General features: G+C 43.3%; 3 protein-coding genes across 6 annotated transcripts; all 3 read right to left on the reverse strand.

Annotated features, from left to right (window-relative positions):
* Positions 1 to 11,467: 11,467 nt before the first annotated feature.
* Positions 11,468 to 79,219, reverse strand: LOC110488539 (fibroblast growth factor receptor-like 1). 3 transcript variants are annotated; one of them, XM_021560769.2, is made up of 8 exons: positions 78,519 to 79,219; positions 78,043 to 78,086; positions 75,830 to 75,926; positions 57,072 to 57,344; positions 17,717 to 17,794; positions 16,558 to 16,842; positions 15,652 to 16,005; positions 11,468 to 15,180 (listed from the first exon to the last, which is right to left on the reverse strand). In XM_021560769.2, the coding sequence occupies exons 3-8, from the start codon at positions 75,891 to 75,893 to the stop codon at positions 14,768 to 14,770; spliced, it is 1,467 nt and encodes a 488-aa protein (XP_021416444.1). In that variant the 5' UTR covers positions 75,894 to 75,926; positions 78,043 to 78,086; positions 78,519 to 79,219; the 3' UTR covers positions 11,468 to 14,767. The 3 variants fall into 3 exon arrangements, with proteins under 3 accessions (XP_021416444.1, XP_036798563.1, XP_036798564.1); XM_036942668.1 differs by having other exon boundaries at positions 78,043 to 79,219; XM_036942669.1 differs by lacking the exon at positions 16,558 to 16,842 and having other exon boundaries at positions 78,043 to 79,219.
* A 458-nt stretch (positions 79,220 to 79,677) lies between these two features.
* Positions 79,678 to 82,689, reverse strand: LOC110488540 (E3 ubiquitin-protein ligase RNF4). 2 transcript variants are annotated; one of them, XM_021560772.2, is made up of 8 exons: positions 82,501 to 82,689; positions 81,591 to 81,710; positions 81,321 to 81,471; positions 81,162 to 81,241; positions 80,994 to 81,006; positions 80,730 to 80,853; positions 80,468 to 80,519; positions 79,678 to 80,342 (listed from the first exon to the last, which is right to left on the reverse strand). In XM_021560772.2, the coding sequence occupies exons 2-8, from the start codon at positions 81,600 to 81,602 to the stop codon at positions 80,193 to 80,195; spliced, it is 582 nt and encodes a 193-aa protein (XP_021416447.2). In that variant the 5' UTR covers positions 81,603 to 81,710; positions 82,501 to 82,689; the 3' UTR covers positions 79,678 to 80,192. The 2 variants fall into 2 exon arrangements, with proteins under 2 accessions (XP_021416447.2, XP_021416448.2); XM_021560773.2 differs by lacking the exon at positions 82,501 to 82,689 and adding an exon at positions 81,795 to 82,460.
* Positions 82,690 to 110,137: 27,448 nt separating this feature from the next.
* On the reverse strand, positions 110,138 to 118,401 carry LOC110488541 (ras-related protein Rab-33A-like). The gene is made up of 2 exons (XM_021560774.2): positions 117,890 to 118,401; positions 110,138 to 112,010 (listed from the first exon to the last, which is right to left on the reverse strand). Exons 1-2 carry the CDS (start codon positions 118,271 to 118,273, stop codon positions 111,561 to 111,563), a joined length of 834 nt encoding a protein of 277 aa, XP_021416449.1. The 5' UTR covers positions 118,274 to 118,401; the 3' UTR covers positions 110,138 to 111,560.
* Between the last annotated feature and the right edge of the window lie 25,778 nt (positions 118,402 to 144,179).

Consider the following 144,179-nt stretch of genomic DNA (forward strand, 5'->3'; position numbering starts at 1 on the left):
ATTTTAAAAGAAAATCAATTACTTTTAACCCAAGTACTTTTTAAATTATCTATCGTTTTTTTTACACCAGCCATTTTACTTCTACTTGAGTGAAATGTAATTGAAGTAACAGTCCTTCTACTTTAGTAGGATATGTCAGAACTCTTTCCACCGGTTTGTTTCTAATCTCTTAATGTGTTTTGTCCCCTAATTTCTATGGCTCTGTGACATTTCCCTCATGGAAGAGGTGAAAAAAGTGTTGTAAAATAAGGACATACCACCTGGTACTGACAACCTGAATTGCTGAGGTTGGTAACAGAATACATTGTGACTCCTGTTTGCCACATCTTCAATTCAAAGCCTAGAAGATGGTGTATGCCCTCAGACACGGAAGGAGGCAAAGGTCATTCTGCTACCCAGGAATAGCAGAGCACCCTTTAATGGTTCAAACAGCCGACCAATCAGCCTGTTACAAGTGCTCAGCAAACGTTTGGAAAAAATAGTGTTTGAATAGGTCTTAGGAAACTTTGCAGTATTTCGTTTTTTAAGTACTATTTTTTACATTATAAGCTCTGGAAATGTTTTGTGTCATTACAGACACCTGGGAAGAACTATTGGATATTAGAGCGGCGGTAACTCACCAGAACTACCAGCATTACAACCAGGAATACGACTTCCCTGGAGCAGATCCTTTGGTCACTCTCCCCAGAGCAATTTAACTTATTCCAGAGGCCAATCCAAAACATCACCGGCAGAGTAGAGGCACTCGAGGCGGGCCGCTGGTTCGACTTAAGAGGCACGTACACCACCCACCACTTCCAAGTATATTGCTTGCTAATGTTCAGTCTTTGGGAAACAACGTTGATGAGCTTAGAGCAAGGATTTCTTTCCAGAGAGACATCGAGGCCTGTAATGTACTTTGTTTCACGGAAACATGGCTCTCTCTGGATATTCTGTCAGAGACGGTAAAGCCAGCAGGATTCTCAGCACATTGCGCAGACAGGAATAAATATCTCTCCGGGAAGCAGAAGGGGGGAGGGGTGTGTTTCATGATTAACGACTGATGGTGTAATTATAGGAATATACAGGAACTCAAGTCCTTTTGTTCACGCTACCTAGAATACCTCACAATTAAATGCCGACCATATTATCTCCCAAGAGAATTCTCCTCCGTCATCGCCACAGCCGTTTACATCTCACCTCAAGCCAAAACCTCGATGGCCCTCAAATAACTTCAATGGACTTTATGCAAACTGGAAACCACATATCCTGAGGCTGCATTTATTGTAGCTGGGGTTTTAACAAAGCAAATCTGAGGACTAGGCTGCCGAAGTTCTATCAACATAACATACTGTCCTACTCGCGCTACTAAGACTCTCGATATTTGCTATTCAAACTTCCGGAATGCTTACCAGGCCCTCCCCCACCCTCCTTTCGGCAAATCTGACTGCTCCCGTCCTATAGGCAGAAACTCAAACAGGAAGTACCCGTGCTTCGTACTATTCAATGCTGGTCTGACCAATCGGAATCCACACTTCAGGATTGTTTTGATCATGTGGGCTGGGATATGTTCCGGGTAGCTTGCGAAAATAATCTAGATGCATACGCGGATACGGGGACTGAGTTTAGAAAGAAGTGTATAGGAGATGTAGTACCCACTGTGACTATTAAAACCTACCCTAACCAGAAACCGTGGATAGATGGTAGCATTCGCGCGAAACTGAAAGAGCGAACCACCGCATTTAACCATGGCAAGGTGACAGGTAATATGGCGAAACATAAACAGTGTAGTTATTCACTCCGCAAGGCAATTAACTTCTTGCGTCGAGCAATCCCGTATCCAGGAGCGTAATCATAGCCTCAAGCTCATTACCATAACGCAACGTTAACTATTTATGAAAATCGCAAATGAAATGAAATAAATATATTCACTCACAAGCTTAGCCTTTTGTTAACAACACTGTCATCTCAGATTTTCAAAATATGCTTTTCAACCATAGCTACACACGCATTTGTGTAAGAGTATTGATAGCTAGCATAGCATTAAGCCTAGCATTCAGCAGGCAACATTTTCACAAAAACAAGAAAAGCATTCAAATAAAATCATTTACCTTTGAAGAACTTCAGATGTTTTCAATGAGGAGACTCTCAGTTAGATAGCAAATGTTCATTTTTTCCCAAAATATTATTTGTATAGGAGAAATCGCTCCGTTTTGTTCATCACGTTTGGCTAAGAAACGTTTTTCTTTTTCATCCAAACATTAAAAGAGCGCCCCCTATATCGAAGAAGTTAAACAAGCTAAACATTAGTATAGAGATAAAGTGGAGTCGCAATTCAACGGCTCAGACATGAGACAGGCACGCTTGAAGATAACACAGTGCCACCGACGAGGCCTGCTACTAAGGACTGTGGGCTCTCCTTCTCCGTGGCCGACATGAGTAAAACATTTAAACGTGTGAACCCTCGCAAGGCTGCCGGCCCAGACGGCAATCCTAGCCACGTCCTCAGAGCATGCGCAGACCAGCTGGCTGACTGGTGTTTATGGGCATATTCAATCTCTTCCTTTCTCAGTCTGCTGTCCCCACATGCTTCAAGATGGCCACCATTGATCCTGTAGCCAAGAAGGTAAAGGTAACTGAACTTAATGACTATAACCCCGTAGCAATCACTTCTGTCATCAGGACGTGCTTTGAGAGACTAGATCCACAGACAATGCAATCGCCATCGCACTGCACACTGTCCTATCCCATCTGGACAAGAGGAATATCTTTTTAAGAATGCTGTTTATTGACTATAGCTCAGCATTAAACACCATACTATCCTCCAAACTCATCATTAAGCTCGAAGCCCTGGGTCTGAACCCCGCACTGAGCAACTGGGTCCTAGACTTCCTGACGGGCCACCCCCAGGTGGTGAAGGTAGAAAACATCACCTCCACTACACTGATCCTCAACACTAGGGCCCCACAAGGGTGCGTGCTCAGCCCCCTCCTGTTCTCCCTGTTCACCCATGACTGCGTGGCCAAGCACACCTCCAACTCAATCATCAAGTTTGCACACGACACAACAGTAGTAGGCTTGATTACCAACGATGACAGGACAGCCTACAGGGAGGAGGTGAGGGCCCTGGGAGTGTGGTGCCTGGATAACAACCTCTCACTCAACGTCAACAAAACAAAGGAGATGATTGTGGACTTCAGGAAACAGCAGAGGGTGCACCCCCTACCTACATCGACGGGGTGGAAAGTTTCAAGTTCCTTGGCGTACACATCACTGACAAACTGAAATGGACCACCCACACAGACAGTGTGGTGAAGAAGGCTCAACAGAGCCTCTTCAACCTCAGGAGGCTAAAGAAATTAGGCTTGTCACCTAAAACCTTCACAAACCTTTACAGATGCACAATTGAAAGCATCCTGTCAGACTGTATAACCACCTGGTACGGCAACTGCACCGCCCACAACCGCAAGGCTCTCCAGAGGGTGGTATTACTGGGGGCAATCTACCCACCCTCCAGGACACCTACAGCACTGGATGTCACAGGAAGGCCAAAATATCATCAAGGACAACAACCACCTGAGCCACTGCCTGTTCACCCAGCTATCATCCAGAAGGTGAGGTCAGTACAGGTGCATCAAAACTGGGCCCAAGAGATGGAAAAACAGCTTCTATCTCAAGGCCATCAGACTGTTAAACAGCCATCACGAGCACATTAGAGGCTGCTTCCTATAGGCATAGACTAGAAATCACTGGCCACTTTAAGGAATGGAACACTAGTCACTTTAATAATGTTTACATATCTGGCATTACTCATCTCATATGTATATACAGTTTTCTATACTATTCTACGGTATCTCATTCACCTAATATCTTGCATTACTCATCTCATATGTACAGTGCCTTGCGAAAGTATTCGGCCCCCTTGAACTTTGCAACCTTTTGCCACATTTCAGGCTTCAAACATAAAGATATAAAACTATATTTTTTTGTGAAGAATCAACAACAAGTGGGACACAATCATGAAGTGGAACGACATTTATTGGATATTTCAAACTTTTTTAACAAATCAAAAACTGAAAAATTGGGCATGCAAAATTATTCAGCCGCTTTACTTTCAGTGCAGCAAACTCTCTCCAGAAGTTCAGTGAGGATCTCTGAATGATCCAATGTTGACCTAAATGACTAATGATGATAAATACAATCCACCTGTGTGTAATCAAGTCTCCGTATAAATGCACCTGCACTGTGATAGTCTCAGAGGTCCGTTAAAAGCGCAGAGAGCATCATGAAGAACAAGGAACACACCAGGCAGGTCCGAGATACTGTTGTGAAGAAGTTTAAAGTTTACAATGGAATGGTTAAAAAATAAACATATCCAGGTGTTAGAATGGCCAAGTCAAAGTCCAGACCTGAATCCAATCGAGAATCTGTGGAAAGAACTGAAAACTGCGGTTCACAAATGCTCTCCATCCAACCTCACTGAGCTCGAGCTGTTTTGCAAAGAGGAATGGGAAAAAATGTCAGTCTCTCGGTGTGCAAAACTGATAGAGACATACCCCAAGCGACTTACAGCTGTAATCGCAGCAAAAGGTGGCGCTACAAAGTATTAACTTAAGGGGGCTGAATAATTTTGCACGCCCAATTTTTCAATTTTTGATTTGTTAAAAAAGTTTGAAATATCCAATAAATGTCGTTCCACTTCATGATTGTGTCCCACTTGTTGTTGATTCTTCACAAAAAAATACAGTTTTATATCTTTATGTTTGAAGCCTGAAATGTGGCAAAAGGTCGCAAAGTTCAAGGGGGCCGAATACTTTCGCAAGGCACTGTATATATTGTTTTCTATACTATTCTTGTCATGTATTGTCATGTTGTGTCTTGTTTCTGTCCTTTCCCTTCACCCTGTCTCCCTCTGCTGGTCGTTATTAGGTTACCTTTTCTCCCCCTCTTTCCCCCAGCTGTTCCTTGTCTCCTCCTAACTACCTCGTCACCCCTTTTCCCACCTGTTCCCTTTTTCCCTCTGATTAGTCCTCTATATCTCTCTCTGTTTTTGTTCCTGTCTTTGTCGGATTCTTGTTTGTGTTTTTCATGCCTGAACCAGACTATCGTCATGTTTGCTGCAACCTTGTCCTGTCCTGTCGGAATCTGCCGGTCCATCTGAGCCTACCTATGTTTTGTTATTAAAGAAGTTCTGTTTACGTTAATTCGCTTTTGGGTCCTCATTCACGCACCGTAACAATTCTACTGTATCTTTGTCCGTTCCGTTCTGACATCGCTCGTCCATATGTATATAGTCTTAATTCATCCCTACTTAGATTTGTGTGTATTGCGTATATGTGGTGTAATTTGTTAGATATTACTTGTTAGATATTACTGCACTGACGGAGCTAGAAGCACAAGCATTTCGCTACACCCACACTAACATCTGCTTATCACATGTACAGTGGGGAGAACAAGTATTTGATACACTGCTGATTTTGCAGGTTTTCCTACTTACAAAGCATGTAGAGGTCTGTAATTTTTTATCATAGGTACACTTCAACTGTGAGAGACGGAATCTAAAACAAAAATCCAGATAATCACATTGTATGAGTTTAAGTAATTCATTAGCATTTTATTGGATTTTATAACAAAATAAATAAACAAACTAAGCCGTTGACCAAAAGGTTGTGGCCAAAAAGGGAAAGCAAAACAACAAACGCCTACTCCTGTCTTAGACTATCGTCTACACATAACTGTTACAGGAAGAACGCTTCTCTCTACCTAAAGCCTGCCTAGGTTAACAGAGAGACAAGGTGCCCAGTCACAGAAGCTTTCTCTGAGGTAGGAAAAACCAACGTCTTCATCTCTACTCCCAAACCTCCCCCAGCTCCTCTCCTGGCACACCTACAGTGGCAAGAAAAAGTATGTGAACCCTTTGGAAATACCTGCATTTCTGCATAAATTGGTCATAACATTTGATCTGATTTTCATCTAGGTCACAACAATAGACAAACAGTCTGCTTAAATGAATAACACACAAGCAATTATACGGTTTCATGTCTTTTTTGAACACACTGTGTAAACATTCACAGTGCAGGGTGGGAAAGTATGTGAACCCTTGGATTTAATAACTGGTTGACCCTGCTTTGGCAGCAATAACCTCAATCAAACGTTTTCTGAAGGTGCGGATCAGACCTGCACAACGGTTAGGAGGAATTGTGGACCATTCCTCTTTACAAAACTGTTTCAGTTCAGCAATATTCTTGGGATTTCTGGTGTGAACTGCTCTCTTGAGGTCATGACACAGCATCTCAATTGGGTTGAGGTCTGGACTCTGACTGGGCCACTCCAGAAGGCGTATTTTCTTTTGTTGAAGCCATTCTGTTGTTGATGAATTATGTGTTTTGGGTCATTGTCCTTTTGCATCACCCAACCTCTGTTGAGCTTCAATTGGCGGACAGATAGCCTAACATTTTCCTGTAAAATGTCTTGATAAACTTGGGAATTCATTTTCCCGTCAATGATAGCAAGCGGTCCAGGCCCTGAGATAGCAAAGCAGCCCCAAACCATGATGCTCCCTTCACCATATTTCACAGTTGAGATGAGATTTTGATGTTGGTGTGCTGTACCTTTTTTCTATATAGACAAGAAAAATACAATCATTTGTGTGTTATTAGCACACTATGTTTGTCTATTGTTTTGACTTAGATGAAGTTCATATCAAATTTGATGAATTTATGCAGAAATCCAGGTAATTCCAAAGGGTTCACATACTTTTTCTTGCCATAGAGGAAGACACAAAGCAATTAATGGGCCCAGCTGTGGACTAATTGGCTTTACACTGAGTATCTATCCCCTGAGGAGGGTGCTGTCGTGTCGTCTTTCTGCAGACGAGACTTCCGGGTCTCGATGGGATAGCGCATCTGCATTGCTGTGGGCTCTCCCCGATCGGTGAACCACCTGGAAATTAAAGAGTTGAAGCGACAGGAACCATCTTGTTATTCGGCTGTTCGTGTCTTGTTTGACCACCATCCACTGGAGGGGCGCATGATCCGTGACCAGCCGGAATCGCCACCCCAGGAGATAGTACCTCAGGTATTCCAGTGCCCACTTAATTGCCAGTGCCTCCCTCTCTATGGTCGCATACTTCCGCTCCCTGTCGGGACAGCTTGCGGCTTATGTATAGGACGGGATGTTCCTCCACCCGTCCCCTTGGGACAGAACAGCCCCCAAGCTGGTGCATCGGTGTGGACAGTGAAGGGCTGCTGGAAATCTGTGGCTCTCATCACCAGCTCCGAGCACAGCATGTCTTTGAGGTGGAGGAACGCCCCCTCGGCTTCTGATGTCCATACCACCCTCACCGGGGATCCTCTTCTTAACCATGTTGGTCAGTGGGGTGGCAATGGTGACTTGGGATGAACCGCCTGTAGTAACCTGTTGCACTGAGGTTTGATCAGGCCACTTCCGATGGTGTAGCCAAGGTATCCAGCCTCGTTCAGTCCCATGTGTACATGTTTTGAGTTGGCTGTCAGGCTGGACACCTCCAAGCTGGCCAGCACAGAGTGCAGCTTGCGGAGGTGGTCCTCCCAGTCCTGACTGTGTATTACCACGTCGTCAATGTAGGCGGTGGCAAAGGCCTGGTGAGGATGTAACCGTGTGTCCATACGCCTCTGGAAGGTGGCAGTCGCTCCGTGCAAGCCGAAGGGGAGGCGAACGTACTGAAATAGTCCATCCGGGCTGGCAAAGGCGGTTTTGTGGCGGTCTTCGGGGCCCAGAGGCACCTGCCAGTACCCCTTTTTGAGGTCGAGGGTCGACATACAGCTGGCTTCCCAAGCCGCTCGATCAGCTCATTGACCTTCAGGATGGGGTAGGCGTCGAACCTGAAGATGGTGTTGAGGGCTCTGAAATCATTGCAGAAGCGAATAGACCCATCGGGTTTTGGCACCAGCTCGATATGGCTGGACCATTTGCTGGTGGACGGCTCGATGACACTCATCTTCAAATCTCCCTCCTCTCTTTCCGTACCATCTCCCGGCATGCCTCTGGTACCCTGTAGGGTTGGAGATGGACCTTCCTTGGCTCAGTGACTATGCGATGGCAGAGCAAGGGGGTTAACCAAGACCCTTTGGTTATGGTGGACAGCCTTTTCAAGATCTCGCGTCTGCTGAGCCGTAAGAGTGGTGCCAAAAGGCACCTTTTCTGGAGGACGTTCCTCTCCGTCTGAAGTCCCATAAGCACCTGTGCCTCTCATCCACATAGGTTTTCAACAGGTTGATGTGGTATATCTGCGCCATTGTCCGGGCTGACTCACCCTGTAGTTGACCAGGGACACTTGCTCTGTCACCACATATGGGCCCTGCCACTGAGCCAGAAGCCTGTGTTCCGGCGTGGGATGAGGAGGAGTTTATCTCCTGGGCAGAACTGTCTGGGCTGGGCCGTTCTATTGTACGCCGGGGCTTGAGTTTCCTCTGCTTTGGCCATGTGTTCCCTCACCACCAACAATTTCGCTGCCATTCGGTCCTTCACGAAGGTGACGTGTTCGATGAGGCAATGGTACAGGCAGGGTTGATTCTCCCAGGCCTCCTTGGATAAGTCAAGGATGCCGCGACAGGGCCGCCCATAGAGCAGCTTGAAAGGCGAGAAGCCTGTGGAAGCCTGGAGAACTCCTGGAGCGTGATAATGAGGTGGGGCAACAACATATCCAAATTCTTCCTGTCCCTCAGCCTGGGGAACTCCAAAGAGCAGCTCAAAAGGCGAGAGGCCCATGGATGCCTGGGAGACCACCGGGAGCGCAAACATGAGGTGGGGCAACAACATATCCCATGTCTTCCTGTCCATGTTCACCACCCGGCATAGCACGCTTGTTATGGTTTTATTCAGCCGTTCACAAAGCCTGTCCTTCTCAGGGTGGTACACACCGGTCCTTATTTGTTTGACACAGATCCTTCATCAGTCTGGATATGAATGGCGTGCCCTGATTGGTCAGAATGGTGGCCGGGAGGCTCACTCGGGAGAACATTAGATACAGTTCCTTTGCTATGGTTTTCGTTGCCATTAACCTCAGGGGAATAGCTTCTGGGAACTTAGTTGCATAGTCCACCACCACCAAGATATACTCATGTCCGCAAGCAGAATGCGGAAGGGGTTGCCCCAGGTTTATGGCTATGTGCTCAAACGGGGTCTTAATAATTGGGAGAGGGATAAGAGGGTTATGGTATGTTCGCTTGGCAGCAGTGCGTTGGCAAGTGTCACAAGGTTTGCAATACGTAGCGACATCTTAGATAATCCTCAGCCAATAGAAACACCCCAGCAACCGTTCGGTGGTTTTCTCCCTGAGGTGTCCCCTCTACGTTCCTGTTCTACCCCTCTTCATTTGGCCACCCAGTACAAGAGACCCCGCTTGATGGCGTAATAAGGAGTGGTTACCTCACCTTCCGAGCCAATACTCCCCCCATCTATCCTCTTCACCTACCGCATCACCATGTGAAGGTCGGGGTCACGGTGTTGGCCCATTAGCTCTTCCGACAGGGTGAAGTTCTGCTTTTGAGGCGAGGGAGGGGGCGCTCCTGGTTGGATGACTTATGCCAAACCCCCTCTAGGTGCTCTCCCTCTAACTCCTGAAACACCTGGCGTAACTGTTCCCTCTGGAGCTCGTCGACTTGACCTCGGACGGTAGTCTGGTTAGAACCGGCTCCGCCGGGTCGCTCTCGATCCCCTCCAGGTGTCTTCCTCCGCGGTCTCCTGGAACAAGTGCCTCAGCCAGTCATCTCCTTCCTCCCCCTGGTCTGACGAGGAATCCCGGTTGCCCTGCTACGCCTCCTTAGCTTCATCTCATCACTTCCCCTGCGGTGGGCGCCATCGAGGGCATCTCTGGGTGAGCTCTGAGTGAGCCAGTGCTTGGCGATTAGAGTTGTGTCTGTCTGCGTGATCTATCGGGGCCACTCCCTCACCCCTCCTTCCTCCACATAAGCTTGAACAGGGGGCAGTCCCTCCCCAGTAGCACCGGTACCGTCATACGATAAGGGGAGTCTTCCCGGCAGGGGTAATGGAAGCTGACTCGGACTGTGGGGTAGCATTTGGTGTCCCCGTGGATGCAGGCTATGGCAGTTTCCGCCTCGAGACGGGGCGTGTTGGCCAGGACCTCCCGTACCAGAGACACCATGCTTCCCGAATCCAGGAAGGCCTCCCAGTCCTCCCTCTTACGCACACTGGCACACACCGAGCCGGGGCCAGCTCCACATGCCAACATACATGTGGTGCGGGACATTCCACCTGGTCATGGGGGGTGGCTGATGATTCAGTGGGCATAGCCATATGACCATATGTGGTGCACTTGAAACACTGTATAGGGCCCTGAGGCATGACCTTACCAAAAGTCTTGACTATGGGGCTCGGTGCTGGCCTGGCCTTGTCGACTATCCTGCTAACCTCTGGGCCCGGTCTCTGGGGTTCAGCTGATAGCGGGACTGAATCTCCGCCTTCAGACATGAATAATCCACGGCAGCCCCTTCCTCACAATGTCATAGTACGCCTGGGGCATTGCCTGTGAGCAGGGGAGCCAGGCGGCCCGCCCATTCGTCCTGAGGCCATCTATCTCTGCGCCATTCGTTCGAAGGCCAGAAGGTAGGCCTCCACATCGTCGTCCTCCAACAGACATGGAATCAGCACATTGACATTGGGCATCCCACAGTCCCTGGGAGACGGGCGGTCTACTATTTCGGCCTGGAGAAGGTCTAGGATCTCCTGTTGGGCGAAAGTGCAGGCCGTTAGCTGATGCAGAAATTATTCACTCATGCCTATCAGCGGGTGTAGTGGGCTTCCGATAATAAATACAAACATTATAAACCACAGCCACCGGGAAAGGGGAAAGGTTGTGGTCTTGCCTGAAAGTATCTGCATTCTCCACCAGTTGTGAATGGCTCAGCTTGTCCAAAGCATCCTAACACAGGCGGGAGGCATGAAATGAACAGACCAGAGGCAGTGGTTGTGACTCCTTTTCTTTTGTAACGTTTCCTAAACGGGTCTTCTTTTTCCGGCCAAAATAACTCAGGGAACGTCCAACACTGAAACACCAGAGTAACAAAACAAATAAACATAAACTAAGCCGTTGACCAAAAGGCTGTGGCCAAAAAGGGAAAGAAAAACAACAAACAGCTACTCCTGTCTTACACATAACAGGAGGCACGCTTCTCTCTACCTAAAGCCTGCCTAGGTTAACCGAGAGACAAGGTGCCCAGTCACAGAAGCTGTCTCTGAGGTAGGAAAAACCGACGTTCTCACAGGTCTCTACTCCCAATCCTCCCCCAGCTCCTCTCCTGGCACACCTATTTAGAGGAAGACACAAAGCAATTAGTGGGCCCAGCTGTGCACTAATTGGCTTTGCACTGATTACCAATCCCCTGAGGAGGGTACTGTTGTGTCGTCTTCCTCCGGCTGGTCACTGAACTCTCACAATACATTGTACACAGCACTATTTACTGAACAACTTAATATCAAACACAAATTGTGAAGATTTACTATCATTTTAATGGTGATAATAAAATGATTAAAATGTTTCCATGTGACAAAAATCTTTTTTAACCTAAAAGACAATAGACTGTACAAGATTGTCAATACAAAGATTACCATATATCTGAACGGCACATATAAATATTTTTTACACTTACGTATTTGCTATATAGCTTACACTGTAACTATAAGACAAAATGTAATCCACTGCCGAGTTGGTCTTTTTTTGGGATACAAAAATGACATAATGCTCAATTGTAGGAGAAAAACATATCTTGCTTATGAAAATAAATTAAATACACTGTCTTAGTCTAGACAATTACTTAGGATTTACATGTTTAAGTCAATTCGACATGGGATATTCCATGGTCCTAGATTCCTCAAAAGAAAGCTGAGGGCAATAGCTTAACTTTAACACTATCAACATACTTGGAATAAGTGCATGGATTAATAATCTGGCAGTCCATTAGCTTTGACACATAAACACTGGGATAAAACAAATGAACAATTCGGGTGAGGACACTTTTCACAGACAATGCAGCAATCTTGACATACTGTTATTTGGTTTTTGGCAAGCTTTCCGTCTCCCTTCCCAAAGTTTAAAAAGGGTGCCATTACATGAGCAGTCAAATACATATTACACACTTTCATATAGTGGTCAGAGTTATGCACACATTATACACACACATACAAAGGACAAGAGACAAAAAGAAAGATTGTCACCTGAGAATTAAAAAGGGTTTGTTACCACAGCCACAAAGTCAACCTTGTCTATAGTAAAAATTCATTTAAACGAACATTTGCTTTTGGCCTTAATTTAAGGTTAGGCATAAGGTTAACAGTGTGTTTATGGTTAAATTTAGGATTAGGTTTAATATCACATTTTAATTTGAGAAATTGTAAGAATAGGCGGCCTGTATGACTTTGTGGCTGTGGTAAGTAGGGACGAGCATTCAAGAATTGAATGACTCTTTTGTGATTGGGTGCCCAGGAGGTCCGGGTCAGACCAATTTAATTCACTCTCCATAATCCCATAGTGCCTGTGCTAGCCCATAGCCAAATGTTTAGCTAGCTAGCTAAAGTCAGCATATTCGCAAGCTAGCACAACATAGGACACTACACTAACTCGACAGCTAACACAGGCAGCTGTTTCATGTAAATGAATCCATTGTGATTTAATTATAATGTCAATACTAGCTACAGTAGTTAGTAAATTGGAAGAAGTATTCAGTGTTGTGTGCAATGCGTCTGTGCTAGAGGTCTTCAATGATCCACCTGTACCTGAATACCCAAGACCCGAGCGGGTCCGGATCCAGAATTCTAAATAATGTCACGGGTCTGATCTGATATGATTGTCAAAGGCCGCCGGTATGTGTAATTTTAACTGACTTGTCCGGAAGAGCCTGTACATATCCGAATGCGACTCTGTAGAGAGAGAGAGAAAATGTTGATCATTTATGCTGTTTTTCACGAGAGTGGAGCGTTGCGCATGTAGCTTGTTGTTGTTGGCCAATCATAAGTCATCAAAGCGGCAATAGGCTATTCAGTCCTAGAACCAAAAGTGTGTGGCACATTTAGGAGATATCTAATGGAAGATGGAATAAAAATGCCGGAATTAAAAGTTAAAGAAGAAGGATAGGCTACAACAACCAAGAGCTAATGGGAAGGCTGCTACTTAATATTCTGAGTGGAGTTGTTGTTATTTGTAACTGTAGGATGAGAAAGCACACGCCCGCAGCCTCAATTAGCCTAGCTAGGTAAAGTTAGCTAGCTTTTCCCGGCTTGATGCAGTCAAGACAAGTATCATATTTGATGATAAATAATCTAGCTATGGAAGCAATTAGTCTACTATCTCGTGAGTTGGCTTGGTTGGTTGCCGTCTCTCCCTCCATGCTCCACCACCTTCTAGAGCGGCACCTCTCTCTCCCCTCACACTTGATTAGCTCCGGTTAATAAAGTAGCTTAAAAAAATGACTTTGCTGCTTCCCTTACTCGGATCTAACCAGGTTTGGCTCCGACCAGGTCTGTTCGGAACGGGTCTCGATCTCGTCGCGTCTGTCCGGGTCTCTAAATAAAAATGTATTTATATCGGGTCAGGGTGCGAAAGCCCCAGGTCCATTTCAGAACATTTTGGACCCGTGAAGACCTCTAGTCTGTGCACTTAGCTAGCTACCAGTCCATAGCCTATGAAGTGTGACTGGCTCATGACCGTGGATGTACAGAGAAAATGCCCTCTTTTTTCCTTTATGTTGTCACTCGTTGGGTTCCCCACGTGGGGGTTCATGCTCTCTGATTGGCTCAAAGTCAAGTCGTTGCCCACTGAACAGTATTGCAATTCTACAAGTAGAAACAACGCTACCGGGTCGGCACGAAACATGTACCTATCGGCAGTCTATTGGTAGTAAGATTCTCTGTGTGTTTCACGCTTTAGGGACCTTTACCTCCAGTAAAGAAACCTTCTTTAAAGGATTTCATACAATTTCCTACTACAGATAAATAATTTTCCATTCACGTACAATAGACAAATATATATTGTAATGCCTTGCAGGTCCTTTTCCTTGACGATAACCATTTTGAGAAACAGAATACATTCGACCTTTGTTTACTCAATCACGCTTTGTCTCTGCTGGTTGACCTGCTTCTGAGGTACTCAGGATGGCACATGAGGATTCTTACTCGCACCTTACTCCTTTCGTTACTCGCTGAGGTTGTGCATCTGACAAAAATCCAGAGCTAATGTACATGATCCTCTTAGCCCCTTCCAAAGTCACTGCACATGAAAGCAGGCCGGAGAGGAGATGGGGTGTTGCAGGAAATGCTGCCATTTTCATACAGAGTAAAGACTCTCAAATGAGACATAGCTAAATGCATACATTCACTAATTTCAGCCACTGTGAGTTTGCTCATATTGTTCTAGACTAGAGAAACAAATGTTTCTATTTCTCTGCAGAGTGGAGTTTAATGTGAAATGTCTGTATGAAATGTTACTCCATTTGGACTCACATTATTACATGTGGGATTCCTGAACGGCATTGCCATGTCCCTTGTTCTGTACCTCATGGAGGGTTCTATCCTGACTGGATCCATGTTCCCCTAGGCTTTGTTCAGTACAGAACAGTATGTAGCAGTCAGGGGGTTTGTGTGAAGCACCCGGGCTCAGACTGTTTGTCTGGGTCTGTAGGATCAAGGCAGGACTGGGCACGTGGAGGAGGCGAAGGTGTAGGTGGTGGGAGCCGACCCAACACTGCATTAATTAGTGCTTTTGTACATATGAGCATCCCTGTTGAGACAGTGGCAACTAACACTGGTAGTGAATGTGCTGGTGTTGGTGCACTTTGCCATCCACGTGTGAGTGTGTGTGTGTGTGAATGTCCGTGTAGATCTTTGGGTAGACTTTGGGGACCTCCAGGCCGTTGCCTCCCTGGGCCAGAAGGAGCTGCTGCTGCTGGGTAATGTACTCTTCGTAGGTGAGAGAGCCCAGGCAGTCTTTGTCCCCGCTAGATGGTGGGCAGGCTGACACCCGGGGGGGCGGGCGCTGTGAGGCGTGGGTGGTAACTACCCTTCCAGAGGAGCAATGGTGTTTGGACTGGCAGAACCACAGCAGAACAGTACCCAGGATGAACACCACACCGGCTGGGATGCCAATGATCACAGGCCAGGGCAGGCTAGGAGAGATGGCTGTGGGGACAGGGATGTGGTGAGGCTTTGGATCTGGAGGGGAGAGAAGATGAGATTTGAGGAGTTATGAGAAGCTTGGTCAAATGTCACTATTAAAACTTGATGGAGAATACATACAGTAGAAAATAAAACCATTACAACAAAAAAACACTTCAGTTGTGCATGAGGCCATGTTTTGTGTGGTTGTGGATGTAACAGGATATGACATGGTTGTAACAGAGTAATAATCTAACAGGGTAATGGTGTAGCAGGGTCTTATGGTTAAACTGGGTGTACCCAGAGTAATAACGTAACAGGGTAAGAGTGTAGCTATGGTAAAACAGGGTGTAACAATGTAAGAATGTAACAGGGTAAGTGTGTAGCAGGGTGTTATGGTTAAACAGGATGTAACAGACTAAGAATGTAACAGAGTAAGGGTGTAGTAGGGTGCTATATGGTTGTAACAGAGTGTTATGATTAAACAGGGTGTAACAAGGTAAGGGTGTAGCAGGGTGTTCCATTCACCTGGCAGCACAGTGAGGAAGGCACTGCGGAAGCTGTAGCCCATGGTGTTGGCGCCCAGGCAGATGTACATGCCAGCATCCTCATCCTTGGCGCGGGTGATGAGCAGCTTGTTGAGGTAGGAGCCATCTGGCCTGGACCATACATCTCCCGTGGGCAGCACCACGAAGCGATGGTCGCCCACCTCGATGGTGGAGTTGTACTTGTTCTCGTTCCCCGGCTCCACCCGCTTCAGCCACTGAATCACTGGCTTGACGTCACTGCGCACCTTGCACTGGAACGAGGTTGTGCCACCATAGTCTACTGTGGTGTTCACCGGATGAGTGCCGGTCAGGATGGGCTTGGAGTTTGTCCGCTCTATGATGGAAAGACAAAGGAGATAGTTTTCATATTAACAGCAACGTTATTGCCATGTTCAGCGCTTTCCTTTCCTCTCTTTCTCCGTGCTGCGGCTAGAATAGGATGAGGTTGATGGAGAAAATGCCACATTTGACACGAGAAAGCACAAGCTGCATTCACTTCATCCTCACCGCTTCTGTGTTTGGTAGAAACATGTGTTTTTGAAGTCAGCACACAGCTGGGATACAATGAGGAGCAGATGTCGATAGAGAGAGGGAGCCTGAGACTCGCCACGCCAAGCCAGCCCACCTCTAACCCAACCTCACAGCTCAACACCACTACCAAATCAACCACTACCAACCTAAACCCAAACCCAAACCCCATCCTCAACTATAAACCAATTTGGCCAGTGAACACTAGTTCATGCCCAACCTCCAAACTCAACTGCATCAATACTCTACTTCAACCCTAGCTCAATGCTAATCCAACCTTACCATTCAACATTGACCCAAGTCTATGAATCAACCAACAACGAATAAATATATACTGAAAGTAAGTGACCAAACTTACGGATGACTTCCACTTTGTATGTGGCGTTGATCTCTCCAACCCGGTTGGAAACGTGGCAGGTATACTTCCCACTGTTCTCAGGGGTCAGGTTCTTCAGACTCAGAGTCCACTTCTTCTTACGGCCCTCACCCACCTCCCCAGGGGTCAGCAGCTTGCTGTCCTTCACCCACACGATATCTGGACGAGGGTTCCCACTAGCCATGCACTTCAGCCGTACTGAGCTGCCCACTGGCCTGGCTATCACGCGCTTCCTCATCTTGGCTGGCTGTGTGAAGCGTGGTCGGACTGCGATCAAAGAAAGGGTTGTTTGCAATAAAGTGCGTTTACAATCAAAGAAATGGTGTTGTTGGGGAACACATCACAGGAATGTTTTTACAAATTTTATAATGGTATGCACATCAAACAGCATTAAATAAAACATTAAATACTGCAATGAATCACGCTGCATGACTTAGAAAATAATTAAGGTCTGTATATTTGACAACTTTTCTAACACCCAACAGTATTTCTGGTGTGGTAGCACTACTCAGCATAATGTAACCTGCCAAGGGCACCTTCACAAAATTATTTTCACTCAGCAGTACCAACGCTTGTTGTATTTAAACTGTGCTGAGATTGAGTCAATAGGAGAAAATATATACAGTAGTGGACTTCAGTTTGATAAGACTGGTCTGGCCTTCTAGAGAACTGAGAGCAGAGAGTGCCACAGCTCAGTGGGGGCACTTCACCACCACACTTCACAGTGCAAAAATACTCATGGCAGCCCGCTTGTGATCAGGGTAGAACATGGCTACATTCTGCAGCCACTGAGTCCAAAGGGCAGCAAACGGAGAGAGAGGGGGGGGGGGGGGGGGTGAAATGTTTCCCCAATCACACTTCACTTAAATAGCCTGCTCTCTGGCCTGTCAGAGGCAATTACCAAAGCAAACAGTACCCTGCTGTTGAGGTGAGTGGGGGGTTATTTGTGTGTGTGTGTCAGAGAAGCACACACAGGGCAGAGTGGGTCCAGGTGTGTCCAGATGCAAAACTAGACCTACACCCCCTAACTAGAGTACGGACCACTACATACCCAGCAGTAAGAGAATGCCCTGTTTCTAAATGAACTAGGGTCAGATGAAACAAGAGATAAAGGTCAGAGAGAGAGTGCTCAGTGTCTTACCAAATTTCCCTGACTGGTCAGTGCTGTATTCTGCGTCTCCCGCTGTTCCAGCTCCATCCCTCCCAGTGCTGGCGTCATCTACAGACAGAGAGAGAGACAAGACAGACAAAGGTAGCAGGGCATTACGGTCAGTGGGAGAAAAAAAAACTCACTGTAACCTCCTTTACAGCTAGCTGTGACCCAATACGCTCTAATGGCTGTAGGAGTGGGATTAGGACAGAACCAGAATCCAGTGTCCAGTAACATGGGACACGATGCTGAAGACCCCAGATCATATCTCCTATCTCCTCTCTGTGACTCGTCCTGCTCAAAGCTTTGTACTGCCACCCCCAGTATCTCACTCCAGGAGATGGATTAACAATGATGAGTCAATGCCAAACAGATCTGCCATACTTCACACCACAAAACCACTTCAAGATGTGGCCATACTCTCACAGAGCAGTTAATCAGAGAAGCAAGAATCAGACGTTACAACAGGTGGGACTGGATAAACCAGTGGAAACTTGTTTAAACGGATACATTACTTATCTATTGTCAGTGGCCATCTGTGCTAATATTGGACTGGCTGGCCTGCGCTGAAGATCTCAATCAAAAACCGATGCTTGTGAAAAGAGCGAGCCGAGAACTGTCTTGGACCACCTGCGAGCTCCACGTGCATTGATTTGAAGATAATGTCTTTGGATTCAGCTATTTGGACTGAGAATATATTTGAAATGCCAATAGAAAAAAAAGAATAAAGTATTTTTATAGTGCTGGATGGTAATATCTGACTAAGTGGTAAAATGAGTTGCTGTATGGTACTCTGGTTACACCACCCTCTCCCCAGCTCCTCCCTCCACCACATGACCGGCATGTTCAGAAGAGAGGAGAGCACCACTGATGATGGGGCATCTGACAGCTTCATTATCACTCAGTAATGCTCCTTACACTCTAGGCCCCTACAGTGGGCCCCTACACTCCCTCCCTCCACAGTACCCTTTCTTCAAGTCTGTCTAATGCACATTCAAACACTAAAGGCACTATGAGAGGTTATTTTGATTACACTGTGCACTTAAATCTGAGCACACACACAGAGAACATGTTGAAAATCATTCATTCAAGTTCAGCTGTACTCAATAACAATAAGCACCCTCGTTTGATCAGATCCCTACCCTTTAATCAAAAGCCAAATGTCTTGCCTAGAAAAACATACAGTAATATAGCCTCCATGAAATAGCAATAGATTTCTTGATATACATCCAAACATCACTCCATGCCTGCAGAAAATCAACCCCCCCCTCACCCGTGGCAGCCCGCCCATCAAAAACTCTCCCTGATTTATGGAAAGTCAAACAAAGACATGCAGTATGAGGGATGTCAGGTTTCTCAATAAAATAAACGAATTTTCCCCTTTCTTCAGGCACAACAGTGTGCGGCATTTCACACATTTACTGTTTGGGTGCCCTGTGACAGGACTGTTTGTGTAACCCCACAGTTTATTTGCTTTCATGTCTGCCAAGTAACGAGGCTGGTAGCTCGAGAGGGCCAGGTGTTTGGTCAATAGAAATGTAAATCCCTGAGTCCGGTGTTGGTGTAGGGCTGTGTTTTCCAACAGGGTCATGTCCTTCTAGGATTTTAATTTAGAAACACTGGTTCTCAGTATGGACAGTCTAGTCTAGTAGCAAGAGGGTGGGTGGGTCAGTGTCTACATTTATTCACTGGCAGGCAGTTGATACCAGGCCAAGCCAACTCTTCACAGTTCAATTGTGGCTTAAGTGGTGAAGGGTTAAAAACTCTCAGAACCAGAGCGTTACCACAACATGTTTTAGATTGATGTACCCAATATCAGATAATAACCAATGGATACAAAGATGGTCGGACAAGAGCATTACACCCAACTAAACACAGACATTTAACCAAACTATCAAAATAGCACCTAGTCCCTGCAGGACCAAGGTTACCCCCCCAGCTTCAAACTAATTAAGATTTATCTCAAAGCCACACTAATTACTGTAATATTTTCAACCTTTTGAGCAGAAACTAGAGAGTGAAATCCGAGAGGGACTGTTATTCCAACTCAACACATTCAAAGCTCCTGAGGATTGACAGTGTGCAGCACTAGCTACAGTCTTCACCCCCAGCACTCTGATTTATACAACTCCAGAGCCTAGCTTATGGAAAAAATTACAGTTCGGTGCTGTTACACAGGTCTGTATTAACGGCTGGTTCTTAACGGAGGGGGAAATTTACGAGCCTTGGTCACAGCACAGACCTTACTGCATTACCCACTACATGCATACAAAAGAATGAACAACACTTCTGACGGATTAACAACCTGTTGAGGATAAAAACAGTCAAAATCGCACCAGATGCATCTTTGAAGTGTTAATATTTTCAAAGTTCATTAAACATGACTGATTCAGCGCTATTAAATGTTGACATTTCACAACATTTCCTAGGTATGTGAGTTTTAATCGCTTTTAATGGCCAAACTATGTATGCTTGGATTGCATTGAAAGACTCAATTCGCAGAGGCCCTCCACAACAGTGGAGGCTGCTGAGGGGAGGACGGCTCATAATAATGGCTGGAATGGAGACAATGGAATGGCATCAAACATGTTCCTTTTCACTAAGCTGTCCACCTGATACTTGCTTCTTTTAAAGTTATTTTAGACTGAGCCAAGGCAACAAAGTTTAGGACTAATACTATTTACTAAATGTGATTACGCATTGTGATTACGCATCCATCTCGGTCCGAAATATGAACGTTTAAACATTCTGTGAACTGTTTCCAGTATTCAGCCTATTTCATAAGGTAATCCATGTGCATTACCCAGGGTGCCTTGCTCTCTGACATGGGTCTATAGGAAGGAAGCGCAAGTCAGATTTAGGGATGCCTTATTCTGTCGAGCGGAGGATTGACCCGGCATTAAGCATTTCCTCTACTCTTTTAGGGATTACTGGCACAGAGGGGGGATCGACTTGGACCACGCAACATCCTACTTCAGGGCAGGGTTCTCTGGGACCTCAGCACCAGGAGAGACAGAGGGCCAAAACTGGGCTGACTCTTGGCCCCTGGGCTATCTTTTCTGTGCCCTGTACCACTGCCCTATATGAGCCTGGACCCAGCTGCTCTGAAGCTCCCCTGTAGCAGCTAGGAAGGGCAAACTAACAAATGAACAGCTAAAGTAGCCTGGGTACCTTTTCAGCTAACATTTGCTAACATTCTTTGGCAAATGACAGGAGTGGAATGTTAGCTAAAAAGACTGGTATCCAGACTACAACAAAAGCACTAGTAAGAAATAGTGTAACATTGTGATGATCATAAGTGCATTGTCCCCATCTGTTGAACAGATAGGGGATGGGTTCCATTTAATCAAAACAGCATGATACCAATGTACCTGCATCTGTATTTGGAGCTGACATCCTGAGAGCCAGCCTAGTGCAACATGGCAGTGGCTCAGTCAGGGATGGTAACTTAAGTTATAGCTACAACTTTTCCTTACTCAGACTGTTAGGGACCCCACGATAAACACCTGCTATTTTAACAACTCAGTCGGACCCCTTACAAATGCCAACTGTATAAGTACCTTCTAAATCCAGAAGCAAACAGAGAGCAATCCAGGAGCCCATTCAAGGACTGAGAGGTTCAGCTCTCTATGTTTAAAGTCAACACAAACAGACTAGTATTTCATGTCCCACCTGGGTGCTGAACCCGGAAACTCTGCGTTTAAAGTTTGCCACAAGCCACCTGGGAGACACACCAAACATGTGGAAGAAGGTGCTCTGGTCAGATGAAACCAAAATTGAACTTTTTGGCAACAATGCAAGACGTTATGTTTGGCATAAAAGCAACACAGCTCATCACCCTGAACACACCATCCCCACTGTCAAACATGGTGGTGGCAGCATCATGGTTTGGGCCTGCTTTTCTTCAGCAGGGACAGGGAAGATGGTTAAAATTGATGGGAAGATGGATGGAGCCAAATACAGGACCATTCTGGAAGAAAACCTGATGGAGTCTGCAAAAGACCTGAGACTGGGACGGAGATTTGTCTTCCAACAAGACAATGATCCAAAACATAAAGCAAAATCTACAATGGAATGGTTCAAAAATAAACATATCCAGGTGTTAGAATGGCCAAGTCAAAGTCCAGACCTGAATCCAATCGAGAATCTGTGGAAAGAACTGAAAACTGCTGTTCACAAATGCTCTCCATCCAACCTCACTGAGCTCGAGCTGTTTTGCAAGGAGGAATGGGAAAAAATTTCAGTCTCTCGATGTGCAAAACTGATAGAGACATACCCCAAGCGACTTACAGCTGTAATCGCAGCAAAAGGTGGCGCTACAAAGTATTAACTTAAGGGGGCTGAATAATTTTGCACGCCCAATTTTTCAGTTTTTGATTTGTTAAAAAAAGTTTGAAATATCCAATAAATGTCGTTCCACTTCATGATTGTGTCCCACTTGTTGTTGATTCTTCACAAAAAAAATACAGTTTTATATCTTTATGTTTGAAGCCTGAAATGTGGCAAAAGGTCGCAAAGTTCAAGGGGGCCGAATACTTTCGCAAGGCACTGTAGTTGTAGACCACTGTTATTCTACCCACAAGCAAGTATACAGGGCTCTCCCTCGTCCGTCATTCTGCAAATCAGATCATCACTCCATACTCCTGCTTCCTGTTTACAAGCAGAAATTCAAACAGGAATTACCCATGACTTGCTCTGTTTGAGAAATGGTCACCAGAATCAGAGATTATACTACAGGACTGCTTTGCTAGCGCTGATTGGAATATGTTTTTAGACTCCGCCGATAACACTGACGAGCTAACCATCTCCGTCACTGGCTTCATTAGAAAATTTGAGGGTAGACAACATCACCTCCACCACTCTGACCCTCAACACAGGGGCCCCACAGGGATGTGTGCTTAGTTCCCTCCTATACTCCCTGTTCACCCACAACTGCGTGGCCACACACAACTCCAACACCATCATCAAGTTTGCTGATGACACGACAATGGTAGGCCTGACCACCGGCGATGATGAGTCAGCCTATAGGGAGGTCGTCACTGACCTAGCGGTGTGGTGCCAGAACATCAGTAAGACCAAGGAGCTGATAATTCACTACAGGTAATGGGGGAGCGAGCACGAATCAATCCACATCGACGGTGCCACAGTGGAGCAGGTCAAGTTCCTTGGTGTCCAAATCACTTAAGAATTACAGTAAAATGGTCCAAACACATGCGAAAGCGCCTCTTCCCCCTCAGGAGGTTGAAAAGGTTTGGCATGGGCCCTCACATCCTCAAAGAAGTTCTACAGCTGTAGCATTGAGAGCATTTTGACTGGCTGCATCACTGCCTGGTATGGCAATAGCACCGCCCTCGATCACATGGCACTACAGAGGGTGGTGCGGACCGCCCAGTACATCACTGGGGCCGAGCTCCCTGCCATCCAGGACAGCTATAAAATTGTTAAAGATTCCAACCACCCAAGCCATAGATTATTCTATTTTTTTCCACATGGCAAGCAGTACCGGTGCCTCAAGTCAAACTACTCTACTACTCTCATCCAGAGGGTGGATACATTACGGGCACATTGTTGTTCAGCTGTTCATATGGGAAGTACATATTTGTTGCATGAGAAATATGTGACTCGTTTCAGGAAACTAGGCATATGTCGCGCATCACTACTTCACAGGACAGCCATTTGAACGTAAACTTTTTTTGTATATCAAAATGCATTTTTTTGTCTTAAATACCTTCTGGAACATGTGAACTTCATATGCCTTAAATTGTATGTCATATCTAAATATGCAGACAATTGTTAAAGTACGTGCCTAGTTGGTTTAGCCACAGTAAAAGACAGCAACATTCCCGCTAGCCATGATTGGCTGACATAATGAGTGGGCTGGACATGCCGAGAGTTGAGCTCAGATTGGTCTGCTGTGTAGCACGCTTCTGTCTATTTGTGTAGGTAATCGTGTCTAATGTTTCTTTAAAAAATATATATCCCGTAGTAGAACTGCATAAGATGTGCTCTCCACCCACTGGAGGACCGAGTTTTGAAATCAGTGGAATTGAAGTATGATAGCTAAGGAGATGGCGAAAACAACTGTCTCCGGATTACATCTTCAAACTAAGCTAGGGTAACGATGGCATCCGTAACAGGCAGAAGCATCCATTCCAGTCCATGTATACAGGTAAGATAGTCTAGCTAGCAAAATTAGATATTACACGTTTGAAATTGTATTTTTACATTTTTTTTATATAAATATTTTTTTACCCCTTTTTCTCCCCAATTGGTAGTTACAGTCTTGTCTCATCGCTGCAACTCCCGTACGGACTAGGGAGCGGCGAAGGTCGAGCGTCATGCGTCCTCCGAAACATAACTCAACCAAGCCGCACCGCTTCTTGACACAATGCCCACTTTTTTAATTTCACCTTTATTTAACTGGGTAGGCTAGTTGAGGACAAGTTCTCATTTGCAACTGCGACCTGGCCAAGATAAAGCAAAGCAGTGTGACACAGACAACACCACAGAGTTACACATGGAGTAACCCGGAAGCCAGCCGCACCAATGTGTTGGAAGAAACACCGAAACACCTGGCAACCGTGTTAGTGTGCACTGCACACGGCCAACCGCAGGAGTCGCTAGTGCACGATGGAACAAGGACATCCCTGCCGGTCAAACCTTCCCCTAACCCAGACGATGCTGGACCAATTGTGTGCCGCCCCATGGTCGCGGCCGGCTACGACAGAGCCTGGACTCGAACCCAGAATCTCTAGTGGCACAGCTAGCACCGCGATGCAGTGCCTTAGAACACTGCGCCACTCGGAAGACGTTTCTAATTTTGTCAGAAAGTCGTTTTCATTTCAAGTTAAAGTGTACTCTTAGCTAGCTAACTAACATTAGCTGGCTGGCTCGCTAGCTAACATCACGTGTATGATCTGTGTAGTAATATTATTTGTATCTCAGAGCCATTTGCTTTGCTAGTTATAGCCTAATGTTAGCTAGCTAACATTGAACGTGGTTGGTTAACTACCTGCAGATTCATGCAGTGTAGTAACGTCATGAGTTGGGATTATGGTTCAGTGTTTAGCTAGCTAGCTACAGGTCTTAACAAAAGACTCCACTATGCAAGTAACCATTTCAATAGAATGTCACTGTGACAACTGTTGATAGACGGAGCTGGTAAATTCATTCTGGCTATCAACTCAGATTTCAGAGCACCAGTGTCAGTAAACATTGGCAAAAAAGTGTAAATTGTTGCCAGCAGCACAGTTGCAGTCACCAACGCTCTGGATGACATAAAAACAGCCAATAATCTCTGCTAGGGTGGGTAAAATGGTCAGTGAGCTGCTCTCTCATTTGTGTCTGAAAGTAGCTAGCAAGCTAGCCAACATTAGCCAGTTAGCTTGGGTGCTTGACTGCTGTTGTTTTAGGACAAAATGCTTGGATCAACCCTTAAACAGATGGGTGGGGATAAAACCCAAGAGGGTGTGAACGATGCCGAATGGGTGTAGACGAAGAAGAGCTCTCCAGTAGGTAACAAAACATTCAAAGGCCATTTTCTCAAAAGTGAGGTTCCACACCTGTAGTGTATGATATACAATTTTCTAGCTCTGAGTCTCTACTTTTATCCAATGTAAAAAACACAATTTCAAATTTTGCTACATAAAACCGATTCGAGCCGGTCAGTCACATGTAAGGAAAGCTATTACTGCCACATTGTGAAAAACATAACGCTCATAATAAATTAATTGAGTGGTATCCGTGGGCGGTTTTTGATGTGAGAGTGATGTCCCATTCCCTAGTCCTAAATTAGCTCTCTCTACCAATTGTTGCTCCATTTTCAAGTGCCACTCCCCCACGGAGGGACACTGGAAAACGAGGGGGGTGTTGGGATTAAGCCAAAAGCCTGTTTTAGTTCACTGTTCAAACCTTGGTTTCTGTTCAAGCCTGGTTTCTGCCTCACTTGGAAAGCAAATTTTCCTCATGCCTGCGTGCAGGGGCTGCTTCATATCACACTCACACTTCTTTTACTCAGGGTCACGTAGGAAAGCCAAAGATTTGCCTAAAATGGGTATATGGATGGGCTGGAGAAGATACAGTGGATCCCTGAGCCCTCTGACCCTCTACCATATTAGGATGATGGACTGATACGACCCTCACACGAGGTTGATAGACTCAACCACCCAGGTCCCACATGGATTCACTTCAAGAAGGGAACCGACTGAATACCTCCTTACAGGCCTCTGTTTGTCTCACGGAAGCCTCTCAAGGCGTCGGCATGCTTCCCATCTGAAACAGTTTGGGGCAGTTTATGCATACAGTACCAGTCAAAGTTTGGACACACCTACTCATTCAAGGGTTTTTCTTTATTTGTACTATTTTCTACATTGTAGAATAATAGTGAAGACATCAAAACTATTAAATAACACATGGAATCATGTAGCAACCAAAAAAGTGTTAAACAAATCAAAATATATTTTATATTTGAGATTCTTCAAAGTAGCCATGGCTGCCTTGATGACAGCTTTTCACACTTTTGGCATTCTCTCAACCAGCTTCACTTTGGAATGCTTTTCCAACAGTCTTGAAGGACTTCCCACATATGTGACCCGATATTTGGAAACTAGGCGTATGTCGCAAGAGAGCCTTCACAGGAGAGCCTTTAGAATGTAAAAATATGTTTTTAATCAAAATGCATTTTTGATAAATATGAATACATTGATAAATTACGAGCTTAGTTCGTTTAGCCACAGAGAAAGTGAGCAACCTTCCCGCTAGCCATGATTAGCTGAGTTAATGAGTGGGCTGGACATGCCGAGAGATGAGTTTGGATTGGTCTGCGGTGTTGCATCTTGTGTCTATAAAATGAGCTGCTCGTAATGCGTAGATAATCCTTTATACTGCATTGTTTTCCGAAAGATTTAACGTTAGCCATGGAGAACAAATAACATTTCTGCCCTGAATTTATCAAGCGCTATCACCTAAGGTCTGTGGGAAAAAGTTGTGATGGACTACTTTCTGAACGACAATCGTGCCATGCAATGCTGACTCTCTCACTCTGAAAATAACTCGGTTTGAAATCAGTGGAACACAATAGGCCAAACAAGCTGTGCAAACTAAACAGAAACAAAGGATGTCTTGCAAAATGGGTTGCAGTCTGCCGTGAAGCTTTCATCAATGTACAACGTAAACTCACCCCATTCCGTACAAATGTGCGCAACCTCAACATTCAAACGAGGCTACAAAGAAAACGAATGGGACTGTAGCGACTGTGTTGACGTCAAAATCGGGGGTGTGAACTACGTTTCTATTCAAGCGTTGATCGACATTGTAATGGCTCTATAGTATTGGAGAAAAGTTGAAAAAGTGGACGCTCTGTTACATCTTGACGTGTCATGTCGTAACGTACAGCACGCATAAAGCAACTATTTCTGTCTTACAATCTCTCTCCACCAGGTGTAGCACTTCTATAATCCTTTAAAAACAAGAAATGACAGTGATGGGGGTAAGGGGGATACCTAGTCATTTTTTTCATCATAATTGCATGTGATCATCATTCTCAAAGCCGCTGTTTACTTCTAAGATCACTTTAGCACCGCCCTAAAAACCAGATTCAAATTCGACACAAACCTTCAAATAGGTATGTAAATGACACATTATATAAACTCTTTATAGTGTTTTATTTACATTTTAGAGGCGATAAGGTGATAAGTTGGACAGATCGAGTGAAAAAAAGCAATTTTCCAACACAACATCTTTCCTTCTCACTATCACGCATTAGTTTCGCTTCCCCACCCGCCATCTTTAAAAAGAACAGACGGGGCTCATTGCCTGCTTGAATTATGCAGAAACGGGCAGCGTTTAGGTCATGTAATTGATTCTGTTGGAAAGGGGAGAAATTGTGCTTTACAATGGTATTGACATACAGTTGATCTGGAAGTATCACGTTTTTGGGGCGCTAAAATAAGCGCAATTGTACGGACCAAGGCGATGTACAACTTTACGTGAGTTTACGTTACAGGTAAGACTCTAGCGACAGACTCAGAAATTATACATTTCTAATTTTGACAGAAAGTTGTTTTCATTGCAAGCTAAAGCTTGCTGTTAGCTAGCCAGCTGGAGTTCGATGTCTGGCTGGCTAACTAACAATGAACCTAACGTTATTTGGTTAACTTTAGCTTCCTATGACAATCGGTTTGTATTGCTAGTAACATTACTCTATGGATTGGGTTTATATTTCAGTTTAGCTAGCTAACTAACGTTAACGTGACGTGTCTAAACAAAAGACCCCAAGATAAAGCTTGTTGTTAGCTAGCTAACATCAGCTAAAGTTAGGTGGCTGGCTTGCTAGCTAACATTAACTTGTGTATGAGGTGTGTGTAATGTTAGTGTAGTTTTCTCAGAATGCCATTTCGCATGGCTAGTTATAGCCTAATGTTAGCTATCTAACTAGCAAACATTGAACCTATTGGTTAACTTTAGCTAGCTATGAAAATCAGTTTGTATTGATAGTTAAAGCTTGCTGTTAGCTAGCCAGCTGACGTTAGATGGCTGGCTAGATATAGTAGCTAACATTACCTGTATCAACTGTGTCTAGTGATATCTCAGAATGCCATTTCGCATCTATTGTATAATAATGCTAAAATATTTGTATCTGGAATTTATCTATCAGCATCAATCAGTAGAACACGCCTGACTCTAATCCACCAGTCATACAGTCATCAAAAAGAGAGCTGGACCAAGCAAGCAAAGGCAGCAGCACAGTCATCAACTACATGCAACATTTCTTCACCAACTACAGAGTTGGGAAAACACGTGTGGACCTGAATTGTGATAACTGCAGTGGCCAAAACAAGAACAAGTTTGTGTTCTGGTATTGTGCCTGGTGGGCCATGCACAAGCTCCACCACAATCTGGACCTTCACTTCCTGATCATAGGCCACACCAAGTTTGCCCCTGACTGGTGCTTTGACCTCATCAAGCAGCGCTTCAGAAAGACCAGAGTGAACACTTTGTCTGAGATTGCTGGTGTTGTGAAGGACAGCACTGTGACAGGGGTCAACATCCCACAACTGGTTGGACTGGAGGATGGTACGGTGCTGGTGGAAAGCAATGGCTGGCAACAACACCTGACTCCATACTTCAGGCCGCTGCCACAGATCAAGCAATACCATTACTTCAGGTTAAAAAAATATTTTCATTATATGAGGTTATTCTTATCTGAACTTGGGAGGTGAATTGATGTTGTGCAGGGTTGTATTGTCTTCAGATTTTTTGTTGTTATTCCCTGTGTTACAGCTTCGATTAAACCAGGTTTCAGCTGCTGCGCAATGCTGACATCCTTCCTCCCATACATGGTCTGCCTGTAAAAGCTCCAGCTGGACTGGACACAGCTAGACAAACTATATTTTTGACAAGATCAGGGAGTTTTGCGACGAAGAGGCTATGGACATCACATGCCCTGCACCAAAGTCAAGGGCAGGACAGAAACAGGCTTTCTGAATATAGATTCCCTTGTTCATGTGTGGTTTGGACGGACCAGTCATCAGCACTATCTGCAGTGCCTCTATTTACATGACTCTCTCCTAACACACACACCATACGTTGCTGCTACTATTTTTTTTAATCCTGCTGCTCAGCCACTTTAACCCTGATTGTATGCATACAACTACCTCGTCTATCACTATCGTTATTGATATTGTTATTGTACATACTGTATACTTTATTTACATTGACACCATCTATTTCTGATATTGCTACTATGCAAGTAACTATTTGGCTTTATCATTTACACCTTCTGTAGAGACCATCCACTTCGCAAAATATTTATAAATAATAAATATTGATATGTGTGGTCGTAATATGATTTTGTCACATACCACAACAATATCATGTGACCATATCAAGTGTCCACCACATAAATATATGGCGCATGCATCTGTTTATGTACTGTACATGTGCACCTCACTCGGGTTTAAGCCTTAACTTATGTATGAAATACTATGTGATAACTACATGTGTAACAGTGTATATATCGTATGCTAATGTACTGGTGTGAAGGCATTTGGGCAGTGGTGTAAAGTATTTCAGTAAAAATACTTTAAAGTACTACTTACGTCACTTTTTGTGGTATCTGTACATTATTTTACTACTTCTATTTTTGTCAACTTTTACTTCACTACATTCATAAAGAAAATAATGTACTTTTTACGCAATACATTTTCCTTGACACTCAAAAGTATTTGTTACATTTTGACAGGAAAATTGTCCAATTCACACACTTAGAAAAAACATCCCTGTTCATCACTACCGCCTCTGATGTGGCAGACTCACAAAACACAAATGTTTTGTTTTGTAACGGCATTCAGAGGTGGAAGAAGGATCGGACCAAAGTGCAGCGTGGTAAGTGTTCATGATGATTTATTCAAAACTAACTGAACACTGAAATACAAAACAATAAGCGATGTGAACAAAACGAAAACCGAAACAGTACCGTGTGGCCCAAACACTCACACGGAAACAAACACCCACAAACCAAAAGTGAAACCCAGGCTACCTAAGTATGATTCTCAATCAGAGACAACTAACGACACCTGCCTCTGATTGAGACCCATACTAGGCCGAACACAAAAACCAACATAGAAAAACAAACAGACTGCCCACCCCAACTCACGCCCTGACCATACTAAAACAAAGAATAAAATAACAGAACTATGGTCAGAACGTGACACGTTTGTAAATTATGTGAGTGTTGGAGTGTGCCCCTGGCTATCGTCAATAAAATATATATATATAAAAAATTGTGCCGTCTGGTTTAATATAAGACCTTTGAAATGCTTTATACTTTTACTCAAGTATGACAATTTAGTACTTTTCCCACCACTGGATGTGGCATTTCACATTACCCATCAATTTAGACAAGTGTGTCTGCGTAAGTGTCATCTAATATTTATTAAAAATAAATATCTGGACACAATGTTTACCTGGAATTGTTCCTTATTGTAGGCTACTACCACTTTTAGTCTTAATCTTTACTATACTACTCACTGTTTAGCACGACCTCACATGTGAATCCTTAAAGAGATGGTTGGGGCTGGCTTAAGATGGTGTGAACAATACTGAATGGGTGTAGACAAAGGAGAGCACTCCAGTAAATACCAAAACTTTCAAAGGCCCTTTTCTCAATAGTGAGTTTACAAGTTGATCAACTTTCAAAGCAGAATTACTTTGCCATTGTTCCTCAAATGCAGTGTATGATAAACAATTTTGTAGTTCTGAGTCTCTACTCTACTCTCTACTTATCGGCGTTACTCTGGACCCTGATCTCTCTTTTGAAGAACATATCAAGACCATTTCAAGGACAGCTTTTTTCCATCTACGTAACATTGCAAAAATCAGAAACTTTCTGTCCAAAAATGATGCAGAAAAATGTATCCATGCTTTTGTCACTTCTAGGTTAGACTACTGCAATGCTCTACTTTCCGGCTACCCGGATAAAGCACTAAATAAACTTCCGTTAGTGCTAAATACGGCTGCTAGAATCCTGACTAGAACCCAAAAATGTGATCATATTACTCCAGTGCTAGCCTCCCTACACTGGCTTCCTGTCAAGGCCAGGGCTGATTTCAAGGTTTTACTGCTAACCTACAAAGCATTACATGGGCTTGCTCCTACCTATCTCTCTGATTTGGTCCTGCCGTACATACCTACACGTACGCTACGGTCACAAGACGCAGGCCTCCTAATTGTCCCTAGAATTTCTAAGCAAACAGCTGGAGGCGGGGCTTTCTCCTATAGAGCTCCATTTTTATGGAATGGTCTGCCTACCCATGTAAGAGACGCAAACTCGGTCTCAACCTTTAAGTCCTTACTGAAGACTCATCTCTTCAGTGGGTCATATGATTGAGTGTAGTCTGGCCCAGGAGTGGGAAGGTGAACGGAAAGGCTCTGGAGCAACGAACCGCCCTTGCTGTTTCTGCCTGGCCGGTTCCCCTCTTTCCACTGGGATTCTCTGCCTCTAACCCTATTACAGGGGCTGAGTCACTGGCTTACTGGGGCTCTTTCATACCGTCCCTGGGAGGGGTGTGTCACTTGAGTGGGTTGAGTCACTGATGTGATCTTCCTGTCTGGGTTGGCGCCCCCCCCTTGGGTTGTGCCGTGGCGGAGATCTTTGTGGGCTATACTCGGCCTTGTCTCAGGATGGTAAGTTGGTGGTTGAAGATATCCCTCTAGTGGTGTGGGGGCTGTGCTTTGGCAAAGTGGGTGGGGTTATATCCTTCCTGTTTGGCCCTGTCCGGGGGTGTCCTCGGATGGGGCCACAGTGTCTCCTGACCCCTCCTGTCTCAGCCTCCAGTATTTATGCTGCAGTAGTTTATGTGTCGGGGGGCTAGGATCAGTTTGTTATATCTGGAGTACTTCTCCTGTCCTATTCGGTGTCCTGTGTGAATTTAAGTGTGCTCTCTCTAATTCTCTCTTTCTTTCTTTCTCTCTCTCTCTCTCGGAGGACCTGAGCCCTAGGACCATGCCTCAGGACTACCTGACATGATGACTCCTTGCTGTCCCCAGTCCACCTGGCCGTGCTGCTGCTCCAGTTTCAACTGTTCTGTCTTATTATTATTGGACCATGCTGGTCATCTATGAACATTTGAACATCTTGGCCATGTTCTGTTATAATCTCCACCCGGCACAGCCAGAAGAGGACTGGCCACCCCACATAGCCTGGTTCCTCTCTAGGTTTCTTCCTAGGTTTTGGCCTTTCTAGGGAGTTTTTCCTAGCCACCGTGCTTCTACATCTGCATTGCTTGCTGTTTGGGGTTTTAGGCTGGGTTTCTGTACAGCACTTTGAGATATCAGCTGATGTACGAAGGGCTATATGAATACATTTGATTTTATTTATATCCAATGTAAAAAAACAGCATTTCAAATTTGGCTACATAAGACCAATTTGAGCTGGTGAGTCACATACGCTGAGCACTTGTTGCCTGCTTTTCCTTCACTCTGCGGTCCAACTCATCCCAAACCATCTCAATTGGGTTTGAAGCTGAGTGAATGTGGGGGCCAGGTCATCTGATGCAGCACATCATCACTCTTTTTCTTGGTCAAATAGCCATAAACCTGGAGGAGTGTTTTGGGTCATTGTCCTGTTGAAAAACATATGATACTGCAGAATGCTGTGTGGCCACGCTGGTTAAGTGTGCCTTGAATTCTAAATCAATCACAGACTGTCACCAGCAAAACACCCCCTCACCATTATACCTCCTCCTCCATGCTTCACAGTGGGAACCACACATGCGGAGATCATCCGTTCACCTACTCTGCATCTCACAAAGACACGGCGGTTGGAACCAAAAATAGACCATCATTGAAAATAAGAATTTGTACTTAACTGACTTTGATGGACTGTTGTTTCTCTTTGCTTATTTGAGCTGTTCTTGGCATAATATGGACTTGGTATTTTACCAAATAGGGCTGTCTTCTTTAAACAACTGATTGGCTCAAACGCATCAAGGAAAGAAATTCCACATATTAACTTTTAACAAGGTATACCTGTTAATTGAAATGCATTCCTACCTCATTAAGCTGGTTGAGAGAATGTCAAGAGTGTGCAAAGCTGTCATCAGTGCAAAGGGTGGCTACTTTAAAGAATCTCAAATATAAAATATTTGTATCTGTTTAACTTTTTCGGTTATTACATGATTCCATATGTGTTATTTCACTATTATTCTATAATGTAGAAAATAGTAAAAATAAAGAAAAGCCCTGGAATGAGTAGGTGTGTTCAAACTTTTGACTGGTACTGTATATTATGACAACATTTTGTGATGTTTTTGTTTGTTTTGGTTTACAGCAATGTTTTTTTTGGCTGTTCGTGCACACAACATTTTTCTCGAGGTAAGCAGAAGTCGATAGCCGAAGGCTATGTCCCTTCGTTGGTGATTGGTCAACAGTAGGGATTCTTCAATTAAGTGTTTGTTGTCATTCAAAGAGAGACTAATCGTTTTCATGCAAATTTGTTCACTGGAGAAACACTGCACCAGACATCTTAATTAGATGTAAAATTGCACAACTAAGATTTCTCAGCAAAAACGTTAAAATTAATTACAGATTTCTTGACTTATCGGAGTTTGGCTAGACGGCAGCTGAACCGAAGCATGCTGATGCTTTAAGACATATCTGCGGGGAAGTGACATGAGGAAATGCCCAGTTGTCTTCGGTGGTCGCTGCCTGCGACGTGTGTCCCTGTCTCTTCTCTTTGACACTCCCGCTCATCATTCCAGCTGCTTCAGTGTAATTGTAGCAAACATCAAGGTCAGGACGGGACTTTACCAAATTAACATATGTCACATATCGATCGCCCCACACCTACTTTGAAACCGACATTCAGCCCCTGCACTTTAAACTCCCTCTCCAGTTCCATCCAAATAATTTTAACATATTAAGGCTCCATAAAACAAACAGGGTTCGAGGATTGGGGTTCCTGTTACTGCGAAATGAAAGACAATTCAGAGAAGCTGGGTACATATTGACATCCCTTCTAAATTGAACAAAGTTAAGAAAATGGGTAATATGCAGGACATGGATATTATTACAAATCATATTGATACAAACTGATAGATGCAGACTGCCAAACAACAAACAAACACACTGACAAACACATATTTTATATGAACATATATTGTTAACACATACTTTAGGTGCATGGACAAGAGATAGATAAACAGTCTGTACTACACTGTACTATAAAATCAGTTCTGGAATGTGAGACTGGCTTATGCAACCCACACTTCAAAGTCAACAGGCAGCCAAAGACTAAAGCCCTCGGTTAAAAGATCTGGCATCCTTCACTGTGTCGAGGTTACTGTCCCTTTGATGAATGTGATTACAGCAAAACACTAAATCAGAATTTGCACTATTCTACATTAAACTATTCAATGCATTATTACTTGAGTGCTAGACACTAGTAGGAGGAGATGAGGGCTGAATGAACTCTACTTTGTGGTTTGTACTTGTCTTGGTACAACATGTTTATTAAGCCTTGCTCTTTCACTTTCCACCATATGACAGCTTTCCTTCTGCCAGACGTGTACAGTACATACTCAAGGAGTCACACTTAATTAGATCTAACAAATCAGAAAGTGGAAGCTACCAACCACATCGAAGCAGTGCTCTCACTCAAGTAGAATGTTTTTGCCACGCAGGCTGACATACCTTCATAAACTATTTTAAATCTCAGAATAAAACATTTGCAGTTGAAATGAATTAAGAATGATTACAGTGAATTGTACGTGGGTATACTGAATGAGCAGAACGTTTTGAAATGAGCTTAGGATAGAATGTGAAAAACAAGCCTTCATTCCCGTTGACTCCAGCTATTACTTAGAACACAATGTCCTGCTGATAGAACTGACGTCCGATAGCCGAGGCACCGGGGATTGATTTCTATGTTTGTGTAACAAACTAATTAAAGGAGTAATTGCATAGCTATACTCACACCCAGATGGAGACTTTAAAAAGGAGACCTTTACATCAACATTGGAAAGAAAAAGTAGTTTGTGCTGTGTGTTTGGACTTCTAATGGAATGTTAAAGTAGCTTTACGTCTACCTTTCCTCATAAAGGAAACATAATGAATGTTGAGCCCAGATAATCTGCACATGAACAAAAGAAGACTAAAGGAAAGTCAGACAAGTAACTGCTAGTTCTTGGGCATTGACGGACAAACATTTCAGGTACATAGAAGTACCAAAAAGGAACATTATGCAGAATTGCTGTGCTTTGATGGAAGAATGGAGGGTGCAGGACAAAAGTTTTTGAAACTTCAAAAGAAAACTTTTGTGTGCACCGTGCTCGCTCTTCAAACATGTCTTTACTAATTGCTATGCCTATTCCCCCCATCCACACTCCGCTTGTTTCTTTTCTATTCAGGTTGGACCACTGCAGAATTTGGGCTGATATTCACCCTGCAGAATCACAATGGACAACAAGCAGGACACACCCACAAAACACACAAAAAAAATTGAATGAGAAAAGATTCCTCCACCATACAACCTAGCCGCCATAGACAACCTATTATGGCCCTTTTCAAAAGGGGGAAACTCAGGGTAGGTGTATGGCTGCTCGCTCAAAGGAGGACAAGTCCCTCCCTCTGTGGGCCAAGCCCCTGGTACCTCCCCAGGGAACAATAGAGGACAATCTTAATCCTCAGCATCACATAATGAGCTAAGTTTTCCTTTCAGCACATAAATGTCTCCGTGCTTAGTGTTCTAATCACAGACAAACGCCCCTGTCCCATTCACAGGCATGAAAACCTTGTTCCTTCCTGCACCTCTCCGTTAACCCTGGTCCCTCGCTCTGTTTTTTAAGTTGATGAAGTTTGAGTGCTGGACGACCTGTTAGAATGGATGGATGGAATTGAATTCATTTTATAGGAAGTATGCTTTGGATTGAGATGCTTTCTATCTTTTGATGGGTCGGCATTTGCTTGGATGTTGACGGGCTTTTGTTGATGTGAGATTTTCCCAGTGCATCACATTGGCGAGGAAGGCCCATATTCGCGATGGTTCGAGGGAGATGAGCTACAGATGGACAAATGTACACTCTCACTCCCTCCAGCAAGCCCCTATCTAAAACTAAACTACCTTTCTTCAACATTTGGTCAGACTTACTGAGAACAAAAAAATACATATCATGCTAACTGTATGACAAATGTTGATGCTGTAATTTCAGTCAAAACTGTGGATAGGCTACTTAAGTTTCATTAGGGAGCATTTGTATGAGCGTGACTTACCCTGGCCCCCATACAAACAGAAGAAAACAAAAGACCCGAAACCAATTCAACTCCTGAGAGAAAGGAGCCTTCCAACTGCAGCTGAAGCATGTAGCGCTCTGCCAGGGAGGAATTCTCCCCTTTGAGCGGCGGGTCTGCGAGGGAGAGGGCTGGATGAGGAATCCATTAAAGCAGAATGAAAGCAAATAGGCTTAGGGAGAGCTGTTCTGTGGCTGGCCCAAATGAAAGGTTTGGGCTCCAAGACTACATGTTCTATTTAAGCTCTCAATGGGGCTGCAGGAGCCCCGAGGGGCAGACAAACGACCTGCCACTTCAGGAATGATGGGACAATTAAGCATTACAAATTAATAAGCCCATTAACCACCAGGGAAGGCCCACTGCCTGGCTGGGACAACTAGTAAAGATCAGCTTTGAATATGCATCAACTCTCTTTATTCTAATGAACATTTATGTAAACAAATTCAGTAAGCATTTCAAAGGCCCGGGCTTTCTCGCACCTGGACTACTGTTCAGTCGCGTGGTCAAGTGCCACAAAGAGCGACTTGGGAAAATGGCAGTTGACTCAGAACAGGGCAGCACGACTGGCGCTTAAAAGTACATGGAGAGCTAACACTAATGGCATGCATGTCAATCTCTCATGGCTCAAAGTGGAAGAGAGTGACTTCCTCATTACTTGTTTTTGTAAGAGATGTTGACAAGCTGAAGGTACCAAGCTGTCTGTTAAAAATATTTGCACACAGCTCGGACACCCATAGTGTGTTCTGAATTCTATAATGAATGTATTGTAGTGTTTTTAAAATTGTATCTTAATACCTTAATTTTGCCGGACCCCAGGAAGCAGCTAATGGGGATCCATAATAAATAAAAAATAAAAATCATTCAGTGAACAGCATTGGCTTTGCGCTGAAGAGGTTGAGCTAGTATCTCCAGATTTCCAGAGCTGATGTCTGCCTGCATTGCAGCTCGAACAAACAAATAGGAATGTGACGCTTTCTACTTTCCTCCATTTATCTAGCTTGTTTCCGTCTTTCTATGGTCGGTGAAATGATGCAGAACCGCGATGTGGGGCGCGTTGACCCATGACAGTGCAGCTCCCTCTCCGGGCCACAGGAACAGGCAGGCGTGAAATGGAAGGCAGGGCCCCCGTGCTGGGGTGCAGTGGGGCTCTGTCCCTGCCTCACTGGTCTGTTGCCGTTTTCTTTTCCGGCTTTTTGAGTAACTGCTTGCAAATACCTTTGAAACCTGAAGCCCAACTTCCACCTTTGGCATGGCAACCCCTGCGGACTGCCATGTTGACATTTGAGTTGTTTTCAAATGCCATCTTCATTTCCTCTGTGCTGTTTCCACGGGAGTCTGATCTAGGGCTGTGACAGTCATGAAATGTTGTTTGCCGGTTATTGTCATAAAAAAAACTGCCGCTCTCACAGTAATTGACTGTTGATGAACATCTCCAGCATCTCCAGGCCTCCACGCATACAAGCTGCTGATGTGTGCCTGTGGAACATCTACATTCAAAAAAGTCTAATAAATCAATTGAATATACTCCATCATAATAAATACATTATTTATTTTCGGCAGGTCTAAAGAAACATTTTGATATTAAGAAAATATATTTCAGAAGAATAGAATATGAGTTGGCCTACTGTATGTTATTTCACTATGTACCATATAATTTTTTTTTATTTAACCTTTATTTAACTAGGCAAGTCAGTTAAGAACAAATTCTTATTTACAATGATGGCCTACACCGGCCAAACCCTAACCTGGACAACGCTGGGCCAATTGTGTGCCGCCCTATGAGACTCCCAATCACGGGCGGTTCTGATACAGCCTGGATTCGAACTAGAATGTCTGTAGTGACGCCTCTAGCACTGAGATGCAGTGCTTTAGACCGCTGCTCCACTCGGGAGCCTGGGGTCTGGCAAAATTAAGGCAGTTATACAATTTTAAAAACATTACAATACATTCATTACAGAATTCACAACACACCAAGTGTGTGCCCTCAGACTCATACTCCACTACCACATATCTACAATGAAAAGTCCATGTGTGTATAGTGTGTATGTTATCATGTTGTATAGGCTGTAGGCTTGTCAATTTAGCAGACAAGTCCCATGCCATTATTTTATATTATATGATTTTATAGCAAGAAGATTATAATTGAGCTTAGCTTAATAAAATATAAATAATATTTTTTACATTCTGGAGCTAGAGTGACCATTGAGCATAAAAGTGATCCTTTGAAAATGGAGGCCACTTTCCCGCTGGTTCATTCCATGTTGGGTAGGATACTCCAGTTATTTCACTGTGTAACAGGTGATATAAAGGGAACGCTATTCCCTGTATAGTGCACTACTTTTGACCAGTGCTCATAGGGCTCTGGTTAAAAGTAGTGGACTATATAGGGAATTAGGTGCCATTTGGGATGCATACTCTGTAACCCTGTTCACCTTCTTGATCCCTCCCTACTACAGGCTGTCAGTCAACCCCTGGTTCCTGACCACCCCTTTGCTCCAACCACCCCTCCAGCATGGCAGGTAGGCATGTGGAGTGTGGACACATGGCCAGTGTAGATCAGTGGAGCACAAGTGAAGCCTTCATTTCTCAGAACAAGAATATACAGACGAGTTTCAGAAGAAAGTTATTGGTTTCTGACCATTTTGAGCTTGTAATCGAACCCACAAATGCTAATGCTCCAGATACTCAACTAGTCTAAAGGCCAGTTTTATTGCTTCAATAGTTTTCAGCTGTGCTAACATAATTGCCAAAGGGTTTTCTAATGATCAATTAGCCTTTTTGAAATTATAAACTTGGATTAGCTAACACAACGTGCCATTGGAACACAGGAGTGATGGTTGCTAATAAATGGGCCTCTGTACACTTATGTAAATATTCCATTAAAAGAAATCTGCCGTTTCCAGCTACAATAGTCATTTACAACATTAATGTCTACACCGCATTTCTGATCAATTTTATGCTATTTTAATGGACAAAAATGTTGCTTTTCTTTCAAAAACAAGGACACTTCTAAGTGTGTCCAAACTTTGGAACGATAGCATGTATATATATATATACACACACACACAGTATAATTCTATGTATTTTTACTGCCTCTGGGCTTCAGATCCGGTCAGCCCCTGCATTATCCAGCCTGCCAACACTTTGGGCTCTTTCATCTCTCTGTCAAAGAGACACCAGATTTCTCAATTAAACTAAGAAACCTGAGTCGATGCCTCAGAGCTCTTTTCAATTTATTCAACATCTAATGGAATATCGTGGAGAGCACCCATGAAGGTTGTGATATTGGTCGTAATATGATCTCTTTTCTTAGGTTCTGTACCGAGACAGCTGTGGAATTTGGTACTTGTGTCATGGTGCGGAGAGAGAGCGTGATTAAGGAGAACAGGCAGGCCCAGAGAGTTTGCTTCCAGTTGATTTACCTTCCTGTTCAAACTAAAATGTATTGCTCTGTGTTTTTTTCAGTACAGACTCAAGGTCTGTGTGCCGTGGAACATGGATACAGAGCGCCTGCCTATGCGGAGAAGAACATTCTGAGAATTACAATGGCGTGACAGGACACCCTTGTGATCATACACTAAATGTTTCAGAAAGTTGTCTACCATATGCAGTAATTGTTACAACTCAACATATGTAAAACATATCACCAATAGTGTGTGAATATCCTGTATTTAAGATGAGTGGCTCTAGTACCACAAATTCCAGTACCTTTAGCAATACTCTTAATTAACAATGAATAACAGACCGTTCCAGAGTCTATCACAGTTGTATACATGGAGGATGGACAATATAGAAGGCAGAGAGAGTGACATTGACCCCTCACTCTGACAATCACCAGTGTAAACAACCATTTCGCCAGGCAGTCAGGCACTCTGACCAGCAGCAGTCACATTCTGGTCAGATTAACCTGTCCTCATGAAAAAAAGTGTTTATTTTACTCTGAAAAATATCAGTCAGGCACATCCCTGTTTGGACACAAAATGTGACCTTAAGAATATGACATTTGGAGAATTCAGAGACTCTTATCTTGTTCAACTCCTGAAAAGTTTCCCGACCCCTCCTGTCTCAGCCTCCAGTATTTATGCTGCAGTAGTTTATGTGTCGGGGGGATAGGGTCAGTCTGTTATATTGGAGTATTTCTCCTGTCTTATCCGGTGTCCTGTGTGAATTTAAGTATTCTCTCTCTCTCTCTCTCCCTCTCAGGACTACCTGGCCTGATGACTCCTTGCTGTCCCCAGTCCACCTGGCCGTGCTGCTGCTCCAGTTTCAAATGTTCTGCCTGCGGATATGGAACCCTGACCTGTTTACTGGACGTGCTACCTGTCCTAGACCTGCTGTTTTCAACTCTCTAGAGACAGCAGGAGCGGTAGAGATACTCTGAATGATCGGCTATGAAAAGTCAACTGACATTTACTCCTGAGGTGCTGACCTGTTGCACCCTCGACAACCACTGTTATTATTTGACCCAGCTGGTCATCTATGAACATTTGAACATCTTGGCCATGTTCTGTTATAATCTCCACCTGGCACAGCCAGAAGAGGACTGGCCACCCCTCATAGCCTCGTTCCTCTCTAGGTTTCTTCCTAGGTTCTGGCCTTTCTAGGGAGATTTTCCTAGCCACCGTGGTTCTACACCTGCATTGCTTGCTGTTTGGGGTTTTAGGCTGGGTTTCTGTAAAGCACTTTGTGACATCGTCTGATGTAAGAAGGGCTTTATAAATACATTTGTTTTGAAACAAATATTGCAACTGGTAACGGTTATCACTTTCATCGTAGTCATATGTCTACACTCCATCACACTAGCGGCATGAGCAAAAAACAACCTGTATTATGGGATCAACAGAGCGCCGTAATCATAAACAGTAAAGTTTGGTTACTGAACCATACCGTAGACAGGCTGGTACAGGTACACATCTTTTCCCGTTATCTTTAGACTACAGTAAAAACCCTGGTTTAATCCTAAGAGAACCAGGTACGTACATTTTTTACTGCCTATATTTTCTTCCTGGTCCAGGATCAGTCCCAGATGTTTTCTCAGTATGGGCTTCTAGCGCCTGAGCAAGCTGCAAAAATCACCATAAATCACATTGTCACTTCCAACCAGCTCCCTTACACACGTGTCTATCCAACACTCAGTTCTAGTCACGCTTGTATTGTTATCACATCACACCAATAAATCCAATAGTGCCATTCACGATGTTGCAGTATACAACTTCATAAATGTGAGAAGTAGCATTGAGTACAGTACAAGTTGTGGGTCCCATCATTAAGCCATTCTCCATCTCTCTTTGACACTGTAGCTTAGAGGAACAAGTTTGTTCTTTAACCAGGCCTGTTTGATGGTAGAACTCCAAATGCCCATGTCCTCCTTTTATGTAAGCCTCATCCTTCAACTGAACAATCCCCAGTCAAAACAAATGGATGCCGAAGGATGGCATTAGTAAAGTGATGGATCAAAATTGACAGAATGGGTACCTGGAGGAAAATGGGGAAGGGTCATGCTTTTCTAATTTCAGTCAAGGGGAGGGTTTAGTATATATTTGTTTATCTAGTCCATGGGAGGGTCATGTAATTTATAATTTATGACAATTTAATGTGTCTTATTGTTTTAGAATGTTTCTATATAGGCTATATATCGATGTGTGCACAATGCCGCCCCTCACACTGATATCAAGTGTGCCTATAGGCTATTCACTATTGTCTCAATCAAAGGATCCATAGCTATAGGCTACGAAGTGCATGCTCGGATAAGCACAGAGCAAAGTTATATTTCTAAGAAAATGTACTTTCTTCCTGACTATTTTGCACTGCTGGGATGGTGCAAATTCATTTTTTAGCAATTTGGCAATTTGTATTTATTATGCGTCCCCATTAGCCAAGGCAGCAGCTACTCTTCCTGGGGTCAGCAATGGATAATCCAACCCTGAGCCCCAGCCTGCTCTTGCTGATTTTTTTTGTGCTGCCTAACCAATTATGTGCTGTGTAGGCCTACAGTGGCAGTTCAGGAGGATTGTGAAGAACCCAGCAGCGTTGCAGTTCTTGACACACTCAAACTGGTGCTCGTGGCACCTGATACCATATCCCGTTCAAAAGAGCTTAAATATGTTGTCTTGCCCATTTACCCTCTGAATGGTACACATACAATCCATGTCTCATTTGTCTCGAGGCTTAAAAATCTTTCATAAACCTGTCTCCAACCCTTCAACTACAATGAATGAAGTGAAACAATAAGGGATCAGTAAGGGATCATAGCTTTCACCTGGTCAGTCTGTCATAGAAAGAGCAGATGTTACTAATGTTTTGTTTGCCATGTGTTATGTATTCTCAATGTTTTCTCGTGCTATTTTGAATGCAATGTTTGATTATGTCAATTCTGCATTTCTTCAGTTTGTGTAAACTGCGAGTAACAATAAATAAAGCCAAAGTCGCTCATTGCCTTGTTCGCTATATAAAATACACTACAAGACCAAAAGTATGTGGACAACTGCTGATCAAACATCTCATTCCAAAATCATGGACATTATTATAGAGTTGGCCCCCCCTTTGCTGCTATAACAGCCTTCACTCTTCTGGGAAGGATTTCCATTAGATGTTGGAACATGCTGTGGGGACTTGCTTCCAAGAGCAAGAGCATTAGTGATGTCGGGCGATTAGGCCTGGCTCACAGTCGGCATTCCAATTCATCCCAAAGGTGTTCGATGGGGTTGAGGTCAGGGCTCTGTGCAGGCCAGTCACGTTCTTCCACACCGATCTCGACAAACCATTTCTGTATGGACCTCGCTTTGTGGACGAGGGCATTATCATGCTGAAACAGGAAAGGACCTTCCCCAAACTGTTGCCACAAAGCTGGATGCACAGAATTGTCCGGAATGTCATTGTATGCTGTAGCGTTAAGATTTCCCTACACTGGAACTAAGGGGCCTAGCCCGAACCATGAAAAACAGCCCCAGACCATTATTCCTCCTCCACCAAACTTTACAGTTGCCACTATGAATTGGGGCAGGTAGCATTTTCCTGGCATTCGCCAAACCCAGATTCGTCCGTTGGACTTCCAGATGGTGAAGCGTGATTCATTACTCCAGAGATTGCATTTCCACTGCTCCAGAGTCCAATGGAGTCGAGCTTTACACCACTCCAGCCTAATAATCACTTGGCATTGTGCATGGTGATCTTAGGCTTCTGTGCGGCTGTTCAGCCATGGAAGCCCATTTCATGAAGCTCCCGACGAACAGCTCTTGTGCTGACGTTGTCTCCAGAAGCAGTTTAGAACTCGGTAGTGCGTGTTGCAACCGAGGACAGACACTTTTTACGAGCTACGCGCTTCAGCACTCGGCGGTCTCGTTCTGTGAGATTGTGTGCCCTTTCCACTTCACCACAACAGCACTTAGAGTTGACTGGAGCAGCTCTAGCAGGGCAGAAGTTTGACAAACTGACTTTTTGGAAAGGTGGCATCCTATAACAGTGCCACGTTGAAAGTCAATGAGCTCTTCAGTAAGGCCATTCGACTGCCAATGTTTGTCTATGGAGATTGCATGGCCAATTTTATACACCAGTCAGTGGTGTGGCTGAAATAGCCAAAGCCACTAATTTGAAGGGATGTCCACATACTTTTGTATATATAGTGTATCAATGTGACCTAGAAATAGGATGACGGTCATTTTTGTAATTTCTCAATAAATCATTGTAGCCTGATGGCAGGCAGGAATTGAGCTTCAAGTAGGCCTACAGATATTCTACAATTAAACAGAATAATTAATATTAAGTAGCAAGTTAAGCGACGTTGCCATAGACCTTTATGTTGACCTTTAGATTATTGGTTAGATACTGTAAAATGTGTGAGCTTTTAGATAATAGTAGCCTATAGGCCTAATAGCTCAGATGTAGCCTAATGGCTTAATACTAGGTAGGTCTATCGACTGCACATACCGGAAAGTGATGTCAATATTTATCCTAATAATCTAGCTATTATATAATTTTGTCATCTCGGTTTTCAGATTTTATATTTTATTTATCCTTGCTTCGCTTGTTTATAACATTGCAAACTTTTCAGGCTATTTATATTCAACTATGAAGTATTCGGAGGTCACAATGAGACAGATAAACATCTTCATTCTATGTTTAGCTGAGATTTTCTGTGCGTTAAGTGAGGCAGGAGGGCAAACAACGCTCTTAGCTGTTCTACGAGTGGTCTGAGACAGGCATTAGATTACGAGCGACTTCAAGTGCAACACTACAAAAGACGGTTCTGGGAAACGGCTCGGAAATGTAAAGGTGCTCTTACGAAGTTTCTAACGATGAACTTAGTCTTAAGATGCTTTTGGAAAACCAGGCCCTGGACTCGAATTGATGAGGTTTGAGAGGGTATGCCATAGGCCTAACTTTCATTAAAGAAAATGGCAAAAATCACAGGCCTATCCATTGTTATAAAAAACAGATCTGTTGTATTTTGGTCTGCGATGCTAAATGCTAGAAACAAGCTGTAAAATACCCGGGAAAAACGTGACTCCGACACATATGGGGATATCATTGTTTAGTTTCTTTGACATTCAGAGGCTGAGCTCCAACTTTCTACAGCCAAGGATACATTTTTTTTATTTTGCTTTGGAAGTAATCTAATTAATTCACTTTCAACTTATTTAGATATTCACTTTCTGTACAATAGAAGCTGATTAAACCCAGACAGCGTTTAGGGAAACACTTGTGACCTTCCCTCATCGGGTTAAGGTAAGCCATGGAAGAAGATACGCAAGCAGTTAAAGCTTACATTTTTTTGCGTCGGTAGGCCTACTCTGTCTGGGGTGGAAAGGTAGCCCTACTCTGTCTGGGGTGGAAAGGTAGCCCTACTCTGTCTGGGGTGGAAAGGTAGCCCTACTCTGTCTGGGATGGAAAGGTAGCCCTACTCTGTCTGGGATGGAAAGGTAGCCCTACTCTGTCTGGGATGGAAAGGTAACCCTACTCTGTCTGGGATGGAAAGGTAGCCCTACTCTGTCTGGGATGGAAAGGTAGCCCTACTCTGTCTGGGGTGGAAAGGTAGCCCTACTCTGTCTGGGGTGGAAAGGTTGGCCTACTCTGTCTGGGGTGGAAAGGTAGCCCTACTCTGTCTGGGGTGGAAAGGTAGCCCTACTCTGTATGGGATGGAAAGGTAGCCCTACTTTGTCTGGGATGGAAACGTAGCCCTACTCTGTCTGGGACGGAAAGGTAGGCCTACTCTGTCTGGGACGGAAAGGAAGGCCTACTCTGTCTGGGACGGAAAGGTAGGCCTACTCTGTCTGGGGTGGAAAGGTAGCCCTACTCTGTCTGGGGTGGAAAGGTAGCCCTACTCTGTCTGGGGTGGAAAGGTCGGCCTACTCTGTCTGGTGTGGAAAGGTAGGCCTAACTTTTGCTCAGATTCCTAATGACGACTCTGATTTTTTATTATTTGCAAACGGGGACAGTTTGCAAACAATACACACTGATTTGGCATTGGAGAAATATGATAAGATGAACATATGAACATCTCTCTCTCCATTGTTAGCCTGCAATTTCTGTGGTGTTAAAAAATTAATCTGCAAACATGTAAAAGGACCTAGAATTGCATGAAATGTTTATAAAAAGGCAATTTTCTCACAGACCTGCACATATGATAGATTCAATGTTTTTACTATAAAGTAGATATTTCCACCCCCTAGTGTTGTCCACTGTGGTCTGTGAACCCACAACCTTCTGGCCCGCAGACCTATGCACTATCAAAATTCCTGCGTTGCCATGTAATGCTTACAGTACAAAGATTATCGTTGTTGGAAGGATTGGACCAAGGTGCAGCGTGGAAGGCATTCATCATATTTATTCATGTGAACCAGCAACAAAACGAACGTGCAGCTTTGTAGTGCAAAAGGCTACAATACAAAAACAAGATCCCACAAACAACAGGTGGGAAAAAAAGGCTGCCTAAATATGATCCCCAATCAGAGACAACAATAGACAGCTGCCCCTGATTGGGAACCATACCAGGCCAACATAGAAAAGAAAAAACAAGACTACCCACCCTAGTCACACCCTGACCTAAACAAAATAGAGAAATAAAAGGTTCTCTAAGGTCAGGGCGTGACTAAATAACAGTTCCTATAAAGGCATATATAAGGCTCTGGTCTATCTAAGAAGTGAGGGTAAATGGTAGGCATGTTCTCTCCACTATTTTTTTATTATTCATTTGGGTATAGGGGTCACCGGCTATTGTGTTCAGGGAGGGTTTAGTTCAAATATATTTTGCTGAAGGGTGGGCCACCCATTTTCATTTCAAAGAGGTCTGAATTTCTCCATGCAACTGTTATTGTAAATAACATTCACTCCCTAAACAAACCGGGATACTCGGGTGGCAAGAGGAAAAATAAATCTGTTATCATGGCAGCCTGCAGAGTGTAGTAGTAGGACATTCATTCACACACATACTGTTGAAGGGGATGGAGCGGGAGGGAGGGAAGAGAAATACTAGCGAGTGACCCAACAATGGAGGGGAAGGGGAGGGAGGCCAGGGAAGGGCCTGCCACTGACGAATGGACAGAGATGCCTTTACCAGCTGGATGGAGGAAGGGCAGGGCTCCAACAGACTCCTCTCATCAACCAGTCAGTCTTCAACATAACATTGAAATAATGCTGCTGGGGTGACTCACTCTATAGAGGCAGACATATGTACAACCTCCCACTCATTTGGTTGAAAGACTGGGCCAAATGAAATGGTCAGAAATCAAACTTATTAAAGACAGGGTTTGAGAAATACACGTGTCTCTGGCGCCAGTGCATAGTGGGGTGACCATGCAAAATGTATTTGTAATACCCGCTATCTCCTCAATCGCCTGCTTCCAACTGGCTCATACACCCCCTGTAACTATTCCCCAGGCCGTTGCTGTAAATGAGAATGTGTTCTCAGTCAACTTACCTGGTAAAATAAGGGTTAGAGCTGTGCCTGCTCCTGTGGTCCATCAACCAGCTCAATGTCTATAATAAATCCATACATGCACAATACTCACTGTACTTACTAAATGGTCTTGTTACTGAGTTATTACACTTCTTATAAACGCCTTATGATAATTTTTGAATATACATGTAAATGAAAGCTGGGCCATAATAGGGAGCAAACGTTACTTGAGCACTATAGTCATAACAGACTATCAGCAGCCTTGCTGGTCCCGTGGCTGACGCCTGCATATAATCAGAGAGGCTTTGACTCCCCGCGGTCCCATTTGCCAGCACGCTGATATCCTGCACTCAGTAAAAACAGATATGCAAGGAGAAAGAAATTATGAACAAGTGTTGTCACATAACTCTCCCAACTGGCTTCTGTAACCGGGTCGAACAGTAGATGATTTGTGTGATAAAATACAAAAAAAGTAGAAAAGGAGAACTGTGAAAATACTTATACAATTAAATGTGGCCCGTGAAGCAGGAGTTGGAAGGGCAGCCAGAGACTTGAGCCATAATGGGAAAAAGGTGGGGGAAAAAACTGTAGAGGCTCAACCAGGCTCTTTTAGTCCAGGTTTGGGTTAGACTTTGCCTTTCCAACAACCAAACATGCACAATCATTATTGGGAGTACACAAGAGAAGCATAGATTCATCTATATTCTCATGTTTGATTCAGAGTTCACCAAGCAGATTGGTTGGGCTAATGAAAATACACTTGTCTATTTCCATACTAAGTGGACCTCTGTAGGGATCTTAGTTAACGTGTACGTTCTCTGACTGCAATATACTGTATATGGACCTCAAATTGAACACCTCTCATTCCTGCCACATGAACAACATGCCGGCTGGGCTTGGGTTACATGAGAGGAAGCGAGCCAACAATGAGATTAGAAAACAAGGAGTTCAAGAGGCCTGACTAAACGACATCTCCAGGCCCGTGTCGGCACTTCAAAGGTGGGCTGGCACCCAGAGCACCCAGGCTCAGGCAGGGGGAGGGGGCGGGGACAAGGCAGGAGCAGCTGCTGATGAGGTCATCTGGGCAGCTGCCTCTCTCCACACCTCACAGGCCCAGGCAGCCATCACTGGGGCCCGGCCTCCTAGCATCACAGAACTACTGGAGGCCTCCATTCAGACTCTCTCTCTCGCTCTCCCTTTTTCTCTCCTACTCAGCCATTCACAGCCCTCTTTTCACTTTGCTTAACTTCCCCAAACATTTCCCGCTCATCCTTTAACCTTAGTTTTCTTCCTTTCTCTCTCTTGTATTTCCTTACCATGATTCATGCCAACATTTTACGAGTACAATACCCATTTTGCTGATTAAATATAACATTTATTGGACATGTTCTTCATTCAGGCACCATAATAGGCATGTGCATCCACACACTGCGGCCAATGCCAAATGACCACAGCACAGGCCCAACACAAACAGCCCATTCATAGCCTTTGGACGCGCTCGCCCCTCACTTCTGCTCCTTTCGTCTAGAATTACAGCTAGTGGATTAGGGCAACAAATAAAAGGCCAATCAATCTAGCCACACTAATCTGGGCCTGGCAGTGAACAGGACCAATGTCTGTGTCCCGAATGGCACCCTTTTTTCTATGGGCCCTGGTGAAAAGTAGTGCACTATGCACTGTACAAAACATTAGGAACGCCTGCTCTTTCCATGACATAGATTGTCCAGGTGAATCCAAGTGAAAGCTATGATCCTTACTGATAACACTTGTTAAATCCACTTCAATCAGTGTAGATGAAGGGGTTAAATAACTATTTTTAAGCCTTGAGACAATTGAGACATTGATTGTGTGTGTGCCATTCAGAGGTTGAATGGGAAAGAAAGGATTTATGTGCCTTTGAACGGGGTATGGTAGTAGGTGCTAGGCACACCGGTTTGAGTGTGTCAAGAACTGCAAAGCTGCTGGGTTTTTCATGCTCAACAGTTTCCCGTGTGTATCAAGAATGGTCCACCACCCAAAGGGCATGCAACCAACTTGAAACAACTGTGGCAAGCATTTGAGTCAACATGGGCCAGCATCCCTGTGGAACGCTTTCGACACCTTGTAGAGTCCATGCCCTGACATATTGAGGCTGTTATAAGGGCAAAAGGGGGTGCAACTCAACATTAGAAAGGTATGCCATTTGGGAAGTGGCCAATGTGAGACTGAGGGTGGGTCAGTGGATTACCCTACTTCCTTTGTCACATTGGCAGCCATTCTGGCCCAGCAGCCAGGGGCTACGTACGCTAAAGCCCAGTTCCTGATGTTGTAACATCGGTACTGTTTAGACTAATCGAGGACTTGTGTTTTCAAACACAGCAATAATTGTTGCCAGTTTGGCTTTTTATGATATTAGTTATTTGTCTACAGACATCTGTCAGAGCATGTTCATTACAACATTTCCCTGAGTTGTTAGGACACTAGTCAAACTAGTGAATGAGGACTGGCTAAAGTAAACAACCCTGCAAGATCAAACCCTGACTGTAGGAATGAGTACGCTCTATACTGGCCTCGAACACACACAGTTAAATAAAATCACACTCACTCATATGCAAGCACACACATTGAACCAATGCGTCCCCCGAAATAGGAAAAGATCTCGCTCTCACAAACACACATGAACATGCACATTCTCATCCATTGGATGAGGGTTCATGTCATTAAATAGTTTGGGTTTGGAGGGAGGGAGAGAGAGAGGAAGGGCAATCACAAGACCAGGCCATGGATGAATGACCCTCCCTCCATCCCAGTGTCCGTCTCTCCCCAGGACACCACTCTCCTATACTTTCACTCTCCTTTCCTCAGACAAGACATGGCTTATAATTAGGGCTGTTGCAGTTACCATATTACCTCCAAACTGGCGGTCACGAGTCATGAAGGCAGTCATATTCCAAGCGACCATTAAGATCACGGAAATTAGGTTTCTCCAAACTCTGATGCTGCTGATGGTCATTAGTAGCCTACCAAACTTGCTAACTGACTGGTACTCAGCACTCTACATCCATTCAAATGTAATTGAAAATCTAATCAAACACTTCATGAGAGCCCATGAGCTCATGTTGCACAGCAATTCTATAGGCTATGCAATTGAGCGAGAAAACAGAGTGATTTCTATTAAAAAGAGGAGGGTCCCATCAAGGCTCCCGAGTAGGACAGCGGTCTAAGGCACTGCATCTCGGTGCTAGAGGCATCACTACAGACCCTGGTTAGAATCCAGGCTGTATCACAACTGGCCGTGATTGGGAGTCCCATAGGGCGGCGCACAATTGGCACAGCATCGTCCGGGTTAGGGTTTGGCCGGGGTAGGCCATTGTAAATAAGAATTTGTTCTGAACTGACTTGCCTAGTTAAATAAAGGTTAAATTAAAAATAATTCTATAGGCTAGGCCTACTATATTTATTTCTCAACTTTCCTAATATTAAGCACATTGCTTATCTTTACAACAGGAGTATAGCCTACCTGGCTGGCATGAAAATGAACCACGGGAAAAGCGTCCTCCATACGTTATTTAAGTGCATAGACGACATGTATTTTTTTCCCCTACCCCTGCTTTGAGACAGGTGCATGATAATGGTTAATTCTAAATCAAAACAAATGTCACACATATATTATTTAGCATATGTAAAGACCAGATTAAATAAATAATAGTCTGATGGGTGACAATATTAGCCTATCACTTATGAATTAAATATTATACTTATGAAAGATGCCAAGCGTAACGCAATGAAACAATGTAATTTTTTTGCAACTTTCAAATCATAGTCGCACACCTCATGTAGCCTAGCCCATAGGCCTATATGTTTTGATAACATATAGACCTATGGGCTAGGCTGTTTTGATAAGCCTAAATTCATACATAAGCAGCGTGTGAGTTTCAAGTTTGGGGAAGATCATTTTCACCAAAAAAACACACCTTTATAATAAAAGCATTACATGCATAATTGCATTTGTGGTCACTTTTGATAAATGGTGTTTTCCCGCTAATGGAACATTCGCGCAAATAGCCTACTGCTGTGTGCACATTGCTGCTCTTATAATGTAAAGAAAAAACCCAATAGCTTTCTCAACATTTTAAGCTAAACATTCTGATCTGTTGCATCAGCCACATTGCATAAAACATTTTTTGTTTGTTGCTAGTGGTTGTATTAATTTGGGATCTATCGCATGACTTGCCTAGTTAAATAAAGGTTAAAAAAAATAATTCCCAGACTATTTTTGGAATATTGATTTCTCGCACAGAATTGTTCAACTTTTGTATTATGGGGGATAGTACAATTGTGGCCAAAATATTGAGAATTACACAAATCTTAATTTCCACAAAGTTTGCTGCTTCAGTGTCTTTAGATATTTTTTGTCAGATGTTACTATGGAATACTGAAGTATAATTACAAGCATTTCATAAGTGTTAAATTATTTTATTGACAATTAAATGAAGTTTGATGCAAAGAGTCAATATTTGCAGTGTTGACCCTTCTTTTTCAAGACCTCCGCAATCCGCCCTGGCATGCTGTCAATTAACTTCTGGGCCACTGATGGCAGCCCATTCCTGCATAATCAATGCTTGGAGTTTGTCAGAATTTGTGTCTTTTTGTTTGTCCACCCACCTCTTGAGGATTGACCACACATTCTCAATGGGATTAAGGTCTGGGGAGTTTCCTGGGCATGCACCCAAAATATCGATGTTTTGTTCCCCGAGCCACTTAGTTATCGCTTTTACCTCATGGCAAAGTGCTCCATCATGCTGAAAAAGGCATTGTTCGTCACCAAACTGTTCCTGGATGGTTGGGAGAACTTACTCTCGGAGGATGTGTTGGTACCATTCTTTATTCATGGCTGTGTTCTTAGGCAAAATTGTGAGTGAGCCCACTCCCTTGGCTGAGAAGCAACCCCACACATGAATGGTCTCAGTATGCTTTATTGTTGGCATGACACAGGACTGATGGTAGCACTCACCTTGTCTTCTCCGGACAAGCTTTTTACCGGATGCCCCAAACAATCGGAAAGGGGATTCATCAGAGAAAATGACTTTACCCCAGTCCTCAGCAGTCCAATCCCTGTACTTTTTGCAGAATATCAGTCTGGCCCTGATGTTTTTCCTGGAGAGAAGTGGCTTCTTTGCTGCCCTTCTTGATACCAGACCATCCTCCAAAAGTCTTCGCCTCACTGTGCATGCAGATGCTCTGTACTGGTGGTGCCCCAATCCCGCAGCTGAATCAACTATAGGAGACGGTCCTGGTGCTTGCTGGACATTCTTGGGCGCCCTGAAGCCTTCTTCACAACAATTGAACCGCTCTCCTTGAAGTTCTTGATGATCCGATAAATGGTTGATTTAGGTGCAATCTTACTGGCAGCAATATCCTTGCATGTGCAGCCCTTTTTGTGCAAAGCAATGATGACAGCACGTGCTTCCTTGCAGGTAACCATGGTCGACAGAGGAAGAACAATGATTCCAAGCACCACCCTCCTTTTGAAGCGTCCAGTCTGTTATCTGAACTCAATCAGCATTACAGAGTGATCTCCAGCCTTGTCCAACACAGAATCACTGACATGATGTCAGTGGGTCCTTTTGTGGCAGGGCTGAAATGCAGTGGAAATGTTTTTTGGGGGATTCAGTTAATTTGCATGGCAAAGAGGGACTTTACAATTATTTGCAATTCATCTGATCACTCTTTATAACATTCTGGAGTATATGCAAATTGCCATCATACAAACTGAGGCAGCAGACTCTGTGAAAATTTATAATTGTGTAATTCTCAAAACTTTTGGCCACAACTGTTGATTGACATAGGTTAGTGCTTTTGCTGTTCATTAGGCATACTGATCTTGTTGGCTGACGAAAAGTAAATGTGGACAGTTATGTATATATGTACCTTGGAATTAGATAAGGACGCACACAGTTGCGTCCCTGATGTGTCTGTCTTCACTTGTAGCCTGTGAGAAAGATCCGTGTGAGAGCCATGTGAGTGAGGTTCTTCAGAGCAGGCAGCACTCAGGGAGAAGGGCACAACGCAGCACTCCAGGCCAGGGGCACATAGGCCACTGGCCGCATAAGGCATGTATTTCTTTTAGGGTGCATTACAGCCACACAAAGGGGATGCCAAAAGGCATGACTCACATCAACACCATTATCCCAGAAATCCTAGACCCACTCCAATTTGCATACCACCCCAACAGAAGTACAGATGATGCAATCTCAGGAGGCTTTGGGCTTGCACCAGCTGAGTTGGCACAAGTTGATATCAAGGATTAAAACCCCGGACTCATTGCTCTCTCTCTCTTTTTTGTTCATTAACACAGGCGGTCCAAGGTGCCACCACGCCGGACACAGAGTAACCCACCCGTTACCTTTTAATTGCATTTCTCCCCTCCCTATTCCCCCCAACCTTTATTAAAGAGCAACTCTGGTTTGAGCACCGCAAAACCGTCTTATTTTATTGTGAATTTCACCTCTGATTCCCCTGGGCTGCCACAGTTGGTGGAGAATGTGGGCACAACCCTTCCATGTTCTGAACTCCCAATAAAATAAGAAGCAGATGGTCATCATGGAAGATGCTGTAACTCAGCTGGTGCAAGCCCAAATGTAGCAAGCCCTTCAGGAGGCAGTTACACAGCTTAGCCAAGGCGTGGTACAGCCGGACCAAATGATGGAACCAGGCAATATCCTCACCAAGCTAACTGCTGAAGATGACATTGGTATTTGAGTGCAATGCAGAGAGAGAGTGATGGCTCAAGGAGGACTGGGCTGGCAAAGTGGCCACTTTCTGACTGGAGAAGCCCAGAGGGCCTGGAGGGTCTTGGCACTGGCGGACTTCAACAACTACGCTGCTCTAAAAACTGCCCTCTTGGCCCATTATGGGCACAACCTACCAACCTGGGTCCATCTCTTCTACTCCTGGGCCTATGATGTCCACGCCCCGGTAAGACCTTAAATAACCAAGCTGGTTAGACTAACTAAAAGTTGGCTTACCACAGGGGATGGGCCATCAGCAATAGATTGACTGGTAATGGACTAACGTATCTGGGGCCTCCCCACTGACGCAAAGCGCCATGCTGCCCAGAGCAACCCCCCGTCAGTTGACGCCCTGGTCGCTTTATTCAAAAATCACCAAGTTACTTTAGAGATGTTGTAGGGCTGTAAGCAGTAGGCCTGAAGTCTAGGCTGAACCAACTAGGGAGACGCCTATTTGAACCCCACTTCAAGACTGACTCCAATTACTGAACCCAGATCACCCCGAGGCAGCGACCGCTAGTTAGCAGGGACCAGAAAAGGTGTCACACCTGTGGCCAGGAGGGACACCTGGACTGGAGCTGCCCGGGAAACGATGAGTCCCTGCCATGGCCAGTCCCATAGAGAAGACCACCAGAAGGTGTGACTACCTCACAATCTACTGGGCCCACAAAGCCACTGCAGCCCCCCAGATCCCTGTCAAAATAGGCATTCAGGATAAGGCCACCTTGTTGGACACAGGTAGTATGGTCACTCTCATCAAACCTCAATTTGCTGCTGATCCCTTAGGGCTGCCCATAACAGTGGCTTGTATGCATGGAAAAGTATGAAAAGTTACCCCACCTGCCACGAGGAAGGTGCAAACCCCTCAAGGTAGCTTTGTGATTGTAGCTGGGGTAGTAAAGAAAATCCAAGTAGATGTCTTACTGGGCTAGGCCCAATTTTCCAGAGATTCTAGAGCAGAAGGGTTACAGCCCCTAGGAGAACAGCTTGGGGAAAAGGAGAATGGTTCCCCGATGTAGAAGCGTTATACCAGCCCGTGCTGCTGCTTCCCCACCCATCTCCTCAGACTCTGTGGAGGCCTCAGCCAATCCCCCCTCGGCTCTCCCCAGCACCGACCGAGATAAAGAGAAACCCGGGGAGGAGAATTACCCTGGCGAAATGTTTTCAGAGTTGCCCTTGCGCAGGAGGGAAAGGGAACCTCCCCGGGATAGTTTGGCACTACCCAACTCACCAATCCCAACCTGGATCAGGCGAGGATGAGAGCTGTTGGTGGAAAACCAGTAGATGGAGTGAGTGAATGTGCCTTTCCAAATTTTGCAGTCAAAAATAATTTATTTGATCAGGTTGTGAAAGTGGGAGACAAAATGGTAGTGCCCAAATTTTACATCTCCAAAGTCCTATACCTAGCACACTCACATTTGCTTGGAGCACACCTAGGAGTGGAGAAAACCTATGATCGGTTCCTGGCTTGGTTCTACTGGCCCGGAGTGAAGAGGGCTGTCCAGGATTACTGCAGACAGTGTGCCAAATGCAAGAAAACAGCCCCAAAATGTAACCTACCAAAATCCCTTTACCAATGACCGAGATCCCTTTTCAGAGGATAGCCATGGACATAGTGGGACCTCTGCCCAAGTCCAATCGAGGACATAGGTACATCTTGGTAATCATGGACTACGCCACCCGCCATCCTACTACGTGCCACCAGCGCCCGTGCCGTGGCACGGGAACTGTTCCTTCTCTTCAGTCGGGTGGGGATTGCAGAAGAAGTCCTGACCGATAAAGGATCGCGCTTCATGTCCCGGGTATTGAAATGAAATGCGTAGGATGTTAAAGGTGAGCCAAATCCGTACTTCTGCGGAGCATCATCAAACCGATGGGGTTGTTATTAAGGAAAGCCATTGACACAGAAGGAAACAATTGGGACCAGCTAATACTCTTTGTTCTGTTTTCCATCAGAGAGGTCCCACAGGCATCCATAGTATTCTCATCCTTCGAACTCCTGTACGGCAGACGGGCCCGGGCATGCTGGACCTGGCAAAAGAGGCCTGGGAGCAACAACTTTGCCCTCACCAGTCAGTTACTGAATAAGCAGAGGAGATGCGCCACTACATGGCGAGAGTCTAGCCTCTGATGCGGGAACACATGCTCCAGGCTCAGCAGGCCCAAGCCCGGGTCTACAACAGGGGGGCCTGTCTCCGCGAATTCACTCCAGGAGAACTGGTCTTAGTACTCATCCCCAAAGTGGAGGCTCTTTCAACCTGGCCTTAGCCCACCACAAAGAAGCAGGTAAAAACCTTTCTTGTGTTGGTGGGGTATTATCAACGGTTTAGTTTGCCAGTTTGCCACGATTGCTGCCCCTCCCCGCAACTTTGATTTAAGCACCGCAAAGCGGTCTCCGCATGTCTTATTTTATTGTGAATTTCACCTCTGACTCCCCTAGGCTGCCACAGTATGCTATTCTCTTCTAAAATAGACTACATTTTCTTCCTATCATGTTTCTTTAGACCTGTCTGTTCACAGAGAACAATACAGGAGGAGAGATGTAGGGGTATTTCTGTGTCTTATTGTTCAAGTCAAGTTCACTCGTTTCTTAGCCTGGTGTCACGGTGGTGGTGGTGATTTTCCAACAGCATGAATGTGGAAGAGGAGCCATTCCACTGATGAGCATGATATGACTATAACCACTAACCAATGGCAGAGCAGACATGTGTAATCATACACATATTAGAGCCACTTTGCTCCCATCCAGGGAGAGGAGGAGATACTGGACTGTGTGGTAGTGGATGGAAGCCTGGTCTTAGATCTGTTCACTCTGTCTTGCCAACTCCTATGGTCATTGTTACACCCCAAGACAGCAGATCTGAGATCAGGCTAGGTGGATGGGGAGGGGACTCACCGATGACGATGAGGGTGTAGTTGATGTTGACGCTGCCGAAGCCATTGGTGGCCTTGCAGATGAAGGTGCCTGAGTCCTCGGCCTCCACATCTTTTATGCGCAGTGCCTGCTGCAGCACCCGGAAGCGCATCCAGCCGCTGTGGATGTTGCGGCCGTCCTTGGTCCACATGATGAGGGGTGGCGGGTCACCCTCCACTGGGCACTGCAGCTTCATGGTGCGCCCGATCCGCGCCGTCTGCCGGTGGGCGATCTTCTCTGCCACGCGGGGAGGCCCTGGGACAGGAGAGGGAGACGTAAGAGTGTTACAATGGGACATACAGTATTTTACAGAAAACTGAATCAATCAGTAATATGTAGCTACAGTGTCATACTTCAGGCAGAGATTGGCTGCCATGTAGAACATAACAAAGCAGAGCCTGGTAACGACTATAATCTGAACTGAGATCAAGTTCCAGCCATGAAAACATCAACCTTAAACAGAAGCTGGTGTGTCCTGATTTGAGGATTAGAAAAACAGTGTGTCTGTGAGGAGATGTTAAGATTAAATGAAAGGTGGAGCGGAGAGGGGGAATTTGAGGGGGTGATTTAAAAAAGGGAGAGTATGCATAGGAGAGTGGGAGAAAGGCAGACAGACAGAAAGAAAATACATAAAGGATTTGTCTTCTTTCATCTCCATTCTCTCCTCTTAAATAAATGTGATACTGGTTATGGATCCCAGCAGTCTAAAACAGATCCATGTGAGCAGCATGTCTGAATCCTGGCTCATCTTTCTGCATAAATCACATCATGCTCATACACAGTAACATTTACACAGAGTTCAGTCCCTGGGCACCAGAGGTTAACAAGCCTTTACTGCCTCGTAACTCACACATCTTGAGCCCTCGTACCATCCAAAGTCAACCTTTTTAATAGCCAAAGTGAAATAAATCTAAGAAAAATGCTAACACTAAGTATTTGACTACAGGACAACTCGTGTTTAATGTGGTTAGTGTTAGCCGTCCATAGAGCTAGCTGTGCCGATGTGTGGAGAGAGGCTTTAGTGATGGCTTCTCCAGTCTAAACACTGCATGGCTCACCAGTCAGAGTCTGGAGGCAGGAAATTGATATAGTCACTGTTTATGTCTGTGGGGAAATGGTAACCACCGTACCTTGTCAGCTGGCCACTTCGCCCTCCTCACCTACCGTGCTGTGTCTGGGTGGATCTCATTGGGTTGTTTGTGTGCTGGTCTTACTACTCTGTTTGTATTTGTGTGTGTGTGTGTGCGCGTGTGCCAGTATCACTACAATGTGCTCCGTGGTTATTTGATTCTTCCTGGGTTAACCCTCCCTCTCTCTACCATGCTGTGAGTTATGCTAATGCCCATTAGCGTAAAGCTAATTCCAGATTTGATTCATATGACTGGCATGAAATGCAGTCCACTGAGGCCTTTGATGAGAAACATATGCAAAAATATAAAAAATCTCAAGCAATACAATGTTTGTTCAGCTTTGACTGTCACCTTCCATTAATATCCATTCATCCTCAAATCTGTTTCAGACAATCATGTCACAGAAATGGGTATCATGCGTGAATAATCCTAGAGAGAATTCTGGAAAATGTTAAGAGGGGGCACTACCAGTCTTGCCAAGATGATAGCGCTCCACTGTTTTCACAGGAGAGCACGAGAACCGCCATTTTGACGCATGGAGTTTGAAAGTGTGAAAATAAATTAGTCACAGTCAGGAATTCATTGCAGCCATTGAGTTGCTCATGCTGAGAGGCTCTGGGGCCCAACAAAACCATACCACATAACCGCACATCCCAGAGATCACAGAAGCACAACCCTGCTTTTCACTCCTCTTTTGCCATGAGTGACGAATTGAACATACATTAGACACATTTTTGAGGAGCTTTCCTTTACGTTGGAGGGACTGGCTCTAGAATATTTTTGATTAAAAAAAAATCATTTAATTTAAAAAAAACTTTTACCCCTTTTTCGTGATATCCAAATTGGTAGTTACAGTCTTGTCCCATCATTGCAACTCCCCTACGGACTCAGGAGAGAAGAAGGTCGAAAGCCATGTGTCCGCCGAAACACGACCCTGCTAAGCAGCACTGCTTCTTGACACACTGCTCGCTTAACACGGAAGCCAGATGCACAAATGTGTCAGAGGAAACACCGTCCAGCTGGCGAACGAGGTCAGCTTGCAGGCGCCCGGCCCACCACAAGGAGTCGCTAGAGCGGAATGGGACAAGGAAATCCAGGGCCTCCCCTAACCGCTGGGTAAATTGTGCGCCGCCTCATGGGTCTCCCGGTCACGGCCGGCTGTGACACAGCCTGGGATCGAACCTGGGGCTGTAGTAGTGAAGCCTCAGGCACTGCATTAGACCGCTGGGCCACTCGGGAGGCCCTGGATTTTTTTTTTTACCTCTCTCTGTTGGAATGACACAGAAACAACCAAAAAAACAATTTAATGAGATTGTCTGTGAGTTCAGGATCTGCGTGGATGTGTTTATGTAAATGTCTGTGTGTGTGTGTGTGTGTGTGTGTGTGTGTGTGTGTGTGTGTGTGTGTGTGTGTGTGTGTGTATGAGAGAGAGATAGAGAGTGAGTGAGTGAGTGAGAGAAAGTTGTAAGAGGGGGAGCAGAGGGAATTGTGTGGAGAGGAAATTGCAGGCTGGACCTTTTAAAACACAATCTGTTTTGTCCATTTCAACCTAAATGCATTACCCTATGCTTCTGCTGCTGCTGGCTCCACTTGGGGATCTAAAGTACCTTAAAGAGGCAGCAGCCTCCTGTTTTCCTCTGTCTCTCAATAGATCTCTCTTTAAGCTGCATACTACCATTTCTCTTTATTCCCTTTCATGGCATACTGGCTTAAGGTATGCAGGGAGGGGGCACGCATGTCTGGAATGTCTACTAATGACAGGAAAGACAACAAAAAGTATAATTCCTTTCGGCTATGTCCGCTGACCAACGTCAACATTGTCAATGAGGTCTGACTGTCCTTGTATCCTTGTAAGTCTGAGCTCTGATCATAGTCTGGAAAAGGAAGAAGAATTACCCAGCAGATACACTGTCTATTGGCCAGTGAGTCAAAAAGGGACCTTTGGTCTGAGTCCAATGCACAATATTGTTGCTGGCATGCGTCAGGGCTTGGAGAAGGGGAGCTGGGATCTGTGGAATGCTTTTGATTATTAAGCAGGACTTAGAGCTAATGTGTTCTCTGAGCCAGAGTCTTCACTTTGAGGAGGTCAGGGTGAGCCTGGTGATAACCGATAGGCCTACCACACCATCCTAGACCATAGATTAACCCTACCACGTCACCCTAGACTGTAGGTTAAACCCTACCACATCATCCTAGACCAGGGGTTCCCAACGAGGGGTTCTAGGAACCCTGAGGGTACTTGACCTATCCATGGGAGTACTTGAGAAGACTCATGAGTCCATAGTGTTACTGGTAAGATGCACATGAGGGGGTACATCAGAGGTACTACGGGTAAAGCAAAATTCAGTTGGTGGTACAGTAACCGAAAAAGGTTGGGAACCACTGTCCTAGACCATAGGTTATCCCTACCACACCCTCCTAGACCATAGTTACCCCTACCATAGGTTACAATATGTTATCACTAATAAAACACAACACTGGAATGAATTGCATGATTGAAATATAATGTTGAAAACAGCAATACATTTGTGAGATTAACACACTTTTCAAATATCAATAGGTAGGGGAAATTTTAAATTTTACAATAGCCAATTTGACAACCTGGATTTTGTTGGGTGACTATAGACATGGGATTCAAAATAGCACTGGTTCCCTAGGCAATGACACTGCGCTCCCTCTCAAGCAGGGTTCTCCAACTGGCCCCCTGGTGATTTTATTTGGCCCCCCAATTGTTCAGAGCAAAAAACAATGTTTCAAAATTGGATATAAAACATTGCAAAAATACCAGCAAATCAGCTCCAAGTAATATTTATTTTGGAAATCTGTTCCAAAGTATATAAGCAGTGTAAAAAAACATTAGGAACACCTGCTCTTTCCATGACCTAGACTGACCAGGTGAATCTACAGTTGAAGTCGGAAGTTTACATACACCTTAGCCAAATACATTTAAACTCAGTTTTGAACAATTCTTGACATTTAATCCTAGAAAAAAATCCCTGTCTTAGGTCAGTTAGGATCACCACTTTATTTTAAGAATGTGAAATGTCAGAATAATAGTAAAGAGAATGATGTATTTCAGGTTTTATGTCTATCATCACATTCCCAGTGGGTCAGAAGTTTACATACACTCAAGTAGTATTTGGTAGCATTGCCTTTAAATTGTTTAACTTGGGTCAAATGTTTCGGGCGGCCTTCCACAAGCGTCCTACAATGAGTTGGGTGAATTTTGGCCCATTCCTCCTAACAGAGCTGGTATAACTGAGTCAGGATTGGAGGCCTCCTTGCTCGCACATGCTTTTTCAGTTCTGCCCACACATTTTCTATAGGATTGAGGTCAGGGCTTTGTGATGGCCACTCCAATATCTTGACTTTGTTGTCCTTAAGCCATTTTGCCACAACTTCGGAAGTATGCTTGGGGTCATTGTCCATTTGGAAGACCCATTTGCAACCAAGCTTTTAACTTCCTGACTGATGCCTTGAGATGTTGCTTCAAAAAATCCACATAATTTTCCTCCCTCATGATGCCACCTATTTAGTGACGTGCACCAGTCCCTCCTCCAGCAAAGCACCCCCACAACATGATGCTGCCACCCCCATGCTTCACGGTTGGGATTGTGTTCTTCGGTTTGCAAGCCGCCCCCTTTTTCCTCCAAACATAACGATGGTCATTATGGCCAAACAGTTCTATTTTTGTTTCATCAGACCAGAGGACATTTCTCCAAAAAGTACGATCTTTGTCCCCATGTGCAGTTGCAAACTGTAGTCCGGCTTTTTTTATGGCGGTTTTGGAGCGGTGGCTTCTTCTTGCTGAGCGGCCTTTCAGGGTATGTCGATATAGGACTCGTTTTACTGTGGATACGGATACTTTTGTACCTGTTTCCTCCAGCATCTTCACAAGGTCATTTGCTGTTGTTCTGGGATTGATTTGCACTTTTCACACCAAAGTACGTTCATCTCTTGGAGACAGAACGCATCTCCTTCCTGAGCGGTATGATGGCTGCGTGGTCCCATGGCATTTACCAGTTTGAGTGTGCCAAGAACTAAAACGCTGCTGGGTTTTTCATGCTCAACAGTTTCCTATGTGTATAACGAATGATCCACCATCCAAAGGACATCCAGCCAACTTGACAACTGTGGCAAGCATTCGAGTCAACATGGGCCATCATCCATGTGGAACGCTTTCTACACCTTGTAGTCCATGCCCCGATGAATCGAGGCTGTTTTGAGGGCAAAAGGAGGTGCAACTCAATGATAATGTTTTAGTCAAATGTTCTCTGTTTGGGCTTCTTGCAGTCAACTTGCAGTCTACAATTATTTGTAATTATGTTTTGTAATTACTCCTTAGCCCTTAAGGCCCAGTCCTTGATCTACAAAAGCTAAAGAACATGTACACATCCAGGTACTTTTTGCAGGTTTATAAAAAAATACAATTCCGCACACTGCTGTTCATGACCCCAGGTGATTGTATTGATACAACATTTCAACCCTTAGGTATTAATAAGGCATCAATATCCCAGGTGGGTGTAAAGGCCCTATATAGGGGAAGTGCTCACTGACATCACTTCCTTGAGCTCCAAGATCATTGTGACTGTCTGCTGAAGTGGTCCAAGTGAGCAGAGAAAAGATGACACAGGGGCGAAAGGAAAAGATGATGATTGGGTCTCTAACCTTTACCTTCCCCTAGGGAGGGGAGGAATGAGGGACTGGTGGGATTTCTCATGTTGCCAGCATGGGCTTTGCAGAGCCAACAGCAACATACTGTATCTCAGACAGACCAGAACATCGCGCCCAGCCAGCGAGCACTCTTTTTAGTCTCGCTCTCCCTCCCATCAGAGCAGGCTCCATCCCAAATAGCACCTTATTTAGTGTACTACTTTTGGCCAGGGCCCATGGCTCTGGTCAAATGCAAAGATAAAGGCTAGGGAACGATGGTGGGACAATACATTTCAGCACATTTAGTTTCCCAACAGAAAGGCCCATCACAATCGTCACCTGGTTGGAAAACCAAGACACACATTCTCTCTTTTTTCCACCCATAGCTTTCTAAACACCCCCTGAGAGCCTCAGTCTCTCGCTCTTCTTACTCCTTCCTTCCCCATAGCCTAGGGTTACCCGGCAGAGTGATGACTACACATTTAGAGAGACCGCACTGCCTCTCCTTTAGACAGGTAATTTCAACCGCTGTCAATAGGTCAATTGCTCCCAATTGGTAAAGCATAACAGTTAACACTAGCCCGGGGCTGGGAGGTGGATACGTTTACACTAAGCACTGGGAACTTAAATCACAGCCACACTTTCCTCATAATATCACCATTACTGAAGTGACTTATCTGAAAATAATTTTTCAGAGGTCCTCCTGAATTATAGATTAATAATAATCAGTTGCAATCAACCCACATGGTGTAGTTACTACAGTGCCTCTCTGACCTCTTGACATTTGTTACATGGCAGAAATAAGAGAGAGAGGAGAGGAAGAGAGGGTGGGTGAGAGAGAGGGAGAGAGAGGAATAGAGGTAGAGGGAGAGGGAGAGAAAAAGACATATGAATCCAGCCTGCGTCTCCTTCCCCCTTTAGCAGCCCTGCGGCTCTAGGCTGGTGGAGGGACTCCGTGTTAGCACAGGGTTCTGGGAAAGCCGAGTGGTGTTGGGCACTGAGCGGATCATGTTGCCACACTGACCAGTCAGCAAATTCCATCCTTAAAGTTCCACTCGCTGTTTTGAGAAAAGGGGCGAGGTCTGAGGTCCATGTTTCAGGCAGGCAAAATTAAACATCAGTGCTCCTGTGAAGCTCCACTCCACCATTTTCTTTCTGTCATGATGTGCGCTGTTTGACTGATGCATTATTGATTTGTCTGAGTAAGAATGTTCCGACTGCCTGGTTGTGAAAACAAGACGCCATGTGTCCATGGGATTCATTGGACAAAAAGCCTGGCCATGTCAAAAGAACCACAAGGAGGCCTTTCTCAAAACCAACTCCATTGTCCTAGCTCTGAGTAATGGCAGTGAGTTAACGGAGAACTGGAAGTAATCCAGCCCTCACAATTACCACTTGTTTTGTCCAAAATCTATTCATCTCTATTCATCTTCAAACACACCTGTCTTTTTTAGGGTTAACAAAACAGATTGCAAAATAAAGAAATGTTGCAATCAGACCTGGAACATGCACTGAAAAATCAGTGAAAAAAAGATTAACAGTTTCAGAAGCATTTTAAAAGAGCAATCAAAAAGCCAATATCCTGAGGTAGAGTTTAATGGAAAGCATTCTTCCAAAAGGATATTAAGTATTTTACTGGAACCCAGTCGAAGAAAACTTGGGCCTGAATGACAATTATCCAGACGTATTCGAAGGGAAAGGAGTGATTAAAAAAACTACGTAAAATGTGCAGATAATTCCCAGGCCTGTGACCTGGGTATAGGCGGGAGAGGAGCTGGAAAGCTGTGTCAGGAAGAGTGTGTTAAAGGCCACAACTAAGATTACACTGCCACTATAGGGGCTTTATACAGTATTTCACAGGGGGTAGCTAAAAATGACCCTCCATGAGTATCGGCCCATCCCCCTTCTCAATTTTACTGAGCTGAACTGAACAAACTAATTCCACCCCAACCAACCTTGACCATCGGACTCTACCTATTAATTAATAGGGCAACAGGACTTCACAGGACCAGGGCCACAAAGAGTAACTGTGCTGTGAGTAGGCTACAAATAACCCAAGTATTCTGTCTCCCTAGCCTAGGCCTAGCATGCAAAAGCATATGGAATGTAGAGCAGTAGTAGTGTGCCTATATTCTGAGCAGAGCTCCCCACACATCAACACAGCCCCCCCCTCCCCCCATATGATGAAGGATGTAAAACAGGAAGCTATAAATGATCAGTGGCTGTACTGCTTTCAACACAATGACATGGCTCCACATACATAGTATTATTTCTGGTATTTCAGGTGTTTGTGCAGATTAAGTTTACATACAGTGTATTCGGAAAGAATACAACTATTCAGACCCCTTGACTTTTTCCACATTTTGTTATGTCACAGCCTTTTTCTAAAATTGATTAAATAGTTTTTTTCCTCATCAATCTACACACAATACCCCATAAAGACAAAGCAAAAACAGGTTCAGAAATTTTAGCAAATGTATAAAAAAATTAAATAATGAAATATCACATTTACATAAGTATTCAGATCCTTTACTCAGTACTTATTTGAAGCACCTTTGGCAGCGATTACAGCCTTGAGTCTAATTCGGTAGGACGCTACAAGCTTGGCACACCTTTATTTGGGGAGTTTCTCCTATTCCTCTCTGCAGATCCTCTCAAGCTCTGTCAGGTTGGAGGGGAGCATCGCTGCACAGCTATTTTCAAGTCTCTCCAGTTCCAGTCCGGACTCTGGCTGGGCCACTCAAGGACATTCAGAGACAAGTCCTGAAGCCATTCCTGTGTTGTCTTGGCTGTGTGCTTAGGGTTGTTGTCCTGTTGGAAGGTGAACCTTCGACCCAGTCTGAGGTCCTGAGCGCTCTAGAGCAGGTATTCAAGATTATCTGTACTTTGCTCCGTTCATTTTCCCTCAATCCTGACTAGTCTCCCAGTCCCTGCCGCTGAAAAACATCCCAACGGCATGACTCTGCCAGTACCATGCTTCATAGTAGTGATGGTGCCAGCATTCCTCCATTCCACCAAGAGTTCAATCTTGGTTTCATTAGACCAGAGAATCTTGTTTCTCATGTTCTTAGTTCTTAACCGAAAGGTTGCTGGATCGAATCCCCGAGCTGACAAGGTAAAGATCTGTAGTTCTGCCTTTGGACAAGGCAGTTAACCCACTGCAACCCGGTAGGCTGTCATTGTAATTAAGAATTTGTTCTTAACTGACTTAACTAGCTAAATAAAATGTTAAAGAAAATATATATATACATAAACGTCCCTTTTTCAGGACCCTGTCTTTCAAAGATAATTCATAAAAAACCATATAACTTTAAACACTTTACAATGAAGATCTGTAAACACTGTTTCCCATGCTTGTTCAATGAACCATAACAATTAATGAACATGTGGAACGGTCATTAAGATACTAACAGCTTACAGATGGTAGGCAATTAAGATCACAGTTATGACAACTTAGGACACTAAAGAGGCCTTTCTACTGACTCTGAAAAACACCAAAAGAAAGATGCCCAGGGTCCCTGCTCATCTGCATGAACGTGCCTTGGGCATGCTGCAAGGAGGCATGAGGACTGCACAAACCCCCGTCGCTGGACTAGACAGGAACCGGCAAAAAGTGCTCTTCACTGACGAGTCGCGGTTTTGTCTCACCAGGGATGATGGTAGGATTCATGTTTATCGTCGAAGGAATGAGCGTTACACCGAGGCCTGTACTCTGGAGCTGGATCGATTTGGAGGTGGAGGGTCCGTCATTGTCTGGGGAGGTGTGTCACAGCATCATTGGACTGAGCTTGTTGTCATTGCAGGCAATCTCAACGCTGTGCGTTACAGGGAAGACATCCTCCTCCCTCATGTGGTACCCTTCCTGCAGGCTCATCCTGACATGACCCTCTAGCATGACAATGCCACCAGCCATACTGCTTGTTCTGTTTCCTGCAAGACAGGAATGTCAGTGTTCTGCCATGGCCAGCGAAGAGCCCGGATCTCAATCCCATTGATTACATCTGGGACCTGTTGGATCGGAGGGTGAGGGCTAGGGCGATTCCCCCAAGAAATGTTGGGGAACTTGCAGGTGCCTTGGTAGAAGAGTGGGGTAACATCTCACAGCAAGAACTGGCAAATCTGGTGCAGTCCATGAGGAGGAGATGCACTGCAGCATTTAATGCAGCTGGTGGCCACACCAGATACTGACAGTTACTTTTGATTTTGACTCCACCTTTGTTCAGAGGCACATTATTCCATTTCTGTTAGTCATGTCTGTGGAACTTGTTCAGTTTATGTCTCAGTTGTTGAAACTTATTATGGTCATACAAATATTTACTCACTCCAAGTGGGATGTCATGTGTCTTTTACTGAGGAGTGGCTTCCGTCTGGCCACTACCATAAAGGCTTGATTGGTGGAGTGCTGCAGAGATAGTTGTCGTTCTGGAAGGTTCTCCGATCTCCACAGAGGAACTCTAGAGCTCTGTCATATTGACCATCGGGTTCTTGGTCACCTTCCTGACCAAAGCCCTTCTCCCCCGATTGCTCAGTTTGGCTGTGCTGCCAGCTCTAGGAAGAGTCTTAGTGGTTCCAAACTTCTTCCATTTAAGAATGATGGAGGCCACTGTGTTCTTGGGGACCTTAAATGCTGCAGAAATGTTTTGGTACCCTTCCCCAGATCTGTGCCTCGGCACAATCCTGTCTTGGAGCTCTACAGACAATTTGTTCGACCTCATGTCTTGGTTTTTGCTCGGACATACACTGTCAAACTGTGGGACCTTACATAGACAGATGTGCGCCTTTCCAAATCCTGTCCAATCAATTCAATTTACCACAGGTGGACTCCAATCAAATTGTAGAAACATCTCAAGGATGATCAATGGAAACAGGATGCACCTGAGCTCAATTTCTATCTCATAGCAAAGGCTCTGAATACTTATGTAAATAAGGTATCTGTTTTTTTTTTATTTTTAATACATTTGCAAAAATGACTAAAACCCTGTTTTCACTTTGTTTTTATGAGATATTGTGTGTAGACTGATGAGGAACAAATATAATATAATACATTTTAGAATAAGGCAGTAACGTAACAAAATGTGGAAAAAGGGAACAGGGTGTGAATACTTTCCGAATGCACTGTACATGCTACTGAATCACTGCAACAGTGAAAAAAACAAAGATACCTGCCATAATGAAAGTGTTATTGAGTGTCTGAACGTGGGTGGTGGGGGGCGGGGGGGGTGTCCTTCTCCAAAGACAGAGGCTTGATATCAGGGATATTAACGTATAACAGCAGCTGCCTCCAGAGGCCTGATAGTGGCTTGGGTTGAGAGCCCGCTGGATCCCACTTCCCCTGGGGCTTATCTGAGAGGCACATGGCTCTCCCGGCTCTGCCCCCACTCCTGATAGGCCAGTAGACTACACCAGCACCTGCCTTGGACCTGTCCAGCAATCAAAGGTCAATATTGATTTAGGCATAGACTATTAGACTAGAGCAGCCATACTTTTCCCACCATAAAAACAGAGCAAACAACAGAGTTATTCATAAATTCATAAATCTTACCAGGTATCTTCATCCAAATAGATTTAAGCGATATGGATTTTACATTAGAGGTAGAATATTGCAAATGGTTGTGTTTTCATATATATGCCATTAATGTTCGTTGAAATGTATGTCTGTAAATGTTAAGTTGTCTATTGTTTTTATCTATGGATGTTTTTGTATTGTCAAAAAAGTAAATTAAATATTTTTTAAAAAGCAAAACACACACCAAAAAATGACTTCAATTAAAATTCACAGGTCGTAATTGGTACATTGGAAATGTGCTTCCTCTTCTCTATCTCCCACGTGTCCTCCTCCTCCACTGGTTGGAGTAGTCAAGCATTCCTTCCCCCTGCAACTCCACCCTCTGATCTCCCCACCTCACACCCATATGTACCCCTGCCTCCCTCCCACATTCCACACCGAGTCTCAGCCATGACTAACTCAATTTGTTCTGCGCAGGTCTCTGTTCGAAAAGGTATCATCCAAAACCACAGTCAATTGAGTGCAGGGTCAACCTGGCCCTGACACACTGAGGCTAACTGTTCCTCAGGGAAACACAAAAATGATGTGTGTCTACAGACAGAGACAAGCACTGAGGCGCATCTCCCTTTCTCATATCGCGCTCACTGACATCTTAATGAGGTGTACATACAAACGATGAAGTGCAGCAGTCAGCTCAAATCTACATAGAAAGAATTGACAACATGTAATTTAAAAGAAAATGGGTTAAGACAGAGAAGTGATGTACACAATATAATCTCATTAACATTTTGAATGGTCCAGCTCCAGATATGAGATGACGGCAGTACTTGGCGCACACTGCACCAACGATGCTGTCCTTGGAGTGTATAACTGTGTGTTGCGGGCCAGTGTGGATTGGCACCGCTATACATGAATGCTGGAGCCCACAAGGTGTCAATTAGCAGCCCCAGACACTCACAGTGCAGATGGCAAAATATGAGGATTTTATTTTGTTGATAGAGGACTTCAACTGAATACTACAATGCTAAAAAGAGAGAAAATTTGAGAAAGGAAGATGGAGGAAATGGGGAGGACATCAAATGTGCAGAGTTTGAATACCCTGTGGAGGATTTGCTTACGTCTTTCATTTCATGCTCAAGAGAAACACACGTTTCTCAGGCCCATTCAAATCCTATTGAGGAAGACTGGGGGAGGCAATAGATTGTGCTGTTCTAAACTTAAAGACAAACCAACTGTGAGAACAACACTGTGAGACGGTGACACCTCCAGTAGACAAAGGATTCCAAAACTGGGGGGGGGGGGGAAGACAGCCACACCTTTTCATAGTGAGCCATGGTCATATCACATGGTCATTTAATCAGGCCTGATCCACCATAGGGCTGGGGGTGAGATTTAAGAGGCAGCAACAGATGAAGAATCCCACAGGTGTAGGCCTAGACACTCCAGACAGACACCCTGACGCCGTAAAGTTCCTCCACTAAATGCTGTGCCTGGACCAGTCAGGTGGTTCCGAATTCCTGTCTGGAGCCAATGGGTTTGGCTGGGTCTGTGTCCCAACTACCTGATTGAAAAGGCCACAACACTGCAGCTAGTAGCAAAAGTTCCTTGGTTGCTAAAGCCTTCAAATTCCCAACTTTTAAACCACCCCCACAACTCTCACAATCCTTACACATTCCGACTGCAGTGTGGATTCCACCCCAACAGCTGGCGTAATGAACAAGCCGTGTGTGTGTGTGTGCTATGCCTCCATTTCTCTGCCTGAGGGCAACTGCAATCCGTTTGGCTACGGGCAAAAACACCGCAGAACTATTGTCAGTCCACTCTTCTAGTGCTGCCCAACAGCTTACCATCACAAAGCCAAACAGAACTCCACAAAATAATAATGAAAGACAATCTCTGACGAGAGTGACGTACATCCTGATTTAAGGACTTCACCGGAGAAAACAACCTGGGCTTATGGGGGGGCTCTGTGAAGTCATTCAGACATACATCAGACATGGCCTCAGTCATTTAGTGTCTTTATCACCTCTGTTATGTTTTTATTTTTTAGGATACACAGCTAACCTTTCACCTTAGCACCAAAATAAATGCCTGTGAAGGCTGATGGTTCAGGATGTTCAGGAAGAGAGCACAGGGGGCACTGGGTCGGTCCCACACTTCAAACAAACCAGCGGCAGGCAGCGAAGAGTGAGAGCAACTGACTCAATCTATGGGTGTGTCACAAATAGAACCCTATTCTAGGGAATGGACACATGCATCAATGGACACTTTTTCAAATCTCTCATCAGGGAACGCCAGCCGTTCCATGTAAATTAACTATTCCAGAGCAAGCACACCTGATTCAAATAATTATCAAGCCCTTGATTAAGTGAATTAGGTTAGCTAGTTTAGGGCTACAACAAAATTGTGAAACATCTGGGGGTCCAAGAGCAGAGGTTTGAAAACCACTGGTGTAGAGGACACACAATATGTCTGCCATCCATTAATCACATTAATGCTCTGTTTGTTTAGGTCCCAGAATGGCATCTCTCTCTCTCAGCTGGGGGAGCCCTCTCCTCTCTGTCTATCTGACATGGGACACACACACACAGCTGCTCAGGGACACAGGCCCCAACACAAACTGACACGCAAAATACAAAAGAAAACAAGGAGAGCTGTCTCCAGTCCAGGGACTGCTTTTCAACATCTCATTTGTAATGTGACCAAGAGAACAGCTGGGAAGGAAGGAAGTACATGCTTACATCTATACATACATATCTGAAAAATAGGGGGATGAATGAACGCAGAGAGAAAAAAAGCAGAATCTGCAGTACTGATGTGTTATTGTAAGCCCCTCTGGTAAGAGGTCAGGTATGCACACTCCCTGATCCGATCTGGGGCCTTTCCCTGGTCCTCTCCGTTGCCCTCTGACCCCTCCAGCACTAACCAAACAAAGGCTCCAGGGCCCCCAACAATAAGCCATTATGTCACCAGCACAACACAATACATTGTTCGGTCCGTGAAAGTATGTGTGTCTGTCTATGCTGTGGCTATTTCAGGCTGGAAAGACACACAGTCAGTCAGTGAGTCAGTCAGTCAGTCAGTCAGTCAGTCAGTCAGTGAGAATGAGTGGCACAAGTGAGTGAGTGAAAATGAGTGGCACAAGTGAGTGAGTGAGTGAGTGAGTGAGTGAGTGAGTGAGTGAGTGAGAATGAGTGGCACAAGTGAGTGAGTGAGTGAGTGGCACAATTCCAATATATTCACAAATGAACAGCCACAATAAAAATGTAGATGTAACACTGCATTAGTTTCAGTGGTTGATGTTTTTGCAACATTGATTGGCCCAGAGGTTGGCTAGCCAAGTGGAACTCATGTCAGACAAGACTGGAGGATTACATGGACTTGTTGGTAGGCCAGTTGGACTTGTTGGCTGGAGAACTCTCCCTCTTTTCAACTGTACTGCAAAGGCTATGTGTGTGTACACTAAAGCTGGGATGATACATCGAAAATTATTGACACCGGCCAAACCGACCACTTATTGTGGACATTTTGCTGATATTGTTCTTTACGATATATAACCTATAGGGCCCTACTAGAGAAATGTGAAGTTTTAAATAAAATAAATTTGCTAATATGGGTGATTGTTAATGGGACAATTGAAAGCTACAATTGAAAGCTAACATTCAAATTAGTAGTAGTAGTTTTAAGGGTAATATATAACATTTTAAAAAGTGGTACACATTGTTATAAACTTATCGTTCAATTTAGCATTATCGTGATAAATTGTAATATGAATTTTTGTCCATCTCGCTCTTATTTTTATCGTACTCTCGGCACAGTTAATATTTGTTTCCTCAGTCCTGTGAAGTCATGTTGCCTTAGCAATTACCAGGTGGAGGCTGATGGTCAAGGTTGGATGGGGTGAAATGGTGAGATCAGTTACTTCAGACTTTGTTCAGTTGCTTTCAGGCTCAGTAAAATGCCTCCCCTCTCTCTGCTGTCCTGCTCATTAAATTGCCTCTTATTTCTCTTGCTCTGTGCTTGTGTGTTGGGAGCTCTCCTCAGAATATAGGCACACTACTCCACATTCCATGCGCCTCTGCATGCTCACACACACACACACACACAACACCTATCCCATCAACCTACCCCGTGAGGTGTCTTGATGGACACATTAAAACCAAACCCCAGGGGTGCTAAGCTAACTTTATCCGAGCTCCCATTTAATGGGAAAAATCTGTTATTTTTGAAGCCAGCCTGTATTTACTAATAACCACATCATCAACATGCTGTTCCCAGTCTTAAATCAATGTACGACCTCCTGTCTAATACAGCTTCATTACTAAGGAATATGATTAGCAGCCCAATGCTAATGAGAAGGGGTGAGAGAAAGATGGTGGCTGTGTAAACACCATTTGGCAATATAATAACCACTTGATGGCCTGTAGTCTGACAGCAGCCTTTCTCTATGGATCCATCCTCCTCATTGAGATGAATTTGGAGCCGATCTCTCATTCCTTACTCACACTCAGCTATGTTTTGTCACGTCTGGAAAACGGTTTGTGTGTGAGATTTGCCTGATGGTTTTGTGCCTTACATTTTGTTTGCACCATTACATGTAAATTACTATAGGAATTTATTATAACATTGCAATATTTAAATTTTATGACATGTCTCAATATACACACTTTATGATCATTGTTAATAGCATTGCCTTTTACCTAGACATATGCATTGATCCCTATTCAAACTTTAACTACTGTTTGTTTAAACCCACACCCCAGGCTCTGTCGATATTCTCTAGTTTACTACAGAGCTATGAAGGGTTGTGAAGTGACAAAAGGCTACCCAATGGGTCAGCTATGTTTCTCCAACACTCTAAATTAACTTCACACATTTCCTCTGGCTTAGACCTAGCCATAAACTGTTGCAGTGTGAGGAGGAGAGGGAGAGATTTTCTGTGTATTTTTTAACCTTTAACTAGGCAAGTTAGTTAAGAACAAATTCTTATTTACAATGACGGCCTACCCCGGCCAAACCCAGATGATGCTGGGCCAATTTTGCGCCGCTCTATGGGACTCCCAATCACAGCCGGATGTGACACAGCATGGAATCGAACCAGGGACTGTAGTGACGCCTCTTGCACTGGGATGCAGTGCCTTAGACTGCTGTGCCACTCGGGAGCCCAAGGATGGAAGGAGGGAGAGATTGAGGGAGAGAAAGAGCAGATTCTAAAAATGTGCTGCTACTCCTCATCTCAGTTTCTATTGACTTTTAAAAGGCTCAGATGAATACAAGAAAGTTAGATAAGCAGACAGTACTTCTTCTCAGTGTATGTGTTTTGTGCATCAGCCCATTTTGTTGTCTGCTCTTGAAGACGTGTCCAGATGTTCAATCATGAATCCTGGAAGGCTGCCTCTCACTGACACACCAGCATGTAGCTGCAGGGTGGTCCTAGTTTGTACAGTGCACAGCAGGCCCCTACAAACCCACCAGTTTCACCTCCAAAAGCCCCCACACGTCCATACGTGTCGCCTTTGTTTAAATGCAATGCTGTAGTATTTAGTCTACCATTGCTGCACCAAGATCCTGTGCTTATAGCTGGGTCCCACCACATCTTGCCTCCAGTGTGGATGGAGTTTTAAATGTACTTAGTTTAATCATGTATTTCATTTGTGATCATAATTTTAAAAAATTGCGTCATGGCAACCATCCCATGACTTCGTTGTTTTCCCCATTTAGTCGGGTTCCCGAGTGGAGCAGCGGTCTAAGGCACTGCATCTCAGTGCTAGAGGCGACCACTACAGACCCTGGTTCGATTAATGGCTGTATCACAACCGGCCGTGATTGGGAGTCGCATAAGGCAGTGCACAATTGGCCCAGCGTCGTCCGGGTTAGGGTTTGGCCGGGGTAGGCCGTCATTGTAAATAAGAATTTGTTCTTAACTGACTTGCCTAGTTAAATATAAAGGAAAAATAAATAAATAAAAGTTAGCACAGACATTAATGCCCACATTTATGCATGAATACTCTCTCTCAGGCATGCACCAAACAGAGTAAAATCCTCACCTTTCAGCTGCTCAGACTCAGACTCATTGCATAAGCGTATATACGGTTCACATGTCTCTCTGGCAGCCGGGCCCAAACTGTGCTTCCGCTTGCAGCGGAAAATATTTGTCATCTGACGTGATGTTCTGCATTCCCCGTGCAACAAGGACACACCAGGAACAGCAAACTTGGTCAGTAGGGGAGCGCTCAAATGAGGTTGGGGGATCATTTTTTGCCACGTTCCATATCATAGCAAATCAACCTGGACTCTTCCTCTAGAAATAAATTCCTTAAAAAAAAAGTCTTAATTGTCCTGTAGTTTTGAATGTCCATTCCTTTTCTTCTCCTAAAGTTCACATATGAAGGTATTAAACTCAGGTCACAAAATATTGATTTTTATGTCAGGAAATGTTTTCCATGAGGAGAAGTGTGTTGATGTGGACTTAACCTTTTCTGCTGTATGTTGAGTAGCCGTTGTTGACCCACCACAGTTCGTCATAATCACAGTGTTTGGAAAAATAGAGCGCAAAGAATCTGACATTCAATTGGAAAATAATCTCTGATTCTGTCTCAGTACCTCTGAGGTATTTTGTTTGCAACACAACCCTTCAACACAAGTCTTATCAAACGTGTCATATCAGACTTTATAAAAAAGGTAAAAAGTTCCTTGCTCAAATATCCGCATGCCATCATGATAGAGAAACGTTTAGTCTCTCTCCCCCTCTGTGTACACAATAAGGCGCTAGCTAGGCTAAGCTAGTGAGTAAAACCCCTCTGATACCATCACCAGGAAGACAAGTTGTCTCTTCTACTTTTTAAGCCCACAGCACTCCTTGCCGTGTTGCTCCGGTCATGGTCGGAAACGCGGTGGCATTGCACAGCAAACAAACATAATTGCCTAATCTAATCACATTGCTCTCTATGGGTCTCTGTTTACTTTTGCCTAAGCGTCTCCATGACGGCTCGACTGTGTGATTGTGAATGCTGCATTGTTAAGGCTAGGGCTCTCACCGATCCAATCTGCCTGGGCGCCGTGTGTTTGGGTCCCCCCCATGCCACTTTGCTTTCCCCAGACAGGCAGGCCAGAGCAGACGACCAGCGGCATGTTGAGTCTAGGTTTGACAGCTCAGATTGTGCAGCAGGAGGGTCAGGACTACACTCTATCAGCATGCCTCACTTGACACTTGCACACCAGGTATCCCAAAGGTTACTGTCCCAAAGTCTGTGTGATCTAGGCAAGGTCCGTTAGAAAACGGAAGATAGGCCCTTGGCCTGAATGGACAATACCACCAACTTGGAGTTACACAACCACAATTGTGTACAGCTTGTAGTAGATATGATTCATTGCGGTGAGGCACTTTTTGAAGATGGTTGCCTACAGATCCACTAAAACACATTGTTCATTACTACTACGTTACTACTCACCCCGTGCACAGTCCGACAACAGGATTATCTCACAAATGAGCAGGCAAATGCATAAAAGTCCCATTCTTTCAGGATGGAAGGCTTCAACACTTGAAATCTTAGAGAAAGAAAAAAAGTAAATTCACAATGAGGAGAGGTGCAAGAACACATTGTTATTATCCATATCACATCATAAGCTACTGTATATTATGCTTTACAACTAAATGATATTTCTCACAGAAGTCTTTTGGAAGTGGCATCGTCAAGGCATTGAGGAAATATAACAGAATTACAGTCGAAACTAATAACAATAAAATAAGTTGTTAATCATTTAACAGACTGAAAAACACAAGACGTCTGTCCCCAGCACTATAAAATGTGTTTCCGGAAAAGCAACATAGGCTTTTTATTCATGAACTTCAATCAAATGAGGAGCTCTTATTTTGTCCATATGTCCCTATGTTTCTGGTTAGAGGAGTTATTCTTTCTGCCAGTTTGCACAACAAACAAGTAACTTGAAATCCAAAATGAAAATCCTTTAGAGTTTTCCATTTAATCTTTGATCAAATATATCTACATAACAAGCGTTTCATTGACTGTTAAATCATCAGCTATTGGGGAACTACACACATCCTCCTCTCATTGTCTTAGAATGGGTTACATACTACATTATCAAAAGTATGTGGAGATCTTCTCGTCGAACATCTCATTCCAAAATCATGGTCCCCCCTTTGCTGCTATAACAGCATCCACTCTTCTGGGGAGGCTTTCCACTAGATGTTGGAATGTTGCTGAGGGGACTTGCTTCCATTCAGCCACATGAGCATTAGTGAGGTCAGGCACTGATGTTGGGTGATTAGGCCTGCCTTGCAGTCGGCGTTCCAATTCATCCCAAAGGTTTTCAATGGGGTTGAGGTCAGGGCTCTGTGCAGGCCAGTCAAGTTCTTCCACACCGATCTCAACAAACCATTTCTGTATGGACCTTGCTCTGTGCACGGAGGCATGGTCATGCAGAAAAAGGAAAGGGCCTCCCCAAACTGTTGGAAGCACAAAATCGTCTAGAATGTCATTGTGTGCTGAAGCGTTAATATTTCCCTTCACTGCAAATAAGGAGCCTGAATCAGGAAAAACAGCCCAAAAACATGATTTATTCTCCACCAAATTTTACAGTTGGCACTATGCATTTGGGCAGGTAGCGTTCTCCAAACCCAGATTTGTCCGTCAAACTGCAAGATGGTAAAGCGTGATTCATCACTCCAGAGAACGTGTTTCCACTGTAGGCGAGCTTTACACCCCTCCAGCCGACACATGGCATTGCGCATGGTGATCTTAGGCTTGTGTGCGGCTGCTCGGCCATGGAAACTCATTTCATGAAGCTCCCAAACTAACAGTTCCTGTGCTGACGTTGCTTCCAGAAGCATTTTGGAACTCGGTAGTGAGTGTACGTGCTACGCACTTCAGCCCTCAGAGGTTCCATTTTGTTGACTTGTGTGGCCTACCACTTCACGGCTGAGCTGTTGTTGCCCCTAGACGATTCCACTTCACAATAACAGCACAACACAGTTGACCGGGGCAGCTCTAGCAGGGCCGAAATTTGACTTGTTGGAAAGGTGGCATCCTATGACAGTGCCACGTTGAAAGTCAATCAGCTCTTCAGTAAGGCCATTCTACTGCCAAAGTTTGTCTATGGAGATTGCATGGATGTGTGCTCGTGTTTTATACACGTGTCAGCAACACGTGTGGCTGAAATAGCCAAATCCACTAATTTGACGGGATGTCCACATACTTTTGTATATATAGTGTAGATGCTGTTGTATAGGCTACAGCTAATCCACCTGCGTATTAAACATGTTAGAAAGCAAAGACCTAAACCCTATCCACTCTCATACACACATAGATCCATGAATGGTGAATCAGTGGAATTAAAACATTCTACACTCAAGATGTGGACTACAAATAATAGTTTTGTAAGGTAATATAGCAGAACTATAATTATGATTAACACAATATTGATTTATGCAATACAGTTGTGTATTATTCTATTAGTAATACATAAGTAATAATCTGTAGTATAAATTGAAAGTTAAAAAGTATTCCAATTGGCTACGTATGCATTTTTTATTACAGGTCTACAACAAACCTGCATCCTTCTAAAATCAGCGGCTTATAAATAATCACACTGTGATCAGGGCACATAACACTTTCATATTAATTAAGTTAAGTTAGGGACTTACCTGAAACGTCCAGCAGCAATGATTTGTCTTGAATCGGTTTCCCACTAGTGACAAGTTTATCATGATTACATTGTCTTTACAATAAAGGTGATTTAATCCAAATAATTAACATATCAATGTCCACTTAAAGTTTAACACTAAAAGTTGAACTGCACGCACTCTTCGCTCAAAGTATGCGTGGCTCAGTTACTAGATACATTGTTACCCTCTATGAAAAATAACACTAGAAAACGTGAATGTCAAACATGCAGCTAAAATATGCCTGGTTTTATTTAAATTGACGGTCATCACATCACGCTCGTGCGAGACCCAACACACTGGACCGAGCGTGCGTCAAAACTAAATAAAAGCCCTGTGCTCGCGTTACAGTTAACTCCTACCATTATACATTTTGGAAGAGAAGCAGTTGTCTCTTTTTTAAATCCCAAATACCATTTACATCTAATGAATTTACTGCAATAATTGATCTAACATACCTTGCCATCAAGGAATCGACCGCATTAGTGGGAACTGCGGTCCGTCCGACCTCGGAATTTTTGCCCAATCACAGAGTAGCCCAAGTAGCTACTCAACACATTTCAATAATTTAACTCTTTCGTTTAGGGCAGTTCTGCTATTAACATCATGGAATACGTCATAATAATTAAACCAAAATATAATATTCATAATAATAAAACACTAATTAAATGTACTGAATGCATTATGTAATTCCAAAGTAATAACACTGAATTGGTAAATTGAACTTCTATTTTCATTATGTAATATGACACTGATCATTTATTAAAATGGTATGGTTTGGGTGTTATAAATAAATACAAACTGCGCCAACATTAGGAAATAAGGTCAACAACATAAGAGAAAATTGTCATTTGAAGAAAATTAGATATGAGAAAGGGACAGTTGTTCAAACTCAGATTAAAGCCAAATCCTGGACTAAAACACACTCCATGTAAAATCTCCATAGATAATTTAGTCCTGGACTAGGTTTATTCTGGGTCCAAGAAATAAACTCTGTGTTTGGTAATATGTTAATCAAGTAACACACCCCTTGTACTGAGAATGGAGAGGAAACTGCATTATCATTGATCATTATTATTGGACAACAGACCATGCATGCGCAAGAATATACTGCCCCTTAGTGGACATTTGAGCGGATGCGTGTCACAACGGAGTCAGCCAAGTTTTTTTTTTTTTTTTTTTTTTTTTTTTTTTTTTTTTACCTTTATTTAACCAGGCAAGTCAGTTAAGAACACATTCTTATTTTCAATGACGGCCTGGGAACAGTGGGTTAACTGCCTGTTCAGGGGCAGAACGACAGATTTGTACCTTGTCAGCTCGGGGGTTTGAACTCGCAACCTTCCAGTTACTAGTCCAACGCTCTAACCACTAGGCTACGCTGCCGCCCCAGTTACATGTAGTACAGAATAAAAAAATAATTAAAAGTTTACAAATTCAATGTAAAAGTCAGTGAAAACATGTAATAAAAAATAAAAATAAAAGCTTTTTAGCAAGTCAGCATGAGGGCTCAACAATGCAATGTCCTACGTTTGGGCTCGTCTCTTCTCACAGTCTCGGTCACAGACACGCTGGCTGTGAGAATAAACTATCTGGGTCAGGTAAGCAAAACATGTAACAAAGCTTTACAATCATAAATTTATTGAACCTTACAGATTAGGCGCACCTTAACTTGTCATTCAACCATATATACAAAACATACAACAAAATTTACAATGGTGATGACCAGATTCAAGCAACACCCACCGTTCAGACATCCACCTACTCAGCAGCAATAAAAATCGACAGACATTTCTACTTTCAAGTTGAGTTCTCATTGCACTTGAGTGCCAGTCACGTGTAATTGCTACCAATACGACATCACGTGGCTTCTTAAGAGCTAAAAACATTGTTTTTCGCTTAATCAGTGGAAGAAAATTACAAAAATCTAAGTGAATGTGCGCTGGCATAAGAGTGCGTCCCTATGCTCCTGCTTCTTTCATTGCAGAAGAAAGACAAAATCGGTCCGATGTGTATGTAAATGTATAAATTATTCTTAAATCCAGTAGGGGGCAGTGATATGAGAAGGTATAATTAAAGGTTTTGCAGGTTTGGTGAGGGTGAAACCAATGGGTGAGTCTTATGGGTGTTTGATGTCAGATATATACGGGGTGGCATTGCTTGTGGGTCAGTTTCTTTCTACAGGTTGGGCAAGTGTGGGATCTCAACAGTGAGTCGCGGAGGCAGTGACTGCAGAACAGGTGACCACATTTTGTGGAGACTACTAGCCTCCCACTTTCAATGATCTAGAGGAAGAAGAGAAAGAGCTCCATCTTAGTTGAAGGGACAACTTCACATTCTTGGTAGCTACACAGCAATTACAGCTTGACATAGTCACCTTCACACACATGTTGAATTATGCTTTGCTTACCTCAGCATAGGCGTCCATACACACTGGGCAGCTGACTGTCCCTGGAGTAGACCTATGGAGGACAAGAGACCATCAGGGTGTACCCTAACTCAAGGTCTTGATTTCAGTGGTCACGTGGCCAATATTATGAGTGGATTACTGGATGGATGAGGATGACATTGCATTTGTGTGCTTCAATTTTCTAATAAAATTGATTCAAAAAAAAGTTTGATATGCCATCTGAAGAGATCATCATAGTCAGAGGGGTTGTGGGGCTTAGTACCTGGCTCTACTGCTGGCCTGTAGAGAGGACAGGAGGTCGGCACTGAGGCCTCCCTTAGTATCCTCCTCCTCATCACTGCTCAGTACATAACTCTCACTGTCAGCTTCACGTCTGCCATGAGGCCCTGAGATAGACACAAGCAGATAGACAAACTCACAGAAAAATACATGCTTGACATAGTAATAAATGCTTGCTTTATTAGAGGACCAAAACATATTTGAATCTAAATATAATTGTTGCGATTGAGGAAAAGCAATGACTTACCTTCATCGACAACCTGGTTTCCCAATTTGCAATCACGCAGTGGTGGAAAAGAAACAAATATGTCAACATTTCAGTCTTTACAACAGTGATAAAAGCATAATCTTAAATACATTCAAAACAGTTATTTGTATACATCATTATTTGCATAAAGAAAGCTCACAAACTCACCACCACAGAATCATTGTTGGTCAAGTCAACCACAGTCAACTCAGAACCTTCACATGTCAAGTCCACCACCTCCTCCTCACCTGCACAGCCAATAGATGGGTTAGAATTTCCATAATCAACCAAAATGACAGAGAAAAGCATAAAGCCATTGCTACCCACTCTCAGTCCTGCTGCTGTCCAGCACATCAATGGTCTCTGGGACTGCTGCTGATGCTGCAGCACGAGGTCGCACACTGGTTGTGGTGACTCTGATACTCTTGGCCGTGCGTCTGGAACTTGAAGGGACTCCAGTCCTTCTTTTCCTCTGTGTCTGTGACAACAAAGCACTGCTTCTTAGAAACCAGACACCTTTGCTAAATGTCTGTGAAAATTAAACTGAAGGTGTTGGAGGGTTATCACGTGGCCCTGGGTGCACATGTGAGGACTTACTGTACTGCTCATGTTGTGATAGGGAAGGTGTGGGTGAAATCAAAAATGGTCAAATGTTACGAAAAATCTACATCCGTTCCAACTCTGATTGCGAAGTTCTTGGACCAATTTAAAAATAATCTGGTGAGAGAAAAATAAACCAATTAAGTTACATAAAAAGCCTTCACACATCTGATAAACAACAAACCATTGGCCATAACTAACCTTTATGAACACAACACAGCAGCTGAAGAACACAAACCATAGTCTATCGTTTACAGTATTCTGAGATGCACTCCCTAACCACAGTCAAAGCATAATGTTGTTGACAACTTGTAACATATTAGCTTGTAAAATCGATCAAATCTGCAACCCCTCTCTTTCTGTGTTCATCTGCTTAACGTAACGGGGGGGAGGGGGGGGGGGAATGTATTTAGCTAACGTTTAGCTGCTGACGTTTAGCTGCTGTAATCACAAAACTGCTTGTCAGCTACAATATCGTAAGTTAGCTAATATTAGCTGGGTCTGAGCTGGGAAGCTCACCAGGCGTTGGTTTATCACGACAAAATTGAAATTAACACGGTGTATTAAGCATGACATGTACCTAACCAAGTAGCTAATGTATCTGGCAATACAATTAATAAACGCAATGGCGAATCAAAACATGAGCTAGCTAGAATTAGCATTTGAGCTAGTTAGCTAACAAAGCAAAGACAACTAGCTAGCTAGCAACCAACAAAGGTAGCTAATTTAGCTAGCAATGCTAACACGCTCTACGCAAGCTCTAGCTCCTGGTTTTACAAACGGGATCAGCTTTACTTTTACATAACATCAACACCACAATTTAACATTTGTATAAGGGACTGGTGATAGATGAATAAACTGATAAATAATCTAGTTTTAAAACTAAGGGTGGTTAACAGCAGCCTACCTCCTCAATCACTTCGTCTATGGTCCTTCTTGATGAGATTTAAAGGCCGTTGGCATCCAATAAATGTTGCATTACTGCCACCTACTAGTCTGGAGTATAACTCCCTAATACTTTGCTTCATTTTTTTTTTCTACAAAAAAGAAAATACAACAAATACCCTACCATCTAACATTACACTCACAAAAAAATAAATACCATACTCCACTATTAAAATGTATTTAGTCCTACTTCAGGCCAACAGCCTGGAAGGATGGGACACCACCACATTAACACTGTCACGCCCTGGTCTTAGTATTCTGTTTTCTTTATTATTTTGGTTAGGCCAGGGTGTGACATGGGTTTATTATGTGGTGTGTTTTGTCTTGGGGTTTTTCCGTAGGGTTTGGGATTGTGGCTTAGTGGGGTTTGCTAGCATAGTCTATGGCTGTCTGGAGTGGTTCTCAATCAGAGGCAGGTGTTTATTGTTGTCTCTGATTGGGAACCATATTTAGGCAGCCATATTCTTTGAGTGTTTCGTGGGTGATTGTTCCTGTCTCGGTTTTGCATCAGATAGGCTGTATAGGTTTTTGCGGTAACGGGTTTTTGTATTGTTTGTTTTTTCATCGTCATTAAACATGTATCAAGAATACCACGCTGCATTTTGGTCCGACTCTCCTTCACCGCAAGAAAACCGTAACAAACACACCCTGTAACTCTTCTGATTTCAAGTCTCGCACACCCAAATACCTCTCTACAGCTGCCACCACAACCTCTATTTTCTGCAACTTACATTCCATCCCTGCTGTACAGTTGATAACCATTAATATAAATGCCAAAAATGAAATCATACTGAAACATATATACCTTGTTGGTGGATCCCTATGTACTGTTACAGATCAACTACTCTCACCACTCCTCTTACGATCCCTCCCCTTGGCCCATCTTCTTCTACTTTCTTCACTGCCTCAGCATATGACAACTTCTGCACTACTCTAACCCTGGAAACCTCAACCTGCCTCTCATACAGGACATTTCTGATCCCCAGCCCCCTACAATTAACACAAACCACTACTTTCCCCAATGCTACACATTCCTTTGTCTCATGCTCTTCTGCACACCTAGGAGGCTCCCTCCTACACACTGCTGCCCCATGCCCATAAGCTTGACACCTGTAACAACGTAATGTAGTTGGCATTAAAGCTTGTACAGGATAACTTATATATCCTAACTTCACTTTGTCAGGCAAAGACAACATCAAAACTTTTAAAAAACAGACAACAACCATGTTTCTCCAATCACGCCACCCTATTTGCGTCACACCAAACGACGAGCATCACAAACACCGGGAATCTTCCCCTTCAGTTGGTCAGCTTTCACATTTACCGTTACCCCAGTATTCACTTCTTTCAATGGCACCCTTTTCTTGAGAGCAAAACAATTCACATCTCTTGCCCCCATTCGTTTAACATGGAGTGCTTGCTCCCTCTGACCAGCAGAAACATATACAGTGCCTTGCGAAAATATTCGGCCCCCTTGAACTTTGCGACCTTTTGCCACATTTCAGGCTTCAAACATAAAGATATAAAACTGTATTTTTTTGTGAAGAATCAACAACAAGTGGGACACAATCATGAAGTGGAACGACATTTATTGGATATTTCAAACTTTTTTAACAAATCAAAAACTGAAAAATTGGGCGTGCAACTTCAATCTCTTCACTAGAATCACTTGCTTTCTCAATCATTTTCATTTCCTCCGCATAGGAGATTTGATTGACCAACAGACTTTCTTACCTTTCTCTATTCACCCAGTGGGTCAGATGCCAGGCACCAGCCACACCAGGAATTTTCACCAGGTAATCAACCTGAACATCCATTGTCACCCCCGAGATGACTCCTTTGACGGGTGCTCTACTACGAAGTCAAAACACAAAACTTCTGTTGTCCGGATTCTTTTGAGGCTCACTGCAATCTTCCTCTGTTCTTCAGATGTACAATTAAATCAAAATAAGACCACTCCTGGTCCCTCTGACAGACTCTACATTTCCAAGCACATACTTCACAATTTTTGACACCTAAAACGGGTTTCCCACATATGCATCCTTACTCAACAAACACATCCCAAGAAGAAGCGATTCATTATCATTATTATTCATTATTATATACATTATTATTATTATTATTATTATACATTATTATATACACGTATCCTCCACTCCAATTTTAAACAATTTCCTTTTTGTTCCAGTTTTCGCTACTACTGTTGTCTACTCAGAACATTAGTCTTCACCAACTTTGCTCGACATGCTGCTTGATTCGAACTCAGCATCCACTTCCGCCATCAATTTCGCTCTGAACATTTGTTGTCACCAACTTTGCTTGATGCGCTGCTTGATTCGAACTCAGCATCCACTTCTGCCATCCATTCAACATTTTGTTTGAGGGACTGGTCATAGATGTATCAACTGATAAATAATATAGTTTTAAAACTAAGGGAAGTTAGCAGCATACCTTCTCAATCACTTGTTGAAGCACAGCTTCTTCTGTCCTTTGGGATTGGGTTGGCAGATCACAGCCAACTTTTAAGGTGCGTACACCTCCACCTACTGTGGGGTGTGAGGCCAGTCACGGCCTACCTAAATTAAATTATCTTCACTAGTCCTGTTCCTCCAAGAAAGTGAAATAGAGCCCTAGACACCACTTCCCACTACACCACCCAAACCCCAACCCCTACACACAATCTCTCCCTCTCATACAGTTCACAAAATATCAACACATGCTCCACCATTTTCTCCCCACTAAACACTCATCACACAGACCTGTTTCATGTCTCCCTATCATCCACAATGTGGCATTCAAACCCTGTGTGCCCAAAGCGTAGTCTACTCCACACAACTTCCTCTCTCCTACATCCCATACTCCCCACCTCTTCCTTTACTGACCAGTACATGCGAAAAAATGTCTCCCCTTATTACTAGCATCCCATTTCATTTGCCAAAGACCAAGCACTTTTGCCTGGATCAAGGACTTGACTTCCCTACGGCCCAGCGGGACCTCAGCAAAATAGCTCCTCTCTCCTCACAGCACTCTTAGCCACCACATCGGCCTTCATTACCCACAACCCGATGGGAACCCAGTAAAAGCTTACTACCACTCCCATCCTCTCCAATCCCATCATCTCCTCAAACAAGTCTCCCTTATCTGACCTGCCCATCTTCACACTACCCAACATTGCAGGCAAATCAGAGCAGTTCACCTCTCTGAGTGGTTTCACCTCCTCCACTCAACTCAGCCGCATAAACTGATGCAGAATTAGTTAACAGCTTACATATTCTAACATTGAAATATGGAATACACACCCCTGCCCCCACCCTACTACTGACTGGGTCCTTTGAACCATCTGTATATATCCTTAAAAACAAATAAAACCAATTATCTATATATCTCTCCAAACACCATCTCACATCCTCACCCCATTCTCTCCTGCCCTCAATCATGTCCACATCTACAAAACAGCCACAGAGGAAAGTTCCCCAATGCAATTGCCGGCCCCATCTCTCTTTCCCCCAGTCCATATTCTACCACCTTCTGCCCAATTGTCCACCCATAGGCCCTCTGCTTTCCCACTCCTCGCTCCCTGCATTTCCCAATTGCCGTGACCACAGGATATCCTTCTGATCACCCTTTCAACCTCGCCCATTATGCTAATGCAGGTTTGTCCCGCCTTATCCTCAGTGACAGTTTCCCACTATCCACCTGCAATACCTCAACAGCTGTCGTTCTGAACACAGGAGGTTGGTGGCACATTAACTGTGGAGGACTACACAGGAGCTGATTCAAATAACCAAATGTTGATAAGGAGTTTATAAATTTAATCAGCTGTGTAGTGCTAGGGCAAACCCCAAAACGTGCACTCCTTGGGGTCCCTAGGACAGAGTTTGGGAAACGCTGGTCTAAGCACAACCCTTAACATCCAAAACCCCATTCCTCATCTCAAAGTATTGTCTGTAAATCACCCCCAGCCCATTGACTTTGACAGATCATTCTTGTCAATAGCAGCCTTTTGCAGGGGCTTTTTGTAGACATGGATTTGTATTGTGTTTTGAGAATCTGCAGAGAGAATAATGAGGTGGTTGTGTCATTACTGTAGTCTTACTGTAGTCTTGATGTTATAACTTTCAGCGTCCCTTGCTGGTTTCTGTCCCACAATCTTGTTGTGCTCCATAACCGCAAGGTGTGTCTGCTCCCTCATAGTTGTGTACCCAAAATGCTACCCCTTGGGGTATTTTTCAGCAGTGCACTGTGAAATGACTCTAGATACGAGTTTTACTAAGATAAATAAGAGGGGTAGACTAAATTGATTACATGGTCTGGAAGAGACTCTGTAGTCCTCAGGCTACCTGTAACCCCATAACACAAACACTACCCAATTCATGTTAATACCATGCTTACTGTAAATTGAGCTATCTTAGCCGTCATCTTGTAAATATTTTTGCCAACTAACCTTCAACTTGGAATCACACTCTGTACCACCTACAACAGAGTACACAACAATACACAATTTAACCACCTCACCCACTATTGATTGATTGATCTATATTAGACTGGCTAGCTTACCATACCCAACATGGACATTTCAATATTGTCTGCTTGCTGTTAGCTGACTAGCGTCACTAAATTTGGCGTCATGATTGCTATTCAGCTGAGACTGGCTAAGAACCAACTAACCAACCATAGAAGATTTATACACATTCATCATTGCTAACGTTACCAACACACAAACAAATAGTGAATTAGCTATATTGCCAATTCTATAATAACAGTGTTTTCCAGACAAGGGTGGAATAGAAGGCTACCAGATTGAGCTACTCTTATTTGCTAACATTAGCTAGCTTTCTTTAGCAAAAGTCAGTCAAAGATACAACGAACAAACAAACATGTTTGCTCTGCTATAAGTAGTTACCAGTCTAGCAGTGACTACCATGGCATAACCGAAATACACATTAATTGACAGTGTATACAGTGCATTTAGAAAGTATTCAGACCCCTTGACTTTTTCCACATTTGTTACATTACAGCCTTATTCTAAAATGGATGAAATAGTTCCCCCTACCATCAATCTACACACAATACCCAATAATGACAAAGCAAAAACAGGTCTATAGAATTTTTTGAAAATGTATTAAAAATGTAAAAAAAACATAAATATGACATTTGTTGAAGCACCTTTGGCAGCGATTACAGCCTCAAGCATTACTGAATGTGACGTTACAAGCTTGGCACACCTGTATTTGTGGAGTTTCTCTCATTCTTCTCTGCAGATCCTCACAAGCTCTGTCAGGTTGGATGGGGAGCATCGCTGCACAGCTATTTTCAGGTCTCTCCAGAGATGCTCGATTGGGTTCAAGTCAGGGCTCTGCCTGGGCCACTCAAAGACATTCAGAGACTTGTCCCGAAGCCACTCCTGAGTTGTCTTGGCTGTAGGCTTAGGGTCGTTGTTCAGTTGGAAGGTGAACCTTTGCCCCAGTCTAAGGTCCTGAGTGCTCGGGAGCTGGTTTTCATCAAGGATCTCTCTGTACTTTGCTCTGTTCATCTTTCCCTCATTCCTGACTAGTCTCCCAGTCCCTACCACTGAAAACATCCCCACAGCATGATGCTGCAACCACAATGCTTCACCGTAGCGATGGTGCCAGGCTTCCCCCAGACGTGGCGCTTGGCATTCAGTCCAAAGAGTTCCATCTTAAATTCATCAGACCAGAGAATTGTGTTTCTCATGGTCTGAGAGGCCTTTAGGTGGCTTTTGGCAAACTCCAAGTGGGCTGTCATGTGCCTTTTACTGAGGAGTGGCTTCCATCTGGCCACTCTACCATAAAGGCCTGATTGGTGGAATGCTGCAGAGATGGTTGTACTTCTGGAAGGTTCTCCCATTCCACAGAGGAACTCTGTAGCTCTGTCAGAGTGACCATTGGTTTCTTGGTCACCTCCCTGACCAAGGCCATTCTCCCCCGATTGCTCAGTTTGCTCACTTCTTCCATATAAGAATGATGGAAGATACTGTGTTCTTGGGGACCTTCAATGCTGTAGACATTTTTTATTACCGTTCCCCAGATCTGTGCCTCGACACAATTCTGTCTCGGAGCTCTACGGATAATTACTACAACCTCATGGATTGGTCTTTGCACTGACATGCACTGTGAAATCCTGTCCAATCATTTGAATTTACCACAGGTGGACTCCAATCAAGTTGTAGAAACATCTCAAGGATGATAAATGTCTCAGAGAAAATGGTTTGAATACATATCAAATCAAATTTATTTATTTAGCCCTTCTTACATCAGCTGATATATCAAAGCGCTGTACAGAAACCCAGCCTAAAACCCCAAACAGCAAGCAATGCAGGTGTAGAAGCACGGTGGCTAGGAAAAACTCCCTAGAAAGGCCAAAACCTAGGAAGAAACCTAGAGAGGAACCAGGCTGTGAGGGGTGGCCAGTCCTCTTCTGGCTGTGCTGGGTGGAGATTATAACAGAACATGGCCAACATGTTCAAATGTTCATAAATGACAAGCATGGTCAAATAATAGTAATCACAGTGAAAAAGTCATAGCCGCAGGCAGAACTGTTGAAACTGGAGCAGCAGCATGGCCAGGTGGACTGGGGACAGCAAGGAGTCATCATGCTAGGTAGTCCTGAGGCATGGTCCTAGGGCTCAGGTCCTCAGAGAGAGAGAGAAAGAAAGAGAGAATTAGAGAGAGCATACTTAAATTCACACAGGACACCGGATAAGACAGGAGAAATACTCCAGATATAACAGACTGACCCTAGCCCCCAGACACATAAACTACTGCCGCATAAATACTGGAGGCTGAGACAGGAGGGGTCAGGAGACACTGTGGCCCCATCCGATGATACCCCCGGACAGGGCCAAACAGGCAGGATATAACCACACCCATTTTGCCAAAGCACAGCCCCCACACCACTAGAGGGATATCTTCAACCACCAACAAAGATCTCTGCCATGGCACAACCCAAGGGGGGGCGCCAACCCAGACAGGAAAACAACGTCAGTGACTCAACCCACTCAAGTGACGCACCCCTCCTAGGGATGGCATGGAAGAGCACCAGGAAGCCAGTGACTCAGTCTCTGTAATAGGGTTAGAGGCAGAGAATCCCAGTGGAGAGAGGGGAACCGGCCAGCAGAGACAGCAAGGGCTGTTCGTTGCTCCAGTGTCTTACCGTTCACCTTCACACTCCTGGGCCAGACTACACTCAATCATAGGACCTACTGAAGAGATGAGTCTTCAATAAAGACTTAAAGTTTGAGACCGAGTCTGCGTCTCTCACATGGGTAGGCAGACCATTCCATAAAAATGGAGCTCTCGGAGAAAGCCCTGCCTTCAGCTGTTTGCTTAGAAATTCTAGGGACAATTAGGAGGCCTGCGTCTTGTGACCGTAGTGTACTTGTAGGTATGTACGGCAGGACCAAATCGGAAAGATAGGTAGGAGAAAGCCTATGTAATGCTTTGTAGGTTTGCAGTAAAACCTTGAAATCAGCCCTTGCCTTGACAGGAAGCCAGTGTAGTGAGGCTAGCACTGGAGTAATATGATCACACTTTTGGGTTCTAGTCAGGATTCTAGCAGCAGTATTTAGCACTAACTGAAGTTTATTTTACGCTTTATCCGGGTAGCCGGAAAGTAGAGCATTGCAGTAGTCTAACCTAGAAGTAACAAAAGCATGGATACATTTTTCTGCATCATTTTTGGATTTCTGACTTTGCAATGTTACGTAACTGGTGTCTTGATATGTTCGTCAAAAGAGAGATCAGGGTCCAGAGTAATGTCGAGGTCCTTCACAGTTTTATTTGAGACGACTGTACAGCCATCAAGATTAATGGTCAGATTCAACAGAAGATCTCTTTGTTTCTTGGGACCTAAAACAATCATCTCTGTTTTGTCCGAGTTTAAAAGTAGAAAGTTTGCCGCCATCCACTTCCTTATGTCTGAAACACAGGCTTCCAGCGAGGGCAATTTTGGGGCTTCACCATGTTTCATTGAAATGTAGAGCTGTGTGTCATTCACTGTCATAGCAGTGAAGGTTAACATGTTTTCGAATGACATCCCCAAGAGGTAAAATATATAGTGAAAACAATAGTGGTCCTAAAACAGAACCTTGAGGAACACTGAAATTGACAGTTGATTTGTCAGAGGACAAACCATTCACAGAGACAAACTGATATCTTTCCGACAGATAAGATCTAAACCAGGCCAGAACTTGTCCGTGTAGACCATCTTGGATTCCCAATGTAAATAAGGTATTTCATTTTTTTTGTTGTTGTAATAAATGTGCAAAAAAAATTAAAAACCTGTTTTTGCTTTGTCATTGTATGGTTGTATGTAGATTGATGATTTTTTTTATTTTATTAATGCATTTTAGAATAAGGCTGTAACGTAACAAAATGTGATAAAAGGGAATGTTTCTGAAGACTTTCCAAATGCACTGTATACTATAAAATATAGCTATATAATTTAGCAGATGGCTTTCAGAGTTCAATACAGGACTCAAACGTTAGCTGGGTCCATCTAGGCTAGCACGCTAGCTAACGTTAGGTTACCTACAGTTGAAGTCGGAAGTTAACCTACACTTTTCCAACAATTGTTTGACAGATTATTACACTTATAATTCATTGTATCACAATTATAGTGGGTCAGAAGTTTAGATACGCTAAGTTGACTGTGCCTTTAAACACCTTGGAAAATTCCAGAAAATGATGTCATGGCTTTAGAAGCTTCTGATAGGCTAATTGTCATAATTTGAATAAGGTACAGGTACAAAAGTATCTATATCTGAAATGTCTCTCGTCAGAATGAGGACCGGACCAAAGCGCAGCGTGGTAAGTGTTCATGATTTTTATTTATCAAAACATTGGATTCAAACCAGGTACTGTAGTGATGCCTCTTGCACTGAGATGCAGTGCCTTTGACTGCTGCGCCACTCGGGAATACCCCTTGATTATGGCTTGTGCCTTCATTGTAGTAGCGTAACTGTTATGATATCATAAATAGAGCAATCAGAAACTATTTCTGGATATAGCCAACGGGATGGTTCTTGATGTCATGGGAGACTTGTAACTGGCTGGCCACCCCTTTACAACTCGGAAGGCATGGTTTTGCCGATATTAAAAGTGACCAAGACAGTTTCGGTAAGTGATTTCCCTTAAATCATTGAAGGAGAACTCAAAACCGAGGTTTTAGGTTACAACAGCTGACAATCTGCAGCGGATGTTGTTTATTTAAAGCAGATTGCACCAATCAACTCAGTGGGGTTGGGGTTATTGTCGTTCCTGAGATTGGAAGGTTGGGTGCGATCCTCAGTTCAGTCATACGAAAGTGTGACTTGATGCTCTGCTTAGCACTCCACATTAAGCAGATGGATTTGGGGTAAGGAATTGCGATAGACTAGCATCCTGTCCAAGGGGTAGTATACTTGTATATCAAGTTGCCTCACACCACTGAAACAGGAGATAGGCTTCTGCCCTATCGGCTGTCATGGCTGGGACAAGGCTAATTATTAAGCACCCAGATGCAACGTTATTGCCCATAAATTTTTCAGCAAACCTTAACTTCTTGCTCTTGTTGGTTATGTTTACTATGTGAAATACAACGTTTTCTACGTTGTTGACCCTGAATGATGGTGAAACTGAATTCCTGACTGTGTATTGTGCATCACAGATATGTCAAAGAAAACAAGTTATATTTGCATTGCAAAAATATATATATATATTTTTTATGGAACTTTTCATGACTAACTAGTTTTCTTCATTCAGGCCGCGTGCATGATGTGCGAGTAGCGCTCTGCCAATGTGAGCCGGAAGCAGTGTCAGGTACATGCTCTGACCTTGCACAACCAGCCAGCCACAGACCGCAGTGGTCTGCTCACTACTCAAGCGGATAACCAGCCTGCAGCTTGAGAGTGGTGTTTCACTGAGGGCCATATTCCTGTCTTAACATTTTTCTCATAGGACAGTAAGTAATCACTTTTATAATCTGATGCTATACTATGTCTACTTTGTCTGCAAAAGTTCATAACCAAATTCCTGTTTTGATAAACAGATCTGTCACAGAAACCATGTGCTACTTGTATGTGAAGATGCATTTGCTGTATGTGTTGATGGCCTACTCTGATGGAATGCAGTAATGAATCAGAGGTCCTTTAAGTGACTCTGTTCATTCATGTCAGGGAAGAGACTTGTATACTGCCCTGACAAATGAAGCCTAGGAGGAGTTCCGACATGCTATGTCGAAACGATATGTTGCGCCGCCTGGCCCCAGAAACTGTATTTTTTTGGCCTATTAAATGTTTTATCACACCCACAAAACACATCAAAGCATAAGATAGGATTTGTGATGTCTCCCTCTTTTATAAACACAAATGATCTGTTAGTAACATCCGTTCCATTTTTGTCAAACAATTGTGCAGACTAATAGACTTATAGTCTTTCATTTTATCTGTTTATTGGGATCCCCATGATCTGTTACGACTGAGCAGCTACTATTCCTGGGGTCCAAAAACTATAAAGTTGTATCCAATTATATTTGACATCTCTTTACAGGACAATGGAATAGTGGAGGTAGCAGCGGATAGGCTTTTTGGTTTGCCTAGGAAAAAGTCATCTGGATCAAGTTATGAGCCACCAAAACATGGGGAAAAGTACTTTGCAAACCAAGCTGATGTGAATCGATTCGTTTGTTAGTCCATATCACCAACTTGGGTAATGCTTGAATGTAATATGCACTGCATTTTAAAACCTTTTGTGACTAGGGGGCAGTATTTTCATTTTTGGAAAAATAACGTTCCTGTAGTAAACAGGATATTTTGTCAGGACAAGATGCTAGAATATGCATATAATTGACAGCTTAGGATAGAAAACACTCTATCATTTACAAAACTGTAAAAATATTGTCTGTGAGTATAACAGAACTGATATTGCAGGCGAAAGCCTGAGAAAAAATCCAATCCGGAAGTGCCTCATGTTTTGAAAGCGCTGCGTTCCAATGCGTCCCTATTGAGCAGTGAATGGGCTATCAACCAGATTACTTTTTCTCCGTATTCCCCAACGTGTCTACAGCATTGTGACGTAGTTTTACGCATTTATGTTGAAGAATACCCGTAAGCGGCTACATTGCGCAACTGGTCACCTGATGGCTCCGAGAGAGATTCTCGCGTAAAATACAGAGGTAGCCATTATTCCAATCGGTCCTACTGAAAAACCAATTGTCCCGGTAGATATATTATTGAATAGATATTTGAAAAACACCTTGAGGATTGATTATAATCAACGTTTGCCATGTTTCTGTCGATATTATGGAGCTAATTTGGAATATTTTTTTTGCGTTTTCGTGACTGCAATTTCTGGGCGATTTCTCAGCCAAACTTGAAGAACTAATGGAGCTATTTCACCTACAAAAATAATATTGTTGGAAAAAAGGAACATTGGCTATCTAACTGGGAGTCTCGTGAGTGAAAACATCCGAAGCTCATCAAAGGTAAACGATTTAAGTTGATTGCTTTTCTGATTTCCGTGACCAAGTTACCTGCTGCTAGCTGGACAAAATGCTATGCTAGTCTATGATAAACTTCCACAAATGCTTGTCTAGCTTTGGCTGTAAAGCATATTTAGAAAATCTGAGATGACAGGGTGATTAACAAAAGGCTAAGCTGTGTCAATATATTTCACTTGTGATTTTCATGAATAGGAATATTTTCTAGGAATATCTATGTCCGTTGCGTTATGTAAATTAGTGTCAGTCGATGATTACGCTCCCGCACGCGGGATGGGGAGTCACTAGAGGTTTAAGGATACCTTTCATTATTACCTTATGCACTACTGGAAGGGAATGTGAACAAGATCTTGAACTCATGACATCAAACTTTGCCACTAATTCATATTTAAATGATGCAGTTGTCCCTCCACTTCATCTGTTTGACTCAGTGGTCTTATGGTTGGTGACGTATGTTGGTATTGTGTATGTTGAATGTAATATTACTGGTTGTCTCATGCAACATCCATTTAGGCACTGAACCTGCACCACTGTGTGTGATCTTCTTCAGGCAACAGCTATACCATTATACATTATGCAACATTATACCTGTACTGTACTTGATATTATTTTTATTTATTGTTGGGTTGCCATGGATTAGAAGCGGGCAACACCATCAGGTCCAAAGCCAAAACAACAAATTTGGATGAGACAGGCGTGTTTTGGTTTCCTGCAAGCATGAGCACTCACTTCACTTCTTGAACATGAAAAAGGGTGAAAGGTGGGATGCAGTAATAATTCATTTTCTTTCATTTTCTTTTTCAGTGTTTGATTAAATTAGTTTGCAAATAATTATGTATGAGATGAAATAATGCACCTGCTGTGAGAGATGAGGCAAGAACATAAATCTCATCTTCATGTATGACATTTGCATGCAAGATGCAGCCACATGTGCAAGTAATTAACCTTTTTTATTCCAGATCTTCTTGACTTTAACATTTGAATAGCATTTTTCTCCAAAAATTGTTTTAACAATAACATTTTGTCCATAACTTTTCAGAGAAACTTTACTGAACTGAAGCATGGGACCAATTCGCTGTGCCAGTTTTCCATGCTTATGGACATGACTTGCCATGTCAGGTACTTGAACATGTCAGTAGGTATTTATTCATATTTTATAAGGTTTAACCAAATAACCTTTTTTACCATGGTATGACATGATTTCATATTTCTAGATGAAATTCAACACCCGATATGTCGAAAGTTCTGGTCTGGCAGATGGGGAGCAGATGGAGAGCCTGTGGTCGTATCGGAGGCGCTTTGGGAAGGTCACCAAAAAAATTACGCCGTCCCATCGTATTGACTGATGCACTTGGGACCATGGGAAAAAGATATGCCAGAGGCAAAATTAGTACAGTTTTTATTAATTTACTTGATGCTGATTGACTCTAGTGATGTTCTTAACATTTTCTGTGTTTGTTTTGTTTTAGTGGATTCTCTGCCACAGAGGTTTTCCCGAGCAACAGAAGTTGCAACAGAGGCAGAAAGGGAAATGGCAGAAATTGCAGTCTCTTTCAGGTAAACCATTGTATCAATAATCTAAGCATAGCATTTCAGTATTGATTAGAAATGTTGTCACATCTGTCACTGTTTTAGGAACAACACTGGACACCACTAGGGATTGGGGCAGGAATGTAGGTGTTACCCTTGAGAGGCAAAAACCTGCTCTTTGCTGGGAGGAGCAATATGTTGCAATGCTCCAGCAACATACAATTGCAATGTATGTAATTAATTTCAAATGACAAAACAAAGTTGTTACTTTTCGGCATGCATTATTGTTTTCAGGGCACAGCAGGAAAGTGGAGACGGAACAGCTGTTTTTCAGCTTGTGCAGATTGAGGGGTACTTCCTCAGTTTTTAACAGTGCAATTGTTAGATCAATGAATATAATTGATCTCTCTGGTCAAAGTATTTAGAACCTTTCTGATTACATAACACTCAAGACGATGGAGAGGAAGAACAGCATCCTCCATCGATGGTCCCCCACCAGCAGTCGCTTCCAGACTCCACTCCACAGACTGAAGAGTAACAGATTGAGGACCAATCAGGAGGGAACCTTCAGTCTGGTGCTAGAACAGAGGTTTCTCTGTGGCCTGATGAGAAAATATGCACACACAGTACTGTGAAAAAGTTTTCGGCAGGTATGAAACAATGCTGTAAAGTAAGAATGCTTTCAAAAATAGACATGTTAATAGATTATATTTATCAATGAACTAAATGCAAAGTGAGTGAACAGAAGACAAACCTACATCAAATCCAAATTTGGTGTGACCACCCTCTGCCTTCAAAACAGCATCAATTCTTGTAGGTACATTTGCACAAAGTCAGGGATTTTGTGGGCATATGGTTAAACAATTATACCAAACAGGTACTAATGATCATCAATTCAATATGTAGGTTGAAAAACAATCATTAACTGAAACAGAAACAGCTGTGTAGGATTTATGATATAACACAATGGATGGCTGATTCATATTTGTCATACTACATTGATATTTGATATTATTTATAATGTGTTACGCTTTGTTTTGTTTTGATTTGATTTAATGTTTTGCATGCCAACGGTGGTTCCATGCGCTGTGCCTAGGAATGAAGACAAGAGTTCAACAGAGTAAAGAACACAAACTGGAAGTGCAGTCTTTGTTGTTGAAAATGTATGCTTATACCCCATCCACACTGAAGAGGCTCTGAAATATACATCAACCAGGGATATAGAGAAAGTTAACACTGTGAAATGTTCCATACTTAATTGAAGTTAAGTGTCTGTTGACATGTTGGAAAAGATTAAGGTCTACAATTTCTGCTTAATTTGTCAATATTACATTTTTTGTCATTGATTTACTGGCCACCATTACTGAGGTTACATGTTCAGTATATGTATTTACCAGCTTTGAAAAATTAATAGCATGACTCAAGAACTTTGCCCTTTTTGTTTATGGTTGATATTAATGACGAAAGGAGATATTATCTGTCTCTCTCCTGTTGTGTACCACTGTTAAGTACTTTGGAAAAATAAAAAACAGGGAAATAGGTACTTAGAACTACCAATTATTGTAGATAAATATTAAAGAAAAGGGTAAACACAACACTGGACTGAACCCCCTAATTGTCAAACTAATATTAATGTACAACAATATAGAAGATACATGACTAGAGGTTATGCAATATGGGTGTATATCCACTGCATGCTTCTTAGGTGTGTAATTGACATGCCCAAGGAGCTATTGCAAATTTGAAACAATGAAAAATGTACGTTACACCGTGTGATTTTACAGTACACAAACAAGAGTGTGCAATATAGAAGGGTAGTCAGCGGACATTAGGTCACATGACCAAGGAGCTATTGAAATTTTACATTTAGAAAAATTCATGTAAAATCGTGTGAGATGAAAATGGAGGGTGTGCAATAATAGAAGGGTAGTCAGTGGACATTCTGAACCTTGTTTGAAGTCATTAGATCACATGACCAAGGAGCAATTGAAATTCTACATTTTGACAAATTAATGTAAAACCATGTGAGATGAAAATGGGAAAATGAGATGTGAGATGAAAATGGGCAAATTAAAGGGTGTGCAATGTGTAGGCCCACTGAGTGGACATTCTGAAACTTGTTTGAAGTCCCCAGGTCACATGACCAAGGAGCTATATTTAATGTAAAATCATGTGAGATGAAAATGGACAAACTAAAGGGTGTGCAAATGCCATCGGGTTAGCTGCAACCAGTTTTGAAAGTGTTTGGAGTAATGGTTAAAGAGCTATTAAAATTTGATTTGTCACTATGTTGACAGACCCTAACTGCTGTTGGTGGACGTAAGGATAACCACAGGCGAATATCCGTCGAATATCCATCCTGAAACTGTCTTTACCTCGGTTGTTCCCCGGTAGCCTATCATTGTAAATAAGTTTGGTTGTTCGTAACTGACTTGCCTAGTTCAATATATATATTTTTTAAAAAATGCTGCAGCGCCATATGATGGAAGCAGCCGAACACCATACATGTTAGAACATACATTTATTTGCATGGTTTTAATATAGGCAATGTTGACATATAGACTGTAGGTCAATGCCTATAGAGCCCAAGCAGATAGACGCACCTATCGCATCATTGGTTCTATAATAAACACCCACTATAAAGATGTGCTTATTATCGCATAGGCCGGTAGGCTATTTGAAGGAAAGTCGGCAATATAAGACTGTTGTTCCCTGTTACGAATCGATTAAACAAATTGGCTTTACGTAGATTACAGTTTCTCCAGTAGGCTAATGCAATGGAAAGTGGACTACCAGTGGTTCATACTGTAGTGCGGCTGCATGTTTTGAATGATAGGCCGATAATTAGTCTTTATCGTCCTTTTTTGACGTTGCTTATGTAACAGTGTAATTAAATTCCTGCATGAAATGGATATTATCTCACCTCCTGGTGGATTAGTGTGTTTACATTGTCTAATACACACAGTGATAAAGGTATGGGATTCTGGGTAATCCACAGCAAATTTATGGAGAATTGCTGTTGGTGAGTTGAAAATTGTGGTCCCGGGATAGAATTGTATAAAGTTGACATTACATCATAAGATCCACCTTTTACATCGTACATTAGCAATTTATGTTATCAATAACTACTGTTGTTGGTTTGGTGTCAAATAAACCACTTTATATGTTATTTGCAGAATCTCAGTTTGCCATGTGGATTTTATGCTAGCTAAAATTCCCTCTTTGAAGTTGGGAGCTAACTCGAAAATGCATCTTCTTTAGGAGTGCTATTTACATCCCGTCGACTACTCATCATTCATCCATACGGTGTGTGTCCCACGATTGCAGGTAATTTATGACAATTGTATAAAGTATATGTTTATACATTTTGGAGCGCCAGCTAGCAGTGTATTAGCCTGGTTTTGTTAGTTTAGGAAAATATGTGGGACATTCTAGGTGTATTATATTGTAACGACCCATGCTCGTGCATGCTTTTGCGGCACGGTCGATAGCGAGCTGGACTTCGGCTAGAAGGTCGAGGGTTCGAGACCAGCACCCTGCTGTTTCATTACAATATTTCTTCGCCACAAGAGTGTGATGTTGAGTAATTTTTCAGGTTCATTTGATGTATTTTGAATACTGGAAATAGATTTAACTCCTGGTTATTAAGAGATCTTTCTTTATATGGACGTGTACTTTTATCAAAATCTTTTATCAAAATACAAAACTATTTAAGAAATAAGGATTGCATTTGGAATATCATCCCTAATTTAATATTCCAACAGATTGGTGGTCTAGAATTCTTACTCAAATGCAACTTTGATATTGGTAAAATCCCTATTAAGCTTGCAAACATTCATAAACAAGTACTTCTAACTTGGAACCTCATGTACAAACACAATTTTTCCCCACATTGGGTATACAATCTGGAATAATAAAGACATAAAATACAAGTCCTTGTTAGCGGGCTGCGACGGTGGCACTTTATCATCCTCAAAGCCATTTAAACACTACATTAGGTTAAATATTTTGTTAGATTAGTTAGCTACTTGTCATTAGGCTTTTAAAGGGGAAATCAGCAGTTTCTAGATTTTTTCATTAATGATATGTACCCATTGATTCTTGAAGATATAACTTATGAGCTTAGTTCAACTGTCATACCCCACCAGAACCCCAAATAAAAGCTTGTTTTACTCCAATGTTTGTAAACAAATTAAATGTAAACAAACACCGTTTAGCCTCAAGCTACAGCATGGATGGTCAGTCCTTGCATCCATAGCTCTGGCTATGAATTTGAGAGTGGTAACATTTCTCCAGCTCCGTCCCATAGCTTTTTACCCAACCAGGAACATGGAAGATGCTTTATTGTTTCTACTGCTGATTGCTGCTTTAAGTGCTTTTCATTTGCTTCATATTGTAACCTCTATGTGCACTCACAGTATAATGAAAAGACTACCATGACCAAGGGCTTGGGTCTTGATGGCCTTTCAGTTAGACCAAAAAGCCTGAAGCCTTGTTCATAGACTAGGAAACACTTACATACGGAGAATGTGCACAGTGTTACAATTTAATATTTCATATCTTTGTTGTAGGAAGACACCTCATAACGACGAACAAATCAAAACATTTTAATCACATGCGCCAAATTTTTAACAAGTCAGTTAAGAACAAATTCTTATTTTCAATGATGGCCTAGTGGGTTAACTGCCTGTTCAGGGGCAGAGCAACAGATTTGTACCTTGTCAGCTTGTACCAGTTGTACCTTGTCAGATTTGTACCAGTTGCTAGTCCACCACTCTAACCACTAGGCTACCCTGCCACCCCAGAATTCAGGTGTAGTAGACCTTGCAGTGAAATGCTTACTTACAAGTCCATTAACCAACAATGCAGTTTAAAAAATACGAATAATAAGAAATGAAAGGAACAAGTAATTAAAGAGCAGCAGTAAAATAACAATAGCGAGACTATATACAGGGGGTACCGATACAGAGTCAATATGTGGTTAGTCGAGGTAATTGAGGAAATAAGTACATGTAGGTAGAGTTATTAAAAGTGACTATGCATAGATAAGAGTGGCATTGGCATAAAAGAGGGGGAGGGCAATGGAAATAGTCTGGGTAGCCATTTGATTAGATGATCATGAGTCTTATGGCTTGGGGGTAGAAGCTGTTTAGAAGCCTCTTGGACCTTGAGTTGGCGCTCCGGTACCGCTTACCGTGCAGTAACAGTTTATGACTAGGGTGGCTGGAGTCGTTGACAATTGTAGGGCCTTCTTCTGACACCGACTGGTACAGAGGTCCTAGATGGCAGGAAGCTTGGCCCCAGTGATGTACTGGGCCGTACGCACTACCATCTGTTGTGCCTTGCGGTCAGAGGCCGAGCAGTTGCCATACCAAGCAGTGATGCAACCAGTCAGGATGCTCTCGATGGTGCAGCTGTAGAACCTTTTGAGGGTCTGAGGACCCATGCCAAATCTTTTCAGTCTCCTGAAGGGGAATAGGTTTTGTCATGCCCTCTTCACGACTGGCTTTGTGTCCTTGGACCCTGTTAGTTTGTTGGTGATGTGGACACCAAGGAACTTGAAGTTCTCAAGCTGCTCTACTACAGCCCAGTCGATGAGAATGGGGGCGTGCTCGGTCATCTCCTTTGTCTTGATTACATTGAGGGAGAGGTTGTTGTCCTTGCACCACACGGCCAGGTCTCTGACCTCCTCCCAATAGGCTGTCTCGTCAATGTCAGTGATCAGGCCTACCACTATTGTGTCATCGGCAAACTTAATTATGGTGTTGGAGTCATGCCTGACCGTGCAGTCATGAGTGAACAGGGAGTACAGAAGGGGACTGAGCACGCACTCCTGAGGGCGCCCCTGTGTTGAGGATCAGCGTGGTGGATGTGTTGTTACCTACCCTTACCACCTGGGGGAGGCCCGTCAGGAAGTTCAGGATCCAGTTGCAGAGGGAGGTGTTTAGTCCAAGTGTCCTTAGCTTATTGATGAGCTTTGAGAGAACTATGGTGTTGAGTGCTGAGCTATAGTCAATGAATAGCATTCTCACATAGGTGTTCCTTTTGTCCAGGTGGTAAAGGGCAGTGTGGAGTGCAATAGAGATTGCATCATCTGTGGATCTATTAGGGCAGTATGCAAATTGGAGTGAGTTTAGGGTTTCTGGGATAATGGTGTTGATGTGAGCCATGACCAGCCTTTCAAAGACCTTCATGGCTACAGACATGAGTGCTACATGTCAGTAGTATTTTAGGCAGGTTACCTTAGTGTTCTTGGGCACAGGGACTATAGTGGTCTGCTTAAAACATATTGGTATTAGAGACACGGACAGGAGGTTGAATATGTCAGTGAAGACACTTGTCAGTTGGTCTCAAAGCGAGCATAGAAATCGTTTAGCTTGTCTGGTAGGCTCATCACCAACAATCCCACTATGCCCTCTGACGAACCATCAAACAGGCAAAGCGTCAATACAGGACTAAGATCGAATCGTACTACACCAGCTTTGAAGCTTGTCGGATGTGGCAGGGCTTGGAAACCATTAGACTACAAAGGGAATCACAACCGAGAGCTGCCCAGTGACACGAGCCTACCAGACAAGCTAAACTATTTCTATGCTCGCTTTGAGGCAAAATTTTATAAAACAGATTTAAGTTTCCCTGCATTAAAGTCCCCGGCCATTAGGAGCACCACCTCTGGATGAGCGTTTTCCTGTTTGCATATTGCAGAATACAGCTCATTGAGTGCGGTCTTAGTGCCAGCATCGGTCTGTAGCGGTATGTAGACAGCTACGAAAAATACAGATAAACTCTTTAGGTAGATAGTGTGGTTTACAGCTTATCATGAGATACTCTACCTCAGGCGAGCAAAACCTCAAGACTTCCTTAGATATCGTGCACCAGCTGTTGTTTACAAATATACATAGTCCGCCACCCCTTGTCTTAACAGACGCTGCTGTTCTATCCTGCCTATACAGCTTATAACCAGCCAGCTGTATGTGATAATGTCGTCGTTCCGCCACAACTCCGTGAAGCATAAGATATTACAGTTTTGGTAGTTTAATCTTCCTCGTAGGTCGTCAATTTTATTTTCCAATGATTGCACGTGAGCTAGTAGAACGGAAGGCAGTGAGGTTTTATTCAATCGCCTACGAATTCTCAGAAGGCAGCCCAACCTCTGCCCTCTCTTTTTCCGTCTTCTCTACACGCAAATGACAGGGATTTGGGCCTGTTCCTGGGCTCGTCGGACTCATTAAAGGAAATTAATGTTCTGCCAGTTCGTGCTGAATAATCGCTGTTCTGATGTCCAGAAGATATTTTCGGTCATAAGAGAAGGTGGCAGCAAAATTATGTACAAAATAAGTAAAAACACAAGTTACAAATAACGCAAAAAAACCAAAACACAGTTGGTTTGGAGCACGTAAAACGTTAGCCATCTTCTCCGGCACCATGATACACATAAGGGGTACCCTTGTGTCTTATCATGAATGGGGTTTGAAAAAGAGGTCCTGGTAACTGAGGCTGATGCGACTACAGAACTAACTGTGTCTGTAGTTAAGGTATGAAATGGAGGAAAGGTGTGGTTGGGGGTGAGAGGGAGGTGGAATTAGGGACATGTGACCACAGGGTTGGTAGATTTTGAGGGGTTAGTGGAAAGAGGGATTGGGTGGACAAATAGATTTTTATTTATTTCAGATTTTATTTCTTTCATCACATTCCCAGTGGGTCAGAAGTTTACATACACTCAATTAGTATTTGGTAGCATTGCCTTTTAAATTGTTTAACTTGGGTCAAACGTTTTGGGCAGCCTTCCACAAGATGCCCACAATAAGTTGGGTGAATTCTGGCCCATTCCTCCTGACAGAGCTGGTGTAACTGAGTCAGGTTTGTAGGCCTCCTTGCTCTCACACTCTTTGTCAGTTCTGCCAACAAATGTTCTATAGGATTGAGGTCAGGGATTTGTGATGGTCAATCCAATACCTTGACTTTGTTGTCCTTAAGCCATTTTGCCACAACTTTGGAAGTATGCTTGGGGTCATTGTCCATTTGGAAGACCCATTTGCGACCAAGTTTTAACTTTCTGATGTCTTGAGATGTTGCTTCAATATATCCACATAATTTTTCTGCCTCATGATGCCATCTATTTTGTGAAGTGCACCGGTCCCTCCTGCAGCAAAGCACCCCCACAACATGATGCTGCCACCCCCATGCTTCACGGTTGGGATGGTGTCCTTTGACTTGCAAGCTTCCCCCTTTTTTCTCCAAAGAGAACTATGGCCATTATGGCCAAACAGTTATATTTTTGTTTCATCAGACCAGAGAACATTTCCACAAAAAGTATAATCTTTGTCCCCATGTGCAGTTGCAAACCGTAGTCTGACTTTTTAATGGCGGTTTGGCAGCAGTGGCTTCTTCCTTGCTCCCAAGGATGAACCAGACTTGTGGAGGTCTACAATTATATTTTGAGGTCTTGGCTGCATTCTTTTGATTTCCCCATGATCTCAAGCAGAGAGGCAATGAGTTTGAAGGTAGGCTTTGAAATACATCCACAGGTACACCGCCAAATGATGTCAATAAGCCTATCAGAAGCTTCTAAAGCCATGACATCATTTTCTGGAATTTTCCAAGCTCTTTAAAGGCATAGTCAACTTAGTGAATGTAAACTTCTGACCCACTGGAATTCTGATACAGTGAAAAGTAAAATAATCTGTCTGTAAATAATTGTTGGAAAAATTACTTGTCATGCACTAAGTAGATATCCTAACCGACTTGCCAAAACTATAATTTGTTAACAATTTGTGGAGTGGTTGAAAAACGAGTTTTAATGACTCCAACCTAAGTGTATGTAAACTTCCGACTTCAACTATATACTTTTTAGCTTCACTTTAAATTAGAAACAGCAAAATATACAAAGGTTTAGGGAGTCGTACCCAGGGAGAAGGAGAGCTGATCCTGGCTGGAGGTAATACTTTTGCCATACTTACAATTCAACTGCCAGACTGCCATTACTGGAAGTTTGGTGTAAGTCACCTTCACTTCTCTTGTCCTCTCAAGGCAGGCCAACCTTTACAAATAATGGTAATCTTCTGGCCACTGGGAAACACTGGAAATGTATAGGGAAAACCCCACCCACCAATAACGAGATGCACTTTTTATATTGAAAACAAATGACTAATTGGTGGTGACCTAACATAATCGCTTGTGGTGCTTTCGCTGTAAAGCATTTTTGAAATCAGACACTGTGGCTGGATTAACGAGAATTGTATCTTTAAAATGTGGTGGAAGCTGTTGTCCTCATCTTGAAGAAAAATGGAGAACAAAAGGAGGTGCAGCACCTGGCCACTAGTGGAGCGCAACAGTTTGTCATGTGAACTGGAGTTGTCTGAGAATTTGATCTTTCCTTTGCAGGTAAAGTACTATTGAAAAGCAGAAGTCATACAATGTAGTGGCTGTGTTTCTTGTTTTCCTAAGCATATTTACCATACATACCTATAATAATAATTAGGTGGGTGCTTATACTTGTCCTATATTGTGTCATTCTGCACCATGCTATTTTAATTGTTCATAGGTGTGAACACAACTGGATCAAAGGAAGGTGGGCGGAGCCAAGAAGATCTAGTTCAGGCGGTTAAAGATGTCTTCAATTCTAAATGTAGTATGTTTATGTTTAAAGTGATTTCCTTTCTGACAATAGCAAACAGCAGATACATTTAGTCACATCAATAGATTACAGATACATTTAGCCACGGCAATAGGTTGCAGATATATTTAGCTACATCAATTGATTTCAGTTTAAATGTAATTGTATTGTTTATTGTTACCATTAACCTCTGGGATATGTGGGACAGTAGCATCCCACCTCTCCAACAGCCAGTGAAAGTGCAGGGCGCCAAATTCAAAACAACAAAAATCTCATAATTAAAATTCCTCAACCATACAAGTATTTTACACCATTTTAAAGATAAAATTCTCGTTAATCCAGCCACAGTGTCTGATTTCAAAAATGCTTTACAGTGAAAGCACCACAAGCGATTATGTTAGGTCACCACCAACTCACAGAAAAACAGCAATTTTTCCACAAAAGCACAAATAGTGATAAAATTAATCACTAACCTTTGATGATCTTCATCAGATGACACTTGTAGGATTTCATGTTACACAATACATGTATGTTTTGTTCGATAAAGTGCATATTTATTTAAAAAAATCTCATTTTACATTGGCGCGTTAATTTCAGTAGTTCTAAAACATGCGGTGATTGTGCAGAGCAAACCATGCAATAATTTGAGTACAGCGTTCAGCCAACAAAGCAGCCAAAAAGATATCCGCCATATTGTGTAGTCAACATTACTCAGAAATAGCGTTGTAAATATTCACTTACCTTAGATGATCTTCATCAGAATGCACCCCCAGGAATCCCAGTTCCACAATAAATGTTTGATTTGTTCGACAAAGTTCATCATTTATGTCCAAATAGCTTATTTTGTTAGCGAGTTTGGTAAACAAATCCAAACGCCCATTCAGGTCCAGAAAAGTTACGTTACAGCTCGTAGAAACTTGTCAAACTAAGTATAGAATCAATCTTTAGGATGTTTTTATCATTAATGTTCCAACAGGAGAATTCCTATGTCTGTAGAAAAGCAATGGAACGAGAGCTAACTCTCTCGTGACCGCGCCTCAGAGCCTGTGGCACTCTGCCAGACACCTGGCTCAATCAGCTCTCATTCCCCCCTCCTTCACAGTAGAAGCCTGAAATAATGTTTTAAAGACTGTTGACATCTAGTGGAAGCCTTAGGAAGTGCAATATGACCCCATTTACACTGTATATTGGAATGGCAAAGAGTTGAAAAACTACAAACCTCAGATTTCCCACTTCCTGGTTGGATTTTTCTCAGGTTTTCACCTGCTATATGAGTTCTGTTATACTCACAGACACCATTCAAACAGTTTTAGAAACTTCAGAGTGTTTTCTATCCAATACTACTAATAATATGCATATTAGCATCTGGGACAGAGTAGCAGGCTGTTTACTCTGGGCACCTTATTCATCCAAGCTACTCAATACTGCCCCCCTGTCACCAAGAAGTTAATGTAGTATGTAAGATTCAATGTTTGATATATACAGTATGTATGTGTGTTATACATGCCAAGCTCTCTGTGTCTGCACTGTTAGATGAATGTGGTGGATAAGGTTGGTTCCCCTACCTCTCTTTTGAGAAGGGGACCATCGTTATTAGATGTCTGGGGCATGAGTTTACCATCAAGCGACCATCTTCTTTTGGAAAGAAGCAGCTGGAAGACATACTGGCAAAGGCAGGGGACTTCAAATGTGAAATTAGTAGGGGTCTCATTCTATCTTATTGTTAAATTTTCTGATGAAATTATTACTTGATATATACACTACTGTTCAAAAGTTTGGGTCAGTTGGAAATGTCCTTGTTTTTGAAAGAAAAGCAATTTTTTTGCCCATCAAAATAACATCAAATTAATCAGAAATCTGATTAATCTGTATCTTCACTCCACTGATTACCTAAAGGCCATATTTCCTCATCATCCTTGCTGGTTCAGCTAATAGTCCACTACACCTGTCACTAGTATAAACAACCCTGAACCCATTACAGATGTTTGTATTCAAGACCAAACCTTGACTGAAGTATCCCACAGCGTCAGAATCTCCAAGTGGATTGCAATTTGCCATTGAAGTTGTGTAACCAATTTGCTAATGTCGAGCTGAACACATTCATAGATGTATTTTGTCTAACCAAGGAATGTATATGTTCCTTTTTAGCTATGTAGTCCTTCACGACATCTTTCAGTATTTTATATTTCTTTATTGGCCCTTGTTTTACCAAGCAAGTTGACTGAGAACACAAACTATATTAAAGCACAAACTGGGGACCATTTGCATGCATTGGAAGGTGACAGGTAGAATGGGCCAAATTTAAGTGTTCAAAAATCAACATATCTTCTTTTGTGTTTTTTGTGGGGTAGGGTCTCCCTGTCTTGCCTGGACCCCCTGGGCCTCCAGGTCCTGCAGTTACTGGGTCAGTGGGACCCATAACTGACACTCTTGCCCATAACATGCTGGTGTCAGATGTGAGTCGTAAAAATGTGGTTATGTGCTTTGTTTTTAATGGTGGGAATTGAGTCACAAAAATATGTTGAAATTAAGTGTCCAGTATATTGAAATTAAATGCTTCCATCTCGTGAGGATAAGTAATCTACCTGGTGTTTATGTGAGACAGAAAGATGAATGTAAGTAAAATGAATTGTTTTATTAATGTGTTATGTGTGTGATAGTATTTAACAGCATGGCAGTACATGTTAGTATTTTAGTCAATTTCAGAACTATACATTAAATATGCACTTGGTTATAAGGAGTCCTAATACATACATTTGTGTTACAGATAACCCCATACGCCCTGGTGACATTGGACATCTCTCAATTTTATCAACATTTCAAGTAGTACAAAATCTAAAACTGTCATTAAAACTATCAGCTATGTCATCCATGGTCCAGATAGAGTGACATTTACTGTAAACATTTCTCATAAATTCTGGAAGCAGTAGGCATAGCACACATGCATACTACCTTTACTCTGGTCACTGTTGTTAATGTGATTACTTAAAGAGAGAGTTCACCCAAATTATTAAATTATTGTGTCCTTGCCTTGAAAGCAGTCTATGGACATGGAGATTGCAGTCTATGATTTGGTTACCTACTGCCATCAAACATGAATATTTCCTTGGGGGTGGCATGGTAACCTAGTGGTTAGAGCATTGGATTAGTAACCGAAAGGTTGCAAGATCAAATCCCCAAGTGGACAAGGTAAAAATCTGTCGTTCTGCCCCTGAACAAGGCAGTTAACCCACTGTTCCTAGGCCGTCATTGAAAATTAGAATTTGTTTTTAACTGACTTGCCTAGTTAAAGAGTTAAAATAAATAAAAATATTTCCTGTGCAGAGCCTTTGGTTTAGTCGAACATGTTCCAGGCAGTGTTACAACTTTCCACCTGAGAACAGGGATCAATCTCTGCTCCTAACCCACTGTTTCTAGCATTTGCCTGTTTTCCTATCTCATTTAATTACTGGCTGAATAAAGTGTCAAACCACATAAAAAAATATGGTGCCTACTTTAAATTTCATCCCCCAACAATCACAAAGTAACAAAGTCGTCCAATTTTGAGTGTTAATGTTCAAAGCATCGTGAATACACCAGACTGCAATATGACCATAAGGTTGGCATCTGAAATGCCTTAGTGGGTTCGGCCCAAAAGCTCCCACAGGTTAACTGACATATCCTTACATGACTTTATCAGGTAAAGCCTCTCCTTCAAAACTTAAAAGGACAGACAGTGTCTTCTCAGTTTTACCACGCTTGCCACGAGCTGCATCGTACCAAATGGTGGGCATCACAGACACAAGGAATCTTACATTTCAGTTGCTCCACCTCAACACTTAACGCCACCTCACTAATCACTACTTTCAAAGGTGCATGTTCTGCAAAGGTCTTGTCCCTAGGCGCGTGACACAAAGCTCCCTCTGAACAGAAGAATCCACTTTGAGCTACCTTCACCGATTTAATAGTACCCAACTTCTTTTCTACCCAGCCTGAGACTACATATGGATCAGTCAAAAGACAGAGATCCACGTTCTCCAAAATGTTCACTCACACTGGGTCGACTCATCCTTTGCATGACCATCGGGGCGAGACTCGGACTCAGAGGTCTTTACCACACCTGCCACCACAGCTAATTCATCCTCACTCTCGTCAGGTTACTCAGCGCCATTCTCAAGACACTTCTTCCCACTTCATTCGACTCTTCTCTTTCTTCTCACTGTCCATAACCACGTCTATCCGTTCATCATGCCGTGATGGCCTTTTTCTAATACCCACCGTTTCCTAGCCCAATTTACTAGTCTGGCTATCTCAGGCTTCTCCATGCTTGCAAAACATGCTTCTCCAGATCTTAGGAATGCTAACAGGAAATATAGTGTCGGCAGCGGTGTAGTGGTGCCTGGAGAAGTGGATATATACAAATTTAGCAAAAAATGTCCCTACCGGCCCACCCGGTGAAGGCACAGTGCCGTGTGATTAAAAAAAAAAAAGACAAACAGTGACAGACTCTCAATGACCTAAAATGAGAAATCTCATATTTTTTAATAGGTTTTTTAATAGAAAACAACAAAATTGGATGTTCTAAGTTAACAACAATGCTTAAACCACATCAGACCACTTTTGAGGTCTGGTAAAAATCTAAGACATTTAGATTTTTGAGTTTAGTTAGACTTTAATTCAACTGAGCAGGCACCTAGCACTGTTGTTTGGTTAGCAGTGTTTCTGTAGCAAAACAAATGGCCACTGGATTGATGCAAATAATCATGATAACATTCTTCCGGGTAGGCATAGGCTACTTTGTAGCTAGCTAACATTTAATTGAGAAGGTTCTTGGCAAAGCCTTTCCATCTGCTGTTCCTTAATTGTTTGAAACCTGGACGTTTTACTTCCTATTATGAGGCATGTCTTACCTTGCTTCAAAGCAGCCTATAGCCAAAATCCCACCATAGAAATGTGGAGGCAATTATTTTATAAAGACTTCCTCATATGCACTCTCCTGTTCTATTGGTTTTCAAAACAACTTTCTTTCATTATCTAGCAGCTAAAGGCATTATCCTAGTCATATTAGTAATCCATGATATTTGTTGCATCTTTACATCTCCCATCTTTCAAAATTTAGAATGGACATTTCCATCTCAAAGACTATGAAACCGCTCGGCCTTCCACCGTGGTTACATTGCTGCGCTTAAAATGTGAAGCAATAATACTTTATCAACATTTTAAGCTAAACATTTTGATCTGTTTCATCAGCCTTATTCATTGATACAGCGTATACCTTCACTACTTTGATATGCATCGTGGGGATTAAGAAATTAGAAAAAGGTAATGCCCACCAAAAAAAATCTATAATATCTGGGATCCTTGGGACGTCCCAGCCCCATTGAAGTTACAATTTAAAATGGTATGGGTAAAGGGTAGGGAAGTCCCAAGGATCCCGCATAGCACTGACCATGTGAACAACAGGCACAACTCCGATATAAAGTTGTTTTTCTCAAAGTAGTCACGTGTCCTACTTATTAGCACACTCATAACAACCTAAGCATTACGAAACTTCTATTCAATTAAATATGCCTCGCATAGCAAATAAGCCATTCCATTTTTTTGTTGACCAAATTACACAATCTCATTGATCTCCATACAAAAACTCCTGATGGGGAAGACCATTTTTTTTTCTCTCGCTTCACCTCTTCCTCTGATTGTATAGATACATTGAGATAATGCCAAGAGCGCAAAGCTGTCATCAAGGCTAAGGGTGGCTACTTTGAAGAATCTAAAATATATTTTGATTTGTTTAACACTTTTTTAGTTACTACATGATTCCATATGTGTTATTTCATAGTTTTCATGTCTTCCCTATTATTCTACAATGTAAAACATAGTACTAATAAAGAACCCTGGAATGAGTAGATGTGTCAAATTTTGACTGGTATACCCAAATAGTCTGACATGGAATAGTCTTCATGAAAGTCCCTTTGTGAGAATGTGGCAATCATGTTACACAGATGTATATGGCATGAAACAATAATACTGACAGCAAAAATATACAGATATGTACAACTCAAATACAAAATAAATAAACATATTTTACAAACACACCATTGGATAACATCTCTTGCCTTATTAAGGCCATTATTAGGAGGAAACACAGAATGTGATAATGATAATATATCAAAGAAAGAGAATTAAAAAAAGAAGGTCAAAAAGAGGTGTATACAGACAGACCACAATACCGTATTAGACCGTTCAATAAAAAAATGGAAATAACTGCACGCACATTCTTACAAGAAATGTTAACATTAGAACAGTATGTTGTTTATGTTCAATTCTTCCATTCAAGCCACAGCAGTATTAAAAGGAGAGGAGGAATCATTGCAGAGTGGAGGAGAGTCACAGTATTTCCCTCAGCAAGGGCAGATGCTCTTATTAATATTTGTCTCTTGTGAAAGCCTAACCCTTCCGTCCTCCCTCTCCACATCCCTGTACAGCAGGGACTTCTGGGCCTTCAGCCGACATGCCAGGCACATGAAAATGGAGTCCACGTTTTGGCTCTCCTTTGGGTCCTTGGCCGAGGTCTCAAACAGCAGCATGTTGTGGGCGTCTGCAAACTTGAGGGCAGTGTTGGAGGGCACTTGTATCTGACTAACCAGGTCACACTTGTTGCCCACCAGTACCCGAGGCACAATGGGTGAGACACGGTGCCCGTTGCACTCCTGGATCCACGTCTTCAGGTTCTGGAATGAGTTCATCTTAGTGACATCGTAAACGAAAACGACAGCGTGCACATTGCGGTAGTAGTGTTCTACCATGCTCTTCCTGAAGCGTTCCTGTCCTGCAGTGTCCCACACCTGCACCTGTTGAGGAGTAATAACAGATCCAGTGGCCAGAGAGTAATCATTGGTATTGGTCAGAGATAGATGATATATTAAATGGGCCGAGACATAATCAGAATAAATAATAAACTGAACAATGTACAAAGGAAAATGTAGGTAAATGGCTTAGTTTAATGATTATGTTTGGATGATCATTGCATTATGAAGCCAGTGGACATGGGAAAAGGGAGGACAGATTAATTCCACATATTGTTATGGTGAGTGAATGAGGACCCAAAAGCGAACTAACTTAAACAGAGCTTCTTTAATAACCAAACTGTGGTAGGCTCAGATAGACCGGCAGATTCCGACAGGACAGGACAAGGTTACAGCAAACATGACGATAGTCTGGCTCAGGCATGAAACACAACAAACAAGAATCCGACAAGGACAGGAACAAAAACAGAGAGAGATATAGGGGACTAATCAGAGGGAAAAGGGGAACAGGTGGGAGAAGGGGTGACGAGGTAGTCAAGAGGAGACAAGGAACAGCTGGGGGAAAGCGGGGGAGAAAAGGTAACCTAAGACGACCAGCAGAGGGAGACAGGGTGAAAGGAAAGGACAGAAAGACACAACATGACAATACATGACAGTACCCCCCCACTCACCGAGCGCCTCCTGGTGCACTCGAGGAGGAAACCTGGCGGCAACGGAGGAAATCCTCGATCAGCGCACGGTCCAGCACGTCCCGAGAGGGAACCCAACTCCTCTCCTCAGGACCGTACCCCTCCCAATCAACGAGGTACTGGTGACCACGGCCCCGAGGACGCATGTCCAAAATCCTGCGGACCCTGTAGATGGGTGCGCCCTCGACAAGGATGGGGGGGGGGGGGGGGGAGACGAGCGGGGGCGCGAAGAACGGGCTTAATACAGGAGACATGGAAGACCGGGTGGACGCGACGAAGGTATCGCGGAAGAAGAAGTCGAACTGCGACAGGATTAATGACCCGAGAAATACGGAACGGACCAATGAACCGCGGGGTCAACTTGCGAGAAGCCGTCTTAAGGGGAAGGTTCTGAGTGGAGAGCCAAACTCTCTGACCGCGACAATATCTAGGACTCTTAGTTCTACGCTTATTAGCAGCCCTCACAGTCTGCGTCCTATAACGGCAAAGTGCAGACCTGACCCTCTTCCAGGTGCGCTCGCAACGTTGGACAAAAGCCTGAGCGGAGGGGACGCTGGACTCGGCGAACTGAGATGAGAACAGCGGAGGCTGGTACCCGAGGCTACTCTGAAAAGGAGATAGCCCGGTCGCAGACGAAGGAAGCGAGTTGTGGGCGTATTCTGCCCAGGGGAGCTGTTCTGACCAAGACGCAGGGTTGCGAAAAGAAAGACTGCGTAAGATGCGACCAATAGTCTGATTGGCCCGTTCTGCTTGACCGTTAGACTGGGGGTGAAAGCCGGAAGAGAGACTGACGGAAGCCCCAATCAAACGGCAAAACTCCCTCCAAAATTGAGACGTGAATTGCGGACCTCTGTCCGAAACGACGTCTGACGGAAGGCCATGAATTCTGAAAACATTCTCGATGATGATTTGTGCCGTCTCTTTAGCAGAAGGAAGCTTAGCAAGGGGAATGAAATGAGCCGCCTTAGAGAACCTATCGACAACCGTAAGAATAACAGTCTTCCCCGCTGACGAAGGCAGTCCGGTGACAAAATCTAAGGCGATGTGAGACCACGGTCGAGAGGGAATGGGAAGCGGCCTGAGACGGCCGGCAGGAGGGGAGTTACCGGACTTAGTCTGCGCGCAGACCGAACAAGCAGCCACGAAACGACGCGTGTCATGCTCCCGGGTGGGCCACCAAAAACGCTGGCGAATGGAAGCAAGCGTACCCCGAACGCCAGGGTGGCCGGCTAACTTGGCAGAGTGAGCCCACTGAAGAACGGCCAGACGAGTAGGAACGGGAACGAAAAGAAGGTTCCTAGGACAAGCGCGCGGCGACGGAGTGTGAGTGAGCGCTTGCTTTACCTGCCTCTCAATTCCCCAGACAGTCAACCCGACAACACGCCCCTCAGGGAGAATCCCCTCGGGGTCAGTGGAGGCTACTGAAGTACTGAAGAGACGAGATAAAGCATCAGGCTTGGTGTTCTTAGAGCCCGGACGATAAGAAATCACGAACTCGAAACGAGCGAAAAACAGCGCCCAACGCGCCTGACGCGCATTAAGTCGTTTGGCAGAACGGATGTACTCAAGGTTCCTATGGTCAGTCCAAACGACAAAAGGAACGGTCGCCCCCTCCAACCACTGTCGCCATTCGCCTAGGGCTAACCGGATGGCGAGCAGTTCGCGGTTTCCCACATCATAGTTACGTTCCGACGGCGACAGGCGATGAGAAAAATACGCGCATGGGTGGACCTTGTCGTCAGAGAGGGAGCGCTGAGAAAGAATGGCTCCCACGCCCACCTCTGACGCGTCAACCTCGACAACGAACTGTCTAGAGACGTCAGGTGTAACAAGGATAGGAGCGGATGTAAAACGATTCTTGAGGAGATCAAAAGCTCCCTGGGCGGAAACGGACCACTTAAAGCACGTCTTGACAGAAGTAAGGGCTGTGAGAGGAGCTGCCACCTGACCAAAATTACGGATGAAACGACGATAGAAGTTCGCGAAGCCGAGAAAGCGCTGCAGCTCGACGCGTGACTTAGGGGCGGGCCAATCAATGACAGCTTGGACCTTAGCGGGATCCATCTTAATGCCTTCAGCGGAAATAACAGAACCGAGAAATGTGACGGAGGAGGCATGAAAAGTGCACTTCTCAGCCTTCACAAAAAGGCAATTCTCTAAAAGGCGCTGGAGGACACGTCGAACGTGCTGAAGATGAATCTGGAGTGACGGTGAAAAAATCAGGATATCGTCAAGGTAAACGAAAACAAAGATGTTCAGCATGTCTCTCAGGACATCATTGACTAATGCCTGAAAGACAGCTGGAGCGTTAGCGAGGCCGAAAGGAAGAACCCGGTATTCAAAGTGCCCTAACGGAGTGTTAAACGCCGTCTTCCACTCGTCCCCCTCCCTGATGCGCACGAGATGGTAAGCGTTACGAAGGTCCAACTTAGTGAAAAACCTGGCTCCCTGCAGGATCTCGAAGGCTGAAGACATAAGAGGAAGCGGATAACGATTCTTAACTGTTATGTCATTCAGCCCTCGATAATCTATGCAGGGGCGCAGAGACCCGTCCTTCTTCTTGACAAAAAAAAACCCCGCTCCGGCGGGAGAGGAGGAGGGGACTATGGTACCGGCGTCAAGAGCTACAGACAAATAATCCTCGAGAGCCTTACGTTCGGGAGCCGACAGAGAGTATAGTCTACCCCGGGGGGGAGTGGTTCCCGGAAGGAGATCAATACTACAATCATACGACCGGTGTGGAGGAAGAGAGGTGGCCCTGGACCGACTGAACACCGTGCGCAGATCGTGATATTCCTCCGGCACCCCTGTCAAATCACCAGGCTCCTCCTGTGAAGAAGAGACAGAGGAAACAGGAGGGATAGCAGACATTAAACATTTCACATGACAAGAGACGTTCCAGGAGAGGATAGAATTACTAGACCAATTAATGGAAGGATTATGACAAACTAGCCAGGGATGGCCCAAAACAACAGGTGTAAAAGGTGAACGAAAAATCAAAAAAGAAATGGTTTCGCTATGATTACCAGAAACAGTGAGGGTTAAAGGTAGCGTCTCACGCTGAATCCTGGGGAGAGGACTACCATCCAGGGCGAACAAGGCCGTGGGCTCCCTTAACTGTCTGAGAGGAATGTCATGTTCCCGAGCCCAGGTCTCGTCCATAAAACAGCCCTCCGCCCCAGAGTCTATTAAGGCACTGCAGGAAGCTGACGAACCGGTCCAGCGTAGATGGACCGACAAGGTAGTGCAGGATCTTGAAGGAGAGACAGGAGTAGTAGCGCTCACCAGTAGCCCTCCGCTTACTGATGAGCTCTGGCTTTTACTGGACATGAAGTGACAAAATGACCAGCAGAACCGCAATAGAGACAGAGGCGGTTGGTGATTCTCCGTTCCCTCTCCTTAGTCGAGATGCGGATACCTCCCAGCTGCATAGGCTCAGCTCCCGAGCCGGCAGAGGAAGATGGTAGTGATGCGGAGAGGGGGGCAACGGAGAACGCGAGCTCCTTTCCACGAGCTCGGTGACGAAGATCAACCCGTCGCTCAATGCGAATAGCGAGTTCAATCAGGGAATCCACGCTGGAAGGGACCTCCCGGGAGAGAATCTCATCCTTTACCTCTGCGCGGAGACCCTCCAGAAAACGAGCGAGCAAAGCCGGCTCGTTCCAGCCACTGGAGGCAGCAAGAGTGCGAAACTCAATAGAGTAGTCTGTTATGGATCGATTACCTTGACATAGGGAAGACAGGGCCCTGGAAGCCTCCTCCCCAAAAACAGATCGATCAAAAACCCGTATCATCTCCTCCTTAAAGTCCTGATACTGGTTAGTACACTCAGCCCTTGCCTCCCAGATTGCCGTGCCCCACTCACGAGCCCGTCCAATAAGGAGAGATATGACGTAGGCGACACGAGCAGTGCTCCTGGAGTAAGTGTTGGGCTGGAGAGAAAACACAATATCACACTGGGTGAGGAACGAGCGGCATTCAGTGGGCTCCCCAGAGTAACACGGCGGGTTATTGATTCTGGGCTCCGGAGATTCGAAAGCCCTGGAAGTGGCCGGTGGATCGAGGCGGAGATGGTGAACCTGTTCTGTGAGGTTGGAGACTTGGGTGGCCAGGGTCTCAACGGCATGTCGAGCAGCAGACAATTCCTGCTCGTGTCTGCCTAGCATCGCTCCCTGGATCTCGACGGCTGAGTGGAGAGGATCCGAAGTCGCTGGGTCCATTCTTGGTCGGATTCTTCTGTTATGGTGAGTGAATGAGGACCCAAAAGCGAACTAACTTAAACAGAGCTTCTTTAATAACCAAACTGTGGTAGGCTCAGATAGACCGGCAGATTCCGACAGGACAGGACAAGGTTACAGCAAACATGACGATAGTCTGGCTCAGGCATGAAACACAACAAACAAGAATCCGACAAGGACAGGAACAAAAACAGAGAGAGATATAGGGGACTAATCAGAGGGAAAAGGGGAACAGGTGGGAGAAGGGGTGACGAGGTAGTCAAGAGGAGACAAGGAACAGCTGGGGGAAAGCGGGGGAGAAAAGGTAACCTAAGACGACCAGCAGAGGGAGACAGGGTGAAAGGAAAGGACAGAAAGACACAACATGACAATACATGACACATATATGCTTTTATAAAAGGCCCAGTGTTTTGAATGCTGCATTAGTGCATGTCTTCCATTTATGAATAATAGATAATTGAACAAAGAGGCTCTTGCTTATGCTTTCATACTGAGCACAGGTTTTATTTTGATGGTGAATCTCAATTAGAAGACAGATGAAGAGAAATATTGTTAAAACATCACATTAGCTATGTCACTGCCTGTTGCTAAAAACACTGGGACTAGGTCATCATGTTAGGCAGGGGGCATTCAGAGGTTTGTCGACTTGTTTATAGGCAGTTGCAAAGAAAACAGTAGGTGATCTGAGGATATGATGTGATGGTGCTCTGATGCAACATAAAATTATACTGTCAATTCCTTAACTCAAAAAACATGCAAACATTGCTGATGGATATATTACTTAATAGAAACATTCAACCTAACTACCCATATAAATATAAATGGAACATTTTAATTGCGTATGGACTCTGGAAATAAATAATTCTCTACTCGGGTTATTGACATGTCATGCATAGATGTATAACGGTTGAAGCGATGAACACATAAATGGTTAATTGACACAAGGAAAGAAAGAAAAGCGGCCCTGTCTCGATCAGATGCTTAAGTAAGCTCTTACCTTTATTTTTTCGCCCTCTATTTCCACTGCTTTCTCCCTGAAATCCACACCGATTGTCGCCTCGGTCTTCTCTGGAAAGCTCCCACCGGTGAAGCGGAAGGTTAAGCAGGTCTTCCCTACATTTGAATCCCCGATTACAATTATTTTAAATATTCGAATCTGAACACTCGATTCCAAGGACGTGCTGAGATCCACAGATGATGTGAAATTTATATTTCTTGAATTTCTCGAACCGGTCCCTCCATCATTTTCAAGAGATTCATTTGCCATTACGCTAAGATGATGTACACAGTTATGCACTGTTCTCGCAGATGGGGGAAGGAAGGTGAGGCTGCCAGGCAGGGCAACAACAGCAATCCACTCCCCCAAAAGCAGCTTCCTCATGGAAGAAGGGAAAATACAATTATTTCAAAGTCCCCCTATTTCTAAATAGCTCTTTATGTGTATATACAATCGTTTCTTGTCAGTAAGGTTTGATTTCACGCAGAAAAATAATGTGATCCATTCCGTTGAGCGGGGTTTCCACTAGTTACCACAGCCACAAAGTAAATATTTGCAATATCATAAAAATACATTTATTTTTTATTTTTTTGCTCTTGCTTTTTGGTCTTAATTTAAGTTTTAGTGTTAGGCATGAGGTTAGGTTTAAAATCAGATTTTTTAAAAATGACTTTGTGGCTGGGGTAACTAGTGACGACCGCTGATCAGATGCCATCATCTAAAATGTCGCAAATGCATTTGCCTCAAACCTGTTGTCCATGCAAGACAAGTGTCTGATGTATAATGCATCTTGAAAGGTTTCAAGTAGTGCACCAATGATGCATGTTTCCCATTTGCACTGGATATCATAGGTCTATTATAATTAAATATGTAGGTCTAGTCATTAAGTAAAATGTACCAAATATGTATTAACAATGTAATTAACAAATTCATGTCACTCACCTAATGAAATATTGGTTCCAAAAGAGTTCGTAAAGTTATATACTGGATCTCCATTTTGATTAGCTCTGTAGAAAACAATTCTAACATTTGTATCACACAAAGCTTCTTTTTACTCTTTATGAAAGGCTCATTTGTTCCAAATGGTTTCTATGAAATCTGAAAGCATGCTCCAGAATTGGATTCTCACTCTTTACCATCAGAGAGGGCATACAGACAGATTCCGATGTAAGCAATTCCCATTTAGTTGTTTTGTATGGTCAGAAGGAACACTAGTCACCTGTAAACTATCTTAGTAAAAAAAAAGTTGTAGTTAAAACAACAATGTGAGTTCAGTCAACAGTATACTTAGATATTTACAGACAGGAATATTTATCAATAAAAAAGCATTCTCTAAGGTACTTCAGAGGTCAGTTTTTGTTGTTCCATATGCTTATATTTCAGCCAACAATTTAAGCATACTTTTTTATCTTTGCATAATTTTAGTGATATTTTAATAATATTTTAGTAATATCAGAATATTTTACCCCTGCACAGTAATTACACGGTTACATAATTGCACTGTACATATGGTTTTCTAGGCGATTAGGTTTAGAATTCAATTGAAATGGTCAAATATGACTAACTTAGGAACTTCTATTTGGTTGTGGCTCAGATCCCCTGAAGATATGTTGCTTTGAAGTCACTTCCTAGAGCATTTTTTGCGTTGCATTTGTAAATCCCTGAATTCACAAGCACTGGATCTTGTATGACAATGTTGCCCTTGCGACCTGGCCAAGATAAAGCAAAGCAGTTCGACAGATACAACGCACAGAGTTACACATGGAGTAAAACAAACATACAGTCAATAATACAGTATAAACAAGTCTATATACGATGTGAGCAAATGAGGTGAGAAGGGAGGTAAAGGCAAAAAAAGGCCATGGTGGCAAAGTAAATAAAATATAGCCAATAAAACACTGGAATGGTAGATTTGCAATGTAAGAATGTCCAAAGTAGAAATAAAAATAATGGGGTGCAAAGGAGCAAAATAAATAAATAAATTAAATACAGTAGGGAAAGAGGTAGTTGTTTGGGCTAAATTATAGGTGGGCTATGTACAGGTGCAGTAATCTGTGAGCTTCTCTGACAGTTGGTGCTTAAAGCTAGTGAGGGAGATAAGTGTTTCCAGTTTCAGAGATTTTTGTAGTTCGTTCCAGTCATTGGCAGCAGAGAACTGGAAGGAGAGGCGGCCAAAGAAAGAATTGGTTTTGGGGGTGACTAGAGAGATATACCTGCTGGAGCGTGTGCTACAGGTGGGAGATGCTATGGTGACCAGCGAGCTGAGATAATGGGGGACTTTACCTAGCAGGGTCTTGTAGATGACATGGAGCCAGTGGGTTTGGCGACGAGTATGAAGCGAGGGCCAGCCAACGAGGGCGTACAGGTCGCAATGGTGGGGCTTTGGGGCTTTGGTGACAAAACGGATTGCACTGTGATAGACTGCATCCAATTTGTTGAGTAGGGTATTGGAGGCTATTTTGTAAATGACATCGCCAAAGTCGAGGATTGGTAGGATGGTCAGTGTTACAAGGGTATGTTTGGCAGCATGACGTGATGGAAGGGGCTGCATTTCTGATATGTGGATGATACACCATAACTGCAACTGGGCATGAAAACGTAGACGATCCAAATGTGTTGGTGGCCTTGCAGACCTAGGTTCTACTGTCAAATGAGAAATGGTCCGCTGCTATAAGTTCCCCTGCCGTTTGATGAAAAAGTAATTCTCCCACTAACCTGGGGCTTGTTCAGGACCAGGCTGTTTGGTATGGTCCATGTAATCAAGGCCTGTGGCCAGCCATCCACAGAGCACGGCAGGTTCAGAATTTGGCCAAACGTGACATTCGTGCCTCAATTGGTGCCTCAATTGCCTGGCTTGCTTCTCCCAAGTGATTTTTGGCCAGATATACATACTGACCCTCGTGTATCTTCCTCACTCCACGCAGCTCCAGGCTCCCGTTCTTGTGGACTTGGAAGCGTCCTCCCAGGTGTTGGCAGAGAGAAGCCGTATGGTGTGGCCCAGGCATTGTGTGGCTCAGGCTTTCCCGCCACTCTGCAGTCAAGCAGTGTTGTCTGATAAGATACGGCCAACACTTTCATACTGCTTCTTCCACATTAGTCATTAATGTGTGGCTGTCTTGCTTCTAGTTCATGTTCTTGATGTAATCCCCAGCAGAATTCCTTACCACACAAGCATACTTCCCTTGGTCGGCCAAAGTCACCCTCTTTATCACTAAAGTCCCATCACCTAAGATTTGTTATTTGGTTGAAGACAATATGGGGACGTCATTGCTTGGTGAGAGTCACACAATGGTCGGTGGAAGATCCCCAGTCGCTTGTCAAGTCATATAGGCAGAGTCTCCTAGTTGGGCCGTGAGCAACAGCTGAGCCTTGGATGCGATTCGGGGGGAGTCAGGACCTACTTTTACGCTCACCTTCATCTCATCCTCCCCCAGCTCATTCTTAGCATGGCATGTAGTATTGTCCCCCTCATCCTTCTGTTCCATTTGTTGCAGCAATAGTGATCAAATCAAACTTTATTAAGTGTAGACCTTACAGTGAAATGCTTACTTACAAGCCCTTAACTAACAGTGCAGTTCAAGAAGAGTTAAGAAAATATTTACCAAATAACTAAAGTATAAAATAAAAAGTAACATAATAACATAACAATAATAAGGCTATATACAGGGGGTACCGGTACTGAGTCAGTGTGCGGGGGAACAGGTTAGTTGAGGTAATTTGTACATGTAGGTAGGCGTAAAGTGACTATGCATAGATAATAATCAGTGAGTAGCAGCAGTGTACATAGCAAATGAAGGGGGGGGGGGGTCAATGTAATAGTTGGGGACCATTTGATTAATTGTTCAGCAGTCTTATGGCTCGGGGGTAGAAGCTGTTAAGGAGCCTTTTGGTCCTAGACTTGGCGCTCCGGTACCGCTTGCTGTGCGGCAACAGAGAAAACATTCTGACTTGGGTTACTGGAGTCAATTTTATGGGCTTTCCTCTGACACTGCCTATTTCCTCTGACACTGCCCATCCTGGATGGCAGGAAGCTTGGCCCCAGTAATGTACTGGGCCGTACGCACTACCCTCCGTAGCGCCTTACGGTCAGATGCCGAGCAGTTGCCATACCAGGCAACAGTTCTGCGTTTAGGTTCTGTTCTCCTTTTTAGCATGGCATCATACTCTCGATGATGCAGCTGTAGAACCTTTTGAGGATCTGGTGACCCATTCCACATTTTTTCTCCTTTGTCTCCTGAGGGGGAATAGGTTTTGTCGTGCCCTTTTCATGACTGTCTTAGTGTGTTTGGACCATGATAGTTTGTTGGTGATGTGGACACCAAGGAACTTGAAGCTCTCAACCTGCTCCACTACAGCCCAGTCAATGTTAATGGGAGCCTGTTCTTCCCGCCTTTTCCTGTAGTCCACAATCAGCTCCTTTGTCTTGCTCACATTGAGGACGAGGTTTTTGTCCTTGCACCACACTGCCAGTTCTCTGACCTCCCTATAGGCTGTCTCATCATTATCGTTGATCAGGCCTACCACTGTTGTGTAGTCAGCAAACTTAATGATAGTGTTAGAGTTGTGTTTGGCCACACAGTCATGGGTTAACAGGGAGTACAGAAGGGGACTAAGGACACACTCCAGAGGGGTCCCAGTGTTGAGGATCAGTGTGGCAAACGTGTTGTTGCCTACCCTTACCATCTGGGGGTGGCCCGTCAGGATGTCCAGGATCCAGTTGCAGAAGGAGGTGTTTAGTCCCAGGGTTCTTAGCTTAGTAATGAGCTTCGTGGGCACTATGGTGTTGAACGCTGAGCTGTAGTCAATGAACAGCATTCTCACAAAGGTGTTATATTTGTCCAGGTGGAAAAGTGCGATTGAGATGACGTCGTCTGTGCATCTGTTGGGGAGGCATGTGAATTGGATTGGGTCTAGGGTATCCGGGAGGATGCTGTTGATGTGAGCCATGATCAGCCTTTCAAAGCACTTCATGGCTACCGATGTGAGTGCTACGGGGTGGTATTCATTTAGGCAGGTTACCTTCGCTTCCTTGGGAACAGGGACTATGGCAGTCTGTTTGAAACATATAGGTAGACTCAGTTAGGGAGAGGTTGAAAATGTCAGTGAAGACACTTGCCAGTGGGTCCGCGCATGCTTTGAGTACACGTCCTGGCAATCCATCTGGCCCCACGGTTTTGTGAATGTTGACCTGTTTAAAGGTCTTGCTCACATCGGCTACGGAGAGCGTTATCACACAGTCCTCCAGAACAGCTGGTGCTCTCGTGCCTGCTTCAGTGTTGCTTGCCTCCAAGCGAGCATAAAAGGCATTTCACTCGTTTGGTAGGCTTGCGTCACTGGGCAGCTCGCATCTGGGTTTCCCTTTGTAGTCTTTAATAGTTTTCGAGCCCTGCCACATCCGACGAGCGTCAGAGTTGGTGTAGTAGGATTATATCTTAATCCTGTATTGAAGCTTTGCTTGTTTGATGGTTAGTCTGAGGGCATAGTGGGATTTCTTATAAACTCCTTGAAAGCGGCAGCTCTAGCCTTTAGCTAGATGCGAATGTTGCCTGTAATCCATGGCTTCTGGTTGGGATATATACGTACGGTCACTGTGAGGACGACGTTGTCGCTTCATTTATTGATGAAGCCGCTGACTGAGGTGGTATACTCCTCAATGCCATTGGATGAATCCCGGAACATATTCCAGTCTGTGCTAGCAAAGCAGTCCTGTAGCGTCACCTCACCACTTCCGTATTAAGCGAGTCACTGGTACTTCTTGTTTTAGTTTTTGCTTGTAAGCAGGAATCAGGAGGATATAATTATTGTCAGATTTGCCAAATGAAGGGCGAGGCAGAGCTTTAAATGCAGTTTTTTTGTGACATGCTGGTAAAATGTTTGTAAAACTGATTTAAGTTTTCCTGCATTAAAGCCCCCGTTCACTAGGCGTGCTGCTTCTGGATGAGTATTTTCTTGTTTGTCTATGGCCTTATACAGCTGGTTGAGTGCGGTATTAGTGCCAGCATCGGTCTCTGGTGGTAAATAGACAAACTCTACCTCAGGCGAGCAATACCTCGAGACTTCTTTAATATTAGACATCGCGCACCAGCTGTTATTGACAAAAAAACACACCCCCATCCTTCGTAGCATCTCTGTTCTGCCAGTGCATGGAAAATCCTGCCAGCTCTATATTATCCTTGTCGTTGTTCAGCCATGACTCGGTGAAACATAAGATATTATAGTTCTTAATGTCCAGTTGGTAGGATAATCAGATTCGTAGGTCATCAGTTTTATTTTCCAATAGTTGCATGTTAGCAAGTAGAACGGAAACAGTGGTAGTTTACTCGCTCGCCTACGGATTCTCAGAAGGCAGCCTGATCTGCGTCCTTTTTTCCATTTGTCTTTTCTTCACGCAAATGACAGAGATTTGGGCCTGTTTCCGGTAGAGCAGTATATCCATCTCATCATGGTATATTCTTCCAGTTTGTGGTGAGTAATCGCTGTTCTGATGTCCAGACGTTATTTTTGGTCATAAGAGACGGTTGCAGCAACAATATGTTACAAACAACGCAAAAAAACTAACAAAATAGCACAATTGGTTAGCCATCCTCTTCGGCGCCATCTTATCCATTCCCGAAGATGACATCGTGGCCAGAACGAGTGCCGCTGTTGTCCATCTGGGGGTTGTTGTTGATCATGGTTCCATCAGGGAGGCTCCAGGACATCTCTGGGTCAGGGAAGCATGAGGCAACACAGTCCACTCAAAGTTCTCCCCGTAGGTCACCCTCTTCTGGGCTGTGCCCAGGTGTTCGATCTTAGGTGGTGTCATGAGCATCTCCACCTGGAACAGCTCCATGTCCTCACCGTTGATCCTCTGGAAAATACACAGGTTGTTGCCTCTTTCCATTTCAGTCAGCTGTAGGATCCATAAGGTTCCATTGGAGAACACAGTGACAGGTCTCTCAGGGCCAGGGCCAGAGCCAGAGGAGTGTCCGGGGTGGCACTGGACACCCCTGACATCTGATTGGCCACCCCGAGTGCCACCGCATAATTTAATTCGCTACTGTCAGTTTGATGCCGATTGACATCTCATTTCACCTCTTGTTGAAAGAAGCATTTATTTTGACGTTCGGTGGAGCATTTTTCAAATCGAGGATGAGGAAGAGAGAATATTAACGTTGGTTGCGAGATACAGAAGAATAAGAAGAACATACAGAAGAAGAAGAGAGAATATTTCCACAGCTTCACAAGCTCTTTAAGCTTTATATCGGGTTTAGGTTTCCTGAACAACTTTTACGAAAGTTGAGTCGCTGTGTAAGTTAATTAACATTAGACCTTTGGTTCCATTAACAGACAGTTAATCAGATAAGAGAGGTTGGTTCCCAATTTAGCTTACTATTATGTTCAGCAAGTTAACATTCAGCAATTTCAAATCCATTAACTATTTTCGTACTTGAACTCAAAACGAACAATTGTTATTATCAGTCTGTTAACGTTACTCAAAAGACTACCACACTTTGCAGATAGCCTGTTTGCTATCACTTTTAAGTTACTTACTGCAGAGTAGGGCTAGCCATGATCTAACTAGTAACTTAGTCTGGAAGTTGATTTTAAGGTAGGTACAGTTATGATCAAGGGGATTTGTAATTAAGATTGAGATTGGACCTAAAATGTCACCCCGTGGGGTCAAAATGATCACAAGAACGGTGAGCAAAAATCCCAGAACCACACGGGGGGACCTAGTGAATGACCTGCAGAGAGCTGGGACCAAAGTAACAAAGCCTACCATCAGTAACACACTACGCCGCCAGGGACTCAAATCCTGCAGTGCCAGACGTGTCCCCCTGCTTAAGCCAGTACATGTCCAGGCCCGTCTGAAGTTTGCTAGAGAGCATTTGGATGATCCAGAAGAAGATTGGGAGAATGTCATATGGTCAGATGAAACCAAAGTATAACTTTTTGGTAAAAACTCAACTCGTCGTGTTTGGAGGACAAAGAATGCTGAGTTGCATCCAAAGAACACCATACCTACTGTGAAGCATGGGGGTGGAAACATCATGCTTTGGGGCTGTTTTTCTGCAAAGGGACCAGGACGACTGATCCGTGTAAAGGAAAGAATGAATGGGGCCATGTATCGTGAGATTTTGAGTGAAAACCTCCTTCCATCAGCAAGGGCATTGAAGATGAAACGTGGCTGGGTCTTTCAGCATAACAATGATCCCAAACACACCGCCCGGGCAACGAAGGAGTGGCTTCGTAAGAAGCATTTCAAGGTCCTGGAGTGGCCTAGCCAGTCTCCAAATCTCAACCCCATAGAAAATCTTTGGAGGGAGTTGAAAGTCCGTGTTTCCCAGCAACAGCCCCAAAACATCACTGCTCTAGAGGAGATCTGCATGGAGGAATGGGCCAAAATACCAGCAACAGTGTGTGAAACCCTCGTGAAGACTTACAGAAAACATTTGACCTCTGTCATTGCCAATAAAGGGTATATAACAAAGTATTGAGATGAACTTTTGTTATTGACCAAATACTTATTTTCCACCATAATTTGCAAATAAATTCATAAAAAATCCTACAATTTGATTTTCTGGATTTTTTTCTTCTCATTTTGTCTGTCATAGTTGAAGTGTACCTATGATGAAAATTACAGGCCTCTCTCATCTTTTTAAGTGGGAGAACTTGCACAATTGGTGGCTGACTAAATACTTTTTTGCCCCACTGTAGGTTTGATTACTAGCATGGGGGAGTTGCCTGTAGCTGGACAGTACAGGTACAAAGTGGAGCCATACATGGCTTTGATTCTGTTGGGTGGGGTGGTGTGACAGTCGCGGGCTGGGGATTTCCTGCCTGCCGTCCAGGTGCAGAACTCTCCTGGCTGTACCAACAGCGTTAGTCACAGAGCAATCATCAAGTTTGCAGATGACACAACAGTAGTAGGCTTGATTACCAACGATGAAGAGACAGCCTACAGGGAGCAGGTGAGGGCTCTGGGAGTGTGGTGCCTGGAAAACAACCTCTCCCTCAACGTCAACAAAACAAAGGAGATGATCGTGGAATTCAGGAAACAGCAGAGGGTACACCCCCTATCTACATTGACGGGACCGCAGTGGAGAAGGTGGAAAGCTTCAAGTTTCTTGGCATACAGATCACTGACAAACTGAAATAGCCCACCCACACAGAGAGTGTGGTGAAGAAGGCGCATCAGAGCCTAAATGTGGCTTGTCACCGAAAACTCTCAAACTTTTACAGATGCACAATTGAAAGCATCCTATCGGCTGCATCACGCCTGGTACGACAACTGTACCACCCACAACCGCAAGGTTCCCCATTGGGTGGTGCGGTCTGCCCAACACATTTACCGGGGGCAAACTTCCTGCCCTACAGTACACCTACAACACCCGATGTCATAGGAAGGCAAAAAAGATAAATAAGGACAATAACCACCCGAGCCACTATCTGTTCACCCCGCTTCCATCCAGAAGGCGAGGTCAGTACAGGTGCATCAAAGCTGGGACAGATAGAAGCTGTTTTTCAATCTATATCAATGCCATCAGATTGTTTAACAGCTACCACAAGCACACAGAGGTGGCTGCCTACCTACAGACTTGATATCATTGGCCACTTTAATAAATGGAACGCTTTAATAATACCACTTTAAGAATGTTTACATATCTCGCATTACTCTTCTCATGTATCTTGTATTTTCCTTCACTATCTATTATTTGCTATTTTGCATCTTAGCCGCTCTGTCACTGCTCATCCATATAATTTATACTTATATATTCTTACCCCGTTCCTTTACTAGATTGTGTGTATTAGGTTTTGTTGTGGAATTGTTAGATACTGCTGCACTGTCGGATCTAGAAGCATAAGCATTTCACTACACTTGAAATAACATCTGCTAACCATGTGACCAGTAAAATGTGATTTTATGATTTTATTTGACACTTATAGTCTCCTTTACTGGAGAAGTTGGCTTATTGGACCCCCAGGTTGCCATTAGGCAGCAAAGAGGCTGCCCTGTCAAGAACTCCCACATCATGCACAAAGGTCCTGTCTGGAAGAATCCAGGAGATCTGAGGCTTGCCTGAGGCTACACAGTCTAAGCGTATAGGGTTGCCCAGATACACTGGGACCTCTTTGGAGTGGTGTCATATGATTTTGGGAGGCCGGGTCAGCACAGCCAGGGTAACATTTGTTCAGTGCTGTGCAGAGGTACTGGCCTCAGTCCTGTAGTGTAACATTTTTAATCACAAAGGTGCCGTTCTTTAGAACTTCAAATCTCTGTCCGTGTTCTGTGTTGGCTTGGATGGTAGCACCTGTTGTTGAAAGTAGAGAGAAGCACATAATTGGTACTCTGGATCAGTCTTGAATTATAATGTTAATGCTGTGAATCATTGTGGAGCTTTTGTCAAGGGTCTCTGTCAAATATAACATCATGAAATATTAGTCACTTGTGAGTTGAGCACACTCTGTTGGTGCCATTTTGTTAATCCATTTTACAAGTGTTTAATCCTTTGGAGCCTCAATCAGCCTATGCATATAGTATTTCTTCCTCTCCTAGAATGTTAACAAGCTTATAAATTATAGTATTTCAGTTGTATATTTTTCTTTATGATGGTAAGCAGACGAGAGGCTGAAGTCATAATGTTCATGCCAAGCATTACAATAGGAGTATTTAAATACCTGTGGAGACTTTGTGCCAGGAGAGTGCTGGCTGTGGGTCTCCTGATGCTTCACAAGGCAGCAGCACATCGCCCTCATCCATGGCAGACACACTGACTGTTCACATAGGTGAGATCATAGACTTCACCCCACTACCCATCAGGTTGGCGAACGGCACCTCGGGCCCCAGTGGCTATAGTGCCAGCGGGCTGCCTTGCAGGACACTGGCTGTGGAGTAGGGTCTAATGATGGGCACGGGGTGGGAGGTGGTGGAGGGCACAGGCTGGTAGTTATATGATGGAGTGCGAGGCTGGTAGTGAGGTCTGTGTGTAGGGTGACTGATCTTGGGCTTAGGTGTCACTCCCTTCGCTAGTTGATTTAGGCTCAGCTCGACTGCATTTCAATCTGTTGTTGAGCATGGAGAGCGTTAAGAGGTCCTGCTGTCTGTTTCTGCTGTCTGGGCCTGGGCCCCTGTGGGGTGGATATGGTCAGCAGAGCTACCGGGCCACTGCCCAGTGAAGCAGAAATTAAAGCTGTGGGCCTGACAGTCTTGGCTGTGATTTCTGGTCGATTGGTGATCCCGACCCCTGGGGGGAAAGGGCCTCTCTGTAAAGGCAGGATATGGCCCTGAACCATGAACTGAGGGCCATGCTGGAAAGTGGCTGTAAGGGCAATAGGGGATGGGAGCGTGGGGTGGAGAGGTGGTTTGAACCCTCCTTTGGACGTGCTGTTGGTGGATCCAGGGGTGGATGGAGAGACTGACTGTCAGGTTTAGTTTTAAAGTGATCCTCGTTATTTTTGTTTGTGTTTGTGTATTTATTTCTTACAATGTCCTCCCGGGGAGTAATGCTTTTTGCAGCGGGTGTTCTCAAATGTGTTTGTGTTTTATCAACTTGTGATATTTAGGAGGTTGATTTTGAATATGGAATTTCGTTATACAGTGCCTTGCAAAAGTATTCGGCCCCCTTGAACTTTGCGACCTTTTGCCACATTTCAGGCTTCAAACATAAAGATATAAAACTGTATTTTTTTGTGAAGAATCAACAACAAGTGGGACACAATCATGAAGTGGAACGACATTTATTGGATATTTCAATTTAACAAATCAAAAACTGAAAAATTGGGCGTGCAAAATTATTCAGCCCCCTTAAGTTAATACTTTGTAGCGCCACCTTTTGCTGCGATTACAGCTGTAAGTCGCTTGGGGTATGTCTCTATCAGTTTTGCACATCGAGAGACTGACATTTTTTCCCATTCCTCCTTGCAAAACAGCTCGAGCTCAGTGAGGTTGGATGGAGAGCATTTGTGAACAGCAGTTTTCAGTTCTTTCCACAGATTCTCGATTGGATTCAGGTCTGGACTTTGACTTGGCCATTCTAACACCTGGATATGTTTATTTTTGAACCATTCCATTGTAGATTTTGCTTCCATTGTAGATCACCTTCTTCTCTCTCTCGACGTGCTTGTCCTCTAGCTGCCCTGGTTGTGAGATGGATTGAGGAGTATAAGTAACAGACAGGTTTATGACCAAGTCTGAGTCTCTGTTTGGATCTCTTCTATCACAGTTCACAGGTGGTGCTTTCCATCTTGGGGCCTGTTTTCAAGGTGGAGGTCGTAAAGGTTCAGGTTGCTTTTCGGAAAAGTCAAATTCTCCTTCTGTTTCTTTTGAATTTTTAACCAGGCAAGTCGGTTAAGAACAAATTATTATTTACAAGTATGGCCAAGCCCTAACCTGGATACTCTGGGCCAATTGTGCGCCGCCCTATGGGACTCCCAGTCACGGCCGGTTGTGATACAGCCTGGAATCAAACCAGGGTCTGTAGTGATGCCTTTAGCACTGAGATGCACTGTCTTAGATCGCTGCACCACTCAGGACTCACAGTTTTGTTTTAATAATGACTCTTGATGAGATTTTTAGTTAAGGTTGTAGCTGGAGGAGGAGGAGTAGTAGTTGTGGCAGTGTTCGAAATTGTAGTAGTTGTAGTTTTTTTTTGTGGTGGTAGTAGTAGTGGGTTTGGGAGTGGTCACAGGGGTTTTGGCTGTCATTGTCATTGCCGTTTTTGTAGTTGGTGTAGTTAGTGGTTGTCTTGTAGGTGGTACTGTTAGCGTTAGCTTTGTATATATACACTACATTCCATATCTGTATATATATGGAATGTAGTGGAGTACATAAAAAAGTGTTACGTAATTTACACGACTGGACTTGAAAGGAACACCTCAGTTGACTCGACTAACCGGTGCTTCTGCACATTGACTCTGTACCGGTACCCGTATATATAGCCTCGCTATTGTTATTTTTCTGCTGCTCTTTCATTTGTTACTTTTATTTCTTCTTTTTTTCACTGAGCACATATTTTTCTTAAAACTGCATTGTTGGTTAAGGGCTTGTAAGTAAGGGTTTCACTGTAAGGTTGTATTTGGCACATATGACAAATACGATTTGATTCGATTCATTACACATTGAAACGTGATCCTGGTGTAACATTGAAACTGTGCTGACACCTAGTGGACATTAAGATGAACTACAACACACACGATAACCTTAAAACAGATGGATGCTTTACATACATTGCTCTTTCTTATTAGACACTACTATATATGTCCAATAAAGAGACATTCAAAAGTCGGAATGTAAAGCACAAACGACTGGAAAGTTCTTTAATAGCAGCTGTAGTGAGTCAAGCATCTTGGGGTTACCTGAAATAGGTCAAAGCATATATTAAATTGAACTCAACATCTTCGACACAGACAGACACAAGTTACCTGCTATATTTGGGCAACAGGATTAACACTTAGATTGTATTTTGCTATGTTTCTGTAATACAAGTAGGCTGGTATATACAGTATCATTGGTAACAATTGTGTACAAGCCACCTAGATAATAAAATATTGGAGCCAGCAGTCATTTTTTAAGTTACATGTTACATGATGGCCTAATTGATGCGCAGTAGAGTTCACCGCCGAATGCCGACACACACCGAAAGTAATAACTAAAACAACGAACGAGAAATGATGGAAGATACTAGAAAGAAGACAGACATTTTTTGGAATAAACGTGGTCAGTGAAAAACTAAATTACATAGCCCACTCCCTTCCCGGTATCTTATTCTGCCGCCCTACAACTTTGTATGCGTTGTTTGTTGGCAACCTTGTTATTTACAATATTTTTATAACAATTTCCTCTTAGAACGCTCCACAAATTATACCCACCCTTTTTGCTGAGCAGTACAGTACAAAAGATTGTCAGAGTATTTGGTTTGAAGTCGGAACAGAACAGTTTACAGGCCACCTACCACGAGTGCTTTATATATGGGCTTTTCCCTGAACCATGCAGGTGGAATTTGAGACTTTACTTTTTATATGAAAACATACACTCCTGTGTACCTCCTGTCATTCCTCCTCACTACCTGTCACACCCTGATCTGTTTCACCTGTCTTGTGCTTGTCTCCACCCCCCACCAGGTGTCTCCCATTTGTCCCCGTTATCTCCTATGTATTTATACCTGCGTTTTCTGTCATCTTGTCCCATCAAGTTCTACCAGCGTATTTTCCCCATTTATGAGTTTCTATGGCTGCTGTTTTCTAGTCCTCCCGGTTTTGACCATTCTGCCTGCCCTGACCCTGCCTTCCATTCTGTACCTTTCTGACACTGCCCTGGATTACTGACCTCTGCCTGCCCTTGACCTGTCGTTTGCCTGCCCCCTGTTTTGTGAATCAATATCTGTGATTCAAACTGTCTGCGTCTGGGTCTTATCCTGATATCACCTGTACACTTACTGTATATTTATTTTATGTTTTTGTTTCCATAGCATTTGCTTTTATGGTTAATATGCATTTTGTTTCTTTATAAGCTGTTTTTTTTCAGCTAAAGCTGACATCTTTTGAGAGACTATCCCAATGGTAATGCCAGTACAATATGTTTTTGTCACTCCTGCTCCCCCTCTCTGACGCTCGAGGGCGCCAGGCTGCCCACCTGTCACCATCGTTATGCGGATCAGGGCTTCATTGGACTTATCTGGACTCCCTCACTTTATTGAATGCCTCCCCTATATCTGTCTATTCCTGACTTTGATCCCGTGTCAGCATTAATGTAATTTTGTTTCCCCTGTCCAGACACTGTTCATGTTCTGTTTCACACTGAGCCAAGTCACTACATGTCCGCAAATAATTTAGCCAGAGAACAAAAGCCAGCCATGGCTTTAATGTATAAAATGTTGTGCAAAGTGATACTGTTGTCACTGCAGTATTTCCGCCCCATCGCAGGTTTTTGAGGAGCGTTGGAAAGGTATTGTGCCTGTTGAACTGTCTCAATTGATATTGGAATTTCAGTTGACTGTTTAGCGGTTTTTGAATCCCAAGCTGATCTCAAAATTATTATTTGTTGACATTGTTGAAAATGTGTTATTGTTTAGGAAAATTGGAATTGATATTGAAATTTGAGTTTACTTCCTGAATTAAAAAGGAATTGACTCCAACCATGGTGGAAGTGCTACTGTAAAGTGTTCTCTTTAACAGTGAACCTTTGCAGTATGTAGGCTAATAATTGTTGGTCTGGTGTTTCTTAGATCTTCCATTTTCCTTGACTTGTTATTTATTGCTCAAATGCACTGGGGTTACTCTTTTTCAAACATGTTGTCCACTGTTTGTAACACGGCACTTGAATAGGCCCAGCACTGACAAGTTGATTTTGCGGCTTACATATCATGCAATGTCTCAGTGGAGGTCAGGGTTGGGTCAATTCCATTTTAAATTCAATCAATTCAGGAAGTAATCTGAAATTCAAATACTTTCCCCAAAGGAGGCAATGAGGAAAATATTAGAATTTCAGTTTACTTACCAAATTGACTGAATTGAAAATTACTGATCCAAACCTGACCTCCACTGAGACATTACAACATTTACACCAATCGGTGCTCTTTAATTGTGAACCTTGCACTATGTTCTCTAACATGTGAACCTTTTACTGTATTCTCTTTAAATGTCTTTTCTTCAGGAAATGTGTTATTGTTACTGCAACAAATCCATATTCCTGATTTAAAAGCATTCATTTGTACATGTTTTTTTTGTTCTATTTACATTGCAATTATTTTTGTTTGAGTTGGTGCTACAATAAGTTGCAACAAAGTTTTTGATTTAAGTAAGTTATAGTTTTTCAGTTTACTTTAAATAATGTGTTTTATAATCCCAAACTGACCTCAAAATTATTATTTGTTGACATTGTTAAAAATGTGTTATTGTTTAGGGAAATTGGAACTGATACTGAAATGTTAGTTTACTTCCTGAATTGAAAAGGAATTGACCCCAACCATGGTGGAAGTGCTACTGTAAAGTGTTCAATAATTGATTACAGGTTAATGGCTAGGATAAAATATTAAGTTCATGAAGTTTGTAGTAAAACTACTTGAAAGGGGTGTGAAACGTTTACTTAAACATAATGAGTTACATCGATATACAGTACCAGTCAAAAGTTTGGAAACACCTACTCATTGAAGAGTTTTTCTTTATTTGACTATTTTCTACATTGTAGAATAATAGTGAAGACATCAAAACTATGAAATAACACATATGGAATCATGTAGTAACCAAAAAAGGGTTAAACAAATCAAAATATATTTTATATTTAAGATTCTTCAAAGTAGCCACCCTTTGCCACCCTTTTCTTGGCCCAAGCAAGTCTTTTCTTCTTATTGGTGTCCTTTAATCAAATCAAAGTTTATTTATCACGTGTGCTGAATACAACAGACCTTACAGCTTACTTACAGGCTCTAACCAATTGTGAACAAAAGGTATTAGGTGAACAATAGGTAGGTAAATAAATAAAAACAACAGTAGCGAGGCTATATGCAGTAGCGAGGCTATAAAAGTAGTGAGGCTACATACAGACACCGGTTAGTCAGGCTGATTGAGGTAGTATGTAGATGTAGAATGGTTAAATGACTATGCATATATGATGAACAGAGAGTAGCAGTAGCGTAAAGAGCGGGTGGTGGGTGGTGGGACAGGTTAGCCAATATGCGGGAGCACTGGTTGGTTGGGCTAATTGAGGTAGTATGTACTATGAATGTAGTGTTAAAGTGACTATGCAAAAATGATAAACAAAGAGTAGCAGCGGCGTAAAATATGTGTTGGGGGGGCACACAATGCAAATAGACTGGGTAGCCATTTGATTACCTGTTCAGGAGTCTTATGGCTTGGGGGTAAAAACTGTTGAGAAGCCTTCTTGTCCTAGACTTGGCACTCCGGTACTGCTTGCCATGCGTAGTAGAGAGAACAGTCTATGACTGGGGTGGCTGGGGTCTTTGACAATTTTTAGGGCCTTCCTCTGACACCGCCTGATGTAGAGGCCCTGGATGGCAGGCAGCTCTGCCCCAGTGATGTACTGTGCCGAACGCACTACCCTATGTAGTGCCTTGTAGTCGGAGGCCGAGCAATTGCCGTACCAGGCAGTGATGCTCTCGATGTTGCAGCTGTAGAACCTTTTGAGGATCTGAGGACCCATGCCAAATCTTTTCAGTTTCCTTAGGGGGAATAGGCTTTGTTGTGCCCTCTTCACGACTGTCTTGGTGTGTTTGGACCATTCTAGTTTGTTGGTGATGTGGATATCAAGGAACTTGAAGCTCTCAACCTGCTCCACTACAGCCCTGTCTGTCTGGTCGTTTTCAGTGATCAGGACTACCACTGTTGTGTCGTCTGCAAACGTAATGATGGTGTTGGAGTCGTGCCTGGCCATGCAGTCGTGGGTGAACAGGGAGTAGAGGAGGGGACTGAGCACGCACCACTGAGGGGCTCCAGTGTTGAGGATCAGCGTGGCAGATGTGTTGCTACCTACCCTCACTACCTGGGGGCGGCCCGTCAGGAAGTCCAGGATCCAGTTGCAGAGGGAGGTGTTTAGTCCCAGGATCCTTGGCTTAATGATGAGCTTTGAGGGTACTATGGTGTTGAATGCTGAGCTGTGGTCAATGAAGAGCATTCTCACATAAGTGTTCCTTTTGTCCAGGTGGGAAAGGGCAGTGTGGAGTGCAATGGAGATTGCATCATCTGTGGATCTGTTTGGGCGGTATGCAAATTGGAGTGGGTCTAGGGTTTCTGGGACAATGGATGTGAGTGCTACGGGTCTAGTCATTTAGGCAGGTTGCCTTTGTGCTCTTGGGCACAGGGTGGTCTGCTTGAAACATGTTGGTATTACAGACTCAATCAGGGACATGTTGAAAATGTCAGTGAAGACACCTGCCAGTTGGTCAGCACATGCCCGGAGCGCATGTCCTGGTAGTCCGTCTGGCCCCGCAGCCTTGTGTATGTTGACCTGTCTAAAGGGCTTACTCACGTCGGCTACGGAGAGCGTGATCACACAGTCGTCCGGAACAGCTGACGCTCTCATGCATGCCTCAGTGTTGCTTACCTCGAAGCTAGCATAGAATTGATTTAGCTCGTCTAGTAGGCTTGTGTCACTGGGCAGCTCGCGGCTGTGCTTCCCTTTGTAGTCTGTAATAGTTTGCAAGCCCTGCCACACAAGACGAGCGTCGGAGCCGGTGTAGTATGATTCAATCTTAGCCCTGTATTGAAGCTTTGCCTGTTTGATGGTTCATCGCAGGGCATAGCAGGATTTCTTGTAAGCTTCCAGGTTAGAGTCCCGCACCTTGACAGCGGCAGCTCAGTGTGAATGTTGCCTGTAATCCATGGCTTCTGGTTGGGGTATGTACATTGAGTCACTGTGGGGACGACGTCCTCGATGCACTTATTGATAAAGCCAGTGACTGATGTGGTGTACTCCTCAATGCCATCGGAAGAATACCGGAACATGTTCCAGTCTGTGATAGCAAAACAGTCCTGTAGTTTAGCATTTGCTTCATCTGACCACTTTTTTATATACCGAGTCACTGGTGCTTCCTGCTTTAAGTTTTGCTTCTAAGCAGGAATCAGGAAGATAGAGTTGTGGTCGGATTTACCAAATGGAGTGGTTTGTTAGTTGTGGTTTCTGAAAAGCAATTAGACTATGAAGGCCTGATTCAAGTTGATGTTCAGTTGTGTCTGTTACTTGAACTCTGTGAAGCATTTATTTGGGTTGCAATCTGAGGTGCAGTTAACTCTAATGAACTTGTCCTCTGCAGCAGAGGTCACTCTGGGTCTTCCTTTCCTGTGGCGGTCATGAGCTTCATGTCTTAAAGTAATGATGGACTGTCGTTTCTCTTTGCTTATATCAGCTGTTCTTGCCTTGTTCTTTTACCAAATAGGGCTATCTTCTGTGTACCACCCGTAACTTGTGACACCAACTGAATGGCTCAAATGCATTAAGGAAAGAAATTCCACAATTGAACTTTTAACAAGGAACACCTGTTAATTTAAATGCATTCCAGGTGACTACCTCATTAAGCTGTTTGAGAGAATGCCAAGAGTGTGCAAAGCTTTCATCAAGGCAAAGGGCGGCTACTTTGAAGAATCTATATATTTTTATTTGTTAAAAAATGGTTTCTACATAATTACATGCTATGTCATAGTTTTGATGTATTCACTATTATTCTACAATGTATAAAATAGTACAAATAAATAAAAACCCTGGAATGAATAGGTGTCCAAACTTTTGACTGGTACTTGACATTTTAAGTTACTGTTGGTCATTGTAATAGTTAATCATTCTAATTACTTTAAGTTACCTGTAATCAAAATTGTATATTAATTAACAGAAATTGGGGCCTCCCGGATGGCGCAGTGGTTAAGGGCGCTGTACCTAACCACATGGCGCCAGCTGCGCCACCAGAGACTCTGGGTTTGCACACAGGCTCTGTCGTAACCGGCCGCAACCGGGAGGTCCGTGGGGCGACGCACAATTGGCCTAGCGTCGTCCGGGTTAGGGAGGGTTTGGCCGGTAGGGAAATCCTTGTCTCATCGCGCACCAGCGACTCTTGTGGTGGGCCGGGCGCAGTGCGCGCCAGGTGCACGGTGTTTCCGCCAACACATTGGTGCGGCTGGCTTCCGGGTTGGATGGCGCTGTGTTAAGAAGCAGTGCGGGTTGGTTGGGTTGTGTATCGGAGGACGTGTGACTTTCAACCTTCGTCTCTCCCGAGCCCGTACGGGAGTTGTAGCGATGAGACAAGATTGTAGCTACTAAACAATTGGATACCACGAAATTGGGGAGAAAAAGGGGTAAAATTCAAAAAATAAAATAAATAAATAAAAATTTACAGAAATTATTAAGTACTGTATCGTTTAATACTGTCACGTTCGTTGAATGGAGGAGACCCTTGCGTAATGTGAATACATGATACTTTTAATAAAGATAGACACTAAACAAACTAACAAAACACCCTGACCTAACCAAAATAATAAAGAAAACAAAGAATACTAAGGTCAGGGCGTGACAAATACCAAAATAAAAACTTATTTGGTTTTACAGTGTATATCGTTTGGTATATTGCTCTAATTTGGACGTACATTACATCATTTTTGTCTATTGTCTACTGCGTTCTTGGACCCAAACCTTACTTTTTTTGCAAATATATTCATCACATATTCACTGCTCTTATCCTATAACAAAACCTTAATTCCATAATTATCGAACAAATCTGCACATCCTCTGCATAAACATTTTTTTTTATGTAATGTTTCTGTTTCTCTATTCCTTGTTTCTCTCTTCTCTGTGCTGGAGTAATTTTAAGAACTTGGTGGTATAGCAATAGCCTAATAAACTTGACATTAACTTGAATCTTCTCTCTTCATTTTACATTAAAAAAAAATCACCTATAGTCCGGTAAAGCTTATTGTTTTTTAAAATTATTGACAGTATAATTTAACTAATAATCTTTCTGATATTTTCCATTCAAATTCAATGTTTACACTCTTTCGGTAAGGGTAATTCAAATTGTGTAGTGAAACATTATTTGCTGTTTGGATTGACCTCAAATAAAGGTATTTTTAATGTTGTCTGTCGAGTGGCTAGGCAGCAGGCAGCTTTGACATGCATTGTCCAAACAAAGGCTGAAGGGTGAATGCGATCTAATCTCGATGTCTCTGTGACATCTTGCCAATATCCAAACGACTCTCCATACTACATCGGCACTATGTATCAAGTATACATTGTGCCAACATCTGCAAGATGTGTGTGTGCTGTCTCGGGGTACTATTCCGCTGAAACTTGGCTGTGTGCGGCACGCATGTGAATATATTTCACATGCTTTGCGATTATATTTCACATGCTTTGCGATTGTGCAGGCTACTTTGTGCACGATTTCTCTATTGTATTACATAATTGATCAATCGTATACCTCCACTACACTACGCATGGATTAAGAAGTGAGTATAAGCAATGCCCAATGAAAAAAAAGTGTGTACCCTCCATTACACCACTTTACACCATTACACCACTGGCCCTTTGTATTTTACAAAAAGTGCACTCTCCTACATGAGTGCGGTGATATTAATGTTGCTGTCCTTTCAGAACCACGAACCTGCCACACACTGAAGGTCTATAGGTTCTCCACTATGCAAAACATGTCTATAATAGATATAAAGGCTGTTAAGATATTAATTTCAGGAAAGGAGTGTATTTTTACTCTGCTGGTCTCAAGAAGAAATTACACAAGTCCTCACTGTCCGAGACTGAATCAAGACCGAGTACAAATGTATTCAATATGTCTCGAGACCGGTGAGTACAACAACACTGATAGGTGCACTTCACAGAGACTTAATAATTAATACAACATACAGATTATGGTACAAAGCTTCCAGCGAATGCTTTGGATGCATTGCCATACCGCAGATGTATTTATGATACGCTGCAACAAATTGGCAACAAAGCACAAATCTAAGACACTTGAGTGAAAAAGGGTTGAGCTATCATGACAAGCTGCTGAAAGTGCTGGCATGTGGTCATCTCCACTAGCTGGGACGCCAAACAAGCCTTAGCTCATTAGAACAGGAGAATAGATGTATATAGGAGACAGAATGTCCTTTCCACTGTATCTCTTTACACCCTCAAGGAGAAGCCAACACTGCACTAATCAATAGCAGTCTGAGCTATAGGCCCCACATCAGATGTGTGGAAATGCCTCCCCTCATTATTTCTGCATTGGTGTAGTTTCTCTAGTATTCTGTAGTTTGGCATCTTGGCCATTATGTGAGTGGAAATTAAGTCTAAGCATGGAGGGAAATGGCAAACAGGCATGAGTCAGAGCAACTCAGAAACTCTTAACAGACAGTAAGCACATGTTTAAAACATAAGACACAGCAAGCCACACAGCCCTATCCCATCTGGACAAGTGGAATACCTACAGTCGAAGACGGAAGTTTACATACACTTAGGTTGGAGTCATTAAAACTCGTTTTTCAACCACTCCACAAATTTCTTGTTAACAAGCTATAGTTTTGGCAAGTCGGTTAGGACATCTACTTTGTGCATGACACAAGTATTTTTTCCAACGATTGTTTACAGGCAGATTATTTCACTTATATCCCTGTATCACAATTCCAGTGGGTCAGAAGTTTACATGCACTAAGTTGACTGTGCCTTTAAACAGCTTAGAAAATTCCAGAAAATGTTGTCATGGCTTTAGAAGCTTCTGATAGGGTAATTGACATCATTGAGTCAATTGGAGGTGTATCTGTGGATGTACTGTATTGCAAGGCCTACCTTCAAACTCAGTGCCTCTCTGCTTGACATCATGGGGAAATCGAAAGAAATCAGCCAAGACCTCAGAAAAAAATTGTAGACCTCCACAAGTCTGGTTCATCCTTGGGAGCAATTTCCAAACGCCTGAAGGTACCACATTGATCTGTACAAACAATAGTACACAAGTATAAACACCATGGGACCACACAGCCATCATACTGCTCAGGAAGGAGATGCGTTCTGTCTCCTAGAGATTAAAGTACTTTGGTGCGAAAAGTGCAAATCAATCCCAGAACAACAGCAAAGGACCTTGTGAAGATGCTGGAGGAAACAGGTACAAAAGTATCTATGTTCACTGTAAAACGACTCCTATATCGACAAAACCTGAAAGGCTGGTCAGCAAGGAAGAAGCTACTGCTCCAAAACCGCCATAAAAAAGCCAGACTACATTTTGCAACTGCACATGGGGACAAAGATTGTACTTTTTGGAGAAATGTCCTCTGGTCTGATGAAACACAAATAGAACTGTTTGACCATAATCACCATTGTTATGTTTGGAAGAAAAAGGGGGAGGCTTGCAAGCCGAAGAACATCATCCCAACCGTGAAGCACGAGGGTGGCAGCATCATGTTGTGGGGGTGCTTTGCTTCAGGAGGGACTGGTGCACTTAACAAAATAGATGGCATCATGAGGAAAGGAAATTATGTGGATATATTGAAGCAACATCTCAAGACATCAGTCAGGAAGTTAAAGCTTGGTCGCAAATGTGTCTTCCAAATGGACAATGACCCCAAGCATACTTCTGAAGTTGTGGCAAAATGGCTTAAAAGGACAACAAAGTCACGGTATTGGAGTGGCCATCACAAAGCCCTGACCTCAATCCTATAGAAAAGTTGTGGGCTGAACTGAAAAAGCGTGTGCGAGCAAGGAGGCCTTACAAGCCTGACTCAGTTACACCAGCTCTGTCAGGAGGAATGGGCCAAAATTCACCCAACTTATTGTGGGAAGCTTTTGGAAGGATACCCAAAATGTTTGACCCAGGTTAAACAATTTAATGGCAATGCTACCAAATACAAATTGAGTGTATGTAAACTTCTGACCCACTGGGAATGTGATGAACGAAATAAAAGCTGAAATACATAATTCTCTCTACTATTATTCTGACATTTCACTTTCTTAAAATAAAGTGGTGATCCTAAGTGACCTAAAACAGGGAATTTTAACTTGGATTAAGTGTCAGGAATTATGAAAAACAGAGTTGAAATGTATTTGGGTAAGGTGTATGTAAACCTCCAACTTCAACTGTACATTTTTGTATGTCTATACATGCAAATGGGACAACAAGCCTCAGACTTCATACTTCATGAACAATTATCATAAAATGTGTTTTAAAGGGACAGAACAGCCCTCAACGCTGTAGCATTACGAGTCAGAGTAGATTGGAGTCAGAGAGAGGTCTGGGGGGATATATTATATGCACATATTTGACAGAATTTTAGGATACCAGTGTACAATAGGTCCATTATACTGAATCAAAACTACACTGCATAACAGTAACCTGCAGTGACCTCCCTTCAGCAAAAAAATTACTGCTATTTGGCTCTGAGGCAAGCTAGATGGGGTCTTCCTGGGGCATATATTTATACATCTTCATTTATTATATTTTTTTGCAGTGGTGGCCACGATTTAGTGGCAGTGCGCCGCTGCTAAATGCACATAGGGGAAACATTGTACGCACATTCCAACGCAAAACAGCCGACAAGCTGTCTCATGCACAAAGTAGAGATTGGGTAATATTCATAATCTTGAGTCATAATAAGCACCACCGTAGGTTTAGTGTAGTAAAGCAAAGAATGAGCGCCATCACACCCTCTTCTCTTGTTTGCTGCTGCGGACTGCAGGAAGTTTGACAAATTGATAAGATCCAGGTTGTGGAGCTGGATATGATCATAAGGCTTTTCTCAGGGAGGATAAGTGTCAGTTATGATTCTCTCTCTTTAGATGGAGGGCCTAAATTCTTGTTGATCTAACTGCACTGTCCAATTTACAGTAGCTATTACAGTGAAAGAATACCATGCTATTTTGTGAGGAGAGTGCACAGTTATGAACTGGAAAATGTATTAATAAACCAATTAGGCACATCTGGGCAGTCTTGATACACATTTTTGAACAGAAATGCAATTATTCATTGGATCAGTCTAAAACGTTGCTCATACATTGCTGCCATCTAGTTGCAAAATATAAATTGTGCCTGGGCTGGAATAATACATTATGGCCTTTCTCTTGCATTTCAAAAATACAAAAAAAAACATGTTTTTTTCTTTGCATTACCTTTTACCAGATCTAATTTGTTATATTCTTCTACATCCATTTCACATTTTCTCAAACTTCAAAGTGTTTTCTTTCAAATGGTATAAAGAATATTCATATCCATGCTTCAGGTCCTGAGCTACAGGCAGTTAGATTTGGGTAATGTCATTTTAGGCAAAAATTGAAAACTAGGGGGCATCTTTTATTTTTGTATTTAATTTTTTACATTTTATGTTATTTAAAAAATATGTTGTTATTATCTTTTTATTATAATGTTATTTTCTTTTAACAGGGGTTATACAGACAAAACAGAGTGCACCACACAGACTAAGTACAATAAAATTAATATGGATAGAGCAAAATCTTATACAAAAAGGCAGTCATAAAAATATATACAAACATCACAATAATAACATGGGCATTTATGTGAGGTTTTCTACATAGGGCCACAACAAATATAACTTCGGTGAAAAAGCAAATTGTCTACCCAAGATCTTCTGGATGTGTAAGTGAATATCATTCCAATAAGACTAGATTCTGCTACAGTACCAAAGAACGTGCTTGAAGGTGCCAGTGTCCTGTTTACATTTGAAACATAAATGTCATGCATTGGAAAACACTCTGTGAAGGCGGAAAGGTGTAAAGTAGGTTCTATGAAACATTTTTTAAATTTAGCTTGTATACTTATGGAGGTGCATTTGGGGTAGACCCTTTCGCAGATAGAAGGCCATTCTTCCTCACCAAATGCGTGTCCAATGTCTCTCTCCCAAACATGTCTCAACGCATCATAGGATGAGGTACTTCTGTTTGATAAAATAGAATATATGTCAGAGATTAAATCTCTCCGAACAGTAGGATTCGTAAATTGTTTTTCAACTTCAGTCATTTGAAAATGTAGTTTATCAACTTTCTTCTGACCCTCTATGAAGTGTTTAAGTTGTAGGTACTTAAAAAAATATTTGTTGGGTTAGTCAAACTCAGTTTTTATCTGTGGGAACGATTTAAGAGTGTCCTGAGTAAATAAAGGCACGAGGTCAGCAATACCGTTCGACTACCAGTCCAGAGGTCCAATACTCCTTATTAGGAGTATTGGACCTCTGGACTGGTAGTCGAACGGTATTGCTGACCTCGTGCCTTTATTTACTCAGGACACTCTTAAATCGGGGGGACATCTGGATTAAGGGCAATCGGTGACCAGAGTGATATATGGTCTGGAATCTGCAGGTACCTCCTTGCATCCTTCCAAGCTAAGAGTGTATTATGTATTGTAAAATTGTCAGATAAGGGCTGGATCTTTTCAAAGCTATTAATAAATGGTAAGGAAGCTAATGCTCTTGGATGACATGCTATTGATTCCATCCCAACCCAAAGTGAGTGGCGTCTGTCTAGGCACCAACTAATCATGTGCTTGATCTGAGCAGACCAGTAATATAGTTGCAGATTTGAGACCACTCCTGAATTCTTAGGCTTAATTAGTTTGGTAAATTCGATTCTAGGTTTCTTATTGTTCAAGATATATTGACATTTATTTTCTGAAAAAAGAACTGAGATAGATGGCAGGGCATATTTTGGAACAAATAATTTAGCCGGGGAAGGACGACATGTCCAAACGACATTAATCCTGCCAAAAAGAGAGTTTGGTAGGGTAGACCAGTTAATCAGATCCTGTTTAATCCTTGTGAGCAAAGGTATATAATTTGAAGTGAACAGGTCTTTAAGATTTGGAGTAACATATAT

This window comes from Oncorhynchus mykiss, chromosome 14 (genome assembly GCF_013265735.2).
Source record: "Oncorhynchus mykiss isolate Arlee chromosome 14, USDA_OmykA_1.1, whole genome shotgun sequence".
NCBI classification, from domain to species: Eukaryota; Metazoa; Chordata; class Actinopteri; order Salmoniformes; family Salmonidae; genus Oncorhynchus; species Oncorhynchus mykiss.

Excerpts from the sequence above, each read along its gene's own strand:
- LOC110488539 (XM_036942668.1), bottom strand. The coding sequence starts at position 78,105 with ATGATAAACTTGTCACTAGTGGGAAACCGATTCAAGACAAATCATTGC. Across the intron at positions 16,843-17,716 it reads TGACCAGTCAGGGAAATTTG|TCCGACCACGCTTCACACAG; the intron begins GTAAGACACTGA and ends CTTTGATCGCAG. Across the intron at positions 15,181-15,651 it reads CTTCCTCACTGTGCTGCCAG|ATCCAAAGCCTCACCACATC; the intron begins GTGAATGGAACA and ends TCTCCCCTCCAG.
- LOC110488540 (XM_021560772.2), bottom strand. Across the intron at positions 81,242-81,320 it reads GGACAGCAGCAGGACTGAGA|GTGAGGAGGAGGTGGTGGAC; the intron begins GTGGGTAGCAAT and ends TTGGCTGTGCAG. Across the intron at positions 80,343-80,467 it reads GTATGGACGCCTATGCTGAG|ATCATTGAAAGTGGGAGGCT; the intron begins GTAAGCAAAGCA and ends TTCTTCCTCTAG.
- LOC110488541 (XM_021560774.2), bottom strand. The coding sequence starts at position 118,273 with ATGAGGAAGCTGCTTTTGGGGGAGTGGATTGCTGTTGTTGCCCTGCCT. Across the intron at positions 112,011-117,889 it reads TAGAGGGCGAAAAAATAAAG|GTGCAGGTGTGGGACACTGC; the intron begins GTAAGAGCTTAC and ends ACTCCTCAACAG.